The 144,179-nt window shown below is 32.7% G+C and overlaps 7 protein-coding genes across 9 annotated transcripts; 4 read left to right on the forward strand and 3 right to left on the reverse strand.

Moving 5' to 3' along the window:
* Positions 1-13,215: 13,215 nt before the first annotated feature.
* On the forward strand, positions 13,216-31,572 carry LOC133183623 (dentin sialophosphoprotein-like). 3 transcript variants are annotated; one of them, XM_061318555.1, is made up of 8 exons: positions 13,216-13,412; positions 26,351-26,382; positions 27,162-27,399; positions 27,706-27,758; positions 27,947-28,007; positions 28,119-28,528; positions 28,978-29,208; positions 31,285-31,572. In XM_061318555.1, exons 1-7 carry the CDS (start codon positions 13,364-13,366, stop codon positions 29,200-29,202), a joined length of 1,068 nt encoding a protein of 355 aa, XP_061174539.1. In that variant the 5' UTR covers positions 13,216-13,363; the 3' UTR covers positions 29,203-29,208; positions 31,285-31,572. The 3 variants fall into 3 exon arrangements, with proteins under 3 accessions (XP_061174539.1, XP_061174540.1, XP_061174542.1); XM_061318556.1 differs by having other exon boundaries at positions 31,289-31,572; XM_061318558.1 differs by having other exon boundaries at positions 27,198-27,399.
* An 18,355-nt stretch (positions 31,573-49,927) lies between these two features.
* On the reverse strand, positions 49,928-63,351 carry LOC133182271 (exocyst complex component 5-like). The gene is made up of 17 exons (XM_061317051.1): positions 63,245-63,351; positions 62,247-62,489; positions 60,696-60,893; positions 59,608-59,675; positions 59,443-59,471; positions 59,050-59,159; positions 58,579-58,764; positions 57,677-57,753; positions 57,393-57,503; positions 57,147-57,242; positions 56,853-57,021; positions 56,382-56,490; positions 55,962-56,085; positions 54,824-55,019; positions 54,397-54,553; positions 50,954-51,114; positions 49,928-50,395 (listed from the first exon to the last, which is right to left on the reverse strand). Exons 1-17 carry the CDS (start codon positions 63,266-63,268, stop codon positions 50,309-50,311), a joined length of 2,145 nt encoding a protein of 714 aa, XP_061173035.1. The 5' UTR covers positions 63,269-63,351; the 3' UTR covers positions 49,928-50,308.
* A 66-nt stretch (positions 63,352-63,417) lies between these two features.
* Positions 63,418-65,463, forward strand: LOC133182670 (kxDL motif-containing protein 1-like). The gene is made up of 4 exons (XM_061317524.1): positions 63,418-63,577; positions 63,882-64,034; positions 64,120-64,166; positions 65,204-65,463. Exons 1-4 carry the CDS (start codon positions 63,447-63,449, stop codon positions 65,461-65,463), a joined length of 591 nt encoding a protein of 196 aa, XP_061173508.1. The 5' UTR covers positions 63,418-63,446.
* Positions 65,464-67,241: 1,778 nt separating this feature from the next.
* On the forward strand, positions 67,242-68,749 carry LOC133183624 (uncharacterized). The gene is made up of 4 exons (XM_061318559.1): positions 67,242-67,360; positions 67,459-67,641; positions 67,792-67,860; positions 68,007-68,749. The coding sequence occupies exons 1-4, from the start codon at positions 67,252-67,254 to the stop codon at positions 68,747-68,749; spliced, it is 1,104 nt and encodes a 367-aa protein (XP_061174543.1). The 5' UTR covers positions 67,242-67,251.
* A 4,151-nt stretch (positions 68,750-72,900) lies between these two features.
* Positions 72,901-117,748, forward strand: LOC133182272 (dmX-like protein 2). The gene is made up of 49 exons (XM_061317052.1): positions 72,901-73,072; positions 74,860-74,985; positions 75,911-75,982; positions 79,066-79,144; positions 79,957-80,161; positions 81,465-81,531; positions 81,620-81,659; positions 81,858-81,993; positions 82,266-82,451; positions 83,477-83,560; positions 85,312-85,487; positions 85,912-86,142; positions 86,771-86,958; positions 87,324-87,436; positions 87,965-88,675; positions 88,996-89,128; positions 90,430-90,579; positions 91,429-91,651; positions 91,767-91,909; positions 92,334-92,709; positions 93,201-93,341; positions 93,483-95,159; positions 95,440-95,624; positions 96,027-96,146; positions 96,967-97,064; positions 97,214-97,379; positions 97,872-99,025; positions 99,262-99,383; positions 99,938-99,973; positions 100,950-101,266; positions 101,544-101,872; positions 102,016-102,125; positions 102,374-102,619; positions 104,298-104,461; positions 106,178-106,287; positions 106,462-106,592; positions 107,778-107,973; positions 108,726-108,840; positions 109,121-109,225; positions 110,007-110,054; positions 111,559-111,683; positions 112,168-112,309; positions 112,750-112,833; positions 113,801-113,861; positions 114,092-114,222; positions 114,388-114,465; positions 114,552-114,696; positions 114,957-115,174; positions 115,944-117,748. Exons 1-49 carry the CDS (start codon positions 72,986-72,988, stop codon positions 116,151-116,153), a joined length of 10,290 nt encoding a protein of 3,429 aa, XP_061173036.1. The 5' UTR covers positions 72,901-72,985; the 3' UTR covers positions 116,154-117,748.
* A 3,253-nt stretch (positions 117,749-121,001) lies between these two features.
* LOC133182672 (golgin subfamily A member 6-like protein 2) lies at positions 121,002-125,853 on the reverse strand. Its single transcript, XM_061317525.1, has 10 exons — positions 125,794-125,853; positions 125,433-125,507; positions 125,092-125,180; positions 124,461-124,521; positions 124,112-124,186; positions 123,751-123,836; positions 123,557-123,647; positions 121,944-123,359; positions 121,708-121,809; positions 121,002-121,110 (listed from the first exon to the last, which is right to left on the reverse strand). The coding sequence occupies exons 1-10, from the start codon at positions 125,851-125,853 to the stop codon at positions 121,090-121,092; spliced, it is 2,076 nt and encodes a 691-aa protein (XP_061173509.1). The 3' UTR covers positions 121,002-121,089.
* A 7,381-nt stretch (positions 125,854-133,234) lies between these two features.
* On the reverse strand, positions 133,235-135,719 carry LOC133183625 (uncharacterized). Its single transcript, XM_061318560.1, has 3 exons — positions 135,578-135,719; positions 135,445-135,494; positions 133,235-135,334 (listed from the first exon to the last, which is right to left on the reverse strand). The coding sequence occupies exon 3, from the start codon at positions 135,256-135,258 to the stop codon at positions 133,429-133,431; it is 1,830 nt and encodes a 609-aa protein (XP_061174544.1). The 5' UTR covers positions 135,259-135,334; positions 135,445-135,494; positions 135,578-135,719; the 3' UTR covers positions 133,235-133,428.
* Positions 135,720-144,179: the final 8,460 nt, after the last annotated feature.

Consider the following 144,179-nt stretch of genomic DNA (forward strand, 5'->3'; position numbering starts at 1 on the left):
CGGAGAAAGTTCTGTAAAGGTTAATATTGGCACCAGAAGACCAAACTGCAGCAAGAAACTCAGACATAATACTTTGTTTGAAAAAAAAATGCTATTGTTATAATCTAATTAGGAGTACTGTATGCTGCACATGTATTTTGTAATCTAATTTTAAGGTTGTACTCAAAACCTAAAATTTGTTTCAACTAATAAAAGCAAGTTTATTCGACTTTTTGTCCCTTTTTGGTGAGTCAACGTCTTCTACTTACATATAAATAGGGATGACAAAATCTGGAATAGCAAATCAGTTAACACATCTTGTTCTAGCCAATTAAGGTAGTACACAACACCCATGGAATCTATTTTAACGCATATCTTATAAAGTACATCAGAAAAAAAGAATAATTTCACTATAATGTTATTAATCAAGGATCTTTGTAAGAAAATAATAAGCTGTGACATTTTTTCAGCATATTTTGAGGAAAAATTAGAGACATTCCTATATATTGGTCATTCAGGAGCCTACACTTTGGATCGTGTTTATGTCCTCTACACGTCATATGACTGTCTGTTATTAAATGTTAAACTTTTGATCCATTTATAGTAGAGACCTGATATTTGGACATATTTATGAGGGATCTCCATTCTTTTTGTACAATAAATGTCAAGGTCATATTAAGAGGTCAAATATAGTGACGACATCTACTGAATCTTTGCCCTTTTTTGCATTTGATTTATATAAAATCGCCAAAATATCTGAACCCGCCGGTTCAAATTTCCTCATTTTGACATATTTTAATCTGGGTTCCATTTCAATTATTCTGTTGATTTTCTGTAAAAATTAAGTTATACATTTTCTTTAAAGAGGACTTAAAGTGTGGCATATTTACATGTGAATTTTCAATTCCCGGACTATGTATGTTCTATTTTTACATCACATTTTACTCAAATGTACCAGTATCAACATATTTTTACAAAATTTTAGTACAAAAAGGTTGTCTTTATTAACAGCATCACACAAGTTTGCAATAGATCAATTGGTTATTTTTAAATAATGCACAATCTCAGGTCGTCTGCCTGATTTCACAATCTTCTTACAGAGGTCTGATAGGCCATATTTCAAACTATGTGGGCAAAAAATATATGGTTGAATTTCTTTCATATTATATATAAAGGGAGATTTTGTATCCTAGAACAAAATATCAAAGTTTGAACAAAATTGAATTTGAGAAAAAAATTGGCCTATATGTATTGTGTACTACCTTAACGTGACTTCTGAGTTAAAATTGCTCATTTATTTTTATATTTATTTAGTCTATTTGCCATGATAAAATAAAATATATTTGTACGAAAGCCTATTAGGATCAATCTTTGGGTGAAAAAATTAAACGGCGCAATAACGCCTTTTCAAAAGGCATATTAACGCCAAAAAAGGCGTAATAACGCGAAATGAAAAGGCGTTATAACACCAGTAAACGTTATAAGGTTATTACGCCTTTTGAAAAACAGTTTTTACACATTTTGGCAGGCCCGTAGCAACATTTTTGAAGGAGGGGGGGGGGGCAGCTTCCCAAACAATAGACAAGCAAAAATCAACAACAATTTCGTGGGGGTGAAGACGGGATGAGGACTTCGGTAAAACTTTTTTTAAAAATGCAATTATTAAATTCGCCAGGGTTCGACCATACTCAAACAAAATATGCAGGTACCAAGTAGCCTATAAACAATTTTTTTTAAATTTTAAAACTACAGCAAGAAAATTCTCTCAGAAGAGGGACCCCCCCCCCCCTTCATACTACGGGCCTGTTTGAAAGGGCGTTACAGCGAAAAATGGAAAGGCGTTATTATTTGTTACTATACTTGCTAATTATACGAATGGTGGAATCGAAGCCATCTTTATTCATGCAATATTCAAAAATATTTTCTATACTCCTGCACATCTCGCAAATAACTGTTTGCGTGAGTATTAAAAGAAGTCAACACTCTACTTGTGAAAATCCAGGATTTAGGCAGATGCAGCGTGGGGCTTTGCCGGTCGTATCACATATGTTAAAAATTTATTTCTCATTTGAAAATCTTTTTCGTTTCTCTTGGGGAAAAAGCAGGTAAACTATTTGCATGTGTATAATGAGCAATTAGTCTTCAACTAAAATTGGGAAATCCATGACCCTGTCATGTCCAGGTGTCTGGCATCAGAGAAGGACTAAGTTGGTTTAACATTGAAAATATATTACACATTTAAAAATCTTTCTTCCAGGATATCTACTACAATCTGTTTAAATTACTTTTTTTAAATTAGGAATTGGAAAATTCCAAATTGGGAATTAAATTGGTCATTATATAAGCCTCGGGGGCGGGTAAAGTTAGTCATGTATTGAAAATAAAAGGCGTAATATCGTATTTTGAAAAGGCGTAATATCGTCTTTTGAAAAGGCGTAATACTGCCTTTTGCATTCTCTGTTAAGAAGAAGAAGAAAAAAAACAAACAAACAAACAAAACAAAATCAAAAATAAATAAATTAACAACAAACAAACGACCACGGAAAGAAAATATTGGGTTATTTGCGCTCGTCAAGATACGTGGATTTGTTAAAGGAACTTTTGTGCTATTGCAGTCATTAGTTGTTCTGTGCACATTTTGTTTGACTTTTTTACTTCCCTGCTCCCATGGCCTCATACCTCAATTTTTGAAAAAAAAGAAGAAACGCACGAGATAGTATGTGGATATTTTAAAAATATTCAAATTAATATGATGGACCTGTTACTTAAGGTGGATACATTTTTTTGAGATAAAGTGGAAAAAAGTAGTTTGCACAGTGTATTTTTATTTCTTAGCCAAAGCTACGATGATTCTAAAAACTGCGAAACTTATACCCTCAAATCTCATGGAAAAGAGGACATTTTTGATCATATTGTAGTTTGGTTACATTGATAGCTTTTGTCATGTAAAGTAATTCACGGGCAGGAGGACAAAACCTCTTTCTGAAATTCTTTTAAATATGAATAGGAAAGGAAAACTGTTTCCACTCAATATAAAAGCGTGGTTGTCCAGTAAGTATCGCCTATTTGTCGAAATGATGTTTCTAGAGGACATTCGATTTCTTTTTTTAAATAAATATTCATGAGAGCAGAGTTTTCCAAACATGTTCGTGCTATGCATGCATCTCGACCTACAAATCGAAATTAGAGGAATTTTCTTGCAGAAAGTAAATCACGTTTTTATTCCTGCTCCACATCGTCAATAAAATGCCAAATCACGGACCAGATCATCCTTACCGATTTAAAACTTTTGCAATTTATTACATTTCCAGCATTTATACGGTAACAGCTTTGCAATAACCATTAATAAAACAGATTTTATGTTAAAGTCCCCCGAACTAGATATTTTGACACAAATTCACATCATACATCAGTTTCTGAGAAAATTTTAAACTGTAAAGTTAAGTTCTGTGAAATTTCTAATTTCCCTGGTTGTTTTATTTTCGTTGTTTTTATGATATGAAGAGACTCAGGAATTCATGTCCTCCTCGAAATGTAAAATTTCAAACGATCGAGTATTTTTCTCTCTCTCTACCCACGAAATTTGACACCAGGAAACTATGTGATTTTACAGTAATATTTATGACAGATTCTTCGTCATGGAAAACTCGACTGGGAAAATAAATTATCGTAACCTCAAAGACTCATTGTCCTACTTTTAAGAAGTAGGTCAATAACACGAGCAATATGTCATAATTTTAAAAGAATGTACAATGTATATATGTAATGAAACAGAAAAAGAAATCACATTACTGGATCATGCGAAAATATACAACACTCTTTTTGAGAATCTGTTGTAAAAAAAAATCCCATCTCTTAGCTGTCAACAGCAGTGAATACTCATGAATCTTTGAATATGAAGAACATTACATGTACAAATACGCTCTGTTTCGTAGTCAGATTTGCGAAGCTTGCAACAGCAAAGAGAATTTACAAAAAGATCGATTTCATCAACAGAGTTGAATTGGAATAATTTTGCCGATGTATTAAGACAGACACTAGAGGTAATAACCTGTATAATGTTTGGTCGGACTCCCACGCAAATCCCACATATAATAAAGTTAATGAAAATATAAACAGACCCGTTAATGGCGTTACACAATGCATCAAACCCCATTGCAGAAGCAACTGTCGTCTGATATTACTATCACGGATTGTCATTTGTTATTCTGTGTAATGCACAAAGTATGAGAACCAACAATGGAAAGTTTCTAGAAATGTTCGTAGAATATACAAATATCAGAATAATCTAAGGCGGGAAACATTTTGTAGCTAATTTGCTGTGGAATGCATTTAAACTTCACTTTAAAATGAAGATTCCCACCCACTAAAGAACTCATAATCAAAGGAGCTAAAAGAAAGCCCAAATTGCATTTGCTATCATGTTTCTTTTTTAATTTACTTTTGATATTTTATCAAAAAAGAGAAGTCTTCGGTAATATATTTTTAAATTTCAACAGCATAATTATATAGCAAAAAATCTCTTGTAAGGAGAGAAATACGCATTTTTCTAATGCAAACAGATATAATTATAAATATTAAACAGCATTTTGACATTTTTAAAATGGAGTCTCTGGTATATCCTTTAAATTAAAAAGGTGAAGATAATGAACAGTGATCGATATTAAAACACCTTAAAGCAATACAAATCTATGAACAGGGTATAAAACACTGACCCCTGGGAATTCCAGGTGGGATCAGATGCCTAAGAGGAGTAAGTATATCGACCAGTCACACTCGCCGTGAACCGTATGTTTCGATCAGGTAAACGGATTATTCCGTAGTTAAATTTAGCAAAAAATTAAAAGGCCTAACAATTGGTATGAAATATGTCACGAAAATACGCCCAATGATAGATTATATTTGCTAACAAGAAATGCTGACTTTTAAACGAGGTTGTTGAAATCCCCGTACCATCAACTTTCTTAAAAGTAGCCTGCCTTGGTTTAAAAAATTATCTTACTCAAACATGCTCTTTAGTATCAAATAAGTTTGGAGGCGTAATCCATATGCAGTGATAACAGAATATACATAAATAAGGACAGTTAGAAAAGCGGAAGTCATCTCGTTTGTCATACAGTTTAGTTGTTCGTTGGCCCTTATCGCTTATAGTCCGTAAAACATCCAAATATAAAATGAATAGATGTAGCAGACTCTGCTTTTCCTAAGCTCTACATCTATTTTTTTAACAGATAATTGATGTAATTTATTTATCCAGAAGATGTTAAATTCATTTGAAATCTTCAGTAAAAGCATTTGTTGTTCATTACATGCTTTTTTTCTCACTTATCCTAATGGAAAAAAAGGTACAATGACGAACGCATAAGTACGGGTGGATTTCCTGGAGAATGGAAGGGGGTTTCTTCCTTCTTCATAATGGTTTCAAGTACTACATTGACAGAATCTACTGGAGATATATTGACAGTGTCCAGCTTCATTAACAACATCTGAAAACATCGTGGTGAAGTTTGGCAGACCACACAACCATGAGGACAACTACTAGTATATTGGACTAGCAGTCTGATCGGCAGTCTGTGTTAACTCCTGAACATTGGTTATTGTACTTCGAAATTGCCGCACGGAATGCAGTTCAAAGAAACTTCCCTAGGATATCTATCAAGGGATGTTTTATTTTCACTATACCAAGTGTATATGGAGGAAAGTCCAATACTGTGGATTAACCGCACAATTACGGGAGGATGAAGACTTCCATCGCCTGGTAAGAAGAGCAGCTGTTCTTCCTTTAGTTCCAGAACAGCAAGTGGAAGATGCATGGTTTGAGGCGCTAGAGGACAATGAAGATGATAACCAAGATGTCTTGCGTTTCAAGGACTTTGTTACCTAAACTTGGGTCGAAGGCCATCTGATGACCTGAAACCATTTTGACAAAGAAAGGCCAAGGATAACAAATACAGTGGAAGGATGGGATCATAAATTCAACAGGATGTGTCGACGACCCCATCCAAAGTTGTTCATGTTTGTCCAGTTAATTCAGAAGGAACAGGCAGCCAATGAAGCCAAGATGATTCAGCTTGCTGCTGGTGGTGTTGTCCGCCCCAAGTAAAGAAAATATCGACAATTAGACTGTCGCATTCAAGACTTGAAGGAAAGACTACGCCAAGGACATATCCAGATAATGGACTATCAGATGCTGCCTCCCATCTACTGCATTTGGATCGAGTGATGTGTCTTCGAGTTTACATAAAAAGTGTTCATGACTGTATGGTACTCTACATGTTAATGTATGTTATTTTTGCCATAGTAGTATTATTTACTTGAATGTTATGATGATGACTGTTATGAAGCTTTTATGTATTGGATATGAACATTATTTATCAGAATGATTATATTTAGAGAGAATGGCTACTTTTGCATTCTTGTTAATGTAATGAATCATCTTACAACAGAATTAAGATGTCAATGTGATATTATGGGTTTTTTTGTGATATGAAAAATAATTAAAATAAATTGACAATACAATAAATTATGCTTCTTTATTTATTAATATTTCTCATTTTCATTTCATTTAAGGAATAAATGAATAAGTAAATAGAATAAATAAATAGTTTAAAATCATTCATAATAGAATAAATAAATAAATTAAAATCATTCATAATATTGGTCATTCTAAAACAGACTATAGATTACCTGTAATTTATTTTTCTCTCCTTCCCCTTACCTGTACACCATTCCCACCTAGCCAAAAACAGTCACCTGTATAAATTTAAGAATTTTGGCTAAGTGGGAAGACACCACTGAGATATATCGAGTCGACATATGAATGGAAGTAACTATCGTCAATTGATAAAACGTCGTCTAGATATCTGAATGTCGAGTTGAAGGCAATAGCAAATGTTTTCTTCTATTATGTAGAATTTTTTTTAAAAAAATAAATTCTGTTCTATAGAAATATTATAGATATAATAAAAAACAAGAACTCCAGTCCCTATCAACTTCAGAGTACGTGTGTGTAGAATAAGAGTGATTTTAACAAAGTAATTTTATTTTTTTAAAAAGGTGATCCAGAGGGGATTTTCAAAAAAAAAAAAAACCCTTAGATATACGATTCTAGATAAAAAAGAAAAAGCTAATAAGATGATTAACAAAGAGAAGAAGAAACAAATGATAAACAAATCCGGATGAATAAAAACTAAAAATGTGTATGAAAGAGCAAAAAGACGTGTTATTTATTTTGCAAACAAATACTTTTTGGACAGAGCAATAAAACTCGGTCAAGGAAAAAAAATTTGAAAGGAAAAAAATTATAAAGTTTTCTTTGCAAATTAAAAGAAAATGAAAAAAAACTATTAACAATACTTGTGACACAAAACCCAAAATGGTTAGTCATTGAATTGATCTTTAAAAAAACGGTATAAATAGATTGTTATGAGATTCAATCCAGATGAAAAACTAAAAAAAGATTATTTAAAGAATATGAATAAAACCGAAAATGTACATGAAAGACGTGTGTTTTTCATTATTGACAAGAAATAGACGTTCAACTAGAGAATTAACGCTCACCATGAAGAAAAAGCTGGAAGGGGAAAATATGGTGGAAAATGAAAACAAGTGTATGTCATGGAATCAAAAACAGTTGAAAAATCATATAAACCATATTTATGACACAGAACCGAAATAGGTTTGTCATTTATATAAGTTGGTTAATTAATTATAGAGGGCTTACTCTGAGTGGGCGATATATTCAAACAAGATTTGGCGTTTCATAATGTCGTCTACATCAAATTACACATACGTACGCTTTGCTATTGACTATATATATTTTGCGCAAAAGGTAATTATCCTACTAGTATATGTTTATAAATGATAACATACTATTGTGTTGGTGAAAAGGTCGCAGAAAATAATAATAATGTAAAATTGATGAAAAAATGTGGATCTAAGCAACAAAAGATACAAGACAATGTGCAGTGTCCAAAGTTTACACTCTCATATTTCTAAATAACAGTAGCAGGAAAACGACATCAAACATCTGATAGCAGATTAGTGAAAATCCTAAGAATTTTTGGCATCTAAGAAAATAACCTTGCTGGAAACAATATACATTGTATTACTTTTGTTAGTTTTTACTTCAAGTCAGACTGTTATGTGTAATATATATTTTTTTTCATAGACACTTTTGAAGAGGTGATTCCGATATATATAATTGTACTCCTTGTGCGCACGAAGTCGTCCTTCAACCTTTGATTTCTTTTAGATTCGTAATATATATTTTTTTTCATAGACACTTTTTAAGAGGTGATTTCGATATATATAATTGTACTCCTTGTGCGCACGAAGTCGTCCTTCAACCTTTGATTTCTTTTAGATTCGTAACAAACTTTGTTTGTCATTCCACAGGTCCCCCCCCCCCCCCCAATTTGACCCTGATGTTTGTTGGACATTTTTTTCACAAATTATATTCATTACACTTATTCATCATGTGTACCATAGGAAAAAATCGTGAAAACCCCAAAATAATCGTTTCACACAAAAAATGCCTCACTATACATTATAAGAGAGAAAGGTATACCACCCCGGTTTGTTTACGTTGTACCCCCACCGGTCTTTCTGGGTTTAAAAACATGTATTTATTTTATTTTGACTTAAAATGTCGGTTCACTCTGTCTCTACATATATTTCTGTCTTAGTTCATGCTATTGGATTGACTCTGCATCTCGTAAGAATCCCACAATTTCTCCTTAAACAGCAACTGAGCCAATTTAAATCAAAATTTTCACAAAACATCCTTGAGTAATGGGGATTCAAGTTTCTTTAATTGAGGGGTCCGACCTCTTTCAAAGGGACATAATAAAGGATAAGTGAAAATTTACTGGCATCGTGTAAGGTATCCGACTCATAAATGATCTAATTTTCTAACCATCAAAAATGTAACCTGAGCGGTAACTCATCAGATAAGATTGCACTTAGGTCTATGGGGACTAACAAATTTTTGAAAATAAGAATCGAAATACTAAGAATATCAAAAGCTGTTATGGAGAGATGTATTTAATCAATAGGAATAGAAAAACGATTGAAAACTATTTTTAACCAGATATTTTTAAGAATTATTGATTTTCATTGATTAAAAGCTAAGGAGAATAACTCTTCAAGGGCAGAACAAGGAATCTGAGGCTATTATAAGTCGGATACCTTAATTATATACTTCTAAAAACCACTGAGTCAGAGAAGATGAAACTTATGTGAAGGCTTCATTACATAGTGTAGATTCAAGTTTGTTCAAATCATGTCCCCCAGAGGTAAGGTAGTGCCACAATGCACGATCAAAGATTTACATATGTATACACTGTACATAGGAAAATATTTAGAAAAATCTTCTTCCGAAGAACATCAAGGCCAGGATTATTCATATTAATGTGGAAGCTTCCGCAGGTACTATTGTAATTTTTTTTCATGAACCCTAGGGTGTAGGGTAGGGCCACAGTGGATGTTCAAAGTTTTTCCTTTTTCACTAAAAACACAGGAAAAATCTTTAAAAAAATCTCTTCTCTAGAATAGCTAAACCATGATAAGTCATATTTATATGGAAGCATCCTGAGGTAGTATAGATGCAAGTTTATTCAAATTAAGTTAACATGTATCATGTCATGACCCCCGGAGATAGCGTTGGGCCATAATTGGCAATCAAATAGGATGACATAGAAAAAATTTGAAAATCTGCTTTTCAAGAACAATAACCTATGATTAGTCCTATATTCAGGTAGTGTAGATTATAGTTATTTCAAATCATGACCCCCGTGGGTAGTGTGAGGCCACAATGGGCGATCAAAGTTTAACAAGGGAATGCACGGGGAAAATCTTTAAAATTCTTGTTCTCAAGAATAAGTCATGATTAGTTATACGATCAATTTTTTATCCGTAAAAGCTACTAACAAATAAGTAAATACAAACGTTGTGTCGTATTTTTCTGACATGTTTCAAATCATTTGTTAGGTCATTGATTTAATACTTAATTTGACTATGGAGTACTCCGTCTACATGATCAATACATAGGTGTATGAGCGGTCGACAAAGAATGCTTACTCCTCCTAGGCACCTGATCCTACCTGTCGTGTTTCCAGGGGTCCGTGTTTTTGCCCTGTTCACGATTCATTTTGTTTACTAGATTTATGAGATCGATCACTGATCGGTATCTTCACCTTTTGCATTATATTTATACAGAAGCATCCTCGAATTGTTTAGATTCAAGTTAGTTCAAATCATGACCTCTGGGGGTAGGCTGGGGTCACCATGGGCGATTAAAGTTTTGCATAGCAATAGAAAGGAGAGAAATCTTCTTAAGAACAGCAAGGCCATAATTAGTCTTAAATGGAAGCATCCTCGGGTAGTATAGATTTAAGTTTGATCAAATTATGAGCCCTGGGGTAGGTGGGGCCATAATATATGATCAGAGTTTTACCTGGGAATACGAAGGTTGATCCACAGGTTATGTCACAATTGTCATATAATCTTTAACAATCGAAACTTATCAACAAAATTTTATGCATTAATACCTCTATTTATTGTAACTTTAGTCTCAAATTTTCATTCATATACAGGTATATGCACTACTTTTTAAAATTTTAGAATAAACACAAAGTGAGGTCTCTTCTACGCCGCAAAGCACTCATTTTCTGTTCATCCATAAATCTTTTAAATCTCTCACATATATGTTTTATTTCCGGTACACTTCAAACATGAAATAATTTTTGAAAATACAACTCAAACAAGTCGCTTTATTGCAAAATGGCATAAATGTTATGAAAAAGAAGCCTGTGTGAGTTTAAAAGATTTACAGATAAACTGAAAATGAGTGCGGAAAAGTAACGTCATAACAACATCGGTAACATTCTTGCCGTACAGCGATAAACAAAACCTAACGTTGTGTTTATCTTAATATTTAATTACTTTAAAAAAATTATGATTGTACACACAAATACTCTGAAGTAGATACAATAAAAAAAAGAAGCTTGAGTTTCTGATTGACAATATATGTAGTTTTGGAGATCAGGTTCTCCAACAATTTGTCGGAATTCCCATTGGTACTAAATGCGCCCCGTTATTTGCAGACCTATTTTGTATGAAGTATTATATAGTTAAATTTTTATGCATGAGAAGAAGACACTTGCTGTAGCCTTCAACTCGACACTTACATATATCGATGACTTATTATCAATTAACAATACATGTAGTTACTTCCATTCATATGTCGACTCGATATGAACTTGAAATAAAAGATACCACCTCTGTTTCATATTTGGATAATTTACTAGAAAACAAAACTTTGTGATAAACGTGATGACTTTAACTTTTCTATCGACAGATTCCCTTACTAATCTAGCAATATACCCTTATCACCTGCATACGGGGTTTATGTCTCCCTGTTGATTTGATAGCTGATACGCAAGAGCATGCTCCACTAACGAACAATTTCTAAAACGGGGCAAGCTATTTGATAAAGTTGATGAAACAATTATATCAACAGTCTCGTTTAATGTCACCATTTCGCAAGTTATATGGTCGATACCATGACCTTGTCAGCAAATATAATCTATCATGAGGTTGAATGTTGACTGGCGTTTTTCATAGTAATTGTTAGGCCATAATTTAACACTGAATTGTCTACGGATTTTTTCGTTTGCCCGAATAGGACAATGAGCACAGGCGGGTGTGACAGGTCCACAGGGGATGCTTACTCCTCAATGGCACCTGATCCAACCTCTGATGTTTTAGAGGTCCGTGTTTGCTCTGCTCCCGATTTGTATAGCTTCAAATGACTTTTGAGCTTGGTTACTGTTCGTTTTCTCCATATTTCAAGTTTAAGTTGAAATATCTTTTAAATATAATTCTAGTATTGCAGTGGTGCACTGTTCAACTACAGATTAATCATTTTCAAAAACTTAAATACGTGTCTATAAACAATAATCTATCATGTCTGTTCTTAGAATTTTAACACACTTTTTATCTTAGAAAAGTGATTTTACTTTTCTATATTTTTTTTTATGAAGAATTGTTTGTTGCACAATCAAATAATTTCAAGGAATAAACATTGTTGAAATTAATGAAAATAGTCATTCCATGGTTTGATTGAATTACTATTTTTCACACTGGATTTGATATAAAAATATCTTGCTCAAATTTGAAATAAAGTTGTGCATTAAAAAATTCTCTGACTAGTCACTAGAGTGACCTTGAATTGTGATTTGTGACCTACAATAATACTTTTATCACGTATCATAAGCTCAGAGGGGACCAAAACTACACGTAATTTGGTTATCGTGATGGATACATACATGTATTTACATCTATATTTTTATAGTTTGTATGGTAAAGCTGTGAAGTAAAAAAGTAAACACGAGGAATAAGTATTAATTTCTTATATTTATAAGGATGATAACCAATCTGGGTCCTAATGCTAATTTCCAGGGCTGTTATCACCTCACCAACATGTAAAACCAATATGATTGAATAAACAAGCAAAGAAGAACACTTGAAGTCATTAAGTATATCGTTTTTAATTTTTGTACATAAACGTAGACCTTAAAATCATGAGAGAGAGAGAGAGAGAGAGAGAGAAATATCGTGATATATTGTTAAATCATTAAAAGTGTGCATGTTGAATTGTTAGTAAGTGTATTCTGCTTGACAGAGTATTATCTTGTTAAAACTCAAGGGACTACAGAAATAGTTCTCATATGGAAACAAATGAATAATAATCTAGTTTAATTGAAAGCTTGAATGAAAATATCTCTAAAATTTACCTTTTTTTCCTCTACAGAAATTTGAATTGTAGTATTACAGCACAGCGATGTAAATTTAATCACGTCATCAACGTTTTGAGGTTTTGAAAAAAAACGTCGACAAATTCTGATTGAATCTGATTGTTAATAATAAATGAATGTCGTCTTTACTTGGTGTTTCACAGACACTATGGATCGATGTCTTACATGGCACTCTATTGCTATACAGTATACTCCTTATTTCTGAGCGAAAGGACGATACCACACAGATTTCAGGGGCGCCACATTCATTTGAAAACGAGAATAATATATAACCTTTAACATGATATAACATATAAAGGTATATTAAAAAATATTAAGTATTGTTCAAAGAGTGTTAATATTTTTCAAACCAAAATATAGATTTATATTTTATTTTGCAAAGCACACAAATAAGATCACCCCTAGGTTTAGACTAAACCGGAAGGAACATGTTCATTGCCGATTGATACCTGGAATATTGAACGATTCTCACTAAAATCGAGATTATCCAAACAAATTTTCTTACGAGAGACTGCACTACACAGCTTCAGATACACGCTGGACATCAAGCCGATAAAACCGGTATCATGAGGTCTCCACTTTTTGCTGTATGCTTCTGTCTTTATTCGCTCTATGGTAAGTTTATATATTTCTTTTATCTGAATAAACACCACAATTTCTCAATTATATTAATACAGGTGCAATCATCAAATTTTTAAAGTTTGTACTTAACAGATTGTGTACAAATTAATTTTTTTTCGCTCTGAAATTGTAATTTTTAATTTTATATGGATTTGAAGATGTGTGCGATATTTAAAGCATTTCTTTCGTTTTCAATCAGAATCTAAAGCATCACCACAAATATTATTCCAGTTTTAAATATGAGTAGCATTCAATCTTTAACATATAATGAGGGTTGATGATGCACATGGTTAAGTCGTCAAAATTAGAAATTTATTTCTGCAATACTATTTTAACATCCATATACACACAGATACATATAAACCTTTAGAGGAAAAAAAACTTATCAGATAAAAATTGGATCTGGTTGCGCATTATTTTGTTTTGAAATACCATACAAAATATCAATTCCATTTTAAATGTGAATTCAACTATATTAATGTCTGAACTAGAATTCAATGATTTTGTGTGGTCTTTTGCAAAAATTACAATATTGACCTGAGGATTCCGTGCAAAAATGGCAGATGGTCATTGACATAGAGGGCAACTATTGATTTGTGTTCGTTAATGAGAGACTACATGTAAATGTTCAAAGAGTTGAGTCTTCATGTACGCTATAATCAATCTTTCATATAGATTGATGAAAATGACGAGATGAGAATGTATTTAATTTGTAAAAATATGGGGATGAAAATTTCAAATTGTTAATTAGTTGTCAGCATTTGACATGAAATCTAGCCCGTAATGTAATTAAAATGTATATTTTCCTTAAAAGTATTAATTTCCTTCCAGCTTAATTACTTAATTAAAGAGTCAAGATGTCAATATTTTTTTTTTTCAAACTTTCGTTAATTTCATTCCTGGAATCAACGAAAAAAATCAACAGCATCTGGCTCAAAAACATGTTTTTTTAGTTAATAAAAGATATTGATATCAGCGACATGGGGTTATATCGAATCCTTTAATTCCTTAATCAACTTGATTAATGATACATTGCGCACTGATGAATTCCTTGGGAGATTTTTATCATCGATCATATTTCGGTTTCTAGAGTTTTTGTGTTGACATTCCCAGATTGAATTCGATCTAAGATAACCAGATAACGCAGATCAATACGAAAACAAATATATAAAAAATGGTCCTATTAGGCTTCCACAAGGAATAATATTCCATGCTACAAATTTCATGCAAACATACAAAAAAGGGGAAAAAAACATTTCCCCGAATTATGCAGTTTATTTTTGACATATAACAGAAAAAAAAAACAAGAAAAAAAATCTTACTTACGTCCAATACTAGATTTGTGAGATAGAGTATCAGACTCCAATTACTTATATCCTTCAAAATTGGACTTACATGAAGAAAAAATTTGAATATTTAACAAACGGTAGAGTTTAATCTTATATATGTAAGATGCTTTATTTTGAAACAGAATGTAACGTATTACATAAATTTTAAATTGAAAAATGTAACTTCCAATCAAACAGAATTAACAAACCTTCCAAGTGGAATTCTAAATAATTTTACAAACCAAGACGTGTCCATTATACCTCCAAAATTGTTTTATTTTCTGTGTTTGTAAATTCAAATCAAAGTTAACATTTGTATTTTCCATTTATATTACAAAAATTAAAAGATCACTAGATTTATTATCATTTTAACAATTCGATGCTTTCTGCGCTATAATGTTTGGAGTAAAGAAAATTTCGTCCCCATTCTCCATTTAAAATGGTTCAACTACTTAAATACCTATTCTATATTGACGCTTTGTTCTTTATTTGACGACTTTTGTTCTTTAATAAACAGTTTATTTCTTGAAACGATCAAGGTAGTCCAATAAGGTACCTGTAATTTTCCAATAAGTCATGAAATATGTCCATTATGAAAATTATTGGACAGTACATGTATTTAACACAGCGCAGACACAATTTGAAGAACAAAAGATGGCGTCATACTAATGTTTGAAACTACTCCGCATTTCGGGAATCAGCTACATTGTACAATGTAGTATAGGTATTTAAAGTAGTGAGCCCTATATATTGATCAGATAGAGTAGTCTTTAGTCAAATTTAGTATTAAAATAATGACCTAACACATGCTATGAAATACAACCCAATGATAGGTTGTATTTACAAACAAGGTAATTATAACGACCATAGAATTTCCAAAAAGCTGATTTAACGGGTTTGTTGAAATCCTGTAACATCAACTTATTTGTCAGTAACTTGCTTTGGCTTAAAATTGATCGTGCTCAGAGCAAGGTCTTGCTAATTGAATCAGTAGGGGGATATAAACACCATATGCAGGTGTTGTTGGAATATTACTACATGAATAAGGGAAGGACGATGGAAAAGCTGAAGTCATCCCGTTTGTCATACAGTATAGTTATTAGTTTGCCATTATCATCTATACTCAGCAAAACATCCAAATAATTAAGAAACAGATGTGGCAGACTCTGTAGTGTCTTTTAGTGCCATAGGAATATATAAACCGGTCGACTAACAAAGGAGCATAATAGGTGCCCATCGAAATTTCAACAGATTGTTGGAAGATCTGGTCTCCAAAGACTACATATATACTTATTAATAATTTTAATGAATGTAACTGAGTTTTTTTTTTCCATTCTAGACAACCCATTTATCTAGGACATTCCACAAAGAATACAATGCATTATTTAGATAAAGGTTATAGGCCGCTACTTAAAACATTTACTCTTTTGTGTTCATAACATACTCTTTGAATTAAATAGAACATATTTTATTGTAATATATATACAATGGTATTGGGCAAAAGTTCTTAAAACTTATTTCGCCCTCTCCCTAAATGAGAAGTCCATTATACATACTCTTTCTCCTTTTCAAGTCAACATCCATTGCATTAGATAAATAATTAAAATAAAGCATCTTTTCTTCTCACAGAATGGACGGTTTTTGGCCTATAACCTTTACATAAATACTTTTGTCTTTTTTTATAATATCGGACTGTCTCAAGTAAATCAAAAAATAAAATTTAAATATAGTTCTGTATACAGTTCAGCATGAAAAAATGTCAAAGTTTTCGTCCTAACGGCCTCAAACTGATACTTTTTCATACAGATATCCAATACGTATACAAATTCTTAGCATTCTTAGATGTTCTTTCTTGGACGTGCATTGCTAAACATTTCTATTTTAGCAAGGGTATTCACATCAAAAGCAGGGAGCTTCACAATATTATGATACTTCTTTTATTCTCCTTAAAGAATACAATTCTGAAGTGTACAACAGAGGCTTCCTCCTTTAGGTGACTTCTTTGCATTCCAATAAATAACCATTACATGCAGATTAATACATCCAGATAGCAAAGTTTTGGTATCTTAAAAACTTCATTGTTCGACCCAAGGAAGGATATTAGCGTCAAATATGACAACAGAGTGGTCCTTTTAACGATGTTTCGTTATCTGGAGATGATTTCCATCATCTTGGGGTTGTTCTATTGTTTCCTTGTTCAATATGTGTGTATAAAAATAGTATTAAAACCAAGCAAAGATTCGCATCCATTTCTTGTGTTAACATAAATTTGAGTTTAATTATGATCATGCCTTCAATACGTTTATTGTTTTCATTTATTAATTGTTCAAATGGGAAACGTCTCTGGAATTGTTGATGTTGTTGTTGTTTTTTTTTTTCATTTAAAAGAAATTATTTTTATAATCACAAGTTAGCATCTCGAATTTTCAAGTTTATAATTTGAATAATGGTTCAAACATATCAAAATGAAAAATGGATTGGAAGAAAAATTCTCTTTCAACTTACTAGCTTCTTTCCAGATTTCAGGCAGAATGTGTACATTTGATTTGCTATAGATAAATTAAATTTAAGTGTTTATACTTTAGCGAGATAAAATATTTCAATTACTCGCAAGATATCATTTTTCTTGTACCAATCATACAATCAGTTATAAGTATCTATACATGTGTAGTTATTAAACACGTGAACTTTATTTTTGTGTCCATACAACCTGCGTTATTTTCAAACGAGAAGTTGTCAATCGCTGTCTATAAATACGCATGAATAAACATTGTTCAAATCTTACAATGTGCAAAATTAAAGCAAATGGTGGTAATCTAACATGTGACAAGTGTGATGCATCGTGAAACTGAAACTGTCTCTATCCTTTTTCCACACTTATGACACGTACGGATTTAACTGACCTGTTATAATACATGTAACTTATTACGAAACTAGAAATTTATATTGTGAGCTTGACAATTCCGTCTGATTGTTAAAATCAATACACATTTTCAAATTATCTGCAAAAAACACAGTCAAGATTTAATTGATATGCAAGATCAAACCGAGGGTTACAAAGTTTGGACACGGATACTTACTTGAGCCAGGATCAGTGCACACATTTTGGTCATTGGCAACATATATTTCGTGACAGAACAACAGACAGGCATGCCAAAAATATGTCACTTTCAGTTGGAAATGTATGCTTAATACTTCCTAATAATACATATGAAATATGCAATCTTTGATTATTAATGCAAGTAGAGTATATTTCCTATTTTCAAAAATCATTCATTGTCTATTTTACAACGCAATTTAGCAAGACAATGTTATTGTGATTGAACAGAATTCTAATCCATATCGTTCTATGTTAAATTTTCTCTTTCCTCGCCAAAATCTTTGGAAGATAGAGTTTTATTTAATGAAAACTATTTATAATTACAAAATGTGGAAAATAATATGATGTAATTTTACATCATATCATATAATTATTATAATGATTATGACATAATTTGTTGTTGCTACTGTCAAAAAAATCATGCATTCTGAGAAACGTTCACTGCATAAATTTATTCTTCATTACTGTAACTATGAACGAAAGAAGAGTTCTAAACAAGTACAGATAAGAACAGAAATGGGTCTGACAATTCAATACTTCGAACACGTGCATACTACTTAGCAGAATGAAATATGGAGAAAACGAACAGTATTCAAGCTCAAAGTCTATCTAAGCAATACAAATGGGGAGCAGAGCAAACACTCATCTACAAAAACAGCAGAGTAGGGATCAGGTGCCATGGAGGAGTAAGCATCCGCTGCCGACCGGTCACATCCACCGTGTACTCCTCTTCATGATCGAGAATAAATGGAAAAATCCGTAGACAATTTAGTGTGTAAATAAGGGCCTAACAATTACTATGTAAAACGTCAGTCAGCATTTGACTTAATGATAGGTTGATTTGCTGACGAGGTCATTGTATCGACCATAAAACTTGCGAAATGATGACTTAAAACGAGACTGTTGATATCCTTGTTTCATCAACTTGTTTATCAATAGCTTGCCTCGTTTTAGAAAATGTTCATACGTAGAGCATGCTCTTTCGTATCCAATCAACTGGAAGACAAAATCCCATATGCAGGTGATAAGGGTATATTGCTACATAAGTAAGGGAAGCTGACGATAGAAAAGTTAAAACCATCACGTTTATCATAAAGTTTTGTTGTTAGGTTACCATTAAAGTCTTTTTTTCTGGTAAAATATCCAAATATGAAACAGACGTGTCAGACTCTGCAGTATAAAAGTTAATCCGATTTGTACATACGCATAAATATTCATCTATCATAATAATTGTGGAAAATAAAGCATATACTTTACACTTGTCTAGCTTCATCAACTGCATGTTGTAGACAGATAATAAATATGTTCCCATGAATTGCAAAGTTGCTCTTATATAAATTATGTTAAGTACTATTAATGTTAATTTTAATATGTATAGTAAGACCTAGTTAAAAAAATTCTGAGAAATCTGTGATGTATTATATAAGAAGAAGATGGTAGCATTTACTTGAAGACCTTTAAGGAATCTACCACAGAATTTACATTTACTTCTTAATTAAGAAATCGGTAGTTCACAATAAAAAAAAAAATACTGTTATGGTAAAGAGCAACGTTGGTTTCGGATGTTACTCGAATTCTGTAAACTCTAAAAACGAATGGGAACGAAAGGTCCTGAAAGTGATATATTGTAAATAACTAAGTAAATAAGTAAAAAAAAATATGATTCAGTAGTTAAAACATTACATTTAAGAAGAAGTTTTATTAATTTGGAGGCGTATTTGGAGATACGTGTATTACACGAGATTGTTGATTTATAAAGATTTTACGAATATTTATCGATATTTATTCGAAAGACCTAAAATTTTTACATGTGACATCATTTCAACGTAAAGGTTAATCTTGTTGGACGATCACGCCATTGAATCCTATAATCAGGCTTGAACTCGTGGTTAGAACAGATCTGAGGTATCTTTTAAAATGAATTTGAAGGAAGACTACACTTGTGTGCCAAGTATTTTTGCGAAAATTTTATAACTTTAACGATGTTTATTTTCCCATTTAATTCTTCGTTTTTTCCTTACCCATTTTCCTTACTTGATGGTTGGACGCTCTAATTCTCGCTTAATTATTGCTTATATGTTCATTTTCGCACATTTTGATACTTGATCGAATGATTAAGCGACTTTGGATTTGCTGACACACATCAAAAATGAATAAGAAATGAAAAAGGCGAAGATAACAGAATAAAAGTCCCTTAACAATTTGAATTTTGCCCTTCTAATTATTCTTTTGTTTTGACCTATTTCCCAATTGATGGATGTTCTCATACTCTATAAAGCTACTGGGTTCATTACTAGTTAATACTTTTTATACTGGTCATTTTCTGAGCTTATTTATCATGATAAAAATAAGAGATTTCGTAAATGAATTCAAGCACGAAATGTACCAGGACACATCTAATCAAATTGATATACAGTAAAAGTGCTGGAAACAAGTCTCTTTCTGCGAAGGGAACAATAAACGGAAAGAATTAGGAAATCGATTGCTCATAGACCAGTCTTTGATGGCCACTATCCATGTTTGCTGGTATGCAAGCTTTCCAAATCGATAATTCGACTGTTCTCTTATCACTTATTATGCGGATCGTGAACTTTGTAATGAATCGATATGTGAAAAGATGTAATTACTGACTTGTAATGGTGGGAATAATTAATAATACACCGCTATGTTTATATTCTCCTTTAACTCAGAGAATGAATCAAATTGTTACTGATATTGTGCCATTAAATTTCTAAAGGGTTTCTATTCATCTAAATATATTTAAATTTACCATTTCTAATCTTACTTTTTATTTCAATTATAGATACATTTGTATTACATTTTAGGTCTAATAACTTATAGTTTTTGTCTGATTATAAGTTTTCTTGAGTATACTTTAAGCATAGCCCTTCTACTCGGTGCAGTAAGGAAATCATTGCCTTATTTGAAACGTAGGTCATTGAAAATTTATTTTGAAGTACTGATTACACTACATGAAATGGTTTCTATAATGTGTATTTGTATAGTCATCTATAAAATTGACTGTGTCCCATAGGCTTGTTTAAGATAAAAAGAAAACTCATAGAAGTGATACATTAAAAGTAGCTGTAGTGTATTGTTTCGAACTGTATATCAAATACGAGTAACACTTTGTAAAAAGATTGTGATTTTACCATAATCTTAACTGTCTTGTTTTAGTCTCGAATTTGCAGTTTTAAGCCGGAGGAAAAATTTTTATTCAATATTTTAACTCTTAAAAACTACATTTTATAATTATTTTTCCAATAATTATTACATCTCACCTTTATGAAGCTGTTTGGCTTCGTGCCATCAGCATGCTGGAAGCTTGCATTGTCCATAACAGGGTAGTACACAGGGAAAAGTGGCTCACATGATTTTCATGCGTTTTCCTTTTCGCATGAAATTTGTGCAAAAATTATACAAAAATCATGCGAAAAGTCCCACATGCGAATTTCATACAATTTTGTTTAGAGAATGTTCATGCGAATTTCATGCGACTCAAATTTCACATGATATCATGCGAATTTCAATATGTTCTGTTATTCATCTGAAAATCGTGTGATATTCACATAAATATTACGCAATATTCATAGAAATAGAAGAGGAAGATATCATATGAATTACTGAGTTAGTTTTTTATTCTTTAGAAATGCAATACAAAATACAAATCATTTAAACAAGGAGCATACTATATTTAAAAACTGTGCTATGACAAAGATTAATACTTACCTCTCCTCCCTCGCCCCAAAAATGTCTCTGATATAAAATGCAACTTTAGTTGGAAAGTTGTATGCGTGTTCACAACAGATAAACAGATTCATTGTCTCTTCTAAAAATATTAATATTAATGTGGACTTATAAGGATGATTTTGTATATATACTGTACATGTATTTCATGCCAACACTTTAACAAACACATTTCACCAAAGTTTATTAAATAACAATCCAATAGGAATTGTGTTTGGATTTCTTACTGAGATACCAAAAAATATATAACCAGGGGAAAGGATTTGAATTTGACATTATTAAAGAATTATGAAAAAAGAATGATAATTCTTTCATTTTATTTCGAGTCAAACTTTGATTTCTTTATGATTTAATTTTGTATTTTGAATTTTTACGAATTTTTTTTGTTTATTTTTCATTTGTTTGTTGTTTGTTTTTTTGTTTTTTTGTTCGTGTGTGTGTGTGTTTAATTTTTTCATTAAGTACCTAATGATTAAGATGTTCTTAAGTTTGGTCAAAGAGAACGATGTATGCAGGTGAAACAACATATTGGCGTTATATTGCTGACACGTCATACTAGATGTACATGATTTGGATGAATTCTTTGTTGTAAACATGCTGATGCCAGTTTTTTAATTTTTCATTCAGATCTGATGCTTTTAAGTAAGGGGGAATCATAAACAATAGGGGGATAGTAATAGCTTGGCCTCAAAATGAAGGCAGTGGTGGTCTGACCCCCTTTAGTGCCAATTCGTTCTGGCATTACAGTTGTATTAGTCACCCTGAATTCCCCTATTGTGCTATTAAACTGAATTTCATTGTTGGTCAATTGTTACGCAATTGATAGCCAGATACATACCAAATGGAAATTTTAATGAAAGCGCCACATAGTGTGATATTAGAATTAAACATCAACCAAGCGTTTGAAATCAGGGAAATCTCAGTGTGTACTAAGAGTACAATATGAAATGAGGTTTTTCCTTGTAAATTATTTTGCAAATGAGATGGATAACATAAGAAATCCCAAACCAGCCTTAGCTAGCAGTCTTTGGTCTTTATTTATGCGACAAGACAGTATTGATGCGTTATTTTCATCTTAATAGAACATGATATTATAGACAGTAGTATGATAATTCGGGTATAGTTTATTGTATTTCTGATATCTTGTTAGAGATTTTTTTTCTGACTGTAGCTCTGAACAGAATCTTAATTATAGGAATCACGTCTCTCGCTCTCGTCACTGCAAGTTGTTGTAGAAACGATTAATATTTGAAACAGGACTTGGTGTATTCAACTCAGCACTGCTAACCGACATAATATGATCACGAGAAAGAAACAGATTATTTTTAAGTGTGCTTGAAAATCAATTTTCAAGCATTAATGACAGTAATTGCAATCAAACTTTTAAAGGTTCATGAAACCCAACTATTTAATTGTTTTATGATATTTTTAAGGATCATCGAAATTTTGTTACTCCACAATAGACGTGGATATGCTTTATTATTCGCATCATCCGGTTCTCATGCTATCTGATTATTGATCAGATTTCAACTCTGTTTTGATTTACAAATCATTCCTTTGCTAATCTTTCATTATTTTTTTCGTTTTAAAACATTTAGTCAAATATGCTATGTGAAATGTTTAAGTGCACATTAAATTATATGTTTACAAAAAAGCTAAGCTTTTACATTAAGTACCAATGGTTTCAATCGACGATAAAACCTAAATTTCTATCTTTAAAAACGTTTTATTAGTTGACAAATTGAAATAGATTACTGGTACAGTACTTCCTTGTTGCTAGGTCATCTTCAGTATTTCTCCGGAAGCAATAAAATTTTACGTCATCAATCCCACAGGCACTGAAAGAAAGATCTTTCTTTGTTAGTTAATGGCCCCAGACTAAGCAGACTCTTAGCACGGGAAATGAAACATTAGAATGCGATGTAAGCTTGCATAGCCCCTGTTCCAAATGATTAGATGTCTTTGTGAACACTGTTTAATAAAATGCGTCATCATCACTCGATGGTGATTTTAATCAAAGATGAAATTTGCTGAGCCAAAACAAGTCTATCGATGCTAAGGAATCAGTTACTTTTTTGGTCAGTTTTAGGAAAGCATCGTATACTTACGATATCAACCGTTCAATAACACTTTAGAAATGTAAACGAGTGAATTAAAGTTTATGGATTTTCAAGCAATGTTTTTAATGAATAATGCCTTTTTTAACAGATAAAAAAAATATAATTCATTAACATTAAAAAATAAATATTTTAATTTTATCTGTTATTAGCATTGCTTTTTAAAAGTTTTAGGTCAATACAGTACTTACATTTTTTAAAACTAAATTTATTACATTTATTGCAATATTTTTTCCTCTTAAATTTGTCATAAAGAAGATGGGTGAACAAGCAAACAAAATGCCTAGTATGCGACAACTTAGAAAGTGAAAAAATTAAATCTCAATGTTGATAAAATTTTCTTTGATATTTCATTTGACATTAACGTATACTTTAAGTAAAATCTCAGCTCTTTGCAAATATCTCACAAAGATTGACATGAAAAAGCATACACACACACACCAAAGAGGTCAAAAATTATCATTTTTTCATACTAAAAAAGAATTTTTCCATATGAGTGGGTCATTGCTACATTTTTTTTAAAGATTAAAATACACATTTAAATAAGAAAGCCCTAGCACCAACTATTCAAAAGTTATGACGAAGGTTAAAGTTTTGTAAAAGTAGGTCAAATTCAAAGGTCAAGGTCAAAGGGTCAAAGCTGTTGAAATCCAAAGAAAGGTCTTGTCACAAGGAGTACATAAGTGAAGTTTGAAAGCCCTAGCACCAACTGTTCAAAAGTTATGGCCAAGGTTAAAGTTGAGTAAAATTTTGCAAAAATGGGTCAAACTCCAAGGTCAAAGTCAAAAGGTCAAATATGATGGAACCCAAAGAAAGGTCTTATCACAAGGAATACACGTGTGAAATATGAAAGCTATAGCTCCATCCAATCAAAAGTTATGAGGAATGTTAAAGTTTTTGCGGACAAACAGACAGACAGATAGTCAGACGGACGGACAGGGCAAAAACTATATACCCCCGAATCTTCGATACGGGAGCATGAAAATATAGTTTTTGTGTAAATTTTGAGAAACTGGGTTTATCAATGGTATGTTGTATTTTTTTTAAATATTAACCATGGTTCATAAGTTCTATTTTACATAGTATAAATCACAGTTACTAGTAATATTTAGTTAATTATAATTTCCACTTGGAAACTAGTACTTCAAATTACATTTATTGGGATTTTTATTGAACCAGGACCCCTCGATTACGAAGCGAGCGCCCTACTACTAGGCTGGAACAAAAAAAAAGATTTATTATTTTGTTTTTAAATAGAATACTAGCACAAATCTTTCAGTTGTTTATTTTTACAAAAATATTAATCGCCAGTGGAAATGTTTGAATTTTTATTGCTTTTGGAAATCAATATGCATGAGTAAATTTATACAAGAAACGGTGGAATGTTCATGATATAAAAGTCAAAAGCTGTTAAATCATTTAACCTTCAGGCTTGTTTGCTGATGCAGCATTGTTAAACGTAAGTGAAAAGTGCTCCCATAGGCTTAATGAAAGCAACGCAAATAATTCAAAGCTTGCCGCTTTTAATATATAAAATGTCATTTATGAAAATTGGATTCTACATCTGAGAGAGAGAGAGAGAGGGAGAGAGAGAACATAAGTACAATTTGTATATTTTGGGGTGAATTTTTATTAATCAGATAGGTTAGCAATGATGCTATCTGTAATTCGATACATTCAAAAAATATTGAAAGCTGGTGCAGTATATTTTGGAAATACGTATAATTTGCCATTTTTCAATTCAAATAAATATATGATATTCTCTAATTATTATATACGAAACGTTTTGATATGCGGAATCTGGAATAGAAGGTCTGTTAGAATGAGTGGCTTAGCACGATGACAATTTTTAGCTCTGCTTGTCAGAGACCAGAGGAGCTTACATATATGCGATGAAAAGGTGTCTATTACCCGTCTGTCTGTCTGTAAACATTTTTTTTCGAAATGCTACTCCTACAGTTTTGGTCTGATTTCAATATTTTTTACACAAATAGACTATACTAAAATGCATTCTTCTATTTATAGGTTTTGCATTTTTAATGGTGTTGCAATGGTTTTAAAAAATAAAATTTCAGTGAAAGTCTTTGAAAACACTACTCCTCCTACAGTACGAAAACTAAGACTCTTTACACTTAGATATATAATTCTGTGTATTGATTTTTGATTTTGATGAATAGTGTTCGTGGTTACCAAAAATATAATATTCTTTGAAATTGTTTCAAAAGTCTACTCCTACAGCTTTAGTCTGATTGCAATAAAATTTGCCACACAAAGAGACTTAATCAAGGATCATTATTCTATTTATCGCTGTTACCATAGTTTCAAGTCCAAGTGCTACTTTTCTCTTCCTTTGTTATAAGTAGAAACCAGTAAAACTACAGTCTCGTCAGAGACTGCTCTTTCACGTGACATCTTCAATAGTCTGTCATTTTATGAATGTATACCACTGTATTAAAAATATAACGATATAAAATTGAATAAATTTTGACAATGTATAGTAGATTTATATCATGAAAATTCATAGAAACTTTCTATTTTCATAAAGAACAGTATCATTTTGATAAATGGTGAATGTTGCTATATTGTCATTGTTTTTCATATTGCTAACTTAATATTTTTCTTTTTTAATTTTCGTTGCAGTTTCAGGAGCACCAGTAGAGATCAAAGCAAAGGCAAGTAATTGAATATTTATTTTTAATTGCAATGACCTCATTAATTCATACGAGTACTCACCAGATGTCAACCTTAACAGAATCTTGTTATTAAATGTGTTGATTTGCATTACAATCACATTTCATCAATTGGCAACAATAGATTTATATGCAAAAAGCAGACTGGTAATTCAGAACTTTAGGAAAAAAGGTAAATATTAATTGAAATACATGGAGATAACGAACAGTATTCAAGCTCAAAAGTCCATTAAACAATACAAAATAGGAGGAAAGCAAACACGGGCCTCCAAAACATCAGAGGTGGGATCAGGTGCCATGGAGGAGTGAGCATCTCCTGCCGACCGGTCACACCCGCCGTGTGCTCCTTGTCATATCGGGAAATAACGGAAAAATCCGTCGACAATTCAGTGTGTAAATAATGGCCTAACAATTAGTATGAAAAACGTCAGTCAGCATTTGACTCAATGATAAATCGTATTTGCTGACAAGGTCATTATATCGACCATAGAACTTACCAAATGATGACTTTAAACGAGACTGTTGATATTCTTGTTTCATCAACTTGTTTGTCAATAATTTACTTCGTTTTAGAAATTGTACATACGTAGAGCATGCTCTTGCGTATCGAATTAACTGAGAGATATAAACCCCGTATGCAGGTGATGAAGGTATATTGCTGCATAAGTAAGGGAAGTTGACGATTGAAAAGTTAAAGTCATCACGTTCATCATAAAGCTTGGTTGTTAGATAGATGATTTAAATAATGATATGTTTATCAGGATGATATTGAAGAGTTAGATCTTTACAAACTTAAGCCTACGAGTGGAGAAAGAGGAACGTATACAGAGCAACAGAATAAATCCAGCGACGAACAGTCACCGAGTCAAGTCATCATTGGAGATGAAGTTAGAGAAGAAGAAAAAGAGAATGCTGAGGAAGAGAGCTTAAACAGCTTACTTAGGACTGTGTTGATCACACTGAGGGATCATCCTGATATTGTTATGGATATCCTTCAAGGTAGCATGGCGGACATACAATATTTATTCAATAAAATACATTTCTGCGTGAAAAGATATAGTTGTTCAAGGGTTCGTTTTGTACTAAATATTGACATTTTAAAAAAAAAAAATTCTTGATTGATGGCTGTTTGTATACCAGTATATTACCTAGATTTTTTACAAAGAAATTTAAGAAAATCGTTTATGATGTTAGTGGAAATCAATCTTGTGTTATAGCACTTGAAGATATTTAATTTAAAAAGGAGTAAATAAAGATAAATGAAGATTTTTTTTAAATTTTTTATTTCATTTTATTGCATTTCAGACGAAGAAAGAAAGAATATGGACTTTCAGCGACCACCAGAACAGTTGGATATGGTAATCATATAATGATGTTTAAGTCAAATAAGATACATATTGAAATGAAGCAATATTGACAAACCATGAATCGTAACACTTTCAAACAGAGACAGTCCAGATTGTTCATTCAGTTATCTTAGTGAACACTACAAATAGATAATATTATACCAAGCTTTATTTAGTTATTCAGTTTTTTTAATTTTTAGGAGCCAAAGCGAGTTCAAAAGAAAGGAGGTGAAATGTATAAGGCCTTAGGAGATTCAAGTGGTTTGTTGATTTTGAAAATAAAGTCTTCTATGAAATGACATGTCTTCTATACCGCCGCTATGTACATGAATTCATTTTGAATTCTATTTCTGAAAATTAATTTCTTTGTAGAATCTTCAGATTCATCGGACGAATCTCGGGAAAACTCGGATTCACGTGATGCGAGCTACTATAAGAATAAGTATGACAAATCTTCAAAATCTTCTCAAGATTCCGAAGAAAGTAGAGAATTGGATTTAGCTCATTATTATAAACAGAAATATAGAAAATCTGAAGATGATGACACAGGAAGTAGTGTCTCTAATGATGAAGATGACAGGGAAGAAAATAAAAAGTCAACAGTTCCTTTGGATAAAAGAGTCCCCGAACAACCAGAGGAAACCATAGATATTACGTCTCTTCCTGATGGAAATGACGTAGATTTAACGGATATGATTTCAGAGGGAGGACTGGAGGACCTGCCTGAGTATATAGAGTGGAAAAATAAACTACCAAAGCCAAGCAAGTTACTTACTTCCGATGTAAGTATCATTTAAAAACGCTTTGCTTATAGAATATAAATATAATAATATACAGTAAACTTTATACACAAAAATAAACTTTCTATAATTTACAATTGTGTCAGTTTTATAAACATTTAAAATTTGCTAATCATAAAACATGTATATTATTTTGATGACCTTAGTACTTAGAATTAAATATTTGAAAAATACAAATTTTAAATAATAACATTCTGAAGATGACTTTTAAATATCCTAAATGAATACTATGAATCGTTTTTTATTCGCGACAACTTAACTTTTGTGTTATTCCACGAGATTGTTTTGATTCGGAAATAAAGTTGTCGTGAATAATTACAGAATATAACTTAATACTTATACCCAGAGACTAAAAATAATGATATTATCACTTGAAAACAAAGCTACGCGAAATATCTGTTTAACTATAAATCTTATCACAAATTTTTCAGGGTTCCCTGAATCTCGGGAAAATTGCTCCTGGATTCATTCAGACATCCACGAAACTTGAAGAGCAAAACACACAACCAAGAAGCAAGGCTTTAAAACCAGTCGTCACAGAGGCACAAATGTCACAAAATAGTGGCAAGGTGGACAAGGGATCGTATACAGAGAACAAATCAGAGACGAACCAGACAAATGAGAAATCTTCCATTGATAAGTCAAAAGATTCATAACACCGTGTAAGTAAATATGTTGACATTTGAATTAAATGTGAGAATTTTATTTTCATTCAAAAAACTCTTTACAAAAAAGTAAACATATACTATTTATACAATGTTATTGTTATTTTGCATGTACTACAATAGACAACATTGCAAACGCACCACTTGTTATTCTTATTTATGAATTGAACATTTGCCTGATCGGTACTAGTATATATAATATGCAATTTTTTCTAAAACAGTGGGATTGATAAATGTCTTGGTATCATGACAAGACCCTTAAATGAACTTCTTGCCCGAAAACTTATTTCCCGACGTGCACTGCGCACCGTTTCTGCCCAGGTCACCAAAGGTGGTCCGTGAGTTTGCCACAGAAGCAGTCTCCCAGTTACCGGTAAAATTCGAATAACATATACAGCTATTGACTATAATATCGCCTAGTAGTCATCCAGTGCCTTGGTGTCCATACCATTAACCATGTAACTTAAATAAAGTTTTAAGTTTTTTAGCCATTTTAGCCAGTCGGTCGGGAGAGGGAAAACGAATTTTTTTTTTTTCACTTGAAGAAAGATGAAAATGGTTTGAAAATGCGTATGATTGAATTAGAGATAATAAAGTTCTTACATAACTGACTTAGAGATAGGTCTAATTGAATTGAACCTATATACGTGTATTTAAAAACAAAATAATCATCAATGAAAATTACCCTTCAACTACCAATGATAATACCAATATTAAAAGAGAAAATTTATGAGAGTGAAATATGAAGTTATTGAACAGTCATCAAGCTTGAAAGTCCATTAAAACAATTTGGAGTAGAAGAAACACCTACTTCTAAAAACATCAGAAGTGGGATCAGGTGCCATTGAGGAATAAGAGAGTTCCATTGTCCACATCTTTATTGCTGTTCAATTCACGTTTGGTTGATTTTCCTCTTTCCTTGTACTTATTATGCCTACATTTGTACCCACCGTAATTATTTCAGATTGATTCCGTTTTGAAAAGAATCGCTCTTTTGTTGTCTTTGGAATTTTCCACCCCTTTCAGGGATGATTTATTACTTTCATTATTGCAATGTTTAATTCTATCGAAATATAATTGAATTTAACATCAAATCCATAAGGGAATGTTTATTTGTTTAGATGCAGTCTCGTTTGAAGTCATCATTTCGCAAGTTTTATGGTCGATACAATGACCTTGTCAGTACATACAACCTACATATATCATTGCATCAAATGCTGAAGTTTTTCATACTTATTGTTAGGTCATTATTTATAAACTGAACTGTCTACGGATTTTTCCATTTTTTTCCCTATCATGACAATGAGCTCACGGCGGGTGTGACCGGTTGGCAGGGGATGCTCACTCCGCCATGGCACCTGATCCCACCTCTAAATTTTGAGGTCCGTGTTTGCTCTGCTCCAAATTTGTATTGTTTCATTGGACTTTCGAGATTGAATACTGTTCGTTATCTTCATATTTCATGCTAACTAAGAATACATGTGTGAATTATATAGTGCATTCTCTTTCAGTTGTTTCAGGATGCCAGCTATGAGACCCAATGTCAGTTAATTTAAGATATTAAAATAACTATCAATTTCAAAATATTGAAATACATATACACTTCGCTTTCAAATCAAAATACCTATCAATTTCGAAAGTATTTTTGTAAAACACAATGTACTCCTGATCCTCTGATTGTAGATATATATAACTGAATTTCAGATTTGTTTTGAGTTTCCAATTAAATACATGTACATCAAGTTACAGTTTTTCACGTAGGTGTTAGATGAAAATTGTGAAAGTGTGTTAGGCAATCCGTGTTTTTTCTTCCATTCTCTGAATTTTTACATGATTAAGTATCTACACTTTTAATTCGTTTGCAACCTAAGTATTTTCAGCTATTATTGATGTATACAAAATCATGGCGGAACCGAGGGTGTCTCCTGAAGGAACATAATTATTAAACATAGTCTTTTTCAATAAAAGCTATCTTATTCTCCAGCACTTCAACTACATTATTTTGTGATAATTACAATCTTTAAATTAAATCCATTCCTTGAACATTTTGACTGATTTCTTTATTCTTTGCAGGCAGCGGGAAGAAATTCTAAGAGTATTTATCGCGTCAAGAAGAAGGACACCTTTTGTTATTTTTAGAAAAAATTATATAAATCACTCTTTATCCATATCGGAAGAACAGCTTTTATATGATTTACATGTAATGTCTGTTCTCTTTTGTTTGGTACTATCTTTTTGCTAATGATAAATGTTATAATATGAGCTTGTAATACGATATTGTTGTATAATTTTTGTTTAATTGAACTAAATTTAAAAAAAAAAATGGTTTGATATCATTATGTTTGATTTAGAAATTATTATGGTTGGGTATATTTTTAAAGATTTATCCTATTAAAATTTATAATGTTAATCTTGTTTAAGAATATATATATATATATATATATATATATATATATATATATATATATATATATATATATATATATATATATATATATATATAAAATGGAGAGTAGTTCTTAGTTATCAATATTTCGTATTTTTATTGTTTTTGATGAAACTAAAAAGTGATGTTTTAATATTGCTCCATACACACTAGCCACTACTTGGAAACACTGCATTTACGTGAACACATGTAATCAAAAATAGTTAATACTCTTAAGTTCAAGGATGGTGTTTGTGGCAAGTAGTTTCTAGTTATCAATATTTCATCTTGTTATTGTTTTTTGATGAAACTAAATGGTCCTAAATGGAATTGTTGAATTTTCTTGTTATTGTGTAATAAGCCATGTTTATGGGAAATCAATAAATATATTCGTAACAAATGGATTATTGCTGAGTTTTTCACAAGAATAAATTGATATTTTCTGTACGCTCTATCAGATATTTCAATCAAAAAGCAATTTTTCACACGACGAATGTAATAATCGAGATAAAGTGCATTTCTGCAAATACCAAAATTGTCATTTTTGATATTTCTAACCATAAAACCATCATATGATTTTGTTTTTCACAATATTCTCTTCAGATGAAAAATTAAGCGCAATATTCGGTAACTTGGTTGAATTTTTTTTTATTGCACCATCAAGAAAAGATCTTGATGCGTCAAAGACCAAAATTCTATTCTGAAATGAGAATTAAATACTAAGTTCATATTTTGTCCTGGTAGAAGATAATGTACTAAATATTATGCATTATGATTGATGATAAATGAGCCTACTAAATCATCAACTATTGAATTTTCCTACAATTGCAGAGAAAATTGTATATAGCTTTACACCCATTATCTCCCATTAAATGGAACATAATGTACACGGATATGTTTCCTTTGTAAGTATGTTACTACTGAAAACATTGGTATATAAACTACGAGGGTTGATCCAAAAATTCGTGGAATTTCTTTCTTAAATTTTATTGTGACGTGTTTAAAGCAAACAAAAGACATATCTATAAAATAGAGCCATTATGCATCAATACTGGAAAATTTCACTACATTCCAATTAGCGTTAAGATCACACGAGCTTTTTTAACATGGACAGTTGTAAAATCCGGGGGAGACTTTGACGTAACGTCAAGTTAGGTATGTCACGTCACGTTCTAGGGGCATCTCACCCTCACGTTCAAACGGACTTAGAAATTCTACGAAACACTGCATTTTTTTCTCCATTTCTGCCTTCGAGGAAAGCCTGGGTACCCATTTCGCACCCACTTTCTTCATATTGCGATCATTTTTTTAAATACGCTCTGTCGTTCCAAATGATGTTCGATTTCAGTAGCAATGTCAAGCACAGTGCATCGGCGGTCCACGTCCATAAACGCTTTGAATTTGTCTACGAAGAAAGAACGACCTTCCAATAGGGTGCTAGACCTTTCATCATTATCGGAAGTTCTATTTTCCTTAAATTTCTTACGCCACTTGAAAACCAGTTGCTTACTGTACTCTTTTTCTGTCTGTATCATTAATATATGTATCTAAGTCAGAGTGTATCCGACATTTTCACAAATCATATTTACTGACAGAATTTCGACGTTGTCTAACGATGTCATAATAATCAATAAATTATCAATTAAAAAATTAAATATCCAGTAAAATGGATAAAACTTTCACACAAAGGTTTATAAAAGTCCAAGCAATCGTAATTATGATATCATTTTCGTTTTATATGGCACTTAGAGCATTTTGTTTTCCACAGTGAGTATCAAGAATTGAAATGATGAACAAATGAATGTCTCCCTCGCATTTTCAGATGTCCGTTTTTATGGCAACTGCCAAAGTGTCACTATCATGACTTTTTAAATACTTTTTTTATTAAGTTCACCAAGCTTATATATTTTCACCTGTAATTTTCAATCACTTCCATTAAAAAATAAATAAAATATAAAGAAATTCCATTTTGAATCAACCCTCGTAAATGTTCGACAACGTATCTTTCCCCCTCCAATTATAGCCCTTGGATTTTTGACATGATCAAGGCCAAGATAATGCAAAACCTGTTTTAATCCATTCCAGTGACAAGGGTTCGAGATTTATGGCGCATTCTGGGAAGCAAAATTGCTGTTACACAGAAAAAAATATGTTCTTTTGAAAACTGTGTCAAAGATATTTTCCATCTGCAGAAAACAGATCATTATATCTGAAATGTAAGTTGAAAAGAATGTCTAAATTTTATTACATTCTTTCTTTAAATTGAAATAGCGAAATAGTATTTTTGAAATTGCCTTATAACTAACTAAAATGTAATCTTTTCTATCATATTGATGGAAATAGTAACTGTAACCTACTGGTACTTATAGTGACCGTGTAATATTTTTGTCGCATAGTTTTATCCGAATTTATTGCTTTGGGACAGAACATAAATAATTCAAGTCGATGTAAATTCTGGAAAACAACTTTGAGTTTCACTAATTTGACGAGTTGCTTAGCGTCAATGCTAGCTGGCGGCTTAAAATGATTCAGTTTCAAAACAACTTTGGAGTGCATCAGAATACAATACAACCACTCTTCATAATTGCAGTCACGATAATTGTATATCCATGTATATACATGTAAGTAGATGACGTTCTACGGGTGCCTCGGTTATTTTTCCAATGAAATACACGGATCTCTACGGAAGCGTAAAGGTCTCTACAGTCTACACTTGTATTATATTTTTGTACATTGCCTTACTTTTTATTGTCTTATCAACATATAAGCTGTTATGGTTTCTTATTTGCATTGTATCTGTCCCCCTCCCCCCCCCCCATTGTTTCAAAAAGTTTGTTTGTTTGTTTGTATGTTGTTTAACGTCCCTCTCGAGAATTTTTCAGTCCTATGTTGACGCCACCACTTGCCGGTGGAGAGCTGCAAATTTTGTCCTATACTCGGCACTTACGGCCATTGAGCAGTGAGGGATCTTTTTCGTGCCAACACCTACTGCGACACGGGACCTCGGTTTATACGGTCTCAATCGAAAGACCGGTCTCCACGTCCCACAGTGGGATTCGAACCCGCGATGTAAGGATCAACTCCTTACTCCGCGACTCTAGAGCAGACGCTCTAACCACTGCGCCACGCAGGCGACTGTTTCAAAAAGTGACACTGGCTATGTACACTGTAAATATTTGATTTTTTTCATTCTGTTGTAAACATAGACATGAACCTCCATAGTCCCCCCCCCCCCACTCAAAAATATAAGCGGTGAATCATGATAGAAAATATATATAAGATAAAATTTAACTATCAGCACATCAGATCTAACTTCTTAATTATTACTAAGAATTATATAAAAATAATTTGTGCTTCATTGCGGCCAATCTGCATAAGCTTATAGTCAGAAAGTTAAAAGGGAAAAAAGGATGGAGGTCAGCCCAATGAAATATTTGAAAAGAAAAACAGAAGTTTAATTATCCAACTTCGAGTATTCTTTATTTTCGGGATACATTAGCGGATCTATAATATACTCAGGTAGCACAAAGATAATCTTGCCTCCCCCTCTTCAAAAGTGGTGATGGGGACAGTTGCCCCCTATAGGTATGACTATGCCTATAATCTAACTGCTGATGTCTCTCCATCCCCCTTTTTCAAAACATTTTTGTGTCATAATCGTATACGATAGCAAATACATGGTACAGGAGCTTTCACTGAATCTCGAATGAAGTGAAGATTCATTAGAATTCCCGTTCCTGCGAAGTTAATTCAATAATAATATTTTCTCACTTCTTTATCGGAAATATTCATACATTCATATCGATATATCTATATATTTATAACACTTTATATGTTGATAAGACATTGAAATATAAGACAGTAGAGACATTTGCGCTCCCGTAGATCTCTTCTATCAAATTGTCATTCTAATAAGTATTGCACGCATAATTTCAAATGAATTAAGTTGGAACCAATGTGTGTTCAAACCGTGTCTATGTTTTCAGTAAAATAAAATACAAATATACGTCTAAAACAAACCAATGAGTTTTTACTTAATTACATGTAATGTTTGCAATTATTTTAAATTCAATAGATTTGCTATATAGTTAAATAAATGATTTTTTTTTGTTTATCAGAGATCTTATAATAGGTAGTTTTGAATAAATGAATGACTCTCTACATTAATTGTTTCATTTATGTACGGAAGCGTAAAGGTCTCTACACTTATTGTGTTATAACTTTTTATATTGTCTTGCATTTTATTGTCTTTATCAACATATTAAGTGTTATAACTCCTTTTTTATATACTTATTTTGAATTGTTTTTAAATGTTTTTGCATAATTTAAGTCACCTTCTTTTATTTAATTGGTTTAATAGCTATAAGTATTATCGACTTAAAAATATATCAATTTTAAGATATTGATCAAAGCAAGATATTTAATCATTTCAATATAGAAATGTCTATATGTAAAGATAAATATATAGTTATATCTACATAAATATCTGAATATTTATGACAGAGAAGTGAGAAAATATTGTTATTGAATTAACTTCGCGGAGGCGGGATTTCAAATGAATCTTCACTTCATTTAAGGAATAACTGTCTAATTTTTTGGTTTCATGATGTGATCAATCGATTGGCTTGCGTGATAATTTGCATAAACGCCGAAACCAAAAAATCTGACAGTTATTCCTTGTATTTACATGCTCTTGATTCTGCAAATTCACGTGCTACAAGCCCCGTTTCTGTCTCTATTTGTCCCGCGCCGCACGTGATTTTTTTTTCACCACGCCTATCGATGAACCAGTAAATAAAGTATTTTTACTATTTGAAATTTTATCTCGGACAAAGACATTGGAAATGTAAATATTTGGGTTTCAGTGAAAGCTCTTGGACTGTGCCATGCATGTATTTGCTATCGTACACGATTATAGACTAAAACAGATTCAATTTTTTTTAAAAAAGGGGGATGAAGAGACATCAGAAGTTAGATCATAGAGACATCAGAAGTTAGATCATAGACATAGGGGGCTACTGTCCCCATCATCACTTTTGAAGAGGGGGAGAGGCAGTGGTATCTTTGTGCCCCTCCTCCAGCTTTTTTTTTTTTTATACATGAGTATAGTATAGATCCGCTTATATTTCCCGAAAGTAAAGATAAATACCCACAGCTGGATAATTAAATCTCTGTTTTTTTTTCTTGTCATATATCTTATTTGGCTGACCCCCACCCTTTCCCCCTTTTAACTTTGTGACCAAGCTTAAGCAGATTGGCTGCAATGAAGCACAAATTATTTTATATTATTCCTAGTAATAAGATGTTAGATCTGAATTGCCGATAGTTAAATTATATAAATATATATATATATATATATATATATATATATATATATATATATATATATATATATATATATATATATATATATATATATATATATTAGGGCTGTCAATTTTGTCAATAATTCGTATTCGAATATTCAATGAAAGTATTCGAATATATTCGAATATTCGATAAAATAAATAAAATCTGTTTTATTTTAAATATGCATCATCCTACTCTCATGAAAGGTTTAGCGTAGGTATACAACATGTACTTATATTGGAAGTAAAATTGTATGAAGACTTTTGTATACGTAGGTGTAGAATAAGAAATTCCATTTTATATTTGTCACTGATTGAAATAAATAATTGATTAAAATGAAATAGAAAAGTATAATTTCAACAAATGAAACGTGTATTTATAGTAGTCCCACCTGAGGAACCAGTCGTCTCACAAAAGGCAAGATAGCCGTAACGGTATACTATTCAGACTTCAATACGTGTAATAAATTACAATTATCTTCCTGATAAGAGATATGATTATAATCTTTGATACAATGTAAACAAATAGTGTATTTCCATAGACAATTTTCCTAGGTAATTAACTATTTTCCCGATAATGAATATAAATTATGTACAATCCGAGATAATCAAGTAATTTACGCATTTATTCTGAAATTAAGCCCTTTACAATATTAATTGCAGATTAATTCTATCGGACATTCACTCAATGATCAATTAATTTTATTTTGATAAGTATACTTTTCACGCCTTTCAGATATTCTTAGATTTCATTTGTTGTCCTCGATTCTTGATCCGATCGTATCTAACTAATAAAAACTATGAAAGTACGTTTTGTATTATACATAAAGCATTATTGTACAATTCTTTATAACACCTTACTCAAAACAAAATACATGTAATTTAGAAGATTTATAAGATAAGAAAGTAGTGAAAGAAATCAGTCGATGGAAATTGATCGCTAGTAAATTAAACAGGGATAGTTCCAGCACTGTTCTAATCAAAATTTATTAATCACAGTACTTCTTTTTATGAAATCTGAAAAACACCGAATATTCGATCTTAAATTCATATTCGAATATCAACTCATCGAATGAATATTCGAATGTTCGAATATTCGTTGCCATCCCTAATATATATATATATATATATATATATATATATATATATAGTATCATGATTTATTGCTTATATTTTTCTTTGAGTTGGGAGGGGGGGATACTATGGAGGTTCACGTAGACTCTATGTGGCAGATCCTATGTTTACCACAGAGTGATAAAACATCAAATATTTACAGAGTAAACCAGTATCATTTTGTATAATATTCTTACATAAAAATATTAAATTATTGCTAGACTTGTGTATATATTTCATTTCTTATTAATTAGAATGATGTAAATTGATATTTGCTTCAATGGGGACAACCTAACTGATCATGCCCCTCTCAACCCCCTCTTCTTCAATACGTTTTTCTCTATAATGATACAACAAATATTAGACACTTTAGACTTGTCTCGTTTTGCATGTGCCGTCGATCTGAGAGATGTGACATTTCATTAGAATTCCCGCACCGGCGAAATTAATTGGATAACAATATTTTCAAACTGTTCCCCTAGAAATACTAGCATATTTATATCAATTTAACTATTATGCATATATTTTTATTGTTGTACGTAGAGCTAATTACATTGATATCTTTAATTCTCATGCTTAAATCATTATTTTTCAAATCAATATTTTTTTAAGTCGATATAACTTTTAGCAATTAAAAGTATATTCACATTGAAAGAAGACATCCGCACGAGATTTACATGCATGTTATGCCTCCTTAGCTCCTGAGCTATTGCTTGGCAAAATTTACATTCCGGTAGAATTATCAAGAAATTTACATTTCCAATGTCTTTGTCTGAGATAAAATTTCAAATAGTAAAAATACTTTATTTCTACATAAATCTACTGGTTCATCGATAGGCGTGGTGAAAAAAATCACGTGCGGGGGCGGGACAAAAAGAGACAAAAAGAGGCTTGTAGCACGTGAATTTGCAGAATAAAGAGCATATAAATATAAGGAATAACTGTCAGATTTTTTGGTTTCATGACGATGATCAATCGATTGGCTTGCGTGATAATTTCATGCATAAACGCCTTCGGCATTTATGCAAATTATCACGCAAGCCAATCGATTGATCACATCATGAAACCAAAAAATTAGACAGTTATTCCTTAAATCAACTCAACTAACTTTCAAAGAGTTATCACAGGGAAAACAAATAGAAATGAAATATATCGATATGACGAGATAATTTTTCTTGTATCGTGACTAGAATTGTTGCTTTGACAATTCGTCTTCAACATCTGCAAAGTGCATGCTTCTGTCCTTCTGCTGCCTTTAGTGTTTTATAAGCTCGACTTAACCTACTTATGATGGAAAAATATTAACTTTATATATATAACAGAGTTGTGAAAAAGCTTTATTTTCTCAAATTTCTCGTGCGTAATAGATACACATAATCTGTGATAAGATATTTTTTTTTAAATCAGGTTGATTTTTTTTATATTAAAAATGATCTTTGCTTTGTCATGCCCAATCATTAATATAATACTCGCATGAGTGGTACTGTCACGTTGTTATTAAAAAGAAACTCGAGAATACATAAACTTTAATGTGCATAGCAATCGTTTTAACATTTAGAGTACACGAAACATAGGCGTAGGAACCGGGGGGGGGGGGGGGGGAGGGGGGCTTAGCCCCCCCACTTTTTTTGCAAAGATAGACATAATATAGGCATTGAAAATTGGGGCTTACCTTTTTTTGTTTGGTTTAGCCCTCCACTTTCAATTAGCCACCCCACTTTCAATTTGCTTCTGACGTCTATGCGAAAAACGTACAATGCGAGAGTGTTTTATGTATACAAGATCTACAGTGTTTCATGCAAACATGTATTTACCAATTACTTGCCTACTTGCCCGATTCAACTATTTGATTTCTTACTCGCAAGTTTGATCCTTTCGCTTTTTTCTCTTTAAATTATAACACCATCGTAAAACATCCTCATCTCAGAGCAAATGAAACACAGAGAAAACAATTTTGGTAAAATTCTTTGAAATCACAAATGTATAGAGATGATGTATATAATATGGAAATTTTCGAAATCACGTGCATTCACAAACACTATACATGTATGTGCATTAATTGTTATTTAGGAAAATAAGTTGTGAAAGTCTGCTGTACAAAGATTCTGTATAATTTACTGAAGCGTATAGGCAATGGGGCACCAAAGGGAAGTGGGGAGGGCGTTTTGGGAACCTCTGTAACGGTCTCTGTTACAATTAGAACTTTTTTATGTAACGTAGTGACAAACTGTTTTAGAAAATATATTGAAAACATATTTTTAAAATATTAATAGGTAAAACAAGCAAATTCAAGGAATTAAGTACATGTAGGCAGTCAAAGAACACAGCTACGATTTGTAGACTTGAAGTCAATCAATATGCTGTACATGAAGATCAAAATGTTTGGAAACACGAAAACGTGAAAAAAGTAGAGGGCCACATTAAGAGGACTCATTCACATTTATTTTTATCGTTTATTGAAATGTCAATCATGTTAGTAATTTGGTCCATAGTCCTCTTTTATCTCCTTTATCTGATGCTGTTGTCAATAAATTGAAATTGAAATTCTTATTAATTACATGAACTCATTCCAGCCGTATTCCCACCATTTGAGCAAAAATTCGAAAGTCAAAAATGATAATCTGAATTCAATATTAAATCTGATTTTGAATAACAATGAGTATATGTGAAATTTCTTTGTTTGAGCAGCACAGTCATCATGCGAGTGGGTTACTGGTCTCTATAAATTATTTCGTTTAATTGCATGACGTCAATAAAGGTAATGAAAGCTGCTTTAATTAGGTATCTACCATGACGTCGTTCGCGCAGTTCCCTCAAAGAACAATAAACCCTGGTGAGACAACTAGATCCCAATTCTTGTTCTATAGCCCATTGATGCATATCATTATTGTATTTCATTGTCATATACTCTGGACTGCTATACCATTTGTTACTAACACGCTGAAATTTGTCTATCAATTATCGGATCGGTAGCGATAATATACAATTATTGTTGTTTTTGAGGTCAATACGCTGATTCAGCCACCTGAAGAGTATTCACCGAGTCCTTTAGGCTCAGTGAATATTGTACTTCGAAGGTGGCTAAATCAGAATGTTGACCTCAAATTCGTTCCCTCGAAGTAAAATTCGTTCCCACGAAATAAAATTCGTTCCCATGAAAAAAATCTCGTTTCTTTTTAAACAAGACATGTAGATCTATTAAAACAGGAAACAAATGCTTTACTGCAACAATAATTAACAAAGCCTCATGATAACAAAGGGTCAATGAGCATATCATTACCCATTCATGTTAACATTTGTATCAGCAAGAGAAATAAATTGTAGAGCTCTTTCACCAGTAGTTGTAATTAAAATGGTTATTATGAGCATGTATTACTCTACCAAAATTGTGAAATTTATTACCCCAGGGTCAGGGGTATTAGGGGTATTACTTTTTCATGTAGCATAGGCGTAGTCAAAGGGGGGCAAAACATCTGACAAGCCGACTTATTAGAAAATTATGTCGACTTGTCAGAAAAATATATTTACTTTTGAGAAAGTTATGTGGACTTGTCAGATATTATGATGACGAGTAGGCCTACATATCAGCTAGTGGCTTTAACATGCAGTAATAACAAGATACCGAAATCCTGCATGGTCGTGATGATTTTTATCTGACAAATCAACATAATTATCTGACAAGTTGACTTTTATACCTGACAAGTCAACATAAACATCTGACAGGTCGACATAAACATCTGACAAGTGGTGGCAGAAATATGCCACCATAATTATATGATTCCATAATTAAATAATAAAAACTTATTAAGCAATCCATGTCATCTTGTTTACATTTGCTGAAGTCCTAGCCAAGCACAATAAAGAAGTGAGGTTAAAATAAACTTAACCAGTTGATTTCTTTATATCTATTTTAGGTGCAATGTAGAAAAAAAAAATAAATGTCAGGCACGTTGGATCGATTTTGAAAGGAAGGATCATTATAAGGGGGAAAATGACGACTTACCTTAAAAAAATCTTTGACTGGCCCTGCAAAAAGAGGAGAATTTTCTAAACCAAATTCCAAAATCTATTTTGGGTGGGTGGGTGGGGTCTTCCATTAACGTACGAGGGTTTGACTATATAATCTCATCAGAAAGTCGGGGTTGTTGTTGTTGTTGTTGTTGTTGTTGTTAATAATTAATATTCAGAAAAAAGTGGGGGAGGGAGCCACCCGATTCTACATGTATGTCCCTCAATATTATGTTCACCTGAGTGGAAGTCGTTTGCAAGTGAAACAAGTTTTATTTATGCAAAGCATCAAATCGGCCGCAAAAACACATATATGCGTCGCGCACGGTCAATTTTGGTAACTTCAAAATGACGTTAGATAACATGACGTTAGAAAATTCATTTAACGTTACTTTTCTGACTTACATTTTTGATAAAAGAAAAAAAAAACCTAGTATATTCTAAAACATGCAATGCTATGGTGGCATATTTCTGCCACCACTTGTCAGATGTCAGATGTTTATGCTGACTTGTCAGATATTTATATCAACTTGTCAGATAATTATGTCGACTTGTCAGATAAAAATCATCACGACCAGGAACTCAGTATCTTGTTATTACAGCATGTTAAAGCCACTAAATGACATCTACTTGTCATCATAATATCTGACAAGTAAACATAATTTTCTGATAAGTCGACATCATTATCTGACAAGTCGACATAATTTTATGACAAGTCGGCTTGTAAGATGTTATGTCGACTTGTCAGATAATGATGCCGACTTGTCAGAAAATTATGTCGATTTGTCAGAAAATCATATTGACTTGTCAGATAATACATGTATATCGACTTGTCAGATTTTTATGTTGACTTGTCAGATCTTTATGTTAGATCCTCATGCTTTCTTGTCTGATACTTATGTCGACTTGTCAGAAAAATATCGTGATGTCTTCCGCTTGAAGTCACGGTTATCGGTAATCTGGTATACCTTCTAATTTTTTTTTTTGATACGCTTTTTTAAAAAAAGGAAAGAATCTACTTCATTTAACTGCTTTAAAAAAATGTAATTTCATAAAGTTGTGTTTGTAGATTGTAGAATACATTTACACCTGTCAATATTGCAATGGAAACTTTTGAAAAGTTATGTTTTTTAAACTTTTTATAGAACAAAAATGAAAAGTTATAAAGAATCAATACGTATCATGATACACAAGTAAAAAAAAATGATATATGCATGATACATTTTATTTAAAAAAAAAATTTTGCGTATCGAAACTCATCCATAGTTTACACCTTATCCATGGTTATGTTACGGCAAGGGTTAAAGTTTTTCAAAAGTAGATCAAACTCCAAGTTCAAGGGTCAAAGTTGTTGGTATCCATAAGAAGGTCTTATCACAAGGAATGAAAGCCCTAGTACCAACCGTTCACAAGTTATGGCCAAGGTTAAATTTTTTCAAAAGTAGGTCAAACTCCAAGATCAAGGGTCAAAGTTGTTGGTATCCATAAGAAGGTCTTTCACAAAAAATTCAAATTTGAAGTATGAAAGCCCTAGCACTAACTGTTCAAAAGTTCTGTCCAATGTTAAAGTTTTTACAAAAATAGGTCAAACTCCAAGGTCAAAGTCAAGCAGTCAAAGTTGTTGGTATCCGTAGGAAGGCCTTATCACAAGGTATACACATGTGGAGTATGAAAGCTCTAGCAACAACTGTTCAAAAGCTATAGCCAAGGTTTAATTTTTTTTTTTCAAAAATAGGTCAAACTCCAAGGTCAAAGTCAAGCAGTCAAAGTTGTTGGTATCCGTAGGAAGGCTTTATCACAAGGTATACACATGTGAAGTATGAAAACCCTAGCACCAACTGTTCAAAAGCTATAGCCAAGGTTTTATTTTTTTTTCAAAAATAGGTCAAACTCCAAGGTCAAAGTCAAGCAGTCAAAGTTGTTGGTATCCGAAGGAAGGCCTTGTCACAAGGTATACACATGTGAAGTTTGAAAGCCCTAGCACCAACTATACAAAAGATACGGCCAAGGTTAAAGTCTGATAAAATTTAGCAAAAGTGGTTCAAACTCCAAGGACAAGGTCAAAGGTCAAATTTGATGGTACCCGAAGAAAGGTCTTGTCACAAGGAATACACCCGTGAAACATGAAAACCATAGCTCCAACCAATAAAAAATGCGTAAGGTTAAAGTTTTTGCGGACAAACAGACAGACAGACAGGGTAATAACTATGTGCCCCTGAATCTTCGATTACGTGGGCATAAAAACACATACTGATAAATTTATATAACAATTTCAAATTTGAATTCCCTTGCAATAATGTGTGTCAAGGCTATTTGATGCGTGTAACCGTTTAAGGCAGTCGAATTGGATCAGGAATGGTGAGTTGAAGAGTTGAAGGAGGAGGGGGCTGAATTGACTTCAATTTCAGATTTTAACCAGCATACTCACACCCTATTACCGGCAACTGGGACTGTCGATGCAACTGGGAGGACAGACAGCAAAGTTGTTTTTCGCTATGACAGAGACCTGATTTTTATCGTATTTTTTACTATTAATAACATTCATTTACTAACGTATGGTTGTTTCCCTTCTTGACCATACCAAAAACAGTCCCAGTTGCCGGCAATAGGGTGTGATATTGATAATTATTTCTTTTTGTCATCAATCTGATGGCATCGTTTGAAATATAACGAAGTTTAATTATGCTCCCGTGATCGAAGATTCGGGGGTATATAGTTTTTGTCCTGTCTGTCCGTCTGTTTATCTGTTTGTCCACAAAAACTTTAACATTGTCCATAACTTTTGATTGGTTGGAGCTATGACTTTCATACGTAAAACAATAAGTGCATAGTTATGATGAGTAAGGGTGTATCTAATAAAAATTTTAAAATTTGTGGCTCTAGTGTCCGGGGTCAAGTGGACCACTTGGTCAAGTGTTCTGGTGCTGGGCAGGGCTCTTTTAATTTGTATTCCACTGAGAGAAGTAACTTCTCTTTGCTATTCACCTATGATAATTAATAACTGTAAATATTGTAATTGAAAAGTCAATGATAAGGTATTTATACAAGAATATTTATAATATATAATACAAAAAGTACTTTCATAGTTCTTAATGGTCAGGTAGACTTGTTAATTATAGAAAAATAAAAATGAGACGAAAATACCTTTGTACATTTTAAAAATGTTCTTCAAAGACCAAGAGAGGCCAGTGTGAGAGGGAATGAGATGGGTTTATCAATAGTGCATAAGTTCTATTGTTTTGCTTAGTTTACAAGATAACAGTTAAAAATGGGGGCATGTACAGGGACATAAATAGATCTAATTTAAGATTTACGTATTAAAATGTACTAGACTAATTATTTTGTTGATCCTTAATCATTATTTTTCTCTTGCTTTTGGTCAACATAGCTTCATCTATCAGTTTATTTTAATTTATACTTGCATGGATCCTTTACAGAGTTCCCAATCTATTTTTAGTCCAATGAACAGAAAATAACTCCTTATGTTCACCTGGAAGGTCACGTGCAGGTGAACATAACATGGTATTTTTCTACAATGTTAGATCTCAGCTAATTAGAGAGATAAGAATTATTAAATCATATAATAACTAGTGATGTCTGATAAAAAAATAAATAAATAAATAAATACATGGTTTGAGGGGGTGGGGAGATAAATCCCAGTTTATTATCCCATTCTGAGGTTTGTTATTCCATTTAATGCTAACAGTAACATGTTGATATTTGTCCATCTATTATCTTATGGCAAATAATAAGTATCTGAAGTATTAAATGCATCTGGATAAATAATAATTGTTCTTTTTGCAAAAAGTCAATCTCTCTCTCTCTCTCCCTCTCTCTCTCTCTCTCTCTCTCTCTCTCTCTCTCTCTGACTGTGTACCTTTCTAGTAAAGAGAAGGATTCTATGTATATCATTTGGCACTCTTCTTTCTGCAGGCATTAATGGCTTAAATCTTTCCTGTCGACCTGAGAACTGATTGAATGTATGCGTGCCTCGTCCATAAAATTTGGATAAGGGAGTTGAATAAAACTGTGGATAGTAATTGAATTAAAAAAATGTTTAGATGAAAACAATATGTTTTTATTAGAACAAAGGCATGTGTAAATATTGCAGTCAATGCAAAAAAGGTAGGATTTGGAAACAAAGAGGGTGTTTCAGAAACTCGTGATTATTCCCTATTTCGAGAAGGACATTTAAATATCCACGACGCATGAAGAGTTATCTCTAAATATAGATAATGCTACGTAGATGACTTTATTTATACGACGGGTATGTCCAGCTTGTTATAACAAAACATGTAAAGAAAGGCCTTAGAGGTTTTAACTTTCAAGTCAGTAACGTTTATTTCATGCATAGTTTTTTCCTAACATAGACTGGTGATCTGTATAAAGTAAACTTTTTTTCACATCTATGGTCACTCTCGGCATATTGCACGAGAAAAGTTAGAACGATAAAAAGCACAATTAATGGCAAATGCACCTCGCACATCATTTTGAAAGATGTACTGTAGACAGCGTGTTTTAATAATTTTCAATATATAAAAATGTGTCCAATAATCACGCTGTTGATGCAATATCCAAGAAATTCCATTGAGTCATTTCAGTTTAGTTGTTTCAAGTCAAATCTGAGCCACTAATTAACAGAACAATAATGAAACGAAATGAAACGAAATGAGTACGAAAAAATTTAAATTATTTAAAATGATAGTACTTTGTTTTTTAAGACATTGCCACTAAATAATAAAATTAAATATATGTCTTATTTGTTTTAGATCATAATATCAAGGAAAACATTTTTAATTCTGCATGCATTTAAAATATTACCCATTAACTTTCTGACATTCTCTCCCTCTCTCTTTCTCTCTCAAGAGAGATGTTATATTGTACTTCCATTATTTAAGAATAAATTATGTATATACCAACCATTCCAGGATTCGAACCCATTCTCAGGTAAAAGAATCTTCTCACAGAGTCCACATGCTTTACCACTAGACCAGCTCGGACACGGGAGTTTCATGTGTTATTTTATGTGCACATTTTGCATTTCGGATGGATAATAATTTTTATTAGATTTTTGTGATTTTCAAAAATATACCTCTTTGTAACAAAAATCGGAAATGGCAGATTTCAAGAAAAATCCTGTCTCCTTATGGGTATATCAAATTCATTCTGTTTCAAGGAGGCAATTTTTCAGAACAATGGGGATTCCCTATTTGGAAAACAGAAATCTTGACTTATTTTGCTATGTGACTAATTTACACTTCATTTAATGGCAAATTGGTAGTCGATATGCAGTTTCTAAATATTGTTCTACATTGTGCTGTATATACCGTTGTATCTTTAAAAATTTAAGACCGTTTTCTGTTACTTAAATTTTTTCTTTTAAACTGCTACAACTCTAGGGAAAATAACAAAAGAACTGCAACACCCTCTTTGATAATCACTATATTAATTCGTTTCCTTTTGATAATTAATCTGGTTGAAGGATATGTATTCTAGTTTTGTTTAATTGAATCAATATATGTAGGAAAACAAAAACTTAAAAGACGTGCGAATATGTTCATATTTGAAATCATTTAGAAGTACTGATGGAACGATTGACTGCTCGAAATATGGATATATTTTCTGCATAAGAAAATTTTTGATAATTTTTAATAAGATATCGGTATTTAAATACGTACGAGGATCTAAGACATTTCTTACATAGAAAATGTTCAAATGTTTCAGATTTACCGCATACACAAGCTTAAGGGTGTCAGAAATATTTCGGGTGAAAAAGGATGAAGTTGAACTGCATTCAAGTATTTTTGGTAAGAACAAAAGCTAAACTATATATATATATATATATATATATATATATATATATATATATATATATATATATATATATATATATATATATATACATGCACAGGCGGGAGGCAAGACCAGATAGTGTTTTAAAAGGTTTGAAAATGAAGATTTTTGTCTTGTCTGGAAAGGTATTCCAAAGTTTGATTGTGGAAAGAAAGAATTTTTAAGTAAGATCAAAGTTTTACACTTAATCCCAAACTGTGTGTTTGTCTTGTTTGATTATTGTGTGGTTCACCAAGTCTTGTTAAGATCGTGGAGGAAAGGAAAATTGAAGGGAGATCATATAATATTTTATAAAATTGAATTTTAAAATGTTCCCATAAGTTTCGTTTAATGGAGAGTCAATTCTAGACAATGGCTTCTGTAACATTTTCAATTTTCTTGGCTTTAATCGTTTGAAACATTGTCTCAAATCAAGTCTGCATATTCAAAAATAGTTCACACTAGAAAGTAGAGATTTTCAAATATGAAAAATGAAACGCATTTACAAATGAATGAATAAAATTATTGTATTTCAATACTTTGTTTCCATGGCAAGTAATACTAGAGTTGTTTTCCAAAACATTTTTATCACGCATATAAGACATCAAGTCTTCAAATCTTTATATATAGAAACAGTCGTTGTTACTTTTCTCTATTGCTGCAAACATTGATAATAGACTCTGAACCTGTTGAAAAATGCTATTTTTCAAAAGTAAGGACTTGTTACTATGTGAGCCACGACACATAGCAACCGTTTTTGTCTTATATAAGTATCAAAGACTTCTATCATAGAGAGTTTTGTAGAAACTCTGGGACTATGCGTGCCATGGTACTTATTTAAGAGTTTAAGCCATAATAGAGAATGGCTCTTAATAAGTGCTCTCTTCAATTCCTCCTTAATTCAAATAATGATATTTTGAATTCAACAGTTGCATTCTTTAAAAGAAATCCTATATTAGAAAATTAGATAAAATAATAGAATTACTATATATACAAATACTATAAACATATGTTTATAGTACAGTAGAAATATTTTTTAACAATTAAGGTCAGATGACACATTCCTCAATAATATACATGCACAATTTCTCCCAAGAATTTATCATTAAAGTATTAATTGCTACTTTAATAAGTTTCCTCATAAAAAATTGAGGAACCTTAGGAGGCATTTGTGCAAGATACCAGAGGGTGGTGTTTCCTATATAAGCTTATTAATTTGAATTGTCAGTATCACAATTTTTGTAGTATTTATTTTCTAAGACATTTTAAAAAACGGTTTAGAAATCACAAGATAACGTTAATATTATGATTTTTTTTTTTTATATATTGCGAAGAGAAACAAAAGAAATTTGAGGAACGTGTCGTCAGACCTTAAGCTAGGGAGTGCCTACGTCAGTTATATTCCCCAACATATTGCAACAATTGAATTAATACACGCATCAAGCCCATAACAGGGGTTCTCAAAACGAAAGATGCCGTCTCCAAGTATTGTTTCACCAGTGTTCCTTGGTACAAATCATTCCTATCAAAGGCCATAATCTGGCTAAATTAACCAAAGTCCATTTTTTATTGTTTTGATTTCAGTTGTATTGTTATAAAAGATCTATTGTAAATTAATTGAGAGTCTTTTTTTATAATAATGTAATGTGTGATAAGGCAATTCTATAATTTCTATTTCACACAAAAGAGCACATGTGACACACAATCAAGACAAATGTTTCTCAGTCTCTCACTCTCTCCTGCTACCTTCCCAATATGCAAATGAAATAGAATACATATCTCAAAATAAAATATCAAAGACAAAATGAAGATTTTTAATTCAGGGGTTTTCATTTGAGTCAATAATTGATTAATTACCGCGGTTTATCCGCAGTAAAATCACTAAGTTTATAAACTGTGGTCATAAGGAACGTTTTAGTTATTAATTTCATATAATTAAGAATCATGCGATAAGTCCTTTAAGGAACTAAAGATATACACAACAAAGCAGTTAACATACATGTATGTTTATTCTTTATCAGAGTTTTTTTTTCAGAAATAAATTGTACATTTACAACATTTAGAACATTATTTCTGCAATAATTTAAAAGATTTCACAAGAGTCACCATCTTAAAAAAGATCTCACTGGTAAAAAAAAAAAAAAAGTACACACAAGAAAATTAAGCTGAACATTCTTTGTACTTTTCCATATAACAAAATCAGTTTTAAGCTGTTCTACAAATACTATTATATCATCTTTAATGCCCACATTTTTCACTTGTCATTACAGTGCTTTATAATCTGAGTTAAAAAAAAAGTTTGGTTAATTATCTTAAGTATATTTTTTTAAAAAATTAATTATGGTAACAAACTTTAAATTTTCCATTGTTCTTATTTCAGCATTGTTGCTATCTTAGAAGTCTTGTAGTCTGCTCTCAGCTGAATAAAAGCTTGGAGGACAGATTTATCTAATCCAGTCTAAAACAGAAAAAAAAATTATAAACAATCAAATTAAGGTACCCACTTGCAATGTCTTAGTGGTTGGGATGCAATTATTTATGGCATATTGTAACTGTCTTGTCTGTTTGTCCTGTCTTGTCTGTCCATCATACAAAAAAGATATATTAAAGTGATGGCACAGATTAAAGTTTCTTAAAACTGCATCAAACTTTAAAGGGGTTGGGACACAGATTTGAAGCTCAAATTTTCTAAAATCTTCAATATAATATCATGACTTATACCTTGCTAAAGCATTTCACACCAAAATATATTAAAAGCATATTTAGAAACTTCTTTTATCTGGAAATTATTAAAGCTACAAATTTCGGGATGCATTAAAAAGGTAGGACTTATAGCTACTTAGAAATTGATCTTCAGATTGATACAATAGAACCTCTGATGACTGTGATCTACAAATGTTTTATTCTACAGAATGAGTTGTCGATCTTTATTAAAATACATGTATCTACTCTAAGATCAGTGGAATTGCTCTATTGCCCTCATTATAATTTCATTTAAACCTTTATGACTACCTACCAAAGTTTCTCCACTGCAGACTTCCTTGAGATTTTCTGGGACAACCACCAGTAGATTACACAAGGCATGAAGCTTCTCAAACAAGTCAGACACAACTGGAATCTTGAACTCTTTCATACACTTCCTGTATTCATTCACATCACAGATCACCAACATGGCACCTTTAATATAGGACAAGGTCTTAATTAATTTATGAGATCAACACTTGCAGTCCATCAGAGAACACTATTAAACCATCCCTTCATCTTTTTTTATCCCATGTCATATACAAGTAAATGACATTTTCCCAGATTTAATGAAGAAACGTGTATTCCACCACAAAACACTATTAATCATCTCTTCACCTTTTTTTATCCCATGTCATATACATGTAAATGACATTCTCCCAGATTTAATGAAGAAACGTGTATCACAAACAGTACAGACAAAACTTGAAAACTGACAAACATGCTTACATTAATAGCCTTTTGACCTTGAGGTACAGTGACCTCTAAATATTTACTTGTCTCTCTCTTTTTTAAAGCTTTTTCCTGCATATGAATATGAAATGATATAAAGGTTGAAATAAATTCAACTTTAATGTCACATAAAATTTCATGTACATTCATGGAAAACTAAATCAGAGGTACATTGTAATGTGAGCAAGCTCACAAAATGATACCTTCTGTTTAATCCAGTAACCTTTAATTTGTATAAATAAACTTTGGTCAGATTTATGGCACTTTCTGGGAATATGAACAATGTTGAAATACAGTGTGAGCCACAAATAATTTAATTTTCTTATCAAAAAGTTCTTATTTTTCTTTCAGAGACCTTAGAGTTGCCAAATTGATCTTGGGTCAGGATCAAAAACATATCTTGAGGTCATAAGCAATCTTTGCATCTAGTATAAGAATCTATTACTTCTTCATTGCAAAGTTATGGCCCAGTATATCTTCCATTTGGTTTATGGCTTAAAATAATCTTGAATTTTGACAAAATGCCCTCAAAATATATTGGTTTTGATTTAATTTCCATTCAACTATAAAATGAAAGGAAATTTTTGGTTAAAAAACATTTACTGCAAAAGCTCAGCATGGAGACACCATCAAGTGACATCAATTTTTTATTATACCCCCCGCAAACGAAGTTTAGGGGGGGTATATTGGAATCAGCATGTCCGTCTGTCTGTCCGTCTGTCAGTCTGTCTGTAGACGAGATTTTGTCCTGACCATTTCTTGGAAACTGTTGGAAGGATTTGTCTGAAAATTTGTACACTTATTATTCGCCATATGAAGGTGTGCACCTGGTATTTTCATTATGATTGGATAATTTTTCTGCATTTTACAGGTGTTTTTTTCATTTTTATTGTGTGGTTTTGTCTGGATCTGTTCCCAGAAACTATTGCATAGATTTGTATGAAAATTTGTACACTTATTATTTACCATATGAAGATGTGCACCTGGTATTTTCAACATTATTTGATAATTTTTCTGCATTTTACAGGTGTTTTTTTTAAATTTTTATTGACTTAGTCATTTCGGGTTCATGTCTAAGGTTTGAGACATAGAATCTAGAACATCTGTACAAAAATGTGAACTACAGCTTAAAACTACTCATTAGAACTAAAAAAAAACCCACAAAGTATTAAAAACAGTTTTTACATTACACAGCAGATAGTGTAAATCCATTTATCCCTTGGGAGTAATGAGTGGACATGCATCCAGTTAAAGATTAATTAATGAGTTCAGTGTGGGAAGCTGTTAGGGCATCTCTGATCAGGCAGGTCTTATCTATATCTCCGGGGAATTGGGCAGAAAGAAATAAAGATCTCTGTTGTCTAAGTCTCTTAATTGTTATTTATGTCTGTCAAAATACATAGTTACTAAAACCAGCCTTTTATTTTTAAAATGAGTTTGATATAAAGGTATTAAAATCAATTTGATTTTGTATAATTAATTATGATATTTTTTTTTTCAACAATCAATTTGCAGAGTGTCATGTCTCACAAAGATGACAGATAGTTGGAAACTATTTTTTCAATGTAATAAAAAACACTGTAATTATCAGTGTTGATATTTTATTAGGCTGCACCTTAGTTTCATTCATTAAAATAAAGTGCCCCACCACAGCATTAAACGCCCATCAAATATTGTTAAATTATCATAAACAGTTTAGATTCAATTGGTCGAATGACATCTTAGTGAGACAAGGCAGTCTGCAACTTGTTGTAAAGATATAAAAATTCAAATAAAAAATGTACAATAAATAATTAGTTTAAATTATATTATACAATATCATATAAGTTTTAATTATTATAAACAATATCAAATTAGTTTTAATTACATCAAATTTATCTTGAAAGTAAGACTAGCCAACAAGAACAATTCAATACAACACAAGCAATTAATTAAGAGACTGATTCCTTTTGCCCATTTCCCAAGAGATGTAGATAACACCTGCTTGATCAGAGATGCTCTACCAGTTATCACCTCACACTAAACTCATTAATTTATCTCTAATTTGACATGCAATTTTCTGCTATCAAAATTTTCCTTGACCAGTGCCTGATCATTACACCCATGGGAGAGGTGGAATTTTTCTTGTTACAGATTGCTGTAAAGAACATAATGAAAAAAATAAGACTAAATAATAAGCCGGACATGAAAAAGCTAACAGACGGACGGAGGGACATGAACACTATAACATAATACGTCCCGTCTTAAGACGGACATATAAAAAATATAATGAGTAATTAAATTTTCACTGGAAATGGTTTAAGGAAATTGTGAACACCTCTCACATCTAGAAAACATTAGTGATTTGGTACTTTCTCTGAAAAACCCAGCGGGGGGTATTTGTCCCTATTGGACAGTTCTAGTTTTACATTTGAATTAATATTAATGACCTTGATCTTTTGACCAAGAAATTCCCAAACCCATGGATATCTCTCTTTAATATTCACACAAGTAGATATCAGGTTATTTTGTCACATAAAAACAATGAGGGACTAATAAACAGATTACTTACAGCTAGCACCTGCATTCTAATACAGTTCCTTATACATGTACATCATTTCAAAGTTAAGCCTATTTTAAGTGTATGAATATACAATTATTCAAAAATGTTAATTATGTCACTTTTTTGTGTTATAGATCTACACACTGTTTTCCAAAGTACAAGTATTTTATCGAAATACAACAATGGTATAGTTGTATAAGCCAATCAAATTTCAGCACATATGCATGCACATGTGTTTTTAGATTTCTCACATACATCTTCTTCTAGTGTTTAAGTATTTAAATTTCAAAGATTGTACCATAATTGAAAAATAAGAGAGAAAAATCCTCAATCAGATCAGTAGTTTCTGAGAATATTCATGGACCAAAAAAAACACCTTCATTTGGGGAACATAAAAATATGTAGGATTGATTAATATCCAGGAACCTATTTCAAGTCATTACCTAATGAGTTATATTGGAATTGCTGGAGATGTTCAAATAGAACTCTGTGAAGTCTTGTACCAAGCTCTGACAGTACAACATCCACATTCTTCCCATCCAAACTATCACGGATGTTCCTATGTATTCCATATATAAACTTCACCACTTTTGAACATGCCTACAATCAGACATATATTTGACTACAACAAGTACCAAAGTGTCTGGAAAGCTGATTCTTTAATACAATAAATAATTTTATTTGGAATGTATCCAAAATTCTAGTTTTTGTTTCTGGTGCATAGTCCCTTTCCTGATATCTGGCACATGGTAATACATCAAAAGCATGAAGCATATATCAACCAGCCTTGACAGCACACTCCAGTGTATCCTTAAATCTTTGAAAAATGTTGATTTTTTTTTCAATTAAAAAAAACTTAACAAATCTTACTTGAGAAACCATAGCCAGCATAGCACTATCATCATCAGGTTTGAAATCTGTTTTCTTCTGTTCAGCAGCAAGGAGGAACTTAACATATCCTGTAATGGCAGTCAAAGCCCTGTCTAACCCACTATCAATCTTAGTTTCTAACTGTTCCCTCAAATCTCTCTTCTTTTGCAAACATTCACTGTGTCTTGGTGATGATCTAAAGGAATATATATAAATGGAAAATGAGAAAAAAAAATTGTAGTAACCATGGCAACATTGATCATCAAAGTCAAAAACTGATAAACAGAATTAATTTTCTTGTTGTATTCTATATTTTATGGTACCTACATGTATGTACCATGTTTTATTGAAATTGCATGATCAAAACTGTAAGAGGGATACATGTATTATATGATAAAACTTGGTTATATGGAAGTCCTGGGGATATATATATATATATATATATATATATATATATATATATATATATATATATATATATATATATATATATATATATATATATATATATATATATATATACATATATCGAATTTGCAATATACATTCTTCATATGACTACCAAATGTGTTCAGGGAAGTATCAAATACCAAACTTATTTTGCAGATCTTAAGTTTTCTGTTGAAAATGTCAAATAGAGTTTTATATTTTAAATTTTGAGATCTGAAAACATTCATTATAAAAGAGGTAAATTTCGTTATTTTTTAACATTACGAAATATAAAATCAATTCACGATATCTGTAAATTTGTTATATCAGCGTTTGCTATAACTGTAAAACTTTACAAGTAATTGTTAAGAATGTTGCTGGGGATCCCACAAACCTTTGTTATATCCATGTTTGCACTACACAAGTTTTATTGTATTCTGAAAGAATTTTAAAGAAATTTCTGTCTAAAATGGCAAAAACATTCAAAAACTGTAGGAGCAGTAGTGGTTTGAAAAATTGCTAATAGAGTATGAACTTAAAGATAGACACATGTTAAGGCACTTAACAAATGCCTATGCAGCTAAAACATCCCATTAGAAATTCAATAAAACATCCTGAAACAACAAGAATATTAAAGTACATATCCCATACATACTTAAACTTTTTATGCATTAACTATAATTTAAGTTTGGTTCCTTTTTTAACTCACATGACCAGGGGAACTAGTGAATCCATGAACTGCTTCTCAAACAGGTGGAACAATGTATTGGCTTGACCAACAACATCAAAGAAATATACTTGTGGGGGAGTCCTGGGGTCTGGCAGGGGGATAGCTGAAAGACAGTGTTTTAGAAATTACATTTATATTTACATTTCCAAATATACCGATGTAAAACATTGTACATATAGTTCAATCATGTCCACAAGAATTTTCAAAAAATTAAATTCAACTGACTTACTTTCAATTGCAAGTACCTAGAAGCAATTCCATTCTTATTTTATGCATAAATGGTTGTCTCCTGAGATTTTAATAAAATTCCCTGATTTAATACTGTGTAGATTCAATTATTCACTCGATTTGTGTGACACTTAAACACATTATGTTCAATCATGTAAGTACAAAATGTACCTTGTAATCCTAGTTCTACTGCATAATCAATGTGTTCAACAACCAAATATTGTATCAAGACATCCAAAATCCGCACTGCATTGCCAGCCATATCAGAACTGCTGGACAGCTGAAAAATAATAAAACAGGAATAAGACAATGACCGATTTATTTTTTCAATCCAAAGAGCAAACGTGGTGCAATATAATTTTGATTTAAGAATACGATTCTTTAATTAAGACACATTCTTGACACAATATTAGTTCTTGATGACTATTTATGTACATGGATGGATATGCATCAATATTACTAGAGGTCCACTGTCAGTTAACACCTTTTGACAGGAAGTTAATCAGTGTTGCTAGACAACAGTAGTTTAAATTCTATGCAATATAACAGAAAAATGAATTTTCAGTATTCTCACTGTTCATGTACCGTTCTAACGATTCACTTAAAAACTTAACACAATAAAAATGGTCTTTAAAAACTTACTACATGACAGCGCTTAAATGCATTTTTGGCCTCCTGTAACAAGCTGATAGTCACTTCCTGTGAGAGGAAGGTCTCACCACCATAATTTTCTACCGCTGGACCAATATTTACATTTGCCTTGGTAAGAGTGCCTATCTTGGCTTGCAGATCTCTCTTGAAATCTACCAACCTGAAAATTAATACATGTATTATACATGTATATGATAAATATTAACTGTTTGGAATTGTTTGGACTATATTGACTGGTATTTCTTATGCTGGATTTTGTCCACATGTCTGAAATATTTAGCTCACCCTCCAGACTGAATCTGTTTTTTTATGTGATTTGTGTCTTCATAATATCTCTGCAGATGAGCTGAACATCTCTCTCTCAGATATTTTGTTTCCGACCTGAAAAAAGGACATTTTCCTGTTACTCTGGAGTTAAATGTCTTTCACAGTAATTAAATAATTAGACACTTCATCCATATGTTATGTCTAAATGGGCATATATACATTTTCCAGATACATAATCATGTCTGGTGTGGAAGTGTGCATTACCCGATGTAAGCTTCTAGATGTTTTGCAAAAATCTGCTTTGTGAGTTTGGTAAGAAAGAAACTGTCATTTCCCATCTTAAACTGGGACAACTCCTCTGACAGCTTCATTGTTCTGAATAGAAAAAATAAACACATATAAACCTCAGCAAAACTGCTAATTACTTAATATTTTTAAAGGGAAAAAATATGTGCACTTCAAAAAAAAAATTCTCTTGGCAATATTTACATAAAACTAGTTACAGCAGTGTTAAGACATTTCTTGTAAATGAAGCAAATGATCTGTACCTAGTATACAACTGATAAAGCTGTACAAGGTATTCCTCTGGATCATCCAGGTCATCCAGCTTAGAGGATATGTGACTCTGAAAAAGCAATATTATGTTAATTAGTTAAATATTCATTTTCAGAATAGCTAGGTCACTCTGAACTTTTTATGCTTGGAAACTTATTGCCCATACATGATAAACAAGATCTCCCACATATCAAATGATAATGACTCAAAATTAATTTGAGAAATTTAGGCTTTGTTCTTACTTACAAAATTTTCAAATCTTTGCCATGCACTTGCTGAACTAGCCATGAGTCCAAAAAAAAATCTGCACTTCATGGTTAAGATTCAAATTAATTTAATTTATTGTAGCTTGGTTTTCAGAAAAGAAGATTATGTTTAAGGTATTTTCCTATGTAAAACATTAATGAGGGAGAGAGAGAGGTGACATATGACAGATATGTACTTCGATCACTAACATTTATTTTAGCCTCTTGCTCAGGAAAACTAAGAATAAGCTAACATCACCTCAGGTAACATGCATCCTGCACACTTTTGAGGGGATCTGGAACAACTAACGTCAGGGAAAATGCATTACTTGTAGGAACAAAATATTAACTTTTCCTCCTTAACAGTCTGTTATATTTACCTAAACATTAATCTAGGAAATTTACTTTGCTTTTCTATATGAAAAAAGTTATTATAAAAAAAATAGCAACATGTCTGTCTTATCCTTTGACTTGTATGGCAAAAAAAAATGGTTTTTATGTAAGTCATGTTATCATGAATTCATATATTTCAAGTCTTCTAAATGAATCAGCTATTTCTTTTCAACCAGTTTAGGTTTAAAAAAATGAATCCACATATGATCAAATAGGAAGAACAATACTGAGATCATACATGTTGTACAAAAACTCACCTGTAGCTTCCCATGGTAAATATTCTGTACAAATTTCACCATCACCATGTCTGGATTACTAAACACATCACTGATCATCTCACTGGACCTTACACAAAGAGGGAGGACATCATCAAAAGGGTCCGGCTTCAGATATGCCCCTTTCTGGGACTCTGTGATAAAAGTCTCTATACATTGTCCATAGCCCTGGAATGGAAGTTAGATTTATGCAGGTACATGTATGTAATGTTTCATAGTAAAAATAAATATTCACTAGTGCAAAAATGTGCAATGACTTCTGACATTATATGAGTATCCAAAATTTATAAATTGTAGCTTTTTACCTGTAGAAATTGATAAACTCAAGATGAAGTGTTTATTCAAAATATATGAAGTTTATCCTGTTGATACTCCAAATGTATTTCATTTAATAGCTTACAGTCAATCCAACTACATTACATAATCTAATAGGTTAATTTATATCCTACTCACCTTGAAATTAGACAGCACAGCTGCCACTTTCTTCATCTTTCTTTTATCTCCGTCAAAATGGGCATTTTTAAATTCCACTATCAGCTCTGACTCCACATAATTATACTTGTCTTCAAAAAGAAGTACATTTTAATTAAAATCTATGATTAAATTTATTTTATGTCATTTGTTTATAAATTGTTTTTGGGGTCTGTTAGTTTCTTTCATCACAAATTTTACTATAAAAAGAATAAATTCTAGCCAAATCAAACCTTTAAAGTCAACTGAAAGATAACAATTATCATCAAAAGTAAAAAAAAAAGAAGACATATTTCATGAAAAAAACCTGGCTCAACAGGAAGACATATTACATGTACAATGATATTATGATAATCAATGCATTGATTTGCATACCCCAGATCTTTTTACGTGCTCTGTCAAATCTGAAAAATAAATTTCAAGAACATTTCAGGTGTTTGTAGAAAAAGTACTCCATTTTTAGTTTTAGGGGTATTTTCTTCTTCTTTTTTTTTATTTGTTCTAGATAGTGAACTCTTGAAATAGACAGCACATACTCACTTTTCATTTGCGGGTAATTCTAGAGCAATCTGGTATAATTTCTGAATTATGTCAGCAGCCAGTTGTAACTTAAATAAAGTAGAACATTTAGTTTCTTCAAAAGCATTATTGTATAAATATTTCAATACATAATTAAACTGTTTGCCCTCAGAAACCATAGTACATTATCATATACAGTCAAAACTTATTAAGCGACTCACTCTCATCTGTGACCATAAAAATCCCTCCCTAGGCTTTTCCCTATATATTATACCTGTACTAAACGACCACCTGTCTGACACGACCAGCGACAGTGATTTTTCCGACCCTTTTTAGTGATTGCAGAAAATTATGATACAGTTTTAATTCTTAGTAATGTGCAGAATGTACGAAGTTATATACTAGGCTTTCATGTAAAAAAAATTATTACGGTAAAAACATTTTTACATTTTTTTCATTATGTGTAAAGAAATTCGAATATTTTAAAATGTTCAAAATTTTCCAATTTTCAAAATGACTCATTGACAGATCAAGCGCAAATTTTATTACCAAACATTACAATTGTACCCAACAATATATATATATGCAAGCATTTACAGTTGAGCAGAACTTACTGAAAATCATAAATAAACAATACATGATACAAGCGAAAGTACCGGTATACAATGCATGATAAAAATATGAATTTCACATACTTGTATAGTCAATACTTGTACAATACTTTCAGCATTGTACACTTGATCACTGTGGAAAATAAGCAACCTGTATTAAGAGACCACCTGTCATATGTGACCTTTTTTCTTTTCTCCATTGGGAAGGTCTCTTACTACAGGTTTGACTGTACATGAAAATCATTTATAAAAATAAACTTAGTCTGATTTTTGAAAAAAATCATTACTTAATTTTGCTAAATGAATATAAATTGACTTTTTTTTTGGATATAAAGGATTTATGTCTGAATCTTAAAGTTATCTTCTATTATAAATTACTGATATTTTTAATGCTAAAATATTACTTTTTGTGAAATTGTGCATATTACATTTATACATATGGAATAAAAAAAGTCATACATGTATTATTTTTTAAAAAATATATTTATGTTGGATCACCTGGAATGGATCTGTAAAGACAGCTGATTTGGGGGGTTCATCAGACATAAACTCGTTCAAATAGTTCATAAGTCTCTGAGCCTCTACAGCTCGAGCTCTGGGTGTGTTCACTCCCTCAAGCTGGTCCCCCAAGTGAACAACTTTAGTGGCCACTAAGTTGATTCTTTCATCCAAAGACTGGAAGTGGGAGTAGGATGTCTGAAGCCAAAATAATAATAATAATAATAAAACTAGATGAGATCTCGTTACGAGCAACAAGTAGGTCTTCCGTTAGATTTCTGATAAGATCTTGATCGGGAAATTTTGATTGATAAAAGAAAGTAAAAAATCTTTAAATGAAAAAAATATTAATGTCAATTCTTCAAAATATGTTTAGCAACACATTAAAGAGTGAAATCTATCAATTTCAAACAACTTCCGGTCTTTTTTATTCACTTCCGGTATGACCAGAAGTACTCAAAATGACTTTTAACTCCTCACTGAGTGTGGAGGAATCATCCTTCAACGTTTCGAGGAAAAATGAGCATTTTTTCGACTACGTCCGGTTTGGAAGAAATCACTTCCAGTGGAAAAAATATGACTCAAAACAGTCTATTTGCCTCTATTATAAACATTTCAAAAAATAAAAAAATAAAAATTTGCATATTTTTAAACTACTTCCGGTGGACAACGGATGTCACGGCAACAAAAACGAAACAGGTTTCTCAATTCTACGAGTCACAATCTATCATCCCTGAAAGTTTCTAGACTCAATCTCAAACCGTTTTTGAGAATACTCGCGGACAAGTAAGTCAAGGTGACCTACTTTTTAGTTGACATACTTCGAGGACCCAAGATGCATCAACTGACAAAGTTTGATGATCATAGGCCTTAAATTGTTCAAAATATGCCTCTAAATCATTTTGAAAAAGAATGGCCGCAAAATTTAAAAAGTAGGTCACCATGACCTACTTTTGACTCAACATGATATGAGGTCCTTAGATGCATCAACTGACAAGATTTGATGATCCTAGTCCTTATAGTAAGCGAAATATCAACATTTTAATAAAATGTAATTTTTGGTCAACTTTGAAGTGACCTTGAGACCACGCCCTTTGCCCCAGGGTAAACCCCAAATTTTAATCTACAACATATCCTCATCCTTTTTGATAAGTTTGGTGATAATCTGCCCAGTGGTTCTTGAGAAGAAGATTTTTTAGCAACTAGTACTTTTGTTTCTATTTTCCTAATTATCTCCCCTTGTTAAAGGGTCACAACCCTAGTTTTAGTATAATAGGGAGCCCTTGGGGCAAGGATACCCTGTGACAAATTTGACAATAATTGGCCAAGGGGTTCTTGAGTTATGGTCCATATTCTAAAAAGTTTACGCACACTGCACAAATGGCCATAGCATTAGCGCTCAGAAGAGCTAAAAATGTTGGCAAGTTCTCTAACATCACAACTGGAATCTTCACTAATCTTGTTTTAGGCTCATTCTGGATTCTTCAGCCTCACACATGATACTTTTTTCTAGAAATAGAAATAAGAATAAGCTACTTAGCCTGCCACTACCTGATTCCTTCTTTGCAAGTCAGCCACCCTTTGCCAATGTTTCTTTTCTTCATCCTTGCAGGAATGCTCTAACTTTTCAATATTTCTTTCAATCTGTTTGTTTTTCTCCTCTAGATCTTTGATAGCTTGTTCAAATGCTGAATGCAGCGTCCATGGATCAAAATTTTCATAACTGTTTCGAGCCTTCTTTCCAATAGTTTTCCATGCTAATCTCTCCACAAATTCATGTGCATTAAATGGTTCCTGAAATGAGTCAGAAATTCAAAGACGAACTTTTACAAAATTATTATAATGTTCTTTTCTTTAATATATCAATAAATGATATTAATTTAGAAATAAATGATAATAACTGTAAAATCAAACAAAACCACATCTTTCAAATCAAACAAAACCATGGTCAAGTCATAAATATTTTTATCAAAACGTGAATACATGAATGGATAATATAGACGAATTTCACATTTGTAAGAGTTATCTCCCGTTGTTGGCGTAACAATTGTTTTTTTCAATGTATCCTTTGTAAGTTGCCTGTACATATTTTCAACCTTTATACGGTATCAAACAATTTTGATTCATTCTTGTATTGCCGTAGTATGGAGCAACATAAAAAACATAACGAGCAAATTCATACAGATTTCATTTATGAGACATTGCCCCGTAAAATTGGTATTGTTACAGAGGGAAAACAGTGTCTTACTTCGATTGATCCAGAGTGACCCCACAAAGGGAAATAAATGAAGTAAATGTGAAAGTCGTCTATATACCTTAAAAATTATGAGGAGTGACATCTTAATCTATGAATGCCAAGGAATATTCAATCATAAAAAAATTGTGATGCATCAGTGAAATTCCAAAACCTAATCTATATGGTTGCAGTTAAAACAAAATTAAATGCTTAATTTTGAACAATTCCCCATATCATGCATTGCTAGTAGGCGTGTCTGAGGCAATTCAAATTAAAGACTATTTTCATTACTATATCAAACAATCATACAAACCTGTTCTAACTCTTCAAATGACATGACTAAAAATTATGAAATATACAGATCATAAAACAGCAATTAAGTGCTGTTGCAGTCCCTAAATACAGCAAATAGAGTCATTTTCGTCTGTTTTAGAATAGGGAAGTCGTCTGTAAGAAGGGAAATAACCGAGTGAGTACTCCGGAATGCCGATCCCGAATATTTTCATTGCGGCAAAATGTCAACAACAACGGAAGAGAATGATGAAGATGAAATATCGATTGAACCCTCAAGGGCTTTTACGGAGGCACTTGTTGAACAAGTAAACAGAGAAGATGTCCAATCTATGGTACAGCTTCAACGAGACATGTAAGTAAAAATATTGGGGGCGTATAATTGTGACAAAGACCATAATTCGAATTTCCTCTAAAAAATATTTATTCCGTAGTGAAGATAAATGCCAGAAAATTTAATACTATTATTTTTAAGAAGGACAATTAACTTTATTAATTTAATGTTAGGATATTCGTATGAAGTAAGTGATGTACATGTACATCAATACATTGTACTGGTATCTTATTATATGAAATTATACAGTGTTATACACTGTGAAATAGTCCTACTGTATTTGTCTGTTTGTAATTTTCATTACACAGCATTTTTCTTAATTTAGGTTAGCTAGATATGAGAAAACCAATGAAATGTTAATCAATTTCAATATGCTGTCATCTGCCCGTTGTGAGGCAACATCACAAGAATTTCGACAACATACACAAGTTCTTGGACAAATGAAGGCAGACCTAGATATCATCTTTAGGAGAATAAGGTTTGTATTTGTTTGAGAGAGAGAGAGGGAGAGAGAGAGCTTCTTCATTTTAAATGAATTTAATAGTTTAACTTATTTTTTATAGGACTTTGAAACAAAGACTTGGAACATTATATCCAGAGGCATTTGCCGGTAAGAATAAGAAGTAATTGTCTTGCAAAAAAAATTTTTTTTTAATTATTTGCATATTTGATATTTTAGGTTATTGCATTTGCATTTTCCCCAAACAGAATGTACATGTCTGGAAGATTTCCCTTTGTCAATTAACCATGGATAAATTTTCCTATGTGCTTGTGATAATATCTATATAAAAATGATGATTGATCTTCTGTCCCTTTTGTGAAAAATGATGTTTTGGTTGAAAAATGCACTCTTTCCATATCCGACTCTGTGCTTGATATTGATCATTAGTATCCTTGGGCAATTATGTGAATTCTGGCTTATTGTAAAGTAAAAATGACAGAATATTAAAGTTTCAACATAACTGGAGGTAAATTTGTTGTCCTTAATTTGACACAAAAATCTGGAACAAATACAGAATTTCTATGATAGTAAATATCTATGCTTTGTGTATGATAGATTGCTGATTGCATGAAGATTTTGCATCATCCATGAACGTTGAACAGCTAAGCAAAAAGACTTTACCAACAATTATGATAAAGCATATATCAATATTACTGATACATGTATATGTATTTGAGAATATTATGACAGACTGTTATTTCTCTATAAATGATAACACCTCATTACTATTCTGTATAGGCAAATCATCCTGACCTACTCTTCAGGATATGTACCATACAAGTGGAATTTTCTTTTTTTTTTTTTTTTACAATTTGTCTTTAAACATCAGAAACTAATTTTAATGAGAGTAATTTTGGTAATTTTATGATGCCTAGAAAGATAATGGTAACCTCCAATGCAGAATGAATTTTAGAGATATTCAATTTTAACGATCTCAACACCCACACTAAAAATGCCAAAATTGAATCCTCACTAAAATTTATACTTATATGGAACTTCATATCCAACATAAACATGAGCATTTTTTTTATGGCATCCAAATATGCCACCTTTAATATTTGAATTTCAAGACAGAATTATGAAGATTTTTAAAATTATTATAAATACATATCTTGACTTTTTGTCTTCCCTGTTATCTCTGTCAGCATGTAGTGATGTGTACAATATACTGGAAAACAGCGAGGAGGAAGAACACACAGAGAAATGTCCAGTGAAAGTTTGTGTTACAGACACTACAAAAAATGAAAAGGACTCAGAACAACCTCAGAATGGTGCCAATAAACTAAAGGTAGAACATGTATCAAAGGACCAAACAGAACTAAGTGAACAATTCCAGTCAAGCTGTGCAGTGAATCACACTGATTCAGTGGAGGCTAATGAGTATAACTTAAATTGTCTATATTAGCCACATCATCCTGATATTCGCGCACACAACCACGTCCCCGTTACGCCCCGTTTCACGACGGACTCCCGCCAACTGGCTTCCAGTGAGTCTCCGGTCTGGTTAACCTTGTTGCCATTGCACGTACACCACACAAAATGGCTAGAATATAGCTGGATTACATCAGAAAACCCTGGTGGAGAAATGGCTATAGTATCTGCTAGAAATTGTTCGAACATGCTCTTGCGTATCGACTCAACAGGGAAATGTCATAGGGGCTTGTCTTCCGGATTGTTAAATGTAAAATAAATTTTAAAAATTTTCAATCTTTTTTAAATGCACTTAAAAGTTGTTAAATAGATATTCTGACACTTTCAGTCAAGAAAAAACACGTTTAAATTAAAGACGTACCACACCTATATACATAAACTCTAGGTGTGGTACGTTAACCCCATATGGGGGTGTAATGGTACATGTATATTCTACATAAATATGGGAAGTTGATAGAAAAGTTGAAGTCATCGCGTTTATCATAAAAGTTTAGCTGTTAGTTTACATCAATGTCTTTTTTTTCTGGTAAAACATCCAAATGAAACAGATGTGTTAGACTCTGTGGTGTCTTTTATTTCGAGTTCAATGGGATATATCAAATCAACGTAGGAATGAAAATGAATATTTTTAATTGATAAAGTGTCCTTGATATATCTTAATGTTGAATTGAAGGCCAATTAGAAGTTTAACTTATAAGATATACAACAAATTTATAAATCTCTGCTTTAATTATTTAAAGTGATGATTTGTAATTTTTGCAAGTGATAAGGACAAAGAATGAGTTTCAAGAGTTTGGACGTTTTGCATTTCTTTTACTTTTACATTTTCAATGCCTGTAAAAATTCCATGAATGGGTATATTTGCCTATTATAATACAGTCGTACATTCTTGTCTTTATTCGCCTTGTATAAAATCATTTCTGTCAGTATACATTTCTATGGATACTAAGGATGTTTTAAAATTATCATTCTGCAAATTTATTTCTTTCCAAATCACATTAATAAATTCCAGTTATTGCCAATCTGTGGTGTGGGATAAAGAACATATTATATTTATGGGAATATTTCCGTAATCAACTTTAAAATCCCTGTATGTATAGAAAAGTTTCATTATCTCATCAGCGGAAATCTTCTACAAAACGTTTCAGTGAACTTTGTGAAATATTTACTTTTAGAAGTCATCGTAACCACAAAATGTGATAATAGCGATAAATTTTAGCCATACAAATGGATATCTATACGGTGTTATTATATAATATCCGCCATCTTAATCGGGTATTGTCTTTGAAAAAAATCTCATCATTAATTTAATTGCCAAACATACCTTTCCTTTATAAGTATAAATTATGATATTTGTTAAATATATTTTAATATAAAAACTAAGGAAATTTGTAAAGGTCCTATTTATCTGCTTAAGAATTTTCCCTAGCTGTACCTTTATCAATTGTACTGGAGCACCTGTCTTTTAGAGTACTGGTAAGGCCAATAATCTGTATTTGTTTGTTTTATGTGTTATATGGCATTAACGATCACTGATAAACTATCAGCCTTATATTCCTGTTTTTCATTAATGTCCAATATACGTTTCGTTTCATAGTTTAATACACAAACAGAAAATAATTTGGAAATAATTCATATAAAGATAGTTCTAAACCATGTACACGTTTTCGAGTTTTTTGGAGGGGGGAGAGAAATAGCTCTACAGTTTGAAGCCAATGCATTCCACTTGTGTGGCCTAATACAGTGAATTTGACAATAATGGATGGAACTTGACAAAGAGAGGTGGAAAATTGGAATGAATTTTACGATGTATTTCCTAGCATTTTTCTTAGCAACCTTTGTTCATCTAAAAGATACTAGTCTTGGACAAGGTAACTTTTTGTGGGGATAATCTTGCGTTAAAAATCTTTGTAGTAATAATTCAGAATTCAGAAAACATCTGCATAATATTTATTTACGTATTTTAAAGTTGTTGGAAACGGTATGGACCTGGACGTAAACAAATTCTTTCCCCATCTTCTGGAGAACTCAATGCACGCCGTTAACCCTTTGGCCGCCAGTAGTGGAGGACTAGGAAAGGAATGTATAGGAACAGGGAGTAGTTTTTACGGGAATATTCCCATGGGAAATCCAATGCAAACTGGGTTCATAGGTAGAAGCCGTAAAATTTATTTGCATGATTTTTTTTTTTAATTATAGTTTTCCGTTTCTTTTGTTCGTTTGTTTGTTTCATTTTCCGCATGTATCTGCTTTTTCATATTTTCTACTTCATCTAAACACAAGCACGTTGATTTCCTTTTAGCAAATGAACAATGTCCGTGTCAGTTTCATATTAATTCTTTGGGATGTTATGTCTGTAGCTGTAACTCGGGTACGTGGTTGCTTGTCTACATAATGATAATTTCAAAGAACTATAACACCATGCTTAAATCAAACAATTAATGTATCAAATCAATATATTTCAAACTGGTTTGTGTTCAAGTTGACTCGCGATTTATTCATCCTTTTCGTCTTTAGATTCACCACGGACAAATCTCATGATACCAACACCAAATGCCCCAGGGTTAAACATGCAGTTTCAGTATCCCAATGGACAGGAGTACGTCACCAAGAGACACACTGAAAACATGAGTTCTGAAAAAGTTAAAGCAACTTTGTTACCAACCACGAAAATCCAATCGAACACGAACCTTTTAACTACCTCAAAAAGGGAGCACGGCGATGTCATACAATCAACTACCTCTTTGTTGAAAAAAATTAACTCAACGACTAAAATAATTGACAGGGATGGCACGAAATCCGATGTTAGATCAACTGTGATAGCCCCCACTATGGAACTGGGTAATATTTCCAGATCAAACTCTGACAAAGCAGCAAATGTATCGTCTTTTCCAGAGAAATACATGGCTATCTTTGTTGGACTTGGAATAGTTTTGTGTTTATTTTTTATTCTCGTTGTGATTTTCGTCTTGAAGTGGAGATCAACGACAAAAGAGCTCCGTAGACAACAGAGTGAATTATACTTCGTCGAGAAAATCAATCGCCAAAGCTCAGTAGTTTCCGAACTAACGCTTGAACTTGAAAGAGAGAAAAGAACTTCGTTATATTCTGTTGTGGAGTATGATTATGAGTCCACGTCTCCAAAATTGGACTTTCTTTTGACCCCCACAGCGCCGCCATTAACTCCAGGACAAAAACAACAAACGGCATTTCGATACCCAACGGATGATAGCAAACACGACTATCTTGAACTGATCTAAAGATCACATGCATATATTATTCATCTGCTGGTTTAATTTCGATAAATTATGTATTGGAATTCATTGTCTAGTGTCTCTGTGCTAAAAACATGCTGAATTCAAATGTATAGTAAATATAACTATTTTAAATGAATTTATGAACTGGCATTGAGCTCTCATCCCCCTTTCTATGCCCCTCTATCCGAATATTCAGGGGCTAATAGTTTTAACTCACCTGAGCTGAAAGCTAGTGAGCTTTTCTGATCACATTGTGTCCATAGACCGTCCGTGTAAACTTCTTACATTTTTGACTTCTTTTCCAGAACCAATGGACCAATTTCAACCAAACTTGCCACAAAGCATACTTCGGTAAAGGGAAAGTTCAAATGAAGGGCCACTTCCTCTTTCAAGGGGAGATAACTAAGAATTAGTGAAAATTTGGTGGTATCTTTTAAAAATCTTCTCAAGAACCATTGGGCCAGAAAATTTGAAACTTATGTGAAATCTGTTTTACATAGTGTAGATTCAAGTTTGCTTAATCATGACCCCGGGGATCCTCATGTAGTGAGGATTCAAATTTGTTCAAATCATGGCTCCCGGAGGTTGGGTGGGCCACAATATTGGGGATCAAAGTTTTATTTAGGAATATATAAGAAAAAACTTCAAAAATCTTCTCAAGAACAGATAAGCCATGTTTAGTCACATAGATATGGAAGCATCCTCAGGTAGTTTTAATTTTGTTTGTTTATATTGTTTACGTCCTTTCGAGAATTTTTCACTCATATTGAGACGCCACCACTTGTCGGTGGAGGGTTGCAAATTATACTTTTACTTAGCACTTATGGCCTTTGAGCAGTGAGGGATCCTTTTCGTGCCAGCACCCATGCGATTGCGGAGGAATAAAAATCATATGAATCTTTTGTCTTTATCATAAGCACCTTCTCGGACTGCAGATAATCAATCGTTACTGTTTGTCAAAGCAAGCAAAGTAATATTATATAACAACTGAAAAACACTTTTAAAATTGATTTTTGCTTTTGTTGCTAAAACTCTATCTGAAAATTAATTGTCGCGTTGTTTAATCGTGTGCATTATTGATAAGCTTAATGATTTACAAGGCATTACAATACAATGAGTAGCAGTTTCCAAGACCTTTGATAAATCAACAGGATCAGTAATTAAAATAAGGTAGAACTGTAAATTATGCATGATTTACATTCAAGCGATTAACAAATACAGATGATTTCGATATGCTTGTTTCCATTGAAACGAAGTCACCCTAGGCCAATGTAGCAAGATAGTGTATAAGAAATGTATATGCTTGCAACGTTTCAAAATGTCTTTTAAGAATTTTTTGTCGACACTTCAAATGGACGTTGAGAAAAGTATATCATATTAAGGTGTACATAATGAGTTTATCTAGCTAATTTTCAATTATGAACATAGGGTACCTGCCTTATTTCTTAGGAAAAATATTCAATGGCAATGAGCGAATGCGAACATTTTGAATATTTCATAAACAACCTGACCAAAATTATTCTTTTTTGGCACATTGTTGGGAAATATTCGCTATTTTGACAAAATGTTATTAGTTTGTTATGTCTTTTGCATGTGGAAACGGCATTTAAAGAATATTTATTTTTTATTCTTTCTTCTTTTTTTTTTTTACTGTTAAAAATAGCACTGACAGAATGTTTTCTTTATTACCAAGCTATGCGGAAATATAATATGACAAAAATTATATCCATAAAATCTCTATGATATGGAATACTAATGTTTAAAAATTCATTTATTTGAAATCATAAATGACAACAATATGACCACGGTGTATAGGCAGAAGGGACCCTTTTCGAAGAAAAAATAATTATAACTGTATAGATCTATATAATACAAATCAGTTGTTGAATGTTTATGAATGAAATCAAAATACAATTTTATTGATTTGTTTTGTTTTTCATATATATATATATATATATATATATATATATATATATATATATATATATATATATATATATATATATATATATATATATTGACTGTGCTTTCGGGCAACAGAACGTCATTCGCGAACACCGCCTATGGTTTATGATCGGGATGTTGGGAAATTGTCTATTAAAAGAATTAATTCTTTTGGTAGTTCTAGTCTGTCTGAGATAGATAAATCGGTAACTACAGGCACGTACTATCGTTTATGAAAGGGGGGAGGGTGCAGAAAAATAATTCTCAATCAACTGAAAAAAATTAACTAGCGAGGGTGGGGGGGGGGGGCAAACAGCTTTTCAATGAACATTTTCAATAGTAAAAGGTTATGTTTGGGGGAAAAAAGAGGGAAGCAGGCCCACTGGCTCCCCCTACGTGCCTGAACCGTAACAGAAAATCAACTGCAGTGTCCAATTTATGCTTCAAACTTGTAAGGACCATGCCCGGGTCTAGAGATGGAGGGGAGGGGGGGTCGGGGTCCGGACCCCCTCTCCCCCTGGAATCTGCAGAGTTATTAAAAGTATACACAAAAGCAAATAAAATATGACTTTGGATCCCCATAGAAAACTACACACCCACTACCACGATATTTTTTTCACGTTTGCGAAATGGAGTTTAGGTTTTGTTTTGTTTTTTTTTTTTTCAAGAAATTTATGGGTTGGACATTTTTTGGACCTCCCCTGGAAAAAATTCCTGGATCCGCGCCTGAGCACCCACGATTCCTGAACAAATTCACAATTAAACGCCACGAGCTACATTTTGACGTCTTCAATGTTGCGCCGACAGCTATTTGTTAACAGAGGAAAAATATTGTTTATAGAGATAGTTTATTGAAGTTTCGAAGTAGCATTCAAAAGATCTTGATTATGGTGCATGCCAATTTTTAACTTTATAATATTTTTGAAGCAAAAAATATTGAATGTTCGCTTTTTTCTGGGACAACCCTCTTATCAGTGAAGGTAAATCATTGTTGTTTACAGGTACTTGCACTGAGAAAATAAATATGTAAAATATATATATATAATTAATTTTCCTTGGTCTAATATAATGTAAAGAATACTTTAATCCATCACAAATTGCGTCATTAACTGTATATTTCCGTTTATTTTATCTAAGGACAGATCACTCTAACTGTGCATAAAACTACCCTACAATTAGAACTCTTTAGTGTGCAGTGTTTAGAGATCCCTTAAATAATTGCTATTTTCCCCCTCTTCGGAAGTTCCTAAATCTTTTCCTCCAAAGATTTCCTTTTTATATAATGCAACCGGTTCGGTTCAATATGCTTTCAAAGTTATAGCTCTTAAAAAAATGACTTGTTTAAATTTTTTGCCATGTGTTATGTATTTTTAAATTTGAATTTAATTTTTATCTCAATAGAAGTTGTCATTAATTACAGAAAAAGACCTCTTTAACGTGAATTTATTTTCTCCCTAAAACATCGAAGTACGTGTATATATTTTTTTTAAAATCTGTGCCATGAAAGTATGCGCACCATATTCCCCGGAGAGAGAGAGAGAGAGAGAGAGAGAGAGAGAGAGAGAGAGAGTCATATGTTTGAACTTTCGAAGCGGCTTCGTAATTTTACCTTCACGCTATCCAGCAATTTTGTTACAACACAGATTGCATGGGAGCTAGAAAATCTTGACACACAGTCAGTTACTGATGGAAATAATCATGGCACTTGACAAACTCGTATTGAGTCGTATTCCAACTAGAGCAGCGACAAGGAAGACTGCATGTACATTTGGGATTTTTGCTATCATCTGAGTGGAGAGTGGTGAGGAGAAAATGTACAAGTGAACAAAGAAAATAGTCTCTTTTATCGAAGGAACGTAAGTACATAATCTAAAATATGTCATAGTGCAAAGGTTTCAGAAGATACCGTGGAAATTGTCCAGCATGCTCCCTTCTCTGCAATCATCACTGATCATTGGGTTTTCTAGTTGTTTTCTGAAGTTAAACTCACTTTTACTGAAGTATTTTTATGTTTGGTGTCACGTCTCTATTTAGTACTACTTGATATCTTAATATTTTTTAGAAAAAAAAAAAGAAATATGAATTTTCATTTATAGGCAAAACATCGCCGAAAACAATTTATTGATTTATTCGCAAACACTAGATATCCAAAGAACGAATTAATTAAATGTCATCACGAAATTGTACGAGTTACCTCCCTCACTGAAATCAATCCAATATGGCGATGTGTCAGATGATTGGGGTATTTTTATTTACAGCATAAGTTGCGTTTAGTTTGGTGCTTTTACGGCTAATATGAACCGGCACCAAGTGTTAACAGGAGCATGCAATGCAGGAGACCAGTGCTATGCTGTTGGAAGCGTAGAGGGCATTCATTTTACGGTAAGTATAACGAGACAACAGTAGGGAGGTGTGCGGTGTCTAGTTTGTCAATAATGTATATACCATATAGGAAATCGTCTATCGGGATTAGCTTTATCTGATGACAGAGTTAATTACCGTAATTGAATAAGGGAATTACACTTTCCATACAGTAATCTAATGTTGAGATCTTTATTAGAAGGAGTGAGAAGTTAATACGTAGAAGTTAGCTGAATAACAGCTAAATAAGGGAAGTCAAAACAAGAACTATTATGTATGTATTAGTCGGGACATTCAAGATGTTTTTCTTCATTGAGAAACATTATTTTTTGAGATTGTGATGTTACTGAAAAATCTTAATTTTTAAAATGGGCTAGCAGTAAGCTTCAATAAACATCAAGTTATCAACAAACATTAGAATCATATTGAAGAATTAGACATAATAGTTAAAAATTGCACAGTATGAACATGTGACAGCTATAAATATGTTTAAAATTGCCATCAGAATTTACAGGGCTCAACATTTGAGTTAGTCTTTCAGACTAATATTATAAACTTTAATTTGGACTAATCAATCAGCCTGATCAGACCAAAGAAAATTCAGGAATTTATAATCATAGATATCTGATTTGGGGAACTTTTAATGCAAATTTGGAAACCCCCAAAATGTATTTAAAATTTCTTGGCGGTAGTAAATTCATGGCTTAATTGTACAGCTTATCATAATAAAGTAAATGTCTTATTGATCATGATTTAGTACGTCATTGATTTGCCTTGTCAAGAGTGACGCTCTGTCATTGGATTTAATGCATTGCATGATTGCTGTTGAAATTCCTTAAAGGCGACAAGTAGCAAAATTTAGATGGCAAAATGGCATCTAGAACATCTTTTTAGTTGTATTTCATATAGATATAGATATATAGATAAAGATATAGATATATATATTTACATACTTAAAGTCTTGATCCTCAACAAAACACATATATTAAAGGTGTTTGTTGCTGATTGTTCTAGTTGTTAAAGTCCATAGCTTTGCCTCCCTTCTATGGCTTTAAAAACCGGACACATTTTGGTACAGTCAGCATCAAACCTAATAAGTAATAAGAAAGTCCCAAAATGTATTGACTAGGGTGTAATATATATTGAGGGAAAAGAAACCAGATCAGGAGTACTCATTGGCTGCAAAATTTCAAGGAATTTATGGTTTTACAAGTTCAATAAATGTGAAACCGTATGAATTGGGTTCTGAAATTATTTTTAATCAAAAATGTCATGTACATGTAAATCCTTCATTCATTTCAAAGAAAAGAGTACAAAATGTACATAGTAATTTTTAATTTTAAAAGATTACAAAACATTGATTTTTATTTTTTGATGGACTAATAAAAATGACTGTGGACTAGTAAAAAAAGTAAATAGGCACTAGTCCAGCTACACTAATGCCTAGAAAGGTAAGCGTCAAATCCATCGTGGATTTTATTATATTTGCAATATAAATGAAGTGGATTTTGGTTGGATTGAATAAAGTTGTTGTAAATTCACAATCATTAAGTCAGTATAGAAATTATCAAATAAATGAATTTTACAACACAGAATTGAATCTTAGTTTCCAACAATCCAAGACTAATTAAACAGTAAGTGAATAAATAAAAACTTAAAAGTAAAGTTTTTTAAATAATCCCATTAATTTTCATTAGATAAATCATTTTTCCTTGAATTATTAAAATTGTTTTTACTGTTGTTAGTTGTTTTCTGGTCGCAGTGTAAGACTCAATCATGACTAATCTCAATGTAACTGCTTTTGCTAGGCCTACGCAGCAGGATGTGACATAGTGATTTTGGCTAGTGACTTCCAGCGAGTTCAGATTATACCAGGTGTAACTCATGGAAATGTGAAGGTCAATTGCATTGATTGCTCAACAGACAGTGGAAAGGTGAGAATTTCTCTTTGAATTTTTTTTTCTCCTTTCATATTTTTAGCAGTAAGTTTATGAAACTTTCATTTAGACAATGAAGCAAGCATTATCTTTTTCAAAGACAGATAAAAAAAGTTAAGTATTTTGTGATACAGAAGATCTACATTTTAAATGATCCACAATTGTATTTAAAAAAAATATATGGCCTGTAATTTTGCAGTGTTATTTAAAGTTAAAGCATTGTTCATATATAATATATTGAGTGTAACTTATCAGAGAAATTTCATGTATGTCAAGATATGCATTACTAGAGCATATTGGCAACACAGATTTCATGAATATTTGTTAGTCCCCTACTGGTGAAACTGGAAGGGACTATAGGTTTTCTCCTCATCTGTCTGTCTGTCTAGCTGTCCATCTGTCTGTAAGTCTGTCCCACTTCATTTTATGAACTTTTTAGCTCAATGTTTGCAGATGTTGAGCTGATTTTTGCTATGTGTAAGGTACCTTGATGAATTACAGATCAGTTTGCATTTCATTCTGCTTCAGTGATTTTTAATGGAATTCTGGCTTATTAGGGTTCAAGTCTTGGTCTGGTCCATCAAATTTTTCTCCATTCCTCTTATATTTGGTGCCAAGACCAGGATTCCAACCTTGGTTTTTGTGGCCACAACGCAAAGCACTAATCACTATACATTTACTTTTGTTTTGATCCCATATATTGCCAGAGATATGAATATTACCAAACTGTGTTTAAACCAATTATATTTCTCCTTGACAGGATGATATCTGAGGTTCCAAATTTTAGTAATTTTCAGAATAACCATAACTTTAAAATATGACATGTATCTGGTTCCCATTAAATTAAAAGCATATGAACAAAAGTCGATAGTTTTTTGAAGTATGAGTTATTAAATTTTGAATTTGTGTATTTTTTGTTTAGATTGCAGCATCTTACCAGAATGAAGTTTACATATTTGAACCAACTCCATTACGTCACCATGAGAGTACACATGTAAGATGAAAATCTTTGTTTTAATTTTGCTAAGATTCATTGTCCTTGTCAAATCTAGTGACTCATTCTGTACAATTTTTTAAAGTATTTTCTATCTCTTAGCAGTACTAATAAAACTGGTACCAAACAAATCTTTAAAACATGACATAGATGAGCAGTTATATCAATGAATGTTAACATTTTTCAGTCATAACACTTTTTTAGGCATATTTACATAGTAACACTCTTAAACACATCATAACGAAGTTATTGCTTTGTGTTATATTAACATGTACTTTATTTCTCACAAAGAATGCTTCACTCTGATATTAACATTCCATTCTTTGAAATTATTTTATACCATAAGGAATTTTTTGTTCATTGATCATGTATATTTTAGCCTCTTTAATATTTTTATATGATAACTTCATCATTTATCTTTTCTAATATTAATGTTATTATTCAGTGTGTTCCTTAATACCCGAAAGTCCCCAGCTGGAACATTTCTTATAAGTTATGCTTAGCATATTTATTATTAAATAAACACACAACAAATTCATAATAAGAGAGTAGACAATGCTTTGAAGCATTTTCTCAAGGAGTCAGTGTCCTTTAATTATATGTTAAAACTTATCTTGTGTTCAAAAAAAGATTTATTTAAATAATATTAATTAATTAATACATGTATTTCATACCAACAGGTGAGATTCAGTTTCTTATCTTGATCACTTGAGTGAAGATCATAACCTGGGGTCTTTTTTTTCTTCTTTTTTTTGTTGTTGCTTATCTTTAGTTGAATATAATCTGTGTCAATCCCATGTTTTTGTTATTTCTTATAAATACCTGTTTTCTCTCTTGTAGCAGAGTGAGGTCTGTACTTTACTAATCAAGTATTTCCTGACTAATAATCTTTTTCCTTATAAAATCTACCTCAGTTTCATCTATAATCAACCCTTAAATAGATACAGTAAGCACAGTTATAGGGAACATGCTTACAATGAATTCATGCTTACAGTGAAGTGATTTTCATTCTTCATGGTTTTAAAACCTATCATAAACTTAACAAATTATGGTTTAAAATGAATCAAAATTGTTAATCCCTGGCACTTTTTTCATACTGTATAGACATACTTATTTATTATTGATATATAACTTATTCATCATTCAAACATTTTATCTACATGTGTTTTATTATGCCTACTATTTTCTTGTTTTTAATCAAATTTAAATTATTAAAAATCATAAGTAAGGCATGTTAATACATTGTATTATCTTTTAAACTACCCAAAAGTGTTTTTACAGTACAATTATGATGTGATAACATTAGGTAGACATTAACTATGTTAACAAACTTATGGATTTGATAGCTATCCTGCTATGCTGGTATGGTGCACTGTTTTACGGCAATTATTATTTATGAATTAATACACTGATTATGTTTATACATACTTAAGTTACATTAAATAAAATGAATAAATTATTTATAGCACTTGAAATCTGCAAAAATGCAAATTGATCGTTGCATTATTAGCAATGAATATATCATCTTACTGACTATATAAATGTACTTTAAGTCCATGGAGATGAAATTCCACGGATTTGTTTGTGACCATGGAGTTAACTTAAATATGTCCTGCATGGACAAAAGTATGTCTTACAGTATATGTGTATTTTACTGTACATATCAACTCCACTTCACTTCCAGATTATTAAATGTACCATACTTTTCATAAAAAGATGACTGAGGTTGGATTTTTAAAAAAGATCTGTACAGTTTTAAATGCACAATCATATAAGCCTTGAAAAGAAAACATAATACATTGTATTTATATTAGGATCTTCAAGTCTTCAAGTTTATTGTTTATATTTTGTTTCCTTTTTTCTCTGCCAAAATCACTTAAAGTCTTCAATTTAAAAGCTTTGTCAAATAACTCATACTGTATGTACTACATTTGTACTTCAATGATTTTTTTTTTATCGTTTGACTTTCAAACATTTAAAATACATTATAAGCTTGGTAAATTTTTGCTTAGAGCTGATTTCTAGATGTGCTAAGAAATGAATTTGTCTCCTTTTAAAATCAAATACTAAGCCATTTTACTCTTTATGCTTTACACAAGGATGTGTAAAATAGCTCGCTTTGAAATGTGCCCATTGTTAATGAGTTAAAGAAACCATAAAAATTGTTAACCAAGAAAATCTTTAGTGTTTCAATATTAATGGGAGTCTTACAAATATCTGTAGGATAATTTGTTTTCATTTTAAAGTTATGTGAGATTCATAAAAAATGTTGCCAATTGCCAAACAGAATAAGTCTACAAATACCAGTAAAATTTCCATAGTCATGAAATGTAATAAGGCAAGTGGTTTTTTCTTGGGTTTTTATTACTGAGCTGGTGAGTCCTTGAATCCTTTTAATGGGGTTTAATCCAAAGACACATTTACCTGGTAGAAGTCACTGTACAGTCAAAATTGTGGTTGAATAAAACAACCTACTGATAAAATACTGAGAAGACTAATTTGTGGTGTTAGAGTGTAGGGAAAGGGTTCTGAAAGTTCATTTTCCTTTGAAGCATTGGGTTAAAAGGAATTTTGTAGGTATTATTAAATAAAACTATTAAAAAGTAAAAGAATGGGACTGGGGTGAAAATGAATGGTTTTGGGTGTAGTTGTACAAGGTTTACTCATTTATATATAATTATGCATCTCTTTTTAATTAGTATCAGATATTTGCATGCAGTAGACAATGCGTGTCACATATAGATGTAAAGGACTAAGGTTCTATATGCATTAAGAACTTTGACTGCAGTGGCTTGCTTTCATAATATGCTTATAATGTATGCATTAAAACAAAGAAGCATTTGTATTTCACATACATTATGCTTCTAAAATTCTTTCGTAGTGTGTGTTTTTCTTTTTCTTTTATCAAAGTGAACATCAAGTGTACAAATTAATGGATTATCACATCAGAGTTAGCTTGAACATGACTTTTTGCTCAATGAAATACATTACTCATTATGAAGATAATGACTTTCTTTTTCCAATTTTGTTGCTCCTGTTTTGATTGCGTTTGTGTGTGCTACTCATTTTCTGATGTTTTTCAGAAATTAGATTACAGGTGGTATCAGACAGCTAAATTTGAAGCGGATTGTTACATTAATTGTCTGAGCTGGAACATTGAAGGTAAACAAAATGACTTCTCTGTAAAATACTCTTATTGATAACTGAGTCCACTTAGAACATGCACTGGATATAACAGCATTTCAAGGAGTTAATTTTCATTTATTAAGTTTTATTTTAATGTTGTTATTTTGATAATAAACATGAGAAACTACAAACAATTCTTCAGTGTCAGCACAGTTGGTCAACTTAGTTTCAGAAAGAAGAACAAATTCTGTAGATATAATGATATATTAACATGTATTATAATGAAAAGATGTGGTAAAATGAATATCGTATTCTTTGAAAACTTCGTTATCCAAAAAAAAAAAAAAATTAAAAAATTATCACATTCTGAGTGTATAGAATAACATTGACTTGTTATTGTTGTAGGATTCATTTATTGTTTAGAGTTACACTGCCTGTTGTTTTAGTATCTATTTATTGTATAGAGTAACACTGACTTGTTCTTGTTGTAGGATCTATTTATTGTATAGAGTAACACTGACTTGTTATTTTTTATAGGGTCTGTTGAATGTATAAAGTAACAATGACTTGTTATTGTTGTAGGATTTATTTATTGTATAGAGTAACAAGGACTTATTACAGGATCTATTTATTGTATAGAGTAACACTGACTTGTTATTTTTTGTAGGGTCTGTTGATTGTATAGAGAAACAATAACTTGTTATTGTGTTAGAATCTATTTTTTGTATAGAGTTACACTGACTTGTTATTTTTGTCTGGTCTATTTATTGTATAGAGTTACACTGATTTATTATTGTTGTAGGATCTATTTATTGTATAGAGTTACATTAAGTTTGGTATTTTTGTAGGGTCTAGACTGCTAACTGGAGGTGAATCTATACAGATCTGGGCATTCAGCCAAGAACATCATGAGGAAACTGTTGGTGGATCTAAGACTGTCCATTTTGATGTGGGTGGGGCTGATGATGACCACAAGCATGATAAGGATGAAGGAGGATCCTTTGATCCTTTTGAGGAGATTGAGACAGTGTGGATCTGTGTCTGGAAATGCAAGTATGTATAAATTATGTTTGCTTTGCCTTCATGGCAGAGAAATAAAAATCACATTCTTCAACTATCCGTCTTACTGTGTGGATTCAATCTTTCACAAAAGTGGAAAGCAGAACTCTCTCTGATATGTACCTGAAAGTTTGATTCATCATTCAAGCAACGATTCAAGTGAGTTAAGGCAAGGTATGGGCATTTCTGTTCAAGTGAGCTAATTAAAACATGTAAGAGGGATTCTTATTATACAGAGAAAGTTTAAACTGACTTTCAATTATATATTTATTAAGTACCCACGTTATCGCCAGTACAAATTGTGACGTCATATAAGATGTGATTGTTCTCTGCTACTCAAGTTTATAAAGAACATCAACAAAACAGCTTCAGTACAAGGGCATATCTTATTTAATTTTACAAAAATATGGTATAATAATAAGAAGAATATTGAAAAGATTGATGAAATTGCTGCACAGATAGGATGTGTCATCTCATTTGATCAGAATATAAAGAAACGGCAGACTTCATTTTAATCGTTTTTCAACTCAAAACTCCACAAATAGTAACTTAACAACTGAACTGTCGACATTTGTGCAGCAATACCATCGATCTTTGGTGTATTCTTCTTCTTAATAAATCTTGTTTTTATAAAATAAAATAGAAGATAACCCTTGCGCCAAGCTGTTTTGTTGATGTTTATTTCTTAAGGACGTGAGTAAAGGACAATGTTGTCATAATATGATGTCATAATGTGTATTGATTTATAACGTTGTCTTGGGTACTTATTATGTATAAGAAAGTGAGTTTAAACCTTCTCTACATAATAAAAATCCTCTTGTTGTGCTTTAATTACTAGCGTTTTAATGAAGAATTTGAACAGAAGAAGGAAACAAAAGGAGAAAAATACACCTAATGCAACAACAAGCTTTCAAAACGATGTTTTACTTGATATTATTGGGAACTTTTATTATGTTGCCCTCGGTATTACGATATTTTAGCGTGACAAAATGAACATCGTAATAACGAGTCTGCTCTGTAGTAACTCATTTACATAGAGAGGCCCATACCTAACCTTAACTCGCTTTCCACAACGTTGCGTTCATGACAACCAAGATTAAGGTCACAAATGTTCTATTTTGTGTCAAAAGCATTGATAAGTGCCTATGAGTATTTAAGTTTCGAGTAAAGTTTTAGAATCTTTAAAGCATGACGTAGCATTAAGTAATCTTTTTCTTTCTATCTATCTATTCTATGGAAATATCCATAAATCGAGTGAACTTTTGAAGTAACGGTTTTATTTCTGTGTTGTTTTCAGACCATCGACTCCTGTGTATCATCTAAGGTACTCCTGGGACGGCTTACTCTTTGCATCAGCTGGAAAGGTATATAGTATTCCTATTGTATATTAACAGAGTATGTAGACTGGTTAGAAGTTGTAAGTATTGAAATTCCAATGTATTCCCTTTACAGAATGATAGATTGGTGAAGATATGGTATGAAGACAGAAAAAGTAAGTCTATTGTTTTTCTAAAATCATTTCATGCTAACAGTACTAGCTGTCTAAACTAGATTATCTAATTTTCTTGGAAGGAAGATGCTATGTATCGAGCTTTGTAAGTTTATTGTAGACCTTTCTGTTTCATAATTTAATGTTGTTATTTTCTTCCCTGCTCAAATGAATTATTAGTACATGTATATCCTTCTGTAGACCAGTATCCCTTTATGAGGGGTGACAGTGTGGTGAGCCCTAAGAAAGAGGAACAACACTATTCCTTTATTTATATTGCCCATCCCAGGGCTGTCACAGGGTTCTCATGGAGGAAAACCAGCAAGTACATGCCCAGGTAAGAAATAGAAGACAAATATACATGTGTCTATTGATGAATTTGTAAGAAAATATGCATTGATATTTTCTGTCACAATTGTATAATTATTATTGATTTCTGTGATATACAAATGAATGAAGAATGGTAACTTGGTAAAATTTCTGTATTTTGAATAAAGCTTTGACAGATTTCATGTATATAATTGTATGAAAACACTCACACTAGTTAGTAATATAAATCCATCAGAAAAAGTCAGATTAGTTCTATAAATAAACTATGATAACCTATAGGGGAGCTGTTGCGAACATGTTAGTGACCTCATGTCTAGATAATGTCTGCCGTTTGTGGGTGGAGACAATTCTACCAGATGACGGGCTGGTTGACCTTGAACAGTTTGATCCCAATGCTTCGGTGGATCCAAAGTTTCACACCCACAGACACAAGAAGAGATTTCTTCAGAGGTTAAAGACAATCAGGTAATAAAACTTGCTTCAAAGACTTCGTATCTTTTGCAAAGGTGTAATGGTGCTATTTGATGACTACTTGTTTGCGAATTTTTAATACAACTGCAGAATTTAAAAAATTCTAATAATCTTCACAAAAAATCTAAGTTTACATTTACTGTTGTAGAATCTTAGCTTTGCACTTTATTACATATAATTATCTTTTAACTTTCTTAAGTAAAATTTAATGGTATTGAATCAAAGATTTGAATATATTCTTCTAAGGTCTTTCTGTCTCTCTGGTATGTTTGATTCATGTGAATTTGAGACAATATATTTGGTCAAGGTTTAGGTCAAGGACAAAGCTTTTTTTTTTTTATCAGGTCACAGTTGTTCCTAGTTAACAAATGTCAGGCATTTGTATTGCTACCATTGTATCTAACATAATATCTGAATCTTTGGCTTCAACATCATTCTTTAGAAATTAAAGAGCAGATTAATTTTAATTCAAAATTTTGCTTTTCAAAGATTGCATTTGCATACATTTGAGAGGTATGTTAGAAATTTGTTGGAATAAGTGTTGTGTACACAATAGGTATTTTTCAGCTTCATCTTGTGTAGAAATACATGTATTTGGTTTATATTTGCTGTGGAGCACATATTATATGTTTTGTACAGAATTTCTTGTTATGATAATAATACAAGTAGATGAAGCAAATTTAAGTTAGACAAATTTACGGGTACACATATGTTTTATTGTAGCAAATTACTTGATGTGTAAGTTTAAAAGCCTTCCTAGCTAGGTCTTAACTAAAATTCTCTACTAACAATGGGTACTGCCTTGTGGATCAATGTCAGGGAAAATAAGCAAAATTGATGCTTCATGCAGAGTATGTAAACAAATACATTTGAATGTGGTCTATTTTGCTGCATTTTGTACATCTGTTATAAATGTGCTATTTTGTGCAGCAGTGTATCTGTGAACTAATTGTCCTAAGGATATGATCCTTAGAAAAATGGCTGAGTGAAATATGTTAATTTTGTTTCCATGGCAACAGAAAGGGAAATTTTGGGCTCAATGGATATCCCATTAAGCGCCTTTGGAGAGGGAAAACCGATGCCTGTGGTGTTCACCTACAGAGGTTTCTTTCAATCTGTGTTTTTTTTTCTACAGCTTAAGCCAAAAATGTTGGTTATGGTGATGATATTTATAGGTTGATATACATTTACCAGATGCATCCCACAGTTGAAAAAATTGAATTCTGATATATATTTTGGAAAAAAAAATCAACAGTTGTTATTCTACTTTAAAAGCTGGATTTTGTACCAGTTTTGATTTCTTATTATTAAAATGGCAAAAATATCCCATAAAGAAATGTTAGAATTTTTTTACTTAGCTTACTGTCTATGCATTTTGGTAGAAGGACTGTCAGTTTGGTTTTGTCCTTAAGTATAGATATAACAACTAAGATGGGGATTTTGTGAATGTATAGCTATGAGAATTCATCTGTAATTCATCACTATGACCAATGTGACAAAACTTCCTCAACCTAAATTCAGTTCTACCTCGTATTATATATGTGTAGACACCATTACACCCATAATCATGCTATTCAACCTGGCAATATATCAAAAGTACACTTTTGTAAGCACTATCTTATAATAGTCACAAACCCTTAATACTGTACAATCATGTAGCTCAAAAGAGGGTCACAACATATTTAAGACCTTGGGGGTAGAGGGGGCAGGGTGGGGATGGGGGGCTTTGAAGTAGATAATGAATTGCAGGTATTTTTTCTGAACAATGTTTGTTGCCTTCAAGTAACACACATACTGATACTATGTACAAGGTATTCATCAAATGTATAATTTCTTCTTTCCAAATATAATCGAAGCAAATTTACTTTCCCTAAATGGTAATTAATCATGGCTAAGATTTGTTATACATGTGACATGTATAACTACATATGACACAGAAGGATTTAAACAAAACAGGTTGAAATGTGATCAGGGGTTTAAGTGACATTGTGTGTACATGGTTTATTGAAATTTTATATAACTATGAAAATACATTTTGACAACCTCATTTTTTTTTTTTATTTTACAGTGGCAGTGACATCTTGATAACTGTTTTTAATTTTAATTTGATTTTAATGTTTATGTACTCTTTATTACACATGTATAAGCAACATGTACATATAGTTTAATATATATATATATATATATATATATATATATATATATATATATATATATATATATATATATATATATATATATATATATATAATATATATATATATATACAATATACTTTGCAGCTCCATAAACTGCTGAAAACACACACACAAACACACACACAAAATAAGTGGAAAAGATAGCTTTATAAATTGCACTACATTAAATATACAGATGGATAGAATTATAAATGTTGCTTTGGTAGTAATTATGAATACTGTGTAAGGTGTTGTGTATTTGCATGCTATTCAATGTTTCTGAGTAAATTAGGTTTTAACAAAACTGACAAGATGGTATTTATGCATGGATGTAAATGAATGGTCAAGGATATCTTTCAATAGTTAAACATAAATAGATTCACATAGATTTTATAAACTTAAAATGTTATAGACTTGAATCATCAGATTTAATCCATGAGCAACACTATAGATAAGGTAAAGGAAATATCTGTGTAGCCGTTAATGGCATAGCTTGAGATTCAATTTCTTTTAAAGAATCCTTTCAGATTAAATTATTTCTTTTAAATGCAGAGTAAATTAATTTTCATTCACTGGCATATTTTGTTCATGTTGGTATACACTACTAAATACAAGTAATTTGATCATTTGGTTTTAATTAATTATTTTATAAAACTACCTTTATGTTTCCTGATCAGACATGCTATCCACAAGCGTAAGAGGCACCATAAGATGGGACCAGAGACTGTGATGAGTATGGCTAGTTTTAACACCGTACAAAGTGTCCATGATTTCCATAAATATGCCCTTCATCATAACGGTGTGGCCACAGTACTGCACTTCCATCTGGCTGCCAGCATCAACCCAGAGACAGGTAAAATTTAAGATTAATTCCCATTTTCCCTGCTTTGATGCAGCTATATTCTCTGATGATTGAGCTGAAGCAATAGTATAGTAGTAGTATGATTAAGAAAAATTGTATGTAAATGCACAAAAGTACACATACATGTATGTAACATGATTGCTTTTACAGAACAAACTATAGAGAATCATAAAAAAATTGGTGTAATGCTTTTGGTCATTGTACATATTAAATACTTTATGAATCAGTGCAAAATAAGATACTGTTGCAAAGCATTATGCAATGTCTTTACTAACATCAGTGGCATCTTTTTTAGAAAATTTGAAGTAAATGTACTTGTCATGTAATTTTCAATCAAAGATGTAATGCTAAGAGAAAAAATGAGGAGTGATGGTCAAGTAAACAATGTTAACAACATTTCACTTTGTCTTTCCAGACGTTCCTCTCCTACCAGTAATAGGGTCAAAGGATCAGCACTTTAACTTCCAACTTCACTGGCTAAACAATAAAGAGCTACAATTCACAATGGAAGCTGAAGTCATATTGCAGGACATGCACAGAGGAGTTCTGAATGTAGATGGTCATTCAGATGACCATCACCATGACAACCATGAGGCAACAGACAGCGATCATGATGACCATCTCCTTGATGAAGGGGAAAAAAGTGGTATGTGAAATACATGTACTTGAAACTAAAACAGGGTTCTTCATCCTTTAAAATTTAACTGTGGCCCAAAACATTAAGTATTTTTGGGAGATGGCATTTTGTCATAATGACAGACAAAATAAAATAATGGGGTAAACAATTAATATTAATTTTGAATAATTACACCTGTCTTCCAAGCTGACCCTTCTAACAATAGTGGATCTAAGTGAAGGCACAATGAATTTTACTGTCAGTGGCTCTAAATATTTCATTCTTGCACTAAATATTTTGCTCTGGCACATAAAAAGTTTACTGTGATGCATAAAAAGTTTTTTTGTGGCATTTGTTCACAGAAAAAAAGCTCTTGAAGAATACTTGAAAATAATGCTTGATGTATTGCATTGAAACCAGTAAAGGTGTGCTAAGCAACTTTGATCAGGAAATCTTTGAGCTGTTCTGTGATTAGTAAATGTGGAAGTGCTTCATTAAGATATGAAGTTTTATTTAAAATTTATTTCATCGGGACCCTAATAGATTTTTGTAACAATCACTTGTTTGCTGTCAATGTGTTCCAACCAAGCAAACAGACTTGATTTACTTTTGTCTAAATATTTGTGTCCAAGATAGAATTTTTTTTTTTACTTTTAAGCTCAATATCATCCTATTGGCAAAAAGAAGAAAAGCAAACTGTTCAGGAAAAAAGGCAGACATTCTCGTCACAAGTCTTCCAAGGATGTGGCGGGGACTTACGCAGAAAGCCAAGCCAACATGGGTTCCTCAGATCCATCAGACCAAACTTCTGAGGGGACCAGCAGTATGAACTCCCCTGAGGTGTCTGTAAGCCTTCTTTGCATGCTGGGATGGTTCTCTTTGTTTCTGTATAAATTACAATAATATATGTTCTTGATTAAAGTGATTTGCAACAGCTAAGAATTAGCTAAGTTTATACAATTGCATAATTTACGAAAAGATTGAAAACAATGAGATACATTTATGTTTGAATCCCTTATGAACATACTCATTTTATCTTGTGTCTGCAACTAAAATAACAGTTGCATAAAGACTTGTTATGATGACATTTCAATTTTTATGAAAGTAAATTTAGTAGCAAATTCATTATTATGTGACTGAATTGAATAAAAGAAGAGGGTAGAGGTAGCCTAATTCAGACTAAAATTGGAATATTGATAAAATATTGACAGGGTTCAGTGATTGATGCATTAGACAGAAAAATAGAGGTACTACTGAGGGACTGGCACCAGCATCCAGACATGATGTTTAGTATACACCCAGTGGATGGCAGTTTTTTGGTTTGGTAAGGCTGTTAATTAGCTTTATTCGTGTAAGGTTCTCAGAAAATTTCTGGATGAGCATGGGCTTTCTTTATCATTAGAAAACCTTCTCCTTTTAAAAAAAAAATATCAATCACACTGTCCGACTTTGTGTTGGATTGATCTGAACTAATTGTAGAAGTTTGGAATCTTGAAGATGTGTACTTAGCCTTGAGCAAGTTTATCTGGACTAGGCCAAAAAGACAATAGAACAATAAAGGTTTGGTCATCCCATAGCTTTGCTATGCATTTCTTCTTGAAGAAAACACTAATTGGATATTTATATGTATACATTTTGTAATTTTCTTATTTTTAGTTTGCTCGAATTGTTTTCTGGGCAAAAAAAAGACTTAGTAGCCTTAATGACCAGAGTTTAAGAAACATTTGTGAAAATAAAAATTACTCTAATGAGTTTCATAAAATAAGAGGCCCTATGTGAGAGGAGTATACATGTAGGTGCTGTCATTATAAGTAGAGACACTTTATGTTATAACTTGGTAATGTTTTTATAGGTTGGTCGATTGGCTAGACGAGTATAATCCTTACTGCTTTCGCCAGGCACAGGTCAGTTTCTCATCTCGACTGCCGCATGCTTTCCCTGTTCCTGATGCCAGGACAATGGCTAGTCATCTATGGATGTACTGTAATTACAGTAAAATGGACATTAAATCAGCTATGAGGTTAAGTGAGAGCAATAGTAGTGTAGAGAATCCTAAAATTCAAAACCCACCAGCTCCAGCAACAGGAAAGAATTCACCTGGACAAAATGATAACATGTTAATACCTAATGTTCTTCTGATCTCCAAGCACATAAACGGGTCATTAAATCAGTGGCAGATCAGTTTTGCTGACCACTCCAAGTTTTCCACTGTGGTGAGTGTGGCACATGCTACCAGGGCATGTGGACATCGATTCAGAACTAACTCAGCTACGTGTCATCCAGTGTTGCCTCTGTTGCTATCCACCTCTCATCACAATGTACCAAACGATCCTGTGAATGGTTACAATGGAGAAAGAATGGAGAGATCCAGCTCCAAGGAAAGTGATGATGATCTAAAGCATGGAGTTGGTGGGGTGGAGTTTTGTAGTGAGTTAATTCTGTGGAGGGTAGATCCAGTAGGGCCATTGTCCAAGTCTGGAGGAATTGTGGAGTTGGCTAGGATTAATTCCCCAGAGCTTGCAGCATTCTCTGATGTAGCCTGGGTACCTACTTTACTGCCAAGGTAAGATATGGGTATGTTGTACTTGTACATATATTCTTGTTACTGCAAGTTTCATTATGGATTTTTGGAGGATGATAAAATTTAGTGTTTATTGATTATAGAGAGCTTTAAATTCTAATCAAAGTTAAAATGTATACTGCAACTTTGTTAGAGAAATATATCTAGATTAACAACAACACTTCTTGGATCATTATTTTGTATACTCTAATGAATTATGTTTGTTATGGGAAATGATTTTATGTAACTTAGTATAAAATAATGATTTTGATATAAAAAATTTCATTTTACAAAATACATGTATATTTAACACTTTATTGTAGCTCCACACTGGGTTCATACAGTAATTCCCCCAGTGCACTGTTTGTGGCCTCCGATGGAAACTGCCTGAGGATGTACCAGGCTGTCATTGATGCCAGGACCCTCTTACTGGAAGTTGGGGCACAGAGGAAGGATGTAAGCAACTATCTATCATGTTTTTTATTATACAAACTGTAATGTTGTGTTTTTGATTTTTAGCTCACCTGAGCCTTTGGTTCAAGTGAGATATTCTGAACAAAGTGTTTGGCATCTGTGTGTCTCTCTGTCAGTTTGTCTATCTGCTGTGTGTTGTCTGTAAACCTTTTAACATGTACATTTTCAACTTCTTCAGAAGCAACTATGCCAATTTTACACCAAACTTGCTAAATGTAATGGAAAAATGTTGGAAATTTCTCATGACAAAATGATTGCTTATGATCTGGGGATATGGTATGATCTTGGCACAATGTTGGGCAAGTTCAAGGTCACTGGTAGTAAAAAATGTAACATTTGCATTTCATTTGGATCTTTTTTTTTTTTTAAAGAGAAACATACTTTTCACAAAGATTGTTTATGATCCTTTAGTTTGCCGTGAACTTGATTCAATTTCATTTTGGCATAGTCAAAGTCAGTGGCAGGAAAAATAGAAAATAAATACACTGTACATGGTTATTTTGATAATGAGTATTAGTTTGCTACCCTTTAGTATTTATTATGTGCTTTCAGTACCTGTTTTGCTACATGTATTCTAATTATCCTGTATTGCATTTCTAAAAAAAAAATCCTACCAACAATTTATTAAGTTTTGCCATGAAGTATCATTTTCTGAGCTCATTCATGGTACCACTTTAAAGTCTTCCCTCTTCAGCATCTAATAGATTTTATGAAATGTGTTTATAAAAATATATTCTGTACCAAAATTGTAAAATTCATGTCACATGGATCTAGAATTCCATTGCATGTCAGGGTTAAGTCTGTAATACCGTATAGCAGGTAATTTTAGCAGGTTGCTAATTTTGGCTTATTTAAGCATTTTGGTAGAAGCCCGCTAAAATTTTAATCGCTAAAATATTCATTATTCTTCTAAGTATTCTTTTGCAATGTGTTGGAACCATGTGTCCGCTAAAATAAATTACATCAAAATTACTGGCACACCTTTGAGCAAGTAAAACGCCAAATTTTACACCTGCCAAGAAAACTTATGAAAACTCATGTATTCATCAATGCCTTTGGACCTCTTGCTTCCTTTTTCAGCTTTTGTGATTATGATTTTCTGAGATGATTGCAAATCCAATGATGAAAACTTGTGCTTTTGAAATTTTGTCTGACACGAGTGACTGTGTATAAAGATTTTTCTCATTAATAAACAAGGTCTAAAAAGTTGTATTGTTTCAACAATATATACATGTATATACATGTAGTTGGATCATTATTCTGTTTTGTCTTCCACATAACAGCCAGGGATGAGTTTCAGCAGTAACACAAGTTCAGGATACAGCGTTGAGCCCCAGAAACCTCCAGGGGAGTTATTTAACATTGTCAGTCTGCAGTCATCAGCAAGACCAGGCTGTATCATAGAGCTGGAACCTATAGCTGATGCTGCTCAGGTGAGTCTAGAAAATCATCAGTCAGACCAGGCTGTAACTTAGAGCTGGAACCTACAGCTGATGCTGCTCAGGTGAGAGTAATGAATCATCAGTCAGACCAGGCTGTATCATAGAGCTGGAACCTACAGCTGATGCTGCCCAGGTGAGTCTAGAAAATCATCAGTCAGACCAGGCTGTATCATAGAGCTGGAACAGCTGTTTGGGTTAATCCTAGTAAATTATCAACAAATTCCAGGCTGTATCACAGAGCTGAAACCTATAGGTGATGCTGTTCAGGTGAGTGTAATGAATCATCAGCCAGACCAGGCAGTATCATAGAGCTGAACCTATAGCTGATGTTGCTCAGGTGAGTCTAGAAAATCATCAGTCAGACCAGGCAGTATCATAGAGCTGGAACTTATAGGTGATGCTGCTCAGGTGAGAGTAATGAATCATCAGCCAGACCAGGCTGTATCATAGAGCTGGAACCTATAGCTGATGTTGCTCAGGTGAGAGTAATGAATCATCTCATTCCAGGCTGTATCATAGAGCTGGAACATATAGGTGATGCTGTTCAGGTGAGTGTAGTGAATCATCAGCCAGACTAGTCTTTATCACAGAACCTATTGCTGATGCACTCAGGTGAGTAGTGGTAGAATAATTCTTTAATTAAAAAGAGATTGTTTTATCAAGTGTATAAGAAAAGGAATCCATTAGCTGCATTCATGGAATAAATTCATAGTTGGACAATACAAGCTAAGATTAGGAATCAAAGTACATGCACCACATTTGATTATAATTCAACAAAGGTAACCTGTCTGATTTTTTTCCCTTACTACACAAAGTAACATTTTGTATTATGTTTTGTAGAGCTGGCAGCAGACACAGCTTCTCCACGTCTTTCAGGAGCAGATGATAACTGGTCGTCCCAGTACATCTTCTAGCAGCATGGAAGTCATTGTAGATCTAAGATCCTCAGGGTCTTTCTGTGAACATTTCTATCTGGTAGTGCTTGAAAAGACCAAGAATTTTGGATCAGTGCTTCACATGTGGAAGATTACCATTTCCTCCAAATCAGGGGAGCCATGTGAAGGTAGGAAAGCAACTCTTTCAGAGAATTAATTTTACATTAATTCCAGCTATATTGGACAATATAACATTTTATCCAGAGGTTAATTAGTGTAATTAGATAGTTTTTATATTTACAGAGTCACATGATGGAGCTAGGAAGGGTTCGATGGATGTGAACACTGAAGAGGAAACTTCTTATGTTCCCTCAGGAAATTCTACACCTGAACATTTGACACCCAAACCCACTACTGTTGTCAAGGTGATCTTCTCCACCACAAAGGTAGGCAGTGTTTTTTGGTCACTTTAAGGCTGATCTTGTGTACTTTGAAAGCTAAAAATTAGAATTTTGTACATAAAAACTTTTAAAGTATTGAGATGTGGCTTTTGAGTTTGTGAATAGTTTTTTAAACATTGGGAATCATTTTGTTTGGGATACATGTGTTTGTTAGTCTATCTATCCACATCATTAACTGCTGCAAGTGCTACTGAATTTTAGGAAAGGACTCCATGTCTGGTCAGTTTAATGTTCATGCTTTGTGTTAGATCAAGGTCAAAAACAAAGTTCAAATTTGGAATAAAATTTATCAAAGAAATAATACATTTGACCTGATATCATAAACTTACGAAAATTTGGTTCCTAAAGATAAGTTTAAATTAGTTGGCTTTTGATGGTTGACTACAATGCTTTTTTATTCAATATGTAGTTGTGCACACAAACCTTACCCCTGCCAGAAGGAGTAGATGTCCAGAGTGCCAATGTATCAGCAGGTCACTTAAGCTCCGCCTCCATCTACCCAGCATGCCTTGCTCCATACCTGTTGGTCACTGCCTGTTCAGATGGTGAGGTTCGTTTCTGGAACTGCAGCATGTCGTCAGTGTATGAAGTAGGAGGGAAATCCCCCCAACCCACATTGTCGTACAGCACAATAAGTTTTGAAATGGCTGTGGAGGAAGACCATGGAATGCGTAAACCTTCAACAAGTGTGTTCACGAAATCAGAGGCCATGGAGACAAGCTATCAATGGCAGGAATGGAGCATGATGAACAGCTCCAAGGACACGAGTTCTATAAGTATTACAGGTATCCTGTCATTGAATTTACTCTGACACTGGTTTAAATGTCAGTATCATAATGCTCTGAACTTTGCATTAACTCTGATATCAAAATTGTATATTTGATTAATGTGAATACATGTATAAAGTATAATTAATAAATTATTTCCATGTACTTCGGAATTTAAAAAAAAATATGGATGCTTATTTTTAATGATTAAATTTCAATTGGCAACAGTTTGATGTACATGTATATGAATAAGTAAAATTACATAATTACAATAACAAAAGACAAAATTAAATACTGGTAGAGTTTGATATAAAATGATAGATTTATTGCCATTTGAAAATCAGTAAATGTACTTATGAAGATTTAAATGGATTTTGGAAGATTAAGAAATTGTTCAGAATCATTGCCTTTTAGTTATGTGAAAGTTTATTTTGATGAATTTGAATTTGTGAAGTTCTGTTGAAAGTTTTAGACAACAAATATTCTAACATTAATCTTTAAATATCTAGGTCATCCAATCACTGTGAGTTGTGCCTACAGTGGACGCCTAGCAGTGGCTTACAGATTGTTTGGACCAAAACAACTTCCTAACAATCCAAAGGGAAAACTTCTTAACCTCTGGGTGGCCATTTATGAATGTGAATCTACAGGTGACAAAATTAAGTTTAATAGATATTTTATTTAAATTTTAATTATTTCTTCATTATTTTGAAATTTTTTTTGTAAAAATTTATTCCTAATATTAAGTAAAATACTACATACAGTCTTTTTTGATTTCTCTGTTTTTATAGGAGGCTCAGAGTGGATTTTAGAAGATACCATTGAACTTAAAAATGTCACAATTCCTGATCCTAAAGCAGAAATAGATATGGACTGCATTCTATGTCCATCTGGAATAAAATCTCCAAGAGTCATAGAAGAGGGAGAAACCCCAAAAGGGATGTCACCCTCAGCATCCTTGGTTAATATTTCAAAATCAGTATCTATACCAAGTTTGAGTACAATATGTAGTGTAAGAAAAAGCATTGCAGAGCATGGTAATACAGCAGGAATTCTGCATCAGAAACATCTTGTTCAGTTAGACTGGGTGTCAACAGAAGATGGATCACACATTTTGACTATTGGAGTAGGACAAAAAATTCTGATGTATGTCCAAGTGTCTGATGATGTGATCAGTGCATCCAAACAAGGAAAGGAAGGCTCTGAAGAACAATCAAAGAGGAAGCCAAGGAAAAACCAGAATCCAAGTAGAGAAGCCCTGAATTTGCATCTAGGAAAGGAGAAGGCTGAAGCACCAAAGAAAAGAGGAAGGCTTCAAAAGGCAAAATCTGTCATGATAATGGACGATAACCCTGAGGAGATACGGTGGATGCTGCTGCGATCAGTTGAATTGAGCACTGCTGATGGATTACCTCCCTTACCTATGCATATTTCGTGGGTAAGAGCTGGAATTCTAGTTGTGGGGATGGATAATGAGATGCATGTGTATTCTCAGTGGCGATGTTCACAGTCCCAGGTAGATCATGGTAGTGTAGAAGACTCCAAGTGTCTCCAGGATCCAGATTCCTCCTGTTTTAACATAGAGGTCCTTGCCAACATAAAATCTACTGCTACTTTTAAACCTTCTTATTCTCTACCAAACTTCAAACATATAAATTCTGTGTCCAAGAAAAGCTCAGATATTAGTGTGAAATCTTCCTTGAGCAAAATTAAAAGTGAGAGTTTAACTAGCTTGTCAGCCATCCATGACTTTGGGCTCTTTGAAGCTACTAGAGAGGCAAATCCATGTCTTCCCCAGTATCATCCAAAAGAAATGATAGAGCTATTGAACTTTGGTAAAGTCAGGAGAGTAAAAGCAATCTTAGCTCATTTAGTAAGATGCATATGTAATGGTGAAATCCCTCCAATGAATATATCAGAGGAAATGGACACGGAAGACTTGAAGTGGGGATATGGTAGAAGTAGGGCTCTATCAGTGAGTGGGGCAAGTCCAAAAAGTCCATTGGAGGTCCCACTTCTGCAAGAGGAACCTCATTTAGAGTACAAAGAAATCTCTTTCATACCACCTCTTCCCATGTATGCCCTATTAGCTGCTGATGAACAAGTTACAGTGACCAAAAACGACCACATTACTAGCACAGCCCCTGGAACTGCCACAGCAAACCAAGACTATAGTGACCTGTTCTCCACCAATGTTGGAGTGGAAGAAGAACTTGATACAGATGTACTGGGTACCTCAGCGGACAGCAACATGTCAGGTCGAGGTCGACTCCAGTCCGCATCTGGAGTTAATCCATCTAATCCAAATGAGTTCACCCCCAACCACAGTCAGGTTCTGATGAAGCACCTGACTCACACACAGCTGCCTGGTCTGACTAGTGTGGATCAGATGTATCTCCTGGCTATTGCTGACACCGTGGCGAATAACAAGATTGACTTCACTGACAAGTTTGAGGTGGAAAAACCAGGTATATTTAGTCTCTATATTCACAGAAAAATTTATTTGATATGGAATTCAATTCAAAATGATTTTTTGGATTGCGAGAAATTGTTACATATGTATATATAGACTTTGATAGATTTGGTATGATTAATTTTAATCTTTTCAAATTTTCACTGAGAAATGTGTATTGGGATGTTATTTTGAAGACATTTATAAATTGAGTTTTTATATATATCTGAAATTGAGTTTTTATAGATACGTTGTATCTGAAATAGAGTTTTTACAGATATCTGTTTATTTTTCAGCTGGTGGAGATCTGAACAAGGAATCAGCGGAAACAATAGACAACTGTGGTCTGCGGTTTTTACTGGCAATGAAAAATCATATCTACCTTGTGAGGACATTACAACCAAGACAAAGAGCAGCTCTACAGAGAGTGGGACTGAAATCCTTCAACCTTGTCTGGGCCTTCCATTCAGAGTCAACAGAGGTATGTAACAGCTGCACTGGAAATATAAAACAATCATTCAGGACCTAAGAAGTAACAGGAGTTTGATTTTTTGCCCCATTGTATTCATTTAATGTGTTGTTAATTGCATGCATCAGTAACAAGTGCTCATAAGGGTTATTTCCATGACACCCGCATTATATGTTGTTGATGCTGAATATGATATACAATGTATATAATTATATCCACATTTTTAGTTTATATTACCCCCTGTGCATCAATTCCACATTTGCAGGACTTCTTTGTCAATTTTTTAGAATTATTATTCATATAGACATAATTCATTGAACAAAGGTAAAATTGAAAGAAACTAAAATTACAAAAAAATAAGTGTTTAAGAAAGTAATTCAAGGCAGAATTTCAAATATTGCTTTGATTATGCAGGAGTTGCTGTCACACATCCCCAGCATGCAGAAGGGAGAACCTACCTGGGAGGAACTCAGACAGTTTGGGGCAGGGTGGTGGATCAACAACATTAACATCCTCAAGAGAACCATTGAAAAGGTGACCATTCATTTAATACCAGAGTATCATCATTGTTTATTGATGTATTTAATGTTGTTGTACCTTATTAAGATATTTAAAATTATCCAAATAAGTGAAGTAGCTGGATAACTCTTTCAATTCTCTAAAACTTTTTTGTTCAGTGCCAGTACACACGAGTTATGAAATTCTGACTAAAAAAGAGCAAACATAATTTTTTGATTTTTATAAATAAGACTTTTAATAATTATACACGGGTTTAAAATGTTATACATGTAAATTAAGTATGCAGGTAAACTAGATAGATGTGTAAAAATGGGAAATAAAGTTCAAAGCAAAATCTGGGATGCCTAAGGGACATTTTCAAGAGCTTCAATCAGCTCCTCTGTTTCTAATTTTGGCTTGTGTATTCTTAAAATTCAACCACATTTGAATTTGTCTGAAATTTAATTTTCTTTCAGTAATACATTTGTAAATGTTTGAAGTCTTGAATTACTCATTTATGAAATATATCCTTTGTTTATGAATATTTAATGTGTTGAGTCAGAATTACATATACAAGTTCAACTTTGGTAACATAGCTTTGGAGCAGCTAGATTAATAGTGGCTGGATTTATACCACAGCACCTCTATGTATTACTACTAAATACCTACATAACAGAAAGGAAGAGTGTGATTTGGTAAAATAAAAGAAGTGTGTGATTTGGTAAAATTTCCATTTTGACATACAGGTACAAATGCTATGTAAATGTGTGTCAATAGATGTAACATATTAAGTTGCTGTGAAAGGATTCAACTTCTAATTGAATTTTTTAGAACCTGTATAACCATGTAATTTCAGTTGGCTAAGGCAGCCTTCCAGAAGAAGAAGGACCCCATGGATGCTGCATTGTTTTACCTGGCAATGAAAAGGAAAAATGTCCTATGGGGATTGTATAGGTATAGGCTCTAGTAAAACTGCTTTTAAAGCACAAGTGTATTAAGTCATTAAAAATTAAGTTCAGAATACTACACTCTGCAAACTTTGTCAAGGATAGTGGAGACTTGCATTCTGTTCATTACCTTTCTGCCTATGTTCATCTTTCCAGATCTGTTGATAACAAACGATTGATGGAATTCTTCAAGAATGATTTCTCATTAGAGAGGTGGAGGAAAGCAGCACTGAAGAATGCCTTTGATCTGCTCGGCAAACAGAGATTTGAGCATGCAGCAGCTTTCTTCCTATTGGCAGGATCTCTACATGATGCTATTGAGGTATACATATATTTGATATACATTTAAGTACATGTTCATGTAGCATACAGTAAATGTACTTGATTTAGTGGTAATCGTATATTATTGCCTTTTGCTGCTTCTTGCCCCCTAATTCAAGTACATGCTAAAATATGATTAAAAGCAAATACATAAAGAAGCTTGGCTACTAATGCATTTATTTATTATTATGCTAATCTGTTGATGAGGAAGATTGCGCTAAAGTTTGAGTGCCCTAATTTTTGTATGTATGTATGCTGCTTATTTACTACTCCCAATGAAACAGAGTCACATTACATAGAATCAATACTTCTTTTTTGACAAAGGATTCATTCTGATAGTCCTGAACATACCTGTATAGATAATGATTTATGATGTATACATGGAATAGTCCTTGAGATTTAAATTTAAAAGAAGGAAATATATTTCAGTAATTTTACTGTTTTGCTTCATTGAATTGAAAAATCTGACAAATTGCATTGTTGTTTTTTGCAGGTTTGTTTGAACAACTTAGAGGACATTCAGTTGGCTTTAGTTGTGTGTCGTCTATATGATGGAGAGACCATGATGCCTGATAGTGCCAAACAAGTCTTACGCAAACATGTTCTTGGGTGTGAAGATCAGGAATCTAGAACAGCTTTAACAGAGAAATTGACCTCTGATCCATTCCTAAGAAGCATGGCATGGTGGAATTTCAAAGAATACCGAAAATCATTGAAAACTTTACTTCTGTCAAGTTCTGCAAAGACCCATTTAAAGCCCAGTGATCCAGACGATCAAGAACTGGGAGGGCAAAGTGCAATACCAAATGTTTTCAATTTTTATAATTACCTGAGAAATCATCCTCTTATTTTGAGGCACAAGATTACATCTGCTGCTCCATTAGCACAGAGGAAAGGGGTCATTCCAGGCTTCACCCACCAACAAACAATCATTGAGGAACAGGACTCGCTGATGTTCATTGACAAAGTCACCCCCATTGAAAGGCGGCTGTTTTTTAGGACTGCTCACACTCATTATAAAAATGGCTGTCCTCTTCTTGCACTGGAAGTGTTGTCCAAGCTTCCAAATATAATAACGGAGGAGGATATTGAAAGTGATGAAGAAGTGGAGAGTGAGACTGTTAAACCATTATCACAGCCTATTAGTACAGGGACCTTAGTGGGAGAAGACCATATCAAGAATAAGGACTCAAATCCAGGGTATGATTGGAGTAGTCCTGCAATAAATGGAATGGTGAATGGGGAAACAGCCGATGCTTTTGATTGGTCAACACCTGTCGGTGGTAAGCAAGATAGGGGAGATTCTTTTGACTGGGGAGCTCCAGTGTCCAGATTTGACTTTGAGGAGGAACCCAGATTCACCCTCAGTTCTGGGGAGAGTGAGGTGGAAAGTGAAACAGAACACCATCCAGAAGAGGTGGAGAAGAAGCCCTCTCAGAGGGGCAAACTGCAGAAAGTTCCAAATATTGTTGTGGATGATGTTTTGACAAATGGACATGATGAAGTTTGTGCAGACACTAAATCTAGTCACAAGAATCAGATAGACATATTTGCACAGCAGTACAAATTCATAGCATGCCTGAAGGTTTTAATGGAAGAGATGAGGACACTTGCAACAGGTTTTGAAGTGGATGGTGGACAATTGAGGTAAAGAGTAATCTTGTATAGGATGTATGTAATCTTACTATTGGTTAATGTTGTCTGAAAATAGCTCTGTAGTCGGAAAATAGCTCTTCAGAGCTAATGTTTCTTGTTGATTTACCCGACTTCAAATGAATATTATCTTATCTTATCTAGGATGATTCTTTCCTTTTATGTATTACATGTATTGTGATATTTCTGTAGTACAAATGTTATTTAAATTTTGTTTTGGTATACCTTAGGTTTCAGCTTTACATCTGGTTGGAGAGGGAGGTTGAAGTACTACAGTATCTGTGTAATTATGGAGAAGGTGTTGTATTCCCAGCAGACAATCAACAAGAACCAGCACATGTATTGTTTGAAGGTAAAGTAATCCATTTATCTTACATAATTTAATTTATTTTGTAAGGTTGAAGTTTTATACAATTTCTTATATACTGTGTTGTCTTCTCATTGCATGTTATAAAATAAAACAAGAACAAAATAATGGGAAACTTCCCTAAAAATCTTAAGCATACCGAAGTAGTGTTCCTAAAAAAATATTCCAGTATAATTCATTGGTCATATAGGTCATCATGTATTAATTTTCATGATTTTATTGAGATGTAATTGATAACTTTACCCAAAACTTTTTATAAAAACTTTCATTAACATGTTGAAAAGAAATTCTTACTTGTAATTGTCACTGAGTACAACCATAACACACCAAGTATGATTTGAACAAGGATAGGCATTGTAATGTATAAAGAAATGTTCAAAAACCTGCAGTAATAAAAAATTCTGTGTACATCATTTATAATTAGTTAAAGGTTATTTAAGAAATGAAGAAGACTAAATTATATTATTTGCTTTAAATGTTGTTTAAGGATGCAAAAGCCAGGAAACAATATCTAATATTTTATTGTTGTTCCATGTTAGACTGTGTCGATCCAGCGTCATATCTTGAACTGAGTGGTATGAAGTCTCATTTAAAAGCTTGGCTTCTCTAGCAGCAGACAATGTCAACAGGCTTTTATTTTTGCATGCCTTGCATTTTATTTAAAGTCTACCAGAGTCTACAGATTCCTGATTTAAAAATCCTTTTCAATATACTAGTATTTTATTTCTGCATTGGTGTCAAGGAAAACTCTTTCCTATGGTATTTTCATCCTGAAAAATTATACCAACCCATCTAAAACAACTAGAATTACATGTATGGTTTATATTTCTATAGATATTATACATTTGATGAATACTTCTAAAAATCTTACTAATGGTTAATAATCTTGAGAAAATTAATGAACAGTTTGTGAGATGTATCTAGACTGCTAGTACATTATATTGACAATTCATGAATCTCACTACTGTTTTCTTTAATACCTTACTTTTTATACTACATGTAGCTGTTATGGTATATACCTGAGGTCTTTTGTCAGTGAAAATCAAACTGTGGCTAAAAAGCAAAGTTTCTTTTAGTTTTCTATGCCAAAGTGATTCTTTTTTTTTGGCAATGTTTTAAAGTATGTAGTTCTAGCGCTTTATTTAGCTGTGTTGTAAAGTGCTCTTTAAATATGAGTTTGACAAGTGTGTTACTTCAGGAAATATTAACAGTTGTTGAAGGTGAAAAATTGAGTTTGCAAGAAACCATATGCTGGATTAAAAAAAAGGTCACAAAATTAAAATGAAGTCACAAACGGTAAATGATATGTGATATATTTATATGATCGTGCTAGTGGATGGGTAAGTTCTGAAATCTTCCAGCTTCTGCTTAACATGCAAAAGATTCTAATAATTTGAAAGACCATGCACAAAGTCATACAGCATTATGCAAAAAAAGCAAAACAAAATTAGCTTCTACAGCATAGAGGCTCTTGTTGTAAATTGTAATTGTTGATTTCATGGGATGGCATTAAAGACAATTCTTATGTATAATGTATACTTTTTTTAACAGAGAGCAATGCAAGTATACTAGATGCATCAGTAGAAGAGGGCAGTTCATTCTTACTGGATGCACCACAAAGAAAGCTGAACAGGTCACTATCCTTGCGTTCAGACTCCTCATCAATTTCCATTAAACCAACACTCCATGAAGTCATTTTGGCTGAAAAGATGGACTTTGAAGCCAAACTGGAGCGTATGTCCAGGAGGAAGCAGTGGCTTAAGATGCACCACCAGTTGCTCCGGACACTGGCCAGTTACTGTATGTTACAGGGGTCAGGAGGAGGTGGGCTGGCCTCAGTCCAGATGGAATTGTTGCTGCTATTGCAGGCAAGATTATTTTTTTTGTCAATTTTTTTTGTAATTTGTAATAATTACAATATTTTTTTTTTTTTATAAAAATGATTTTCATTACACATGAAGAAGAGATTTAAATTTGTTTAACTACAGTCAACTTTCTTAAATACATTTGTTCTAAATGAAGAACATCCTAATCTACATTGTATTCACTTTCTGCCTTCAAGAATTTTAAAAGCATAATTTTGAAAGGTTGTTATATTGAACTTAGGTGGGTTTTGGTGAATTGAACAAAATATTTGCTTAACAGGAACACCAACAAGAGAGGCCTCAGCAGCAGTTGTTTTCCCCTTTGCCATTCCCCACCACTCTTCCCCTCCTCTCTGCCAGCATTGCCAGCTCTAAGACAGTGGTGGCGGACCCCATCAAACACATACAATGTATGACACAGGATCTTCTCCACTCTGTGATAGAGATGACGGCACCTCCGGGAATCAGCAGTGCTATAAACACCATACTGACAATGCGTAACCTTAGCCTGGCCTTGTCAGCCTGTGTGTACCAGTGTCTGTGTGACTGTGATAGTTTTGTGGTCTCCCTTAATGAGACAAGTGATGCCACTCTGGAGGGGTTTACTAGGTGAGATCTGGAGACAGAATTTTACAACAATGTATTTACTGCATATATATATTTTTAATACTAAAAATTTTTCTAAAACCATAATATTCACGATTTACGATTTTTTGTAATTTTCTGATGGGATTTCTTTGTTTTGGTTGCAGTCATAATTTTACCAGTGCTCAAGCAGGTCACTTAATGGCAGGCGTTCAGAGGTATCGACGGAAATCAAGTGCTGGGGATGAAATCAACACATCTCCAGCTTCATGGCCAGGTATGTTCCTTTGCATAATAGTTAGACAGAAGGAGAAACAGAATTCTTTTTAATTTTGAAAATGTACTTGTATTAAACAAAACCCCTCAAACTTACAGAGCAATGCTAATCTTAAGAAAAGTAATTTGAAAGCATGAAAATGTGGATATTCTCTCATAAATTGATTAAAGAAAGCTATTATTAAATATCGTGTATCTGTGATTGCTAAATCAGAAAGCGAAAATCATATTGTGTTATTGGTTTTGAAGGTGTTCAAGGATTACGTGCAATGTTGGCCAGAGAGAAGGATGAGGATGCCCAGAAACTTCACATTCTTCTGTGTGAGACGTTAGTAGCAGTGTATGTGAGTCTACTGGTGACTGCCCTGGCAACACACGACTGCAGCATGTTATATCGGCTCATCGCCCATCGATTTGTCACACAGATGTGGTGTGCTTTGTTTGGGGGAGGGGCAAGAACGGTCCTCAGGGTGTCTGATTCTCCTGTACCTTTAAGTAAGGACATTTCAAGCAGTGAAATTCTATCATGATTATAAAATGAAGAATTTTTCATATTCTGCAACTCAGATGCAGACAACGTACATGTAGAATACAGTGGATTCCATTTAATTGGATAGGGGTTTAGCTAATATTTTGGTTATTTCAGTATAATATCAGAGCACATTTCTTTATTTATTGATAATTTTTCTGATATTCTGATGAGAAAATATTGGAATTTCGTTTTATCTGATACAAAAATTTGGACTATCATAGTGTTTTTTGATAATCATCACCTTGTTCACACCTCTCACTTCTTATATGAAGCCTTTGTATATGTCTGACACCTCTCACCTTCAGTACAACAATGAGGGGTTAGTTACAGCTGGATGCACTTAGGCACCTTAACTGTGTTAATAGTGGGCACGGTAGATCGATCGCAGTTTCATTTTTCCGCGATTCGGCACAGCTTTTACGCGAAAAAAATCCTTGTTAATTGTGACAATTGTTTACAATTTTTCCGATGTGAAAGTTTAATTATTGAACTGATTAGCTTGTGTATGACAGTTTGCATGGACATTGAAATGCATCATAATGAGCCTATTCAATCGTTTAACATGATCATTTGGCCTAATATTTGTTTACTTTTAAGTGCAAATTTTATGGTTAAAATCACAAACGACCCGTATGAATATACATCTCAAAATTCATACCATCTTTCTACACATGGCTCTTAAAATCTTTCTTTAGCAAACAAGTACGAGACTGGTAAACTCATTGACCAGAGAATTGTCACAAACAGTATGAAATATGTAACCATATTAAACAAAAAAATAAAAATGAAACAATTTAAAATTTTTGTTTATTTTCCACTTACCGTATATACTCGCCTTTAAGTCGGTCCGCCTATAAGTCGGTTGTATTTATGAAGCTTATATTAGAGGGATTGACCTTCTAAAATACCATTCATATTATAACTCGCCTATAAGTCGGACATAGAGTTTTGGACCAAAGTTTAACTCCCAAAAATCCGACTTATAGGTGAGTATATATGGTACCATCTTTCCAGGGAGAAATAGTTTACGGATTATAGTCAAGCATTCAGTCTACTTCCGTTTCCAAAATGGAGACCATCGAAGAAGGAATGTAAACATGTGCTGAATAAAGATGGCAATAACTATCAAAGAATAATTTTTATATGTCTATTTATTTGAAAAATATCATCATATTTAATTCATAAGTAAGTAAAACAATTTGTTTTAGGAAAGTCACTAAAAGTAAATTTGTTACTATGTATTATCAATACAATGCCATGTAGCTCTATACATCTATGTTTGGACTTGGTATGGAGCAGTCGGCTATTCTAATAATTGGCTTTTCTAATAAAATTAGGCTGACGACTATTAGATAAAACGGAACCCACTGTACATTGTAAGCACAATAAGCATGTGCACTGTTTACACAAGTTAAGGAACTATAATTGGTTATTAGTGAATTTTATGAGAATTTTAATGCTTTTTGTGCATTTAGAATTGTGTTAAATGAGAAACAAATTGTGAAAGCAATAAAATTCACTAAAATAGAAGTTTTAACATGCTATAGTAATGTTAAATTGCAGTAACTTGGTGTAAAAGTGTAAGTAATGTTAGTGTACATGTTCCATGATATATGTTTCAGTAAATTTTTTCTTTCTCAGAGGGTACAGATGAGGTGGACAAACAGAGGCTGAGGCTGGTGAAGAAAGTGATGGAAGGAGGGGGTAAAGGAGGAAGTAAAAGTGGGATCTCAATGAAAGAGAAACCTGTCAAGGAGACGTTTGTACCCCCAGAACTCAGCATGGTCACATTCTTCATGACAAAGGTATGTCAGCATTTAAAGTAAGATCATATGAAAAATAACTTTTTCACAGACACAGGTACTTGACGTTTTAAACCTTTCTCTTTAATGATAAAAATATCCCCATACTATAATAATAACATTGTTATTATTATAGTATGGGGATATTTTTATCATTAAAGAGAAAGGTTTAAAACGTCAAGTACCTGTGTTCACCGAATATGAGGCATAAATATTTGATTTCTTGCAATTGGTTGAGGGTTCAAATGTCACTGCAGAAATTGTTAAGACTGGTCAATTGGATTTGACGAATGTCAGACACTTCGGCCCAACGACACCTTGGCCCAACGACATCTCGGCCCATTGACACCTCGGCCCCGACGGGTCGGCCCAAGATTTGAGACACCTCGGCTCACGTAAAAGACACCTCTGCACAAACAAAAATGTATTATTTTAAACATATTTATTTGATATTTTCTTAAGTATTTTATTATTATAGGGACTATATGCGACGGATTATATTATTATATATATCCATGAAATAAAAAAGAAAATAATTGAATAATCTTCCGAGAGTAAATTGACGGTAATTAAAAAAAAAATTGTCTATCACATAGTGCTAATCGTTAAACAAACAAGAAGACGCAGCGCATCCTTCGAAGTCTCAAGCGCGTGTCATATGGGGTGTTGACAATGAGGAGTTAATTACGAGCAGGCTAATTAATCCAATTGTTGGGTACAAACCACATATCTTCCTTGGTTGGTTTAGGGAAATATATCCATTATGCTCTAATATTACGCAAAGATCTATCAGGTTAACGTAACTTCTATATCTGTGTAAGGTTAAGTTGAGTTTATAAATTAAAAAAAAAAAGAATCAATTAAGACATCTTATTGATCAGGACAGAATACTTAAGGACATATGCTACTGTGCACTGGTTTATAAATATAATTATTATATATAGTTAAGTGTACAATACGCCCCTACTACAAAGTGATTTTTAAGTAAAAGAATTCTAAATATTATGAAATCAGTGAATAAAGTTGCATTTTCATAAGCAACAAAATAAATAAATAAATAGATCTCCTATCTCCCACTCAATAAATACAGCAGCTGACATCTATGCTGTCGTTCGTTCAAAAATTCTGAAATTATTTGCCCGTTTATCATATACATATCGTCATTATAAACATACATACATTTATATTACCATAGTGAATACAGATAATTATTCTAAAAAAAAAAAATTCCTTGGGCCGAGGTGTCTTTAGTATGGGCCGAGGTGTCAATAATTTTGGGCCGACCTGTCAGGGCCGAGGTGTCAAGCGCGACGGGCCGAGGTGTCGTTGGGCCGAGGTGTCTGTCTACCGATTTGACCACATATATATCTCATTTCTTCGGTGTTTAAAAATAACAAGGAAAAACAAACCTGATAGAATAAGGTGATGGTGGAAATCTCCGTTTACACACAAAGCCAGTGGATGTATATGTAGGTCTGTTGCACAGGTATATTTCTATAGATCTACATAAACTGTTTCTCTCACCTTTGTGGCAATAAAAATGAGAGATTCTAGAAGTAGGATGAAAGGAAATGTTACTTTTCTCTTTAATATATATGATTTTATTTACTGCATTATCTCTGGTAGGTGGTAGGCACAGAATAATGCACATATTAATTAAAAATAAATATAACTAATGATTTAGGATGTATATAAAATGTTTAAAAATGTACATTTCAGCCCTTTACCAGCCCAGTGGAGGGGACATTTGATTATGATTCTGAGGATTCATTGTCATCAGAGGAAGCATCTGATTATGATTCAGAAGACGACACCAAAGTGAATTCTTGGTAAGGCTAGGAGAGAGAGAGATAGAGAGGGAGAGAGAGAGGGGGACAGAGTTTATCTAGTCAAGAAAGTGTTAAAATGTGCCATGTTAAATATAACATAGTATATTTTTGCTGAAAACAGTAAAAAGTAGGTGAAGTTTAGTGTATGCATATGTGTAAGTTTTTATGTTACAGGTCCACATCAAGTGTTCAGCAGCACACTGATCCGACATCTTACTCCTGGAGTCTCATCAGATACTCCATCATTAAATTGGTGCTTCATAACTTTAACACATTCCTGCCACTAGTTGGAATAGATTTACCTGGTAAGGCAATGAATTTAATTATCCCCTCGCGCAACTAGTTGCGGAGGGGATATAGCATCGCTACTGTGCGTATGTGTGTGTGTTAGTGTGTTAGTGTGTCCGTTACAGCTTGTGGGCAAGATTTAAAGAAAACCTTTGGACTATCAATTCTCAGCTTCCACATACTTATGTGGCATTGTAAAAGGACGAACCCTATTCATTTTCAAATTAATCGGTAAAATATTTCTTAAAATATCGCGATTTTACTACCTTCAATCCCTGAAATTTTATGTACGACTTGACAATACTCGCTTCCGCTTAATCAACCTGGAAAATTCGGTTCGCTTCGACAGACTCGCTTCAGAGTTCAGTAAGTTCTACTTTGTATTTACGTATTGTCATATTATTGTGCGTATCTTGAGACAGTCTGTATAAACTAAAAGTGTCATCTCTGACGCTGAGTAATTGAAATAATTTGATGAACGTCGCGGTTTCATTACCAAATTTCCACAGGTGTCTGTTTACAACATGGAATTTATTCTTGAGGCGCATGTAATTCCCGAAAGCTATAAAGACATTTCACAAGTTTCAGTGACCTCTAAACACCGGTATATTTTCATTTTTTATTACAAAAAAATATTGCTTCCGCGGGTATTCTCAGATTTTATGCATATTGCATACAACTTTGAGATTTACATAGGTAGGTAAATTACTGAAACTAAGAGCATACGTGATATGTTTCTGCTAGGAATAAGGGAAACTGCTCACTTTCGTATGCATGTTATTCCCACCTCCCCCACGATGTTATGCACTTTAATTTGAAAATGCCCCCACCCCCCATCCCAAGATGATTTTGTTAAAATTGTGCTGCAATATATTTTATTTTCTTTACCTTTAAATATTTTAAACTTAACTAGTTGATTGTATCTTCATTAACGTCCCTCTTGAGAATTTTGCCATTACCGGTGAAGTGCTTGGCGCGAGGGGATGCTCCGCTTAGCGGTGCTCTTGTTTTTATTAAAAAGGATTTTATTCAAGAAAAAATAAGTTTTACATTCTGTTTTGATCCTTGAATACAAAAAATATGATACAAGTAGCCTAGAGAAATACATATGTTAAAGATATTTTTCTTTAGTATCAATGTTATTATTTGGTTATGCATATGGTGTTACTTTTAAGTAAAGTTGGAAAGAAATTTTATTTCAGAGTTGCCTGTGTGTTCACCTTTGATGCATGCTGTTTTGAAAACTCTGGAGCGCTGGATGGATGTTTTACAGGGGAAGCTAGAATTATTTGCTGGGCCTCCAGATGATTTCATTGCCAATCTTCAAGTTGACATTGTTCCAGGGAAACCACATTCCAAGTTCAAAGCTCTTTTAAATCCTTCTAACTCACCCTTCATGTAAGTTTCTATTAGGCCATAAAATATTAATTAATAGTTTCTCAGGCCAAAAATTTCAAAATTCAATGTGGCAGGCAGGTTTTTTTTTGTTTTTTTTTTGTTTTTTTTTTAAGCAAGTATCTTTTTTTCATGTCAGTCTTTCAACAAAATGATAATATTAAATGATTCTCACTTTTTTGTTCTGTTAATATACTAATTATAATGTACTCAACTTCAAATTATCTTATTCTAAACATTTCTTTAAAAGTTAATTAATAAAGGACTGTATAGACTAGAAGAATATTGTTTATCTAATAAAAAAAAACGTTTATTTATTATTGTTATAAATAGGGAAATAACTCAATTTTCTTTTTCAACTTGGAAAAATAGAAAATTGAGTTATTTCCCTTTTCAAAATGTCAATAAAATTGATCAATGCGGCCGTTTTTGACCTGATGCGGCAGTGCCTGAGAAACTATTGATTAATTTTTTTTGGCCTTATTGATAGATAAGTAGCTCATTTATATTGTCAGAAAAGTGTCATATCCTCAGAAAGTTATAATAACAAGGTCACAATCATTGTACAAAAATTTATATAGAAAAAGCGAGGGATGTGCTTTTAAGAAAAATTTGCTGTTTTGATTCTACAGTATGTGACGTTTAAGTTCTGCATGATTATTATTGTCATACTGTGTGAAATACTTGTATGTATTTTATACATTGATTTCAATTTTGAGAATATTTTAATATCAAAATGATTTTTTTTTCTTCAGAGATTCCCATTCCACATTACCCATCAAAAGACTCTGGTTTCATCTCATCAAACAGGAATCCCTAAAAGAAGTGTTCATAAGATATATATTTAGAAAGAAGATCAACCAATCAGGAGTAGGTTTATGTTTCTTTATGAGAGAGAGAAAAAAAGAGAGAGTGGGGAGAGTTTATCTAGTTAAGAAAGTGTTAAAATGTGCCATGTTAATTATAAATTACTATATTCTGCTGAAAACGGTAAGAAGTTGGTCTAGTTTAATGTATTCAGTTATTGATTATATACATGTACATTGGCACTGAATCATTTTTACCCTTTTTAGCAAAATATGAAGGTACGTACATATAATGATATAATTGCTATTCCTGCCTGACATTTCAATTTGATTTCAAATGATAGGAGACCACCACTCCAGCTGACCTTGAGAATAATCTCAAGGTCAAGGAGCCAATGAAGATCATTCACAAAGAACAGGACATCATCTTAGCATTTGCTCTTAATCAGGTAGGTGATCTCTTGCGAAAACCAATTTTATTTCCTTTGTTGAAACTTAGCAGATTGCTGTGTGATTTGATCTAGATTTTTATTAATTTTGTTGTTCTTGAAGTTCTAAAAAATTTCCCCCTATTTTTTTTATCTTCTTTTTTTGCAAATTAAGTTTAGAAATAATTTTTCGTCTAACTTATCATTCCAAATTTAGTTCTGAATGTTTCAATTTCAAACAAATTTCATTATAGAATTATTTCTATTGAATTAAATTTGTGTCATTTTCATACACCTTCCTTAATATGATACACATTTTCTTATTGTCATTCAAAATAATATTCTTAGTCTGTCCTATCTGTGGTGAGTGTTATTAATGTATACCAGAAGTAGAAGAAAATTACATAGACATGTACTATGAAGTTCGTTTGGAGCTTTAATTCTTGTGGGTCTTGGGTGCTATTACATGTACAACCATAGGAGGGGATGATGGGATAGATTTTATCCAACTGTTTAAAATCAAAATCATTTGCTTAATGTCTTAGGTATTTGTAAGAGATTTTGCACAGAAAAGGGAATCACAACGCATTTTGTTCTTTTATATTACCATAATTGTGTATACACTGCATATTAGCCATGATTTGCAAGACAATTGTTTGCACCCTTCAGGTCTAGGATAACACCATTTTGTTTTTAACTTTGTCTATTTTGCCATTGATTATTTGTAGTTTATGTTGGTTTCATGTACATATATTTATTCTCAGTGCAGATCAATGACTTTTGTTGCTTGTTGTGCTTTTAGATAAATAATGAATATTCTAACTGTGAACAGATGAGTAGATTCCTAAATGTAAATACAAAATTTGTAATATTTTTATTATCATCAGCACAGACTTACTCCATCTAAGACTCACTTTGATATATCTACAATGTAATCTACTTTAAGGTTAATTTTAACTTTGAGCCTTTTACTTTCTGATCAATTTTCTCTGAGTATATTAAGGCTGTGTTTGTACATACACTGTTATTGTTTTATTTGAAATCTATTTCTGTCTCATTAATTTACACTTTACTTTGAGTATATTATAATTATTATCATATGATGCATTTTTGAGGCATTGTACACCATACTGTTTTCCTGCATTTCAGTTACTTGCAACTGACTGATGATTTTGTTTAAAATTTATTTTATGGTGAATGTTCAATGCACATTTATTGGCTCTAGTTTATTGAATTTTTCAGACTTTTTATTGTGTTTTTTTTTTAGTGATTCAATAAGCTAATATTTTCATTCTTAGAAGAGGATACACATGTATTTTGATATGATGAAATTCTTATTGCTAATATGCAAGCAGTATTGAACTGAAACAATTAATACTAAAATTTTTTTTTTTTTTTTTGGTTGCAGTAGCCATATTTTTATATTTTGTTGACAACTTTATCTTCATTTAGTTTAAACAAAGTGCACTGGTCTTCATAAATATTATCATGTAGCCTAAAATCATTTGTATGAGTATAAACATGGTGTTGGGTTAACCCTCTAGTGATTATACTAATTCCTGTAAATTTTACAGCAGACATTTTATCCAGTTCTACATGTAAGTTTATATACCACTAATATAACACAGGGTCACTCTTATTGAGAGAGGGGTTTTTTTAGCTCAAAAGAGCCTTGTCAATCTTTGGATCAGGTGACCATTTGAAGTTTACATACTTTCAGGATTTTTTTGGCTATATTGAGAAAGAAAGCTTGAAAATAAAAAAAAATATGCTGCCTCAAGAAACAAAAATTAACAATTAACTTGAAACTTTAAAAATGTTCAACAAAGGTTTAAGATGCAGCAACAATATGAGTTGTAGGAAATGATGAATAATCAGAATTAATTAAAAGGAATTTTTCATGTCAGTGGCCAGCATTGATTTATAAAAAGAGAATTGCCTGGGTGTGGTTAAATCAGATAATTTACGGAGTCCTCCTTCACCGGTTTAAAATGTATCTAACAAATATGTCTTAAACTTTGGATTTGGGATTTTTTTAAAATTTTCCTCTTTTTTTTCATATTCCACTACAAAGAAGATAGGGTTTTCTTTCTTGCTGGGATAATTTAGGAAATTTTAGTTCTCTGACATCCTCAAATCAATTGGAGAATACCTAAATTAAAATTCAAATTAAATTCTATATATTTCCCTTTGTTTTCTTGTTAGCCTTAAGGACATGGGATGCAAAAAAAAAAAAAAGAATAAATAAATTAATTAATAAATAAATTTTGTACAAATTTCTATAAATAAATTGATTAATAAATTAATTTTGTACTAAAGTTGATTATGATGACTTCTTTATAACTGTATTTTAGGCCAATGCTAATCTGCTGGCATTGTCCACCCAGAAGGAGATTATAGAACTAGACATTGGGCCAGTACTGACCCCTCCTACCTGGCTAGAGGATGAGAATGAGATGGACATAGAGTATATCAAAAAGTAAATACTACATCTAGTAGTGCAATCTACTCAAAATACCTCCATAACATTAATAACATGTAAATGCAGACAAACTTTGTTATCTTGAACTTGATGAAGCTGAAAAAAAAACCTTTTAGATATTCAAGAATTGAAAATACATGAATTTGGTTAAAATACGTAATGAAAAAATGGTTAGGACTTCCAAATCACTGCAACATATCATAGTATTCAAGACACTGATGTTTGAGATCCTGATGTTCAAACGCATGTGTAGATCTGGTCTCATAAATGTTTTTTGGTACATAGACTATTAAAATAAGAAACTGAGGCCAAGAAAAAATTGGAAGTGTTATGCATGATAGTGAATATACTTTATGAATCAATTATGAATGTTCTTATTCAAATAGATAACTTAATAAAGAGAATGAACATCCAACCTGCATGATTTAACATATTTTTTTAAATGAATTACCTGTTTATAATTCGAGTCTTTCTCTTTTAGCCCTGCCCCTGCTGCACATGAATCAGATTTCTTTGTGGTTCAGACACCAGCAGACACGCAAACATCACAGCACAGTTCAGCGGCCACTAGTCCACATACCCCAGGTCACAGTAACTGGACAACAGGACGTGGCACTACTGTGGTAAGTCAAGGGTCAAAGGTTATGCTTTACCGCTATTGATGTATTTGTCTGTACTGTTAAAACTATTATAACCACTTAGTCATGATATGTACATGTACATGTATGTGAATCTATTTAATTGTGTATATCAATTGTATATATGTAAGATATATTTTACATTTAGCTTTTCATGTTGCATATTATTCATATTTATTAAATTGTCTTGAAAAACTGTTTGCAAAATGTTTGAAATAGGAAGCAAATTGAGGTGTTGGAAAAGTATAAATTACATTTCTGTGTGTGATACACATATGACTCTGTATTTAAGGCATGCATTAAGTGTTATTTTCTACATCTCTTTTTCTTTTTTACAGCTGAAATTCTGTAAAACTATTATTAAATTCACATGCACATATGGGTTAAGTTACATTTCTGTCTTTCTCTCTTGCTACCTCTGTCAGACAAAAGGTATAAACATCCCAGGGATAACGAATCCCCAAATCTCACAACAGATACATGACAGGAGTCATCGTCTGCTGCGTGTGGTAAGACTGCTGTTGTCAGTGGTGTGCATAGCTTCCAACACTGTTCAGTTCTGTTTTATCCTTCCAAGCTGAGTCCTTTATATCTAGTCAAGTGATCTTTTATTATTTTCCTGTGTTAACATTCTATATTTGATGTATGTACTTACACAATTTTTTGTGTGCCAAATATAGTGTTTTTTTCTAGTGTCAGGCTTCTTTTTTGATGGGAAGTTTTGATATTACTAGATAAAGATAGTAGTTAAGAAATACATGTAGATTCATTAAGATTACATGTAGGAATAACTTTTTTGCCTATCCTACTGTCCATCAACACTTGGATGTGATACATACAATACATATATTTCGAATACCGAACATGTTGTATAGAGCTGGGGAATGCTTAGAGGACAACACAGTAGATTGGGAGTTAAGAAAGAATTAAATAAAGAAGAAGGTCCATTTGTGAAGATTATCATATATACATGTATATGTGAACATGTGACAAAGTATATCCAAGTCAAAAAAAAAAATTCAACATAACATCTTTGTTTCGAGTATATAAGTGAAAGGTAGTAAAATGAAGACACCTGTAGATTTGAATTCACTTGGCCAAAGGTCAAGGTCAGAAGGTTAAAATTATTAATGCGAGAGCATGCTTTGACTAATTGATGTGAATTACATGTAGTTCTATGAACAGTTTATGTAATTTTCAGCTATTTGTAAGATTTAATATTGTGTTTTGCTTTTCATAAAATAAAATAATAAGTATTTGATGAAATACTTAACTAGGAGTAGACAGAAGCATTCTGTGCTTAGGTTGTGTTTTGTATTCCATCATGTGTGACTGACATTGAGGTTGCCTTAATGTATAAATTTTTTACCAAGAGTGATCATTATTTCTTATAATGCAGAATCAATGTTATACAGATAAAACAGAGAAAACGTTTTTTTCAAAACATTAATCTGGTAATGAATTGTTTTCTTACAGATATTAAAGCGACCAGTGGCAGGGGTCAGAAGAATAGGTCCCCATCCCAATCTTCCTCACTGTAAGTTAACTGTCCGTTATGACTGAGGATGTTTACTGTTCACCTGAAAGTCCAGGGACCCTTAGAACATTCTAATTTGATTCATTTATCGTCACAAAAAATATTTCTTATGATACACAATGTATCTAGATTTTGAATTTTTTTTTATTAAATTGTTGAACTCTTCATGTAATTGTCCCTTTGTACGAAGTTTTTCTGAAATGAAGGTAAAAACTTCTGTGTACTTTAAGATTTGACTGGCAGTGCAGATGGAAGTGTCAGGTTGTATGAATGGGGTCATATGCAACCACTGGCAATGCTACGACAACCAGGAGCTTTTCCCAAAGTGACAAAGGTTTTGTTTAGTGCCCAGGGAAATAAGGTAAAAATTGATGGTTTTCAGCTTAGTTTTGTAATTAAAATTAGCATTCCTCTTTTTTTAAAAACATTTCACATGGAAAGATTCTGGTAGCTATAGCATGTTCATTTTAGGCATATGATTAAGTTTTATCCATAAATGATAAAATAGTTCCTGGTTTATTTTCAGTGCTGTGTGAGTGATACTGAGGGAGATGTTTGTCTCTGGCAAGTTGGTCTAGGCAGCAACTTCACCAAACCCATCCTGGTATGTACATTAGGAATGCTAGTATATGAAATAGATATCTAAGGGAAAAAAAGTGTTTCTGTTTCATTCACCTGGCTTCTTTGCAGAGTTTACGTTGCCACAATAAGACCACCAGTGACTTTAGCTTTATTGGTTCCTCCAGTCTCATTGCTACAGCAGGGCATTCATCAGAGAGCAGAAATGTGTGTTTATGGGACACACTGCTGCCCCCTAGGAGTGCATGTGTCCATTGTGAGTATTCAACGGGGATTTAAAGAAACATTAGAATGACTGTTCTGTGTGATGGAAACCTCATTATACATCCTTTAGAAAAGTCTAGTTCATAATTGAAAGTAAAGATTGAGTAGACATATTTGCTGCCAAACCTCTGATATTTTGTTCCAGAAATATATTTTTTTTAATTTGTTTTTTATTTCTTTAATTAGGACATTTGAAAGTAAATAGAAATGTATAGAACTGTGATATAAATCATCTGCCTTGTATAATCACAGCATTCATCTGTCATGAACATGGCTGTCCAGCCATTGTATATGCTCCACATCACCAGCTTTTAATATCAGGAGGACGCAAAGGGGAAGTCTGTATATTTGACATCCGTCAGCGACAGCTTAGACACACCTTCCAAGCACATGATGTACCAATCAGATGTCTAGCTATGGACCCAGAGGAGGAGTATTTTGTCACTGGATCTGCTGAGGGAGATCTTAAGGTCAGTGATTGAAAGTTTTATTGTTTAAAATTGAAGATGAGAATAGATGTTAATGTGTAAATTCTTTTTGTACAGTCTACATGTCACACATTTAATTTTTATACCCCCTTGCAATGGAGTTGAAGGAAGGGAGTGGGGTATACTGGAAGCAGCATTATGCTGTATATTTGTAGATGTAAAGTTAAGCTCTGTAATTAAATCATTTTCAGACTTTATCTCATGGGTATCCAAACTTGCAGATGTGTTGCAGTTGTGGATACTTAATGAGATGCAGTTGCATGCTTTAATTGTGGGGAATTAGGTGTATCATTTCCTTTAGCACAACTGTAGTATTTTTCTGAGTGAAAGATTTCACTTTTTGTCATTTTACTTCTTCTACAATATCCTTTGCTTCAGTTACATGTTGAAAGTAGAAATTAAAAATAGATACAGTCACAGGAAACTATTGCATTCATATATACAGTATCTATTTGATTAAAACTATACACAGATTATAAATGCAAACATTTGTATCAAACAAGTATAAAAATACTGTATACTGTGAACATGGAAACTTTGACAATGTGGATATGTAGACAAAATTGGTGAATGATTTATAATATTCAAAGTTTCCACTAATCAACTTTCTCATCCTTTATAAGAAGCAATGTTAAGTAAGCTGTCAAAGTTTCTTTCCACTTGCCATATTTCTAAAATATTGAAAAAAAACTTTCAACCCTTCAAAAAACAAAACATGTTGACAGAAATTGCAAATTTCCGTATTTTTTAGGTTTGGGGATTGGATGTTCATCAGCTGGTTGTCAGCTTCCCAGGAGAACACAGTAAAAGTACATTTTTTAAGAACATTGGTTCCACCTCAGGTGTAACACAGGTGGCCATTGGGCCAGAACATAATCTGTTCTCTTGTGGAATTGATGGGTCCATGAAGTTCCGATCACTACCAGAGAGGGAAACCATGGTGCGATATTGGACAGCATAATAAATTATTTAACAACAGTGCATGGCAGATGTAGCATGCATACTGAAATCACTTCATGAAAGGTCACATACCATATTTTATGGAGCTCATATTATAAAAGTTAATAGTGGATTCTGAGATACAGTATGTACATTCAACCACTGTATAAGATTTAGGAGTTAAGAATGTTAGAAATATATGTTATGGTGAGTTAAGCTGAATGTAATGTCAGAAGTGAATGCTATGGCAACATTACCCTTATCTAATTGTGTTCAACATAAGGGCTGTCTCAGCTGTTATGAAGGACTCTTATTTATTTTTTGGAATTCTTTATTTTGTGCCATTGATTTGACTTTAAGTTATTTATTATAAGTCCCTTAACATATTCTGTGATTGGTAAATGTAAATTATGGGTCAGGGTTTGAAGTGTATTTCAGTAGTATGTGTAGATGTATGTGTATCGTTGTATGTCCGTAAGCTCTAATTCTAAACTCCCACCCCAGATGACCTTTGACCTTAAGGAAGTGGATATTGTTTTGTCAACGTATACAAATACAACAAAAAATAAAACTGCTGTTTACAGAAGGGAATTGGATTTCAAGGACTCCTTTTTTATGTAAATGTGATATTTTTGTGGCATTAATGTCTACTTTGCATCCATTTTTGTTCAAGTACCAGGTATGTCTTTTTTAAGCGTGTATGCACTAGGAGAGTGGCGATGTACTATTGTTCATCATTCTAGTCTTGTCTATTTATAGAAAATAAACATAATCATGCTATTGATAATAAATGGTAGTCTGTAAACAGAAAATATTTGTATTGTCAGATTTTTTTTCTTCTGATTTAATGATATTATCCTCTAACATTCCTTAATTGTTGAATTTGTATTTCCTATATACCTCTGTGAATTGTTTAAGTCTGAATTATTATATACTAAAAATATTTAACAAGTGTAGGAGCTCATTACACAACACATATTGTAACCACTTTTTAGAAAAGAAACTTTCTGTGAACATAACGTACACTGTACCAGGTATGTCAGGCTTTTGAAATCTCCTATTTATTGTTCATTACAATGTTTATAGATTTCTTTGGCTCATTCTATAAGATATAGAGGAAGCAGGCACTGTTCTAGGTATACTTAATTTGTTGTTATTTATTCTATTGGGAAAAAAATTACATCAGTACTATACATCTAAACAACAATTCAAGATGTGTGATAAATGTTTTATTTAAGTACACTGTATGTCTTTTTTTTCTTTAGCTCATCTTAGCCAAAGGCATAAGTGAGCTTTTCTGATCAAATTTTGTCTGTCATCTTCTCAAAAACCACTGGGCCAGAAAAGATGAAACTTTTTTCCCCAGAACAACAAAGTCAGGATTAATCATGCATGTAATTTATATGGGAACTTCCTTAGGTAGTGTAGATTCAAGTTTGTTCAAAACATGACCCCTGGGGATAGGGTGGGAGCACTATGGGCGAACAAAGTTTTACATGGGTATATATCAGATAAATCTAAAAATCTTCTCAAGAACAGCAAAGCCAAGATAAGTCATATTTATATTGAAACATCCTCAGGTAGTTAGTTCAAATCATAACTGGCAGGGGCAGGGAAGTGGGGGGGGGGGGGGGGCAGAATGGGCAATCAAAGTATTACATAGGAAAACAGAGAAAAAAAAATTAATTTTTCTCAGGAACATCAAAATCAAAATCATGATTAGTCATACTGGAAGCATCCACAGGTAGTGTAGATTTAAGAAAGCCTTGATTAGTCATACATGTATTTATTTGGAAGCATCCTCAGGTAATGTAGGTTTGCCAAAGTCAAATCATGACCCTATAAGGTAGGGTGGGGCTACAATGAGCAGTCAAAGTTTTAAATAGAAATATACGCTGGTGTATGTAGGAAGAAGGATTTACTGACGAAGAACAAGAACTTGGGCCATAGTTATTCAGGTGAGCGTTGTGGCCCATGTACTCTTGTTTTATCAATTTCGTGATTGAATGAATGTTTTCAACTTTTCATCAGCATATTAAACTTATGTTAAAATAGTTCTATTAGCAATACAGTCTAGTAACTGGTATGAATAACAGCTATATGTAGTTCCTTTGTGTTATATGTCTGTTGGTATTGTGTGCTATTGTTATCTTTTGTCTTTTATTTTGTTGATAATAAGCTGTTGGTCTGTGATCATATGTAGATAACTATATATAAATTGTTTTCTTGGAAATTGCATTAAAATATCAGAAACCTATTTCTTTTCTGTTTTTTGCTTACCTGAGCCGAAGGCTCAAGTGAGCTTTTCTGATCAGTCTGCCATTGTTGTCGTTGTAAACTTTTTACAATTTCATCTTTTTCTGCAGAACCACAGGGCAAATTTCAACCAAACTTGGCACAGAGTATCCTTGGGTAAAGGGGATTCAAGTTTGTTCAAATGAAGGGCCACATCATCTTCCAAGGGGAGATAATTAAGAAAAAGTAAAGTTTGGGTGAGGTCATTTAAAAATCTTCTCAAGAACCACTGGGCAAGAAAAGCTGAAACTTATGTAAAAGCTTCCTGACATAGGGGTAAGATGGGGCAACAATGGGTGATCAAATTTTTACATAGGAAAATACAGGAAAAATCTTTAAAAATCTACTTCTTAAGAACAGCAAAGCCATGACTGGTCATATTAAAAAGGAAGCATCCTTAGGTAGTGTAGATTCAAGTTTGTTCAAATCATGACCCCTGGCGATAGGGAGGGGATGCAATGGGCGATTAAAGTTTTACATAGGTATACATAGGAAAAATCTTTAAAAATCTTTTTCTCAAGAAATGCATATTTATATGGAAGGATCCTCAGATAGTTTACATTTATATTTGTTCAAATCATGACCTTCAGTGGTAGGGAGGGACCACAATGGGTGATCAAAGTTTTACATGGGAGTACATAGGATAAATCTTTAAAAATCTTCTCAAGAACAGCAAAGTCATGATTGGTCAAATTTATATGGAAGCATCCTCAGGCAGTGTAGATTCAAATTTGTTCAAATCATGACCCCTGGGTGTAGGGTGGGGCCACAATGGGCAATCAAATTTTTACATATTAAGAATTTATAGGAAAAATCTCAAGTACAGCAAAGCTGTGATTAGTTATATTTATATGGAAATATCCTCGGGTTATGTTGATTCAGATGTTTTAAATCATGACCCCCCTTCCCCTTCCCCCCAGGTTTAGGGTTGGGCCACAATGGGCAATCAATGTTTTACATTGGGATATACAGGAAATATCTTTAAAAATCTTCTTCCAATGATTAGTCATATAGTTCAGAAGCATCCTCAGGTAGTGTAGATTCAAGTTTGTCAAATCTTATTCCTGGGGGGTAGGGCTACAATAGTAGATCAAACATATAGAAAAATATTTAAAGCCATGATTAGTCAACGAAATATGGAAGCATTCTCAGTTAGTGTATATTCAAGTGTGAACAAATCATGCACCCTTTCCTCCGGTTAGTTGGGGATGGGGGTGTATTTGCGATCACTAATCAATATTAAACTGATTTCTGCTTTTCCCTAGTCATGTGCTCAGATGAGCGATGTGGCCCATGGACCTCTTGTTTTCCTTCTAAAGAAATCTAGGTTTTGGATCTTTACTGCTTGGTTTGAACATAAAATTGGTTGCAATCTGGATTTTAGGAACCACAAATCTGCCTTCAGAGTATGCTGAATGGATTTAAGATGTAATTGATTTGGCTTAGCTTATACCTGAGTCAGAAACTCACGCTACCTGTTGTCCAGTGTATTTCTATATGTACAAGGCCTTGTGGATTTTGATTTTGATTACTGTTGATGTATTATCAAATACTTCAGTTGAAATTGTTCTTTGAAAAATTAATTTATTATCTAGATATAGAAGTATAAAAAGCCAGGTGTTGCTAAAATTTGAACAGAGTATGGAACGAAAAAACTGAAAGAAAAAAATGGCTTGAAACGTTTGATGTTTAAATAACCCTCTTTAAGTCATTAGTGTTTGCATTGATATTTCACAGAAAAAAAGAAAAATCTCTCTCTGTGGTTGATTCAAGGAGTAGACGATAATAGGAACAGGTAAAACCAAATAATGTGTGAAATGTGCACTTTCCATTAACTTAAAATGCAAAAGCCGAATACAGGTAAAGTCTGTCATTTTTTCTTTACAAAAATTGATGTTTGATAACTACACTATCATCAGGTAGAATTTCTACAGATCTGCATTTATTTCACAAAGTAATACAAAGGAGGTTTTGTAAATTTTAGTTAAAGACCTAGCAAATATAGCTATAAAAAATGAAAGCAGAATCATAACTGAAAATTGCCACAAACACTGACCAAATGCATTGTTGGGCACTGATAATTAGTTTATTTTAGAATAAAGAAAAAAATAGTCAATCATGAGTAAAGTTTTGCAACTGTAACATCTTTTGTTCAGAATGCTGATTTTTTTCTTTATTATAAACCACGATTAATTCGGGGGGGGGGGGGGGGGGGCTTTCATCTGATTTAAAGATCACAGGAACTTAATGTGGTAATTGATTTAATTTGACAGGCCATTGTTAATCTTTATATCATTCTCAATTTGTTGATCAACATTCTATCCATTTGTGCTACTGTAATCGAGAGCCATGCTTATTCAACATTACCCTTCATAGACATTGGAGAAATTGCATATGCATTTCTCTTTAAATTTTATCATCATGATTGTTCACAGAATATATTCTATTCGACATACATGTATACAGTTTATACAATATAATAAAATTTAAAAAATAAGTATGAACCTGGATTTTTACTTCTATATATTTTAAATAAATGAGTTAAATTGTATAATTAAAGAACAAAGATTCTGACTCATGAAGAAATAAAATTTATTTTTTTCATTAAGAAGCAGTTTTCAATTGTCTTCTTAAAAAAAGTTTTTCTTTCTCTTTTCTTTTTATCAGACAGCTTTTCCAGCATCCTACAGCAAATAAAAAAGTGAGTTTAGATATAACTTAATTAACATGATAATTATAGAAATAATGATTCACTACTTTTAATACATGTATAATTATGTACATATATATCTACAAGGTAAACAAGTGGCATGACCCTCTCTATAATTTTGCCACATACATTACACAAAAGAGAACAAAGCTACTTTATGGATGTGCCCCTCAATAAAAAAAAATGTTGACCTTTTTATTTTTATTATAAATTCATTTATTTTTTTTGCTTGTCAAGGAATTTTTACTTGGTAGCACCCCCAAACTGAAATTGCTTCCTACAGGACTGATGTTATGTTTGTTTTGAGGAGGGAAGAAAAGGCGGACAATATCAATAAGATTTTTTTTAGATTGAAGTCATTCAAATTCTATAGGGCAATTACAGAAAAAAATCTTAGAGATGAGAAAGTGTGTATAGGATTTATAAATTTAGGAAAAGACCAAAACTTGCACCAATGTATAAAGTGAATATTACATTTATTAAAAAGAAATGTTTGCAACGGGACTAAAAACTGTTTTTATACAAATCAAAAACCAAATCAAAAGAAAACATCAAAGTAGTTGAACTATACCTTAAAATAGGCTATATCAAACAAGAAAAGTTTACGTGGACCAAACCAACCATCATCATCATCGTCATTGTTGCCAGCACCATAATCATCCTCAATTAAAGGCTGAAATATATGTAGGTGAATAATAAATAATAATCATATTTTAAGTAATATCCTTCATATGATATAGATGAGTCAGCATTAACTGAATGTGATTGTAAATTTTACTATACAAGTCTAATTCAATTTTATATTACCTGAAATGTTTTCTCCTGGTCTTTAGCAACTTCTTGTTTATGGCCTACTGCTACAGGAACATTTATACATGTATCTTCTTCCTCAATTGACTTCTTCATGGACACTTTTTCATTATAAAGAGTTGACTTTCCCCCCAACAATTCTTTTTCACATGGAGTTAAACTCTCCCTCAACATTTCTTCATCACAGACAGTTGACTTTTCCTCAGTCGTTTTCTCATCACGTGCAGTTGACTTCTCTGCTGACAAATTTTTATCACATGCTGATGACATCTCTGACAAATCTTCATCACATGCTGGTGGTACTTCCTCTGATAAATCTTCATCACATGCAGTTGCCTTCTTTCCTGAAAATTCCTCATCACATGGAGTTGTCTTCTCCTTTGACACTTCTTCATCACAAGCAGTGTCCTCTCCAAACAATTCTTCACCACTTGCAATGTCCTTTCTAAACAATTTTTCATCACATGCAGTGTCCTTCTTTCCAAACAATTCTTCATCACAAGCAGCGTCCTCTCCAAACAATTCTTCACCACTTGCAATGTCCTTCTTTCCAAACAACTCTTCACCACTTGCAATGTCCTTCTTTCCAAACAATTTTTCATCACATGCAGTGTCCATCTCTCCAAACAATTTTTCATCACATGCAGTGTCCTTCTCTCCAAACAAGTTTTCATCACATGCAGTGTCCTTCTCTCCAAATTTTTCACCATTTGCAATGTCCTTCTTTTCAAACAATTCTTCACCACTTGCAATGTCCTTCTTTCCAAACAATTCTTCATCAGTTGAAGTTGACATTTCCTCTAACACTTCTATATCACACACAGTTGACTTTTCCCTTGACACTTCTTCATCACATGCAGTTACCTTCTCTCCTGACAAATCTTCATCATATGCTGGTGACATATCCTTTGACAAATTTTCATCACACACAGTTGCCTTTTCTTCTGAAAATTCTTTATCACATGGAGTTGACTTCTCTCCTGCATCATCACAGGCATTTGACTTCTCTTCTGACAACCCGCCATCATGTGCAGTTGATTTTTCCAATGATACATCATAACATGCTGTCGACATCTTTATCACTTCTTTATCAAATGCAGTTTCCTTCTCTCCTGACAATTCTTCATGGCATGCAGTTTTTTTCTCCTCTGATGATTCTTCATAACATGGCGTTGACCTCTTCCCTGGCATTTTTTCATCAGATGCAGTTGACTTTTCCCCTGGTACTTCTTCATCACATGCAGTTGACTTCTCAAATGAAACTTCTTCATCCAATGCAGTTGAATTTTCTCCTGATATTTTGGTATCATATACTGTTAATTGTTTGGAGATTTCTGTAATGAGAGTTAATTTCTTATCTCCAGATGCCTTTCTTGTATCTCCTTCGATCATTTGTTTGGTGGATTCAGCAGCCTAAAGAATAGTAAAAAAGAAATAGCCTTCACATTTAGTTATTATCAAAATACAGTTATGCTTTTCTATAATCTGAACATTATGATTTTGGTCTTCATTGGCACACCCTATCATCAATTCTTTATTAGAAAATTAAAAAAATATTAACTAGAGCAAAAATGATACACTATAATGTAACTGAAAAATTGATCTTTTACCTCCAGTTTCATTTTCTGTTGTTTTTTCATATAGGACTTTCCATGCTTCCTTGCTTTGTGTTGTTTTGTTTTAATGTTATCCAGTTGTTTTCTGTAAATAATATCAAATATTTTATAAATTGTGATACTACTGTTAAATATTGATACATAAACCATACATGGTAATAGTGTTTGGGACAGTTACTGTACCACACCTGTTGTGATTTTCGCTATCTTTCTTCTCCTCCTCTACAATTTCTTTTCCAAACTTCTTTATCTCTTTTTGCTGCTTTTGTTCTTCCTATTAAATAAAGTAGTACACTAAAAATAACCATGACTTTGTCCGTAGTGTATATCAGCTGTTTGTCTTGGGAAGAAAATAATTCAAAATGTCGTTATAGCTTTTAATTAACAATACTGTAATTTTGCTGGAAAAAAACTACTTCAAAAAGAATAACGATATACATTTAAAAACTTTTATCAAAAGAGGGGCGTTTTTTTTGTTTTGTTTTTTTTTACTGTGATGTAAGTAATTAAACTTCAGTCCAACATAGCATAAGTAATTTATATCTGTACCTCCATACGCCTTTCCTCCTCTTCCACTGCGTCAGACCAGTTGTAACTGAATTTTAAGATCTCTAATTTCGTGTCCTGAAAAAATAATTAATGCAAAACAGATTCTGACAGCATATGACATTTTTAAAAAGAAGGAGGGGGGAAGGGAAGATGTCAATATCTAAGACCAAATAAGGCATTTTGATTTGAAATGATTGTGGGTAGTCCCCATCTTAAATGGTAAATGAAAAATAATTCCGATACTCTATATTCGTGTGCATTACTAGTATAATAGATTTATTTTTATTTAACGATTAAGATAAGAGCGTCTGATTGCCTATTCAGCATATGTGCATGGTACTGAGCTTACCACATCTGTGACAGGGTTCTCTCCGAAATCTAGAACTTCATTGTAGTCCATGGTTTTCATTCTACAAAAATAAAGGACGTTGCGTCAGAATTACAATGTTCTCAAACTTAGAATCACACTGTCCTATCACAAGTAATCTAAACAAACTGAGTATTAATATCTGAGTGGCTTTTACCTCCGTGTCTTGTACGCTCTTTCTGATTTTTGTTGTAGCGATGATTATAATTGTTGCGTTGTAGTAACTATGACGTCACATATAAAATGTAGATACTGCACAAAAATTCTCTACATGTAACTACCGTATACGCTATTCATCTGTTATTCCGCTTTCTAATTCTATTTTTGGAGAGGGAAGGCAAACATGCAACAGCAAATTCACAGTGAAGGGGCAAATTAAAATTATAATAGGTGGAGGAAAGGTAAAATACTCTTCAAAACCAAAGATCTCACAGATTTTTTTTGAACAAAAAAATCCTTAAAAGTTTAAGAATAACCCCTTATTCCTTTCCTGATGTGACATTCAGGAAGCAGAGAAAGCATGTTATGCAGAAATGATGTACATGTTGCATCACTACAAAAATAAATGATAGCAATATTTTATCAATTGTGACAGCTGGTGATTGTATGGTACCTGTTATTAATGTTATTCCTATCTTTCTTCTCCTCCCCTGCAATTTCTTTTTCCAACTTCTTCATCTCTTTTTGTTGCTTTTGTCCCTCCTATTATATAAAATATATTTGGTCAGTGAAAACATCACTATAAATTAGTCCGTAGTGTATATCATCTGTTTTTATTTTTCCTTTAATGAAAATTTTTCAAGATGTAGTCATTTGATACTGTAGCCTTGTTGAAAAAATCCATGTCAAAATATAACATTATAAATTTAAAACTCTCACAAAAAGACTTTTTTTCATTTATAGACATGCAAGTAAAGTAAGTTCGACATAGACATAAGTAATTTATATCTGTACCTCCATACGCCTTTCCTCCTCTTCCACTGCGTCAGACCAGTTGTAACTGAATTTTAAGATCTCTAGTTTCGTGTCCTAAAAAAAAAATCATTAATGCGAAACAGATTCATGAAAGCATATGCCATTTCAAAGAAAGGGTGGGGTGGAGTTTCGGGTATTGAAGAATCTAAGACCAAAAAAAAAAAAAAAAAAAAAAAAAAATCAACCATTTTGATTGGAGATGAAATCACATGAGCATGGAGGCTCCCCATTTTTATTAGTAATTACAAAATAATTTTGCTACTAGTATGATAGATTTATCATTATTTAACGATTAAGATGAGGGTGCCTACACAGTACCTATACATGGAACTGAGCTTACCGCATCTGTGGCAGGGTTCTCCCCGAAATCTAGAACTTCAATGTAGTCCATGGTTTTCATTCTATAAAAAAGAAGGACTTTGCGTAAGAATTACTAGAAATGTACCTCAACTTAGAATCAGACTGTCTTATCACAAATAATCTCAACGAAATGAGTATATTTACCTCCGTGTTTTGTTCGCTCTTTTTGATTTTTGTTATGGTGATGATTATTACGTCACGCTAATTGTTGCGTTTTAGTAACTATGACGTCACAGGTAGATACCGTACACATGCATTCCCCACATATAACTCTTTCTGATTTTATTTTTGGAGGGGATGCAAACTTGTAGAAGCGAATTTCAAAGTGAAGGGACAAAATAAAAAATGATAAAAGGTGGAAAGGAAATGGGGTACTCTTTAAAAAAAATCCCAAAAGTTGAAGAATGTGACCTAATGATGAACATGTATATTTTTATTCATTTATGCATTAATTACATTTCTTCTGTAATAGGTTCTATGTTAATTTTATTGTAGATAAATTCTTTCTCTCCCAAGTTGCTACCATAACCTTTTGGATTCGGCCATCTTTAAAAAAATGTTGCATGCCCTCTCACGACCGACTGGCTAAAACTGGCCCGACTCAAACTTTTTGGACCTCCAGAAAGCAATTATTATTTTTTTTTTTTTACGCATTCTGTAAAATAGATTTTGAAATTTTTATGGGAAAAAAATTTTCTCACCTACCTACCGACCCATTTTTTTATTTTGATTCGGGAGAGGGGAGACGAACATTATTTTAAAGTTGGCCTTACTATAGAGTGATTCTAACTTAATTAAAATACCCAACATATGTCTGCCGAATAAAATCAGCGAGAGGAAAAATTTTGGTTCGGCGGGATTTGATCTCTGGATGAAAAATTGTTGAGTAGTTGTGTATATGAAATTTTACATTTCGTGGCGGACATGAATTCGTGGGACTCTTCATACCTTGAAAACAATGAAAATCCTCACAAGAAAATTTGTGTTTTCACAGTATTTTTCCTTTCAATAAATGTTTATTCAGAACATACTGATTCCTTCTTTAGTACTGAAGTGAGTTTAATTAAAGCTAAATTTATGATATCCAGTAGTCCCGTGTCTATATGTCATTCAAATATGAGAAGATTATGTTGAAATATTCAAATATTCCATACAAGTTAGTTATCGGAAATGCCTGTACATGCCAAAGAAAGAAAATGTGTTTGTCGAGGGGTAAGGAAGGGGGGCGGGTCATACTATGTATTAACATATTTGTATATTTTAGCAAGTTTTTATTGAATATTGTAAATGTTGTAACTACGTTCAATAAAAGCTAGATTTATGATCTTGAGTAGTCCTGTGTCTATATGTCATTCAAATAAGAGAACATTATGTTGAAATATTTAAATATTCCATACAAGTTAGTTATCGGAAATGCCTGTACACGCCAAAGAAAGAAAGGTTGTTTGTCGAGGGGGAAAAGGGGGAGGGTCTCATACTATTTATTAATATGTTTATATATTTTAGCTAGTTATTTGAATATTGTAAATGTCTAAAATTTGGTCTGGTATCCCTTAGGTGTAGATTTTACCTTTCTTTCATAAAGTTCACTCTCATATTTCTAAAATTTAACAAAATATAATATAATACGATTATTGCTGTTTTTGAGGTCAATACGATAATTTAGCCACCTGAGAATTTAGCCATCATCGTATTGACTGAAAAAAAGCAATTATAATTGTTTAGTTATATGATTCAATTGTTAAATGATACGAACTCATTAAGCAGTTCATGCCATCTTACTTGTTTACATTTGCTGAAGTCCTAGTCAAATGCAATGACAGAAGCAGTGTTAAATGAACATAACCAGTCTTATTAATTTGGAATTTTTAAAATCTACTTTAGTTGCTATCTTAGCCAATCAGAGAGAAAGGAATTATTCAATTATATATTAAAATATAATATAATATTGTGTTGTTCATTTAGATGTATTTCTTTCAAAACGATAAACTCGATACAGCAATGGAACGTCGCACCATACGAAAAGAAACACAACTAGCAATTACAGGTGACAAAAGTTGTAAATACAGCAACCATACTCGCACTGTTATCAGAAAACTTAATATTGCATGGAAATTTGAAACTTGTGAAACATTACAGGAATAGAAAATTATTAACGATTAAAATATTATATACACATATCACTTTTGATATAGATTTCGTTTAATTAAAATTTGATTTTTTAATTCTAAAATCATAGGTTAAAACAATAAGATATACCATACATATTTTAACTGTTTTGTGGTGTAGTGTAAATTATACTATAATGGTTTTGGATTTCATGATCCCGGGTAACCTCACTCAACTTCTTCTTTGGAAGTAAAACCCGGGGTCGTGAAACCCAACCATGTTATACTTTACACTACACACACACACACACACCTACACAAAACCGTTAAAATTTTATGGTATATCTATTACTTAATCGATTAAAATATTCCCACTGCATAAGTGAAATAAACCCTTTATATGTGCCTCATACTCAGTATTATTGTATCATATTCAGATTTGGGAAAGATATACGAGGTGCTGAAAGGAAAATGGAACGGACATTTAAAAGTAAAGCAGATATATGCTAAAGAAAGCAATATATTGGGCGATAGATACTTTTATAATATATCCTTATTTTAATTTGCAAAATTGTTAAATTACAATCACCGAAACGAGAATTGTTGAATTAAAAAATGCATTTTATATGGATTGGCCTCTTATTAATAGTCACGTGATGTACTAGGGTATCATTGTTTGACAGTCGCGTAATGTGCAGCGAACGAGGTGGGCGTTAGAAATGTTTGCTTGTTGTTTTACGTCCCTCTCGAGAATTATTTACACTCATGTGAATACACCATCATTTGCCGCTGGAGGGCAGCAAATTTAGACCTATACTTGGCACTGAGGGCCATTAAACAGTGAGGGATGTTTTTTGTGCCAGCACCTACTGCGACACGGGACCTAGATTTATACGGTCTCCGAAGGACCGGTCTCCACGTCCCGCAGTGGGATTCGAACGCGCGACATAAGGTTCAACTTCTTTCACTGCGACTCAAGAGCAAACGCTCTAACTACTGCGCCATGGGTGACCATTAGAAATGTGATGGGATTTGAGTGCGAATTAATTCAACTTAAATTTTGTGTGTAATGTAGGTATCCCAGGTCCAGCAACTCTTTCTATCCTCTATCTTTCTGACCTTTAAAGAAATGTCTTTCACAAAAGAAGTTGAAAATATGTAAAACAAGCAAATTCAAAGAACTTTAGTCCCCCGCTTTCGGTGTCTTAGTGGTTGGGATACCATTATTTATGGCATATTGTAACTGTCTTGTCTGTGTGTCCTTTAAACTTGTACATGTAGATCAAGGTTATGTCAAAAATGATAAACCTTTCTGAAAGGTGTTCTCATAGGTAATGCACATGTGCATGCAAAATATGAAAGTCATATCGTCTTTCAATCAAAAGTTATTACCAATGTAAAAAAAAAATGAAAAAAAACTGATAGTTGAACTTTAAGGTCAAAATCACGAGGTCAAAAACCAGAGTACATTCGGAAAATCTTGAAACAGGTAATGCACACGTCAAATATACATGTCCTAACTTTTCTAATTCCAAAGTTATAAGCAATGTTAACATTTTAGAAAATTGGTCAAACTTCGAGGTCAAAGTCATTGGGTTGAAAATCATAGTACGTTTGGAAACGTCTTGTCACAGGTAATGCACTTATCAAATATGAACGCCCTATCTTCTCTCAGTCACAAGTTATCACCTACGTTAAATTTTTTAAAATTTGGTTAAACTTCAAGGTCAAGGCCACAGGGTAAAATCATAGCATGTTCGGAAACGTCTTGTCACAGGTAATGCACATGTCAAATATGATAGCAGCAGAACTGTAGCGTTATGGTTTTATATTTTAGTCTTTATGGCCAAAGACTAAAATATAAAACCACAACGCTACAGTTCTGCAGCTACAAATATGAATGCCATTCAAAAGTTATAACCAATGTTAAAATTTTTGAAGTAATCTTGTTTGCCATAATGTGTAAATCAAAACCGCCTTTGAGCTTCTGTTGGTAGTTGTATAAAAATACTATTTTTACTGGTAAGAATTACTTTTTTGATTATTTACAAAGTAATTTTTTCGTGGTTGGGGATGAATAGATACTTATCAGGCGCGTAGCTGCCTATACGCAAATACGCAAGTGCGTACACATCATTTGACCAAAGAGAGAGAGAGAGAGAGAGAGAGAGAGAGAGAGAGAGAGAGAGAGAGAGGAGATTCAAAGAAAAAAAATCTCATTTTCATCCAACAAATATTCGTGTTATGAATTATTTTTGTATCATACAGTTTCAATTGAAATTTTATTTTATATGACTGTGTAAAAAAAAAAAATTGAAATCCTTTATCAAATCATTGCCAATTTCCAATAAATCATTCGTTAAATTGTAACTGTTCTTTAATACATTGACATTAATTTTAAAAAATCTTTGAGAAATTAAAATTCAAACACATCGTTGAATGCCATGAATTACTAGTATATGATTAAAATACGTATTTTTTGCTAATAGTTATCAATAATTAAGTATACGCGTTTTTGAACGTTTAAGAAAGAGTCTATGATACCAATATATACCGTTTAAATATTTAGCCTAAACTACAAGTACAGTAATTTTCCATGGAAGTATTAACTTTGCGATAAAACAATAAATATTGCTATATGTTAACTTTGCGTTAAAACAATAAATTTTACTATATGTCTTTTATTTGCTAAACAAACGCTAAATTTCAAACTAGTATCTTTTTATTTTGCAAGAAAATGAGTGAAATATTTGGTAAAACTTAGGAGCTTCTGGGCCCTCACCAGCAGGGACATAGTTTAGGGGGAGGAGGCAGAGGGGTGCCTCCCCCCCCCCCCACACTTATTTCCAAACCTAACCTTTCAATCTGGTAATTTGGTAACGTATTAATAAAATTTTGATTAGTGAAAGTTGGAAAGCACCCCCCCCCCCCCCCCCCCGTTCTCTGCGTATACACTTCACTTCCATTCTGGCTACGCGCCTGCATATATTTATTCATCATTAATTATAATGTTCACAACTGTACAGTGTTGCATGGGTCCACTTTACTGACCAGACTCCCAGTTACTCATAATTGCCCGTAGTAAAACTGATGCCTGCAAGGGTCTTTTGATTCATTGATTTATCATTGGATCTATCAATTTATACTTAATTTATACTTAATCTCAAGTCATTTTGTTTACAACTTTAGTTTTTAACAAGACTTGATAAATCTCAAAATATAGTGTAGTTGTCTCGCGCGCACAAAGCACCCTCGTCATAAGCTGATTATACAACCCTTACTTCCCCGCTGAAAGAAGATGGGCGTATTTGGCGTGTGATCTGCAGGAATCATGTGTACGAAACATTAATAGTTTAATCATATTTTAATTTTTGAATTTACCGGGTGGTAGTAAATACAAAAATTACAATATTGTAATTTTTGTATTTACTAGCACCCGGTAAATTCAAAAATTACAATATGACAGTTTAATAAATGTCCACGATTTGGTCGGCTGACCACATCTGGACCGGTTTTACAAAGTTACGCACATAGGAAAATGTTACATTTAGTTTGAAATAACATGTCAAATTGTAATACTAAGGTCCGCTTATCTTAATAATCAAACTATAACATAGCAATGCTTCACATAACAAGATAATAAGGGTATAGGTAAATGCAATTAGAAGTACACGTGTATATTAAAGATATACACGCTATATAAACGTGATTTTTTATGTGAAACAAAATGATTAAATGATTTGAGAAACATGATGTGTAATAAAAAAAATAATTACTTTCCACAAAGTTTTACTAAATAAGTCGTTGTAATTACAAAACAATTAAGCAAGATCTGCAATTAAGAATTCAGCCTATTCATGAATATTGATGAAGGAAGTGCGTAAACAGTATATAGACACGCATGTCCGCGGGAAATCATAGACAACGAGGTACGTTGCATTTTGACTACGATTTTGAATAAAAGTTAATATTTGTCATTACAGAGTAGATGGTTAATACTGGTTGTTTTCAAAGATAAGTATCTTTAAGCATAAAACGTATGCCATCCATGTCAAAAGTTATTTTGTATACCAAACGGCCTACCTCGTTTTCTTGATGCCATTTTTGTTTATCAATCTAAAAGTAGCGACGGTGTCACATGATGCATGTATTTAAATAGAGGCATTACTTTCCTAGTAGGATAATAAATAATTTTAATTTGAGATCTTTATAATGCGTCCATTTCAAATTGTGTAATTTACAATATTTTTGTAACTTTATTTGGTACACAAAATTAATAAATTTCCAACTTTATTTTTAACTGACGCAAGTTATAGCGTGTATATCTTTAAAGTATCAGTAGGTTGGAAGAATTGCTTCCACTCTCGAGGCAACAGAAGCAAAATTTATCCATTTTCAAATAAATCAGAACAAAAAATTAAACTGACAAAGGAATTGATTGTTTGCAAAAAAAAAAAAAAAAAAAAAAAAAAAAAAAAAAAAAAAAAAATTGCGAGGATCGAACCAAAACATGTTCGACTTCATTGCACTGAGCGGATAACGCATACTACTGAGCTATCATCGTTACACACACAAATTGGATTTTAAAACGACAATGAAGCACCGAATTCACACATCAGAATTTTTTTTGGGAAAAGTTCATTTTTTAAGGTCTCTGGGTCTTTTCTCCATTTCTTACAAATTATTGTTTGTTTCTTTCAATCAGATAGCATACAAATGACTTTTGAAAATCATGGAGAGATGACCCAGAGATAGCAAATTTTTAGAAGAACGTATTTAAAAATGTGACATTTTGTACCAAATGAATCATCTAGCCTATTTTCAAGTTATTTTTTAGCAAATCAGAACACAATATCGGGAAAATATTTCCCTTTCCTATTTCACAGGAATCCGATACATCAAAAGAATGCTAAAACTTCGTGTGACAGAACAATGAAATTTTCACTTTTCAAGTGCGCCCAGATTCCTGCCGAATGCCAATCAAAAGCGCTCTCGTTTTTTTGAGTAATTGATGAAAACTCTTGAGATGGAAAGAAATTAAGTAGCATTATAATTCAAGAAAGACTGATATCACAATTAAAATATGCCAGAGATAAATACATTTTCAAATACGCATATATTATGTATTTTGTGATTTTTTACAAATATAAGTTTACAGAAGAAAATTACCTTTAAGGCAAATATTTTGTCATAAGTTTTAATATTTCAGATCTTGAAAAGTGTAACAGTAAACAAACTCTTTTAAGATATTGGGACAATTTATTATTTGCGATAAATTAAAAAAAATGACAATTCATGTTGTATGTAGTGGGAATAACTTAATTTTTATTCGTGATTTTTTCGAAATTGTACACGAAATTGCCATCTCAATGATATTTCATTGGAATAAACCGAAAAATATATTATGGATACACTTTAAATATTCATTTAAAGTTTGAATCACATTTGGTGGTTGGCTTTACGGAAGTTGAAATTGTATTTAAAAAATTCTAAAATTATAATAAAAATCATTTACAATAGCAATAAAAACGGTATTGTTTATTCAATGGTCCGCTAGGGACACATCTAGATTGATTGCCATAGGTGTTCACTCTTTCTATTTCTCCTACAATTTTCATACTATCTATACTTTGTGAATAGGTTCTGACTGTCGCTTGGAATATTGCATGTCCTGGAGTTGTTTCAAAGATAACAGTCAACTGAACTTCTTTCGTTGAATACTTTTTCTGTGGAATTCTTTGAAGTTTGGCAGAGTGAATTGAATGTAGTCCCAAATTTGTGCACGGTAATTTAGAGTTGAATAATTTTAGATTTATATATATTACTGCAAACCCTGCTGATTTCTGTACGATAGGAGTCTGTACATCTAAAGGTGCATAGGAATAACAAGGACAATAGTTTTCCGATATAGAGGCGTCGTAACAGCTTCTATATTTAGGTATTTCCTGGAAAAGACTTATTCCTCTTGGCAGTGCAGATAACGGTGAAAAATTTTCCCTCTTGAAGTTTTGAAATAAAATATCCTTCATTGTCTCGTGAAGATCAAAGGGAGTTGTCAGACGCATTTTATTTGTGAGCAAATTTTTGTGAATATGTGGATATTTTTGTTTCATACTTTCCGGAAGATAAATAGTTAACAATGGCAGATTTCTTGTGATCATTCCAAGTTCGTGTCTGGCAATGGGGCCATAACGAGGACCGTGGTCACTCATGAGTATCAGAACAGAATTTTTCAGATGTCCGTGGTCTCTCATCCATGTTATAAGGTCAGCTGTATCCTTGTCTGCAAGGGACAGGAAATTTGGCTGATGATGACTTATTTCATTTTGCCAAAAGAAGACAAACTTTCTTGCCTGTCTATACTGCTGAATACACTTCCTACTGTAATCTAAAATAATCTTATGTTGTAATTGATTACCATAACATTTGGGGTCAACTACATTTTGAAGGTCTTCATATGATCTCCCCTTTTTCAAAATTTTCAGAGGCGGAATTTCTCTTGCAAAAAAGAACGTCCTCAGATAGTGGGTATAATTTGGGTAAGACACTATCAAAGGCGGGTAATAGGTGGCCCAGTCTTCGGCATGACAGTCAATATAACCACGCTTCAATACTTCTGAGTATAAAGTATTTTCTGACCGAGAAAATATTGCTTCTGCAATAGTTTTCCCTGTCAAGGCAGCCAGTAGATTTGGAAAGGTGTTATCACCCACCCGTGCATATCCCTCAAATCTATAGGCTTTTAAGTCTTTTTCTAGTACTTCTAAAGTTTTTCTTAATTTCTTTTCAGCGAGATAACGTGACACAGAATCGAAACCAAAAATAAATAAGTTAAGCTGTTCTTCCGATTCAGGCATCAAATGTCTTCCATTTACTTTCGGATTCACGTTGTACAGGAAGTTAGCATAAACAGTGGTATCGTTAATATTACAAGACACATGGATAAAGTCTCGGTTTACTTGTAATGGAAATGAAGAGATATGGAACTCATAAAAGCGTGCCTCGTTGATTCCAAATAAGTATATGATGGAATATTTGCATCGCAGATAGTTTTGATCGTGTGGTGGCCACGGAGCAGCTGATTGGTTGAAGTGAAGAAACCCGGATGAATTGAGGTAAACCAGCTCTGGCCAGGAGTAGCACTTGACATTTCCCGGAACCCAAAAATGCCTTCTGATTGACTTGTCGTCCAATGGTCGTTGTATTTGACACTGCTGTGTATAGTATCCATCTGATATTATATGGTTATATCCAACATAAACCAAACATATCACCGGTATGAAAATGAACGTTCTTCTCAGTAATAATTTAACACTTCTGCTGCAAATGGTGCGCATAATACATGTATAGGTTTACTTTGATAACATCACATTGTATTACCCATTACTCGTGTAAAGTATCGCAAATCAATTCCTATTAAAAAGAAATCATTAGATAAAAAAAGTAGTAGTTGACAATGTTTAAGTCTTACAAAAAATATACAGAAAATCGAGAAAAAAAAATCAAGTCATTAGACAACTAACCTTAGCGTCAACCATGTTACGGCCAGATGAATGAGATTTTTTTTCCTCACCTGTAATGCATACAATATTTATTAAAATCCTCTCTCAAATAGGGCAAATTTTACAAGATAATTACCCTGCTTTCTTTTCCGACCTTAGTATTTAAAAACACTCCATCGATGTTTCATCAAAATGATATGCACACATATAGCGACGTTTCAAATTCCAGGTATGTAGACACGACAAACGTTTCCTCTGTCGTATCAGATAAAAATTTTCAATCTGTACTCAAAGAAATGAAGATAACGATATTAAAGTGGAAAAACTTAGAATAAGAACATCGTACATGAATCTGTTACACGTATTCTCAACAGGATATACAAGCCTGAACAAACTGTACATTGTATGACACGCTCAATTAGAGGGCACATGTATCCGCTTGATCAACTTACATGTACCTAAAATAACTGATAAATATTCACACTTAAATCATTGATTTTTTTAAAATTTTAAATTACCTTTCAACAGGGCACATTTTGCACAACTTTATGAGAATCTGTTCACAACAGATATATGTCTTCAAATTGCAGTTTGGGTCTTTTAAATATCTAAAATTGTACAGAATACCAATCAAACATTGAAGGATGAGAGACATTTTGAAGTAACTCTACAGATTATTTCTTGTTAATTAATTAGTATGTGAACACCATTCACATATAACCAAAACATATATAAAGAGAATTTGAATCTTATTAGTATTTAAAAATATCTTTAAGAAAAAAAATGCAGGTGGGGACAGACGCTTTACCAGTACAAAAGCTCTATTGGTTGTCGATTAGTAGAGCTGGTAAGAGGTTCATGGGCGACAACGCTCACCTGAGTAGCATATACTTTGTTGTTCTTTGGTAGACGATTTTCCCTCTTTATTCCCATGAAAAACTTTGACCCATATTTTTGCCCCAACCTAGCCTTAAGGGGTAACGATTTAATCGAATTTGATTCACACAACACAGGAATGCTTCAATTACTTGCACAGCCTTGCTGGTTCACAGAAAAAATATTTTTATGCCATCTTTAAAAAAATATTTGTTTGCCCTCTTTCGATTTACTGGCTTAAAATGGCCCGACTCAAAACTTTTTAGTCTCAAGGAAATAATTTTTTTTAATTCATCCCGGAATTTTCTCATCCCGTCAACAATTATTTCAATTTTATTTATAGCTTTGATTTTAGTTAATACATTTTAAAATCAGTATCGATTGATGTTGAAATTTTCCGGGGAAAAAATCCTAATATCTACCAATCCAAATCTTGGGTCGGGAGAGGGTAACAAACATTATTTCAAAATTGACCTTAACCATTTTTCATCACAAATACATTAACCGGTAGGTAAAATCTGATCTTCTAGGTAACATCTGATAAACTGTAACCTCCCCTAACCCAAGAATTCATCATCAATACTTATAAATTAATAAATTTTGCAAATAAACTTCGAAACACCTGCATCAATACTTATAAATTAATAAATTTTGCAAATAAACTTCGAAACACCTGCACCAGAGTTCTACTTACTCCTCTTATATTACACTCAGTATAGAATAATGTCTTAAATCTATATTTAGATTTCACTACCATAGTAATTATCGTAAACTTAATTAAAAGTCTACTTTCGTTTTCGCTAAACAGTCGTGAATTAGCAAAAGAGAGCAGTGGTGGTTACGGTTGACTGATGGATCAAAGTTACTCGCAATATTTAATGAAACTTACAACTAATTATCTTTTGATGTTTGATAAAATGTCATTAGTAAATTATTCAATCAAAACTTGATTTAAAAAATATAGAACAAATATGTTGTGATAACTGATTAAAAAAAAACAAATGTGCATATCGCTCTCGTCAGTCCCCGATCTCAGTATTGGCGATTTTCAGAGCTTCATGCATCGGATCGGACCCGATATTAAAAAGAAAAAAATATTTATAAAGAAACTCTGATGGAAATAATAATTTAACTATAAATAGTGAATATATTTATATAAAGAAAGTCTATGAGTAATTTGTTGTGATAAATTAATTTGCGTATTCGCTTCTTTTATCCTGGATAAAGCATCATGGAAACGAACCCGAAGTACAGCATGTATATATACAACTGGTATCAAAAATAAGGTTGTATAGATAATTTATCAATTAATGAAAATATAATTGTAAAAGTATATGCAGTAAAAGTGGGGTAAATATCTCCATTCAAAGTTTTCACAATTTAATTAAGCCAATAAAAAAGTGTGTTAATCAATAAATTTGAATTTTTGTAGAACGTATTAGATATTAGGTCTACAAAAAAGTATAAAACTTAATTTTTTTTCAACCAACCCACCAACCAACCAAAAAAAAACAAAAACAAAAACAAAAACAAAACAAAAAAAAAAAAAAAAAAAACAAAACAAAACAAAAAAAAAAAAAAAAAAAAAAAAAAAAAAAAACCCACGGGTGACATATATCTAATTAAATTATTCCCCTATACCAAGTGTATACGTTACTGCTCCAGTTCTTCTCAAGTCTTGGGATTGTAGTCTTTATCATTTCCAGGACCATCGCCATGGCAACTGAAAATACCCCATCTCCTCCCAATACTTATCATTGTAATATTCATGTCAACAAAAATTGCCAACTATCAAACTGATCTCTTGTAACTCTTAAATTAAAAGACTAAGTATTTTGTACCTCCTTCACCAAACTTACACCTTTTTCCATTTTGACATTGTCAGAGTTATTTGTAAACCTATAGGGTTTGAGACAAATATTTTATCAAGAAAAAAAAAGATAAACATAATTAACTTTTTACAATGTACTTAAGATAGAGTGCATTGACCTATAATCCAGTCGGGATATGAAATAATATATGATATGATATAAGACTTTTCCGTAAGAGTAAACAAACCTGGTAATCGGATTAAGGACAGTGTAAGCTACCAGGATGTTTATATCTTTCTTGGGAAGTCGATACAGGAACAGTAACGGAACATTGCTAAGAATTATCTTAATATAATAACGTTTGCACAATACTAAGATGTTGAACTGAAGCTTATTAAAGGAGATGGGTGAACAAGGCGCGCAGAATGCCTATAGCCTCAGATAAATGAAAGTCATAATCATTTTTGTTTTAATTTCATGAAGTTCTCACTATTGAAATTTATGAAATTATGATAAACAAAACTTTTCTGAGGAAAAGTTTCTCGACAAAAATTATTCTGTTATTAAAAAAATAATGTGGTATTCGTGGGGTTCGAACCCTAGCAACAAAAATCCTGAGTATCATTTTCCTTTGAGACTAACAAGCTAACCACTGCGATACACACCTCCTGATGAATGTTGTCAATTAAATCATGTTTGTGATATGACCCTTGACTAAGTGGACTTCAAGTATTTTTCGGAAAGATGCGAATGTTGTGTCATAAAAGTCTATTTATAAGGTATAGTGGGTCTTTGCTCCATGTTTTTGTTAACCAGAAATGTATATTTTTACGCAAATTTTGAGGATAAACTTTAAAAAATATGGAGCGAAGACCCACTCATATCGAAAAATTGTTTTAGAGTAAGAGAAAATGATCCTTTTCGCACTTTTTAGTGTGTCTATGCTATTTCATAGGCAAATAATTTCAATCTTTGTGAGATTTTTGCAAATTGTGGAGATTTTACATAAAGTATACTTTAATTTAGATGAAATATCAAAGAAAATTTTGTCATAATTGAGATTTAATTTTTACACCTTCATGTTTGTCGCACAATAGGCATTGCGCTCTTTTTTTTTTTTTTTTTTTTTTTTTTTTTTTATAAAACTCCACGATTTTGCCACAATTTATTATATAACTTGTTTACTTTAATCTAACTTGTTTACTCCATATGTGATTGAGTATTATGCATTGTACATTATAAAGATAAGATTCAAATTTTACCAAGCGCTTTCATCTGGGCCGCACTCTTCCAAGCGGGGCTCTTCGGGGCGACGTTCTAAGAGGGAGACGCTAAAAGCCACTATGCGATCATTTGTACGACCTATCACTTTTAGTAATAAAACTATGAAAAAGACCATTTGTCTCACTGGCTTACGTATTCAAACATTTTTAATTAAAATAATTACTAACATCATTCAAATTGCGATTACATGTATATTTAAAAAAAAAACAACACTTCAGATATTTTAAAATTGGATTGTAGCTCTCTGAATAATCATATAATATTAATGACAATTTATAGCAAACGACAACAACCTTCCTTACTTTCATACATGTAATATGTGTATTTCGCTTTCACCTCTCCATACCATCCAACATGGTTCATACTGTCAACCGACCCACATCCCGCTCTGAAAGTAAGAGGAGTCTCACCATCATATGTTCCTAACAAAGTAAGATACTGATCATGAATATCTTTCAGACATTACTGAATTATGTCACCTTTTGACCTATGACTCTACCATTCTCTAAAACAACTCGGGAAAAATTCAGCCTTGAACCTGCGTGTTCCAACACTCAAAAACAGCAAAACTATCTACCAGCAAATCAATCCTCGAAACTCTAATCACATCTTCCAGTGACCCCAAGACCCGAAGGACTGCATTGGCTTCCTTCTAGGGCATTTATGGCCCAAAACATCTCCAACTTCAACCGTTGGAAACAAACTACTGCTCCATATTTGTTGCTAGAAGCGTCTGTTGAAATATAAATAGATTTATCATTTTGTTGCAAAAGTTCTAGTATTTGTTTATCAAAAAGAAGAAAATATTCTATGCACATTCTCGTCCCTTTGTAGTCATTCTGATGTTGGCGAGGTTTGTAGACTTTGACTATATTACCTGTAATATTGCTCATGATTCTGAACGAAGGGTCACCGGAATCATGGGAGCTGCAGCGATTTCACACGTGCTTACAGGCATATGTGATGGTGTCTTGGAATTAGGCATTTTCAAGTCTTATTCTTTGTTTTGGGGAGGGGTTGGGGGGTTGGACAACTTCAACATTGACCAGTGCCCAAAAACTATTAAGATCTGTAAAGATACAAGACTGTCTATAAAAGGTTGGGTTATCCATCACCGCACAACTTACAAATATATGACGTTACTTTTTAAAATTAGTTTCAATTCATCCATAAATCAATTAAATTTTTTAATTAAATGCATTTTATTTCCATGTTTTTTAATAATTATATGACTGCTTTCTTGCGCTAAATCGTTTTGCTTTGAGTTGTATAAAGTGTTCCATAGTTCATTTCCAAATTCCTTCTGCGTCGGATTCAAGATCTCCCAGCATTTTTTTTCCCTCGCCGTACACACCTTGACTTCATTCAGGTATAGATTTTTCCACAGAAGAATACAGAGTGTAGACTGTAAGTCAACCTTGAATGTCACTTACTCTTAATCCGACGCTACACATTACAGAATGAATATGAAATGTTCTTTCGGACATTTCAAATGCATAATAAACACAAATTGGCGGTAAACATTATTAAAAAGAATGGAAATTAAAGCTCATCACGACTCGTAAATAGGCATACGGGGGGATGATAGGCCATATTCGTTTTCTTTTCTCCTATATCAGCACTGGGTTACATAAACCCTTCACATTAGTTCCACTCGATTTCTTTGACTTGTCGCTGCTGCGCGCAGTACATCTATACGTTACATTTTCCTAGCGTTTTGTTTACGTTTTTTTTTTTTAAATTTCATTGCATCTGCATTTGTATTTATTTCACTTTGTAACATTGACCTGTGCGATTGATAACGAATATATTTGATGATTTTTCCCTGACGTAGTAGAGGCATTCAGAAGTCATTTTTGTTGCGCCCAAGCATATTACAATGACAACTAGAACTGTCCATAAGGGACAAATACCCCCCGCTGGGTTTTTCAGAGGTGCCAAATCACTTATATTTTATGGATCTACGAGGTGTTTACAATTTTCTTACTAACATTTAGCGTGAAATAAATAATTGCTCATCATATTTTTTTAATGAATGATACCAAGGAACAACCTAATAAAACATCAATACCAATACATTGTAATTACATTGTTTTTTAATACATTGAAAAAATAAGTTGCAACTATCTGTTATCTTTTTGAGACATGACATTCTGCAAATTGATTGTTGAAAAAAAAAAATCAATTAATTACAAAATCAAATTAATCTTGATAACTTTATATCAAATTCATTTTAAAAATGAATGGCTGGTCATCCAGTAACTATGTACTATGACAGACAATAAATTACAATTATGAGAATTAAAGAACAGAGATCTTTAAATTCCCAGGAGATACAGATAACACATGCTTGATCAGAGATGCCCTAACAACTTCCCACACTGAACTCATTAATTTATCTCTAACTGGATGATGTCCACTCATTACTCCCAAGGGACAAATGGATTTACACTATCTGCTGTGTAATGTAAAAATTGCTTTTAATACTTGGTGATTTTTTTTGTTTTAATGAATAGTTTTAAGCTGTAGTTCACATTTTTGTACAGATGTTCTAGATTCTGTGTCTCAAACCTTAGAAATAAACCCAAAAATGACTAAGTCAATAAAAATAAAGAAAATTTTAAAAAAACTGTAAAATGCTGAAAAATTATCAAATAATGTTGAAAATTCCAGGTGCACATCTTCATATGGTAAATAATGAGTGTACAAATTTTCATACAATTCTATGAAATAGTCTATGAGAAAAGGTCAGGACAAAACCACATAATAAAAATGAAAAAAAAAAACCAAACCATCTGTAAAATGCAGAAAAATTATTCAATCATGATGAAAATACCAGGAGCACACCTTCATATGGTGAATAATAAGTGTACAAATTTTCAGACAAATCTATGCAATAGTTTCCGAGAAACGCTCTGGACAAAATCTTGTCTACAGACAGACGGACAGACAGACGGATATGGTGATTCCAATATACCCCCCTAAACTTCGTTTGCGGGGGGTATAATAAAAGAAAAATTCTTTCAGGTGAAGTCCATGAAGCGAAATACATTGAATCTGATCAAATCAGACCTATATAGTGGCTGGAGAAGGACAGTCTTGAGAAAACTAAAATGGCGGACAAAAATAAATCTCTTCCTACTGTGACCAAGAGAAATTGCATAAGTCGGTTTCGTTTTACAAATTTATTAAAACTCCGAAAACTTATAACAAAATCAGCAAGGTCGGGAGTCGGTGGTCCGAGCGCCTTGACTGTCGCTCTCCAACTGCCAAATATTCTAACATTACAATTGATATAAATTTTAAAAATAGAATTAATGAAAGTGAGAAAAATACAAATAGATATCAATTAACGGCTTAATTAAATAAACAAAATGTCATTTTAATTGTCCAGATAAAAGTCACTCAACGGCATGCCTGGGGAGAAGGTGTTATGTCCTTGGGGTACATTTCACACTGTGATAGTTGCCTCTTCCTCCAATTGAACACGTCCTCGTGTTCCAAGGTTGCATACATCTTTGGGGCCTTGCACTAGTCCCCTCTGCGTAAGTCCTGGAACCTGGGTAACACGGTCATTGTACCTGGCAAATTTCACATGTCTGTCACTTGTATAGCGTGTCACATCCATTGTGTGCTTAGAAGGTTGTCTATCTGTTCCGTACGATGGCCGACAGCGGCCGCCACTTTTGATTCTGAATATTGTCATTTTGTACAGCTTTTTTGTCAATTTTCGTTGACAAATTACAACTAAACTGGTAATGCTATATGTCCATATACAGTTTTTACACTGACAATTTACACTGGAGAAAATCATTAAAATTCTTTCTTGTGATATGAAATGAGGATACATAAAACAGGGTACTTGAAGTTGATAAGCTTAAGGTTCTAGCAGAACAGCAAGGTCGGCGTGATTACAGATTAGTATTGTCTTCTAGATATGCTTTCTCGACAGATTGTAGTAATTAATTCATAAAATTCCATGTTGGTGTACCAGATGGTCACATCATAAGTAACCAGGATGAAATTTTCCAGGTCTATCAGAAATTTGATTTTGTTCATAATCGGACGTGTCTTTGATGTAAATGAGGATACATAAAACAGGGTACTTGAAGTTGATAAGCTTAAGGTTCTAGCAGAACAGCAAGGTCGGCGTGATTACAGATTAGTATTGTCTTCTAGATATGCTTTCTCGACAGATTGTAGTAATTAATTCATAAAATTCCATGTTGGTGTACCAGATGGTCACATCATAAGTAACCAGGATGAAATTTTCCAGGTCTATCAGAAATTTGATTTTGTTCATAATCGGACGTGTCTTTGATGTATGAATTTTGTTTTTTAAACAATGCGCACGAGGAAATGATCACATTAGTTACATGTACCTATATTTTCATTCCCGTGCCACATTGAAAAATAATTGGCCGACCAGGTGGAAGTCTTGAGAGATTGCGTTGGCCTTTAAAAGTGTTTCAAGCATTTAGTTATTAATTTTATGTATTTAGAGAGCAAATACAGACTCCTACATTTAAGGTTGTCATTTTATTCTTGCTTAAAAACGGGTATATTTCCGTATCTAAAGTTTTGTTTTTGATACATTCCACAAACTTTTGATTGGATGCTCACATGTAGAGCTACTGAATCCTGTTTTTCTACCTCTACATAAAAGGTAGAATCGAGTTGTCTCATACACTTTGAGGATCGACATATATCCATTATATTCATGTATATACATTACAACAAACGTATTACTTTTATTCGCCTTTTTAATTACAATCCCAAGAATAT

The sequence above is a fragment of the Saccostrea echinata genome, unplaced genomic scaffold (genome assembly GCF_033153115.1).
Source record: "Saccostrea echinata isolate AGI-Se365-2 ecotype Australia unplaced genomic scaffold, CSIRO_AGI_Sech_v1 ptg000009l, whole genome shotgun sequence".
Taxonomy (NCBI): domain Eukaryota; kingdom Metazoa; phylum Mollusca; class Bivalvia; order Ostreida; family Ostreidae; genus Saccostrea; species Saccostrea echinata.

Coding starts and splice junctions, on each gene's coding strand:
- LOC133182672 (XM_061317525.1), bottom strand. CDS start 125,853: ATGAAAACCATGGACTACATTGAAGTTCTAGATTTCGGGGAGAACCCT. Junction 123,837..124,111: donor AGGAGGAAAGGCGTATGGAG/GTACAGATATAA, acceptor TTTATTTAATAG/GAAGAACAAAAGCAGCAAAA. Junction 123,648..123,750: donor GATAGCGAAAATCACAACAG/GTGTGGTACAGT, acceptor TATTATTTACAG/AAAACAACTGGATAACATTA.
- LOC133182271 (XM_061317051.1), bottom strand. CDS start 63,268: ATGTCATTTGAAGAGTTAGAACAG. Junction 57,754..58,578: donor TTTACCATGGGAAGCTACAG/GTGAGTTTTTGT, acceptor TTGCTTTTTCAG/AGTCACATATCCTCTAAGCT. Junction 50,396..50,953: donor TCTGCAGTGGAGAAACTTTG/GTAGGTAGTCAT, acceptor TTTCTGTTTTAG/ACTGGATTAGATAAATCTGT.
- LOC133183623 (XM_061318555.1), top strand. CDS start 13,364: ATGAGGTCTCCACTTTTTGCTGTATGCTTCTGTCTTTATTCGCTCTAT. Junction 27,759..27,946: donor CACCAGAACAGTTGGATATG/GTAATCATATAA, acceptor TTTAATTTTTAG/GAGCCAAAGCGAGTTCAAAA. Junction 28,008..28,118: donor GGCCTTAGGAGATTCAAGTG/GTTTGTTGATTT, acceptor ATTTCTTTGTAG/AATCTTCAGATTCATCGGAC.
- LOC133183625 (XM_061318560.1), bottom strand. CDS start 135,258: ATGCGCACCATTTGCAGCAGAAGTGTTAAATTATTACTGAGAAGAACG.
- LOC133183624 (XM_061318559.1), top strand. CDS start 67,252: ATGGAACTTGACAAAGAGAGGTGGAAAATTGGAATGAATTTTACGATG. Junction 67,361..67,458: donor AGATACTAGTCTTGGACAAG/GTAACTTTTTGT, acceptor CGTATTTTAAAG/TTGTTGGAAACGGTATGGAC. Junction 67,861..68,006: donor TGTCTGTAGCTGTAACTCGG/GTACGTGGTTGC, acceptor TTTCGTCTTTAG/ATTCACCACGGACAAATCTC.
- LOC133182272 (XM_061317052.1), top strand. CDS start 72,986: ATGAACCGGCACCAAGTGTTAACAGGAGCATGCAATGCAGGAGACCAG. Junction 85,488..85,911: donor CAGCATCAACCCAGAGACAG/GTAAAATTTAAG, acceptor TTGTCTTTCCAG/ACGTTCCTCTCCTACCAGTA. Junction 101,267..101,543: donor AATTGTTGCTGCTATTGCAG/GCAAGATTATTT, acceptor TTTGCTTAACAG/GAACACCAACAAGAGAGGCC.
- LOC133182670 (XM_061317524.1), top strand. CDS start 63,447: ATGTCAACAACAACGGAAGAGAATGATGAAGATGAAATATCGATTGAA. Junction 63,578..63,881: donor GTACAGCTTCAACGAGACAT/GTAAGTAAAAAT, acceptor TTCTTAATTTAG/GTTAGCTAGATATGAGAAAA. Junction 64,167..65,203: donor ATATCCAGAGGCATTTGCCG/GTAAGAATAAGA, acceptor TATCTCTGTCAG/CATGTAGTGATGTGTACAAT.